This window comes from Lampetra fluviatilis, chromosome 38 (genome assembly GCF_964198595.1).
Source record: "Lampetra fluviatilis chromosome 38, kcLamFluv1.1, whole genome shotgun sequence".
Classification (NCBI taxonomy): domain Eukaryota; kingdom Metazoa; phylum Chordata; class Hyperoartia; order Petromyzontiformes; family Petromyzontidae; genus Lampetra; species Lampetra fluviatilis.
In genome coordinates this window covers 190,891-293,013 of record NC_136312.1, presented here as the reverse complement: position 1 = coordinate 293,013, position 102,123 = coordinate 190,891, and the positions used below count along the sequence as shown (strand labels likewise).

The following is a 102,123-nucleotide window of genomic DNA, read 5'->3' as shown; positions in this document are numbered from 1 at the left end:
TGGGGGGGGGGGGCTATATGGTAGAGGTGATAATGGGGGGGGCTATATAGTAGAGGTGTTAATGGGGTCCTCTATGACAGAGGTGTTAATAGGGGGCCTGTATAGTAGAGGGGGTTAATGGGGGACTTGTATGGTAGAGGGGTTAATGGGGGCCCTCAATGGTAGAGGTGTTAATGGGGGGGTACTGTATGGTCGAGGTGTTAATGCGGGGCCTGTATGGACGAGGTGATAATGGGGGCCTGTATGGTGGAGGGGTTAATGGGGGGGCTGTATGGTAGAGGTGTTAATGGGGGGGCCTCTATGATACAGGTGATAATGGGGGCCTGTATGGTAGAGGTGTAAATGGGGGGCCTGTATAGTAGAGAAGTGAATGGGGGCCTCTATGATAGAGGTGATAATGGGGGGCCTATATGGTAGAGGGATTAATGGGGAGGCTGTATAGTAGCGATGTTAATGGGGGACCTGTATGGTAGAGGTGTAAATGGGCGGCCTATATGGTAGGGGGGTTAATGGGGGGCATCTATTATTGACGTGCTAATGGGGAGCCTGTATGGTAGAGGTGTTAATGAGGGGCCTGTATGATAGAGGTGTTAATGGAGGGCCTCTATTATTGACGTGCTAATGGGGGGGCCTGTATGATAGAGGTGTTTCTGGGGGGCCTCTATTATAGACGTGCTAATGGGGGCCCTGTATGATACAGGTGATAATGGGGGGCCTGTATGATAGAGGGGTTAGTGGGGGGCCTGTATGATATAAGTGTTAATGGGGGGTATGCATGGTAGAGATGTTAATGGTGAGTCTATATTATAGAGGTGTTAATGGGGGACTATATGATAGAGGTATTAATGGGGGGCTCTATTATTGAGGTGTTAATGGGGGGGCCTGAATTATGCAGGTGATAACAGGGAGCCTGTATGATAGAGGTGTTAATGGGGGGCCTCTATGATACAGATGATAATGGGGGGCCTGTACGGTAGAGGGGTTAATGGGGGGCTTGTATAGTAGATGTGTTAATGTGGGTCCTGTTTGGTAGAGGTGTTAATGGGGGGGGGACTGTATAGTAGAGGAGTGAATGGGGGGTCTCTATTATTGAGGTCTTAATGGGGGGCCTGTATTATAGATGTGATAATGGGGGGCCTGTATGGTAGAGGGTTGAATGGGGGGCTGTATGACAGAGGTGTTAATGGAGGGCCTCTATTGAGGTGTTAATGGGGGCCTGTATTATAGAGGTGTTAATAGGGGGTCTGTATGGTAGAGGTGTTAATGGGGGGCCTGTATGGTAGAGGTGTTAATGGGGGGCCTGTATGACAGGTGTTAATGGAGGGCCTCTATTATTGAGGTGTTAATGGGGGCCTGTATTATAGAGGTGTTAATAGGGGGCCTGTATGGTAGAGGTGTTAATGGGGGGCCTGTATGGTCGGGGTGTTAATGGGGAGCCTATATGATAGAGGTGTTAATGGGGGGCTGTGTTATACAGGTGATAATATAATATGGGGCATGTATGGTAGAGATGGTTAATGGGGGGGGGGAAGTTCTAGGCGCTGGAAGTGGCGTAGGGGGCACCCTCGTCGGTGCTCCCTCCCTGGTTGCCCGCCCCCTCCACGGCCCTCAGCGTCTCCACTCTCGTCACGGCCTCGGATTCAGGGCGTTGCTCCCCCACCGCTGTCCCACAGATCATCTGGCGCAGGATCGAGCGGAACTGCGGACACACAAAGACAAAGGTCCCCCGTGTGTAGCCCGCGCGGTTGTTGGGACAAGTGCCATTCGCGAGCAGCAGCACCTATGGAGGCCCGGTGTGGGCCAAGACCCCTCAGGCCCGACCGCCTTTGTTTTCCCAGTGCCCGATGTTGGCTACACTTCGGCAATGGGGGGAGCCCCAGGACCGCTCTGGACGTTGGATCAAAACGTCGGGACGTCGTGCCGAACAACGTTGTAGAGGTTCACGGATTCCAATCCGGCCGGGTCGACCTGGTCGTTGCTTGCGATGTGCATGAACCGTGACGGGGCGACCACGTGCCCTCTGAAAACGCATTTATTGAGAACTGCTTCTTGTTGTGTTAAGTTGTCCTTCCCCACCATTTCCGATTAGCACAGTTGGCTATGTACGGTGTGAAAGAAGTTGAACATACACATGTACATGGCGGCATTCACAAATTGAAGCCAGCCATGTGCGTGCCAGCTCTGAATCTGCCAAAATTCTAAAAGTTTTCAACCAGGATTACGTTTCAGCAAGAGGGGGCCCCTGGCTGGCAGAGTGACGCACACAGATAGCTGCTACTGGAGCATCCCCACGGCTCGACCACACTGCATCATCACCCCGCCCCCCTGCCCAGTACTGGCAGACTGATGCCCGCTTGTCGGCCAGCACTGAGTCCCCGAGTGGCACACAGGGACAGCTGCCACTGGGGGTGCCCTTTGAATTGAGGTGCGAGTTGAGGTGTAAGCGAGTGCCTCTTACACCTGCAGAGATGACGATTGCTCCCAGGAAATCCATCTCAGAGGTACACACATCATTCGGGCGAGTGGGTGAGTGAGTGGGTGGGTGAGTGAATGAGTCGGTGGTTAGGTGGGTGAGTGAGTGGGTGGGTGAATGAGTGCGCAAATGGGTGAGTGAGTGACACGTAGACTGAGTGAGAAAGTGCGCGAGAAAGTGAGTGAGTGGGTAAGTAAGTGCATGGGTGAGTGGGTGAGTGAGTAAGTGCTGTGGTTAGCGCACTGCACAAAAAAACACTTGTAACACGATTTTGATTCCTGCTCACGGCCAACATCAGTGACTTAAATCTGACCGGTTTTGGGCCTCCTATAGGTCGATTCAGCCTCAAATGAGTGTAAAAATCGCCAACAGCACGGTGCTGACAACCCACCCCTTTGCGTGCTGTGCCAACCTTCATAGATGCTACTCGCTAAAAGCACTTGCCCCAACTGACTGTTAAGGCTATATGGGGGATATTTGTCTTTGACTGAGCTCGTGAATGAGTAGGTGAGTGAGTGGGTGAGTGAGTGGGTGAGTGGTTGAATGGATATGTGAGTAAACGAGTTATTTGTGAATGAGTGGATAAGTGGGTGAGACAGTGAGTGATACGTCTTGTGGACTCGCCTCCCCACCCCCACCGAAGATGAACATCAGTGGACGGATGCAGACAAGGCCAATAAGACGCCTTTTATAACCTCCTATTCCAGGTGCAAGTTAAAGTACCCCCTCGGAATTTAATCATCCTGTTGGGTAACTTTAATGCCCGAGTTGGTCATGATGCTGGCACCTGGTCTGGAGTGATTGGAAGGCATAGGCGACATCAGCTCAACAACAACGGTAGGAGGCTGCAAGACTTTCGTGCAGCCCATGGGCTTGTAATTACAAACATGCTGTTCCGGCATTGGCGCATCCACACTATACCATGGATGCTCGCCTGGTCCAACAAAGAACATCTGCTAGACTATATAATGATGGACCAGCAGATGCGCGCCCATGTCCTTGAAACCAGAAACTAATGTGGAGCTGATCTGCTCACTGACCATTGGCTTGTCATTTGTAAAATGCGCCTGCCATTATTCCAGTCCGGTGGTGGGTGTCCATCTCAAACCCCATTCAAACCCACAGTGGCCTGGTCTCAGCTAGATGAGGACAGTTGCAAGCAAGAATTTCAACATGGCTTGCAGCTGGGGTTGGCATCGCACCCTCCCCCCCGCCCTCCTCCTCCTGATGCTGAGGGGAAATTGGTGAGGTTCAGGACCGTGGCTCATACAGCTGCAATGGCTGCATTGGATATGCAGTCAACTCACCAGAGACCCTGGATAAAGGAGGATGTCTTCCAGCTGGTTGAGAGAAAACAATAGGCCCACACCCGACGTCTACAATATCCAACATCGGAGAATGAGGAGGCTTACTGCAGCCTTCGCTCGGAGATTCGGAGAGCCGTGTGGTGCTGCAAGGATGAGTGGTGGCCGTGGGTTGCTCGAGGAGACAGAATCTGCCTCAGTTTCCCGCAATCACAAATCACTCTTTAATTCCATCAAAATAAGTTACTTGCATCCCAGACGACATCATGGGGCAAGGTGAGGATGACCCTGCTCAGGCTGCTGTGCCTAAAATATTGGAAGAAGTAGCCACCCCTTCTGAATGGATAGCTGAGGTGCCATCTGTGGAGGAAGTATGAGAGGCGATCCACAGTCTGAGATCAGGAAAGCACCTAGTAGAGATGATGCCCCAAGCGAAATGCTGAGGGAGGATTGCATCTGTGTGCAGACTACCCTACAAGACATCATGGCAACTGACTGGAACTTAGGATGGATTCCGAAGGATTTAACGAATGCCCTGGTGGCCCCCTCTTTAAGAAGGGGGACAGCACAGACTTTAACAATACAGGGATATCTCCCTCCTCAGTGTGCCGGAAAAGGTCCAGGCAGGGATTATTCAACAACGCCTTGCCAATCATGTTGAGGAGAGACTTGTGGAGCTCTAATGTGGTTTCAGATCGGGGCGGTCTATATGCATTCCATATTCTTTGTTCATCTGCTACAGCAAAGGTGTATGGAACTCCAACAAGACCTACATCTCTCCTTTATTGACCTGGACAAGGCCTATGATATCATCAACAAACCAGGGCTCTGGGCTGTTTTTCGTGCTTTAAGAGTCTCTGACTCTGCTCACAATCATCAAGGGCCTTCATGATGGTGAGCCTGGATAAAGCTATGTGGCCAGAAGTCAGAGCTATTCCCTGTTCACCTTGGGGTGCGGCAGGGATGTCCTACGGCTCCCACGTTATTTTACATCATCTTTGACCACATAGTTCAAGAAGTTTTCCATGGCAGTACTTGGAGGAATTTCCATCTGGTACAGATACAATGGGAGGCTGATCGATGCCTGGGTGCGGTCGAGGAATGACTCCCAATTGGTCAAACATTTTATTTATGCTGATTATCTTTTGATTGCTGCTCACTCAGAGGAGGAGTTGGAGGCGCTGCTACTGAACATGTAGCGTGGCACTAAGAGGTGGGGTCTTACTATCAGCCCCACCAAAACTAAGCACTTGCCTTGTTATTTTGTTTCATAAAACACTCCACCCCCTCAACTTACCCATTGGTGATGGAGCAGTTTGTGTATAGAATGGAGAGTTTTCCAAAAGTGGGTCGTGTGCTTATGACCAGCTCTGATTTGACAGCAGAGGTCTCACTCTGAATCCGTCGAGCAGCATTATATTTTCATTGGCAGTCATGTGGAAGCTACCTGGTCTGCCACTCCACACGAGCTTCGGGTCTTCACGGCCACAGTTATGCCCTCTCTTAATCTGCGCCGGTTATAAATATTCAAGCTGGCCTGCCTACAATCCATCCTGGGTTTAACAAACCTGGATTGTGTGAGGAGCTTACACATCCTTGAAAGATCTGGACACATCCCCATCAGTGAGCTCCTCCTGCAGGCAAGGCTGCATCACCTGGGTCATGTAGCCTGTATGCCCAGCCACCGCATGCCCAAGCAGCTCCTGTTTGACCGGATAGAGGGGGGCTAAACGCGCACAACACGGGCTGGAGAAGAGATGGACTGATACGGTATGGAAGGATGTTTAGCAGAGTGGACTTGTCGAAGACTGGTATCAGAGGTGTCAAGATCAGCCTCTATGGAGGAGGCTCGTGAAGGATGCTGCTACTGGGCAGTTGGAGGCAGTCGCCCTCCAACAACAACATAGGGCAGAGGAGTGATACTCACATAAAACGAACGGAGCACTGGGTGGCTAAAATGCAGCAAGTTGCACAATTGGGTCACAGTTGGTGCATTTGCCTGTCAGTCAACCCATGGCACTGGGTCTGTCCTAAGATCTCCTGTCAACAAGCCTTTGACACTTTTGGCACAGATGCCGCGGTGACATCACCAACACGTCGTGGCGAACGGCGGTTGTTGGTTATTGATGTGTCTTGTGAAAAAGCCAATTGGCTGATTTTCCGGGTGGCGACGACTCAGCAGCATTTTCACACAATTAGGGGAAAACCACTACCACCGCCACCAAAGGCAAATATCCCCTGTGTACCCGTAACAGGATGCAGGGGCAAGTGCTCTCAGCGAATAGCAGCACCGATAAAGTGCGGCACGGCACATGAAGGGGTGGGTGGCCAGCACCACGCTTGCCTGGTCACCTTTTTCTCCCTCGTGGCGATATTTACACATCGCACCAGGTAAGCATTTGAGGTTGAGACGACCTAGGAGAGGGGTCCAAGACTAGTTCAGATAATCCTCACCAATGTTGACTGGGAATTGAACCCGGCTTGCTGGGTTAATTCCACACCACCACTACCACAACCACCAGCACTGTCACCAACACGCGCTCTCTCTTTCTCCCTTCACCTTCTCTCTCTTTTGCTCTCGCCAACCCTTCACTCTCCCCGTGGTTACTCTCTCTCCTCACTCGGTATATTACCCCCCCCCTCCTGGCCCTCTCCATGCTTTCCCCGTCTCTCCTCCCTCCCTCCCCCTCCTGCTGCTCGACGCCGATGAAAGCCTCAAGGTTCAGAGGAGCGAATCGATGCTGCCAGAGGGCCTTCTTTGTTATGGTGTAGGCCAGGGGTCCTCAAACTTTTTAAACAGGGGGCCAGTTCACTGTCCCTCAGACCGTTGGAGGGCCGGACTATAGTTAAAAAAAACTATGAACAAATTCCTATGCACACTGCATATATCTTATTTTGAAGTGAAGAAACAAAACGGGAAAAATACAATATTTAAAATGAAGAACAAGTAAAGTTAAATCAACAAACTTGCCAGTATTTCAATGGGAACTATGGGCCTGCTTTTGGCTAATGAGATGGTCAATGTCCGGTTCCATATTTGTCACTGCTAGTCGTAACAAGTGATGCAAGTGTGCATCCGTTAGTCTAGATCTGGTTGGAGATTTCAAATGTTTCATTCTGGAAAAAGTCTGTTCACAGACATAAGTGCTGCCAAAGATGGTTGTCATTTTGAGTGCATGGTTCCTGAGATGAGGATATGTCTCAGAGGGGAGAGATGCATAGAAATTATGAAGGCTGCTTGACTTGAATGCGTCTTTCAGAGAGTCACAATTCTGCAGTTCAGCCAGTTCCATTTGGTAAATTGTATCCACATTTTCAATGTCAATAGAAAATGGGTTACGGAAAAGCTGTATGTCCTGTTCATGGAGATGAAGCTCTTTAAATCTAAATTGGAACTCCTTTTGCAATTTTTCCAGTGAATCCACACATGTTTTGTTTGGGAATGTAACCAATGGTTTTTCCGCTAATAGATTTTGAGTTGTGGGGACATGGCAGAAGTTTTCCTCCTTCACTTGTTTGATGAGGAGGCCTAATTTTACTTCAAATGCTTTGACATGTGATTGCATATCACAGATGAGCTTCCCCTTTCCTTCAAGTTGCACATTGAAACTGTTGAGTAGCTCTGTTACATCTGTCAGAAAGGCAAGGTGCCATTTCCATTCTGCATCATTGAGCTCTGGTACTTCTTTGTTTTTTGAAAGCAGAAAAGCTGTAATCTGTGGAAGTAAGTCATAGAAACGTTTCAAAACTCTCCCTCGACTCAGCCAACGGACTTCTGTGTGGTACAGAACATCTTCATAGTCAACATTTAGCTCAGACAGAAATTCCTGAAATTTTCTGTGGTTTAGTGCATGAGCTCTAATGAAGTTAACACAAGATACCACAATTTTCATAACAGAGTCCCACTTCAGTGATTTACTACACAGCGCTTGTTGGTGGATGAGGCAGTGTATGGCTATTGGATGAAAATGGTTATGTTTGTCCATCTCTTGGTTAATGCGAGCAATTACTCCTTTCTTAGACCCCACCATGCTAGGAGCACCATCAGTTGTCACGCTGGCTAGTTTAGCCCAGTTCAGCTCCAAACCATTCACAGTTTGGCAAACCTTTTCATAGATATCCTCTCCTGTAGTTGTTCCTTTGATGCTTTGCAGTGCAGCAAGCTCTTCTGTGACTTTGAAATAGTCATTCGTCCCACGAATAAAAATTAGAAGTTGTGCAGAATCACGAACATCATTGCTTTCGTCGAGTGCCAAGGAAAAATAGGAAAGTTTTTTTGTGGAGTTTTGCAAATGCTGATGCAAATTGTCTCCCATTTCTTCAATCCTCCGTGTAATTGTAGGTCCTGAAAGACTCACTGTACTAAATAAATCGGCCTTCTCTGGACACATCTCTTTGGCAACAGAAAGAAGGCATTCTTTAACAAATTCTCCCTCCACGAATGGTCTGCCAGTGCACGCTATTAGCTTGGCAACTTGAAAACTTACTCGCAGTGATGACATATTTAGCTGCTTCTGCTTCACAAAAGTATTTTGCTGAGTTGTTAATGTATTTTTTAGTTTTAATATTTTATCTTCTCACTTCTCCGACCAAACAATCATATTTATCTTCATGTTGAGTTTCATAGTGTCGACGTAAATTGTATTCTTTGAACACAGACACTATATTCTGGCATAGACACACAGCTCTTTCCTTGTACTGCATGAAAAAGTAATCATAAGTCCACTGTTATTTGAATATCCTACACTCCGAGTCAATTTTTCTCTTTCTTGACATCATTGTTTCCTAGGGAGTTAAAATTGCTATTAGTAAAATACCAATATATATATACAGCGCTACAAAAACAATATACTAGCAATAACTTTGCCCACACAGAGACATACAGACTGCACTGCCCATCAATGCAGTCTGATTGGGGGAACTCCGCTTTTACCCCAGGCTCACACTGGTGCGGGTGCCATTAAAAAGTTAATTACACCTGCAGTTTTGTTCACAGATCGCAGTGCGGTGGGCACAATGAGTGCCCACCGCCGCAGCTCAATGAGTGCCCACCGCTGCAGCTCAATGAGTGCTCACCAGCGCAGCCCAATTAGTGCTCACCAGCGCAGCCCAATTAGTGCTCACAAGCGCAGCCCAATTAGTGACCATGGGCCGGATAAATGTCCTCAGCGGGCCGCATGTGGCCCGCGGGCCGTAGTTTGAGGACCCCTGGTGTAGGCAGAATGTATTTGCGGACGGACGACGACACGCAGAGAGACAAATACGCAGACACACAAACATGCGGTGTGAGTGGCGAGCGTGTGTAGGTTTGTTGAACTTATTTCACTCCCTACGTGAGTGAGTGGTGAGTGGGTGGTGAGTGGGTGGTGAGTGTATCCACGTTGCGGTTCAGGACGATGTAGATCACCGGGTTGTGAGTGGCGAGTGACCGGTGAGTGGGTGGTGAGTGAGTGGTGAGTGAGTGAGTGGTGAGGGTACCCACGTTGCGGTTCAGGATGATGTAGATCACCGGGTTGTAGGCGGTGCTCGACTTGGCTGCGTACAGTGGCACCGTGGCGAGGAGCGGGCTCAGCTGGGAGTAACACAGGCACGTGTGTGTCACTCTGTGTGTCACTGTGTGTATCCCTGTGTGTCACTGGGTGTGTCACTGTGTCTGGCAAAAGAACCCCCCACCTCTTTGGTTCAGGACAGTAACGTTGTGGTGATCAGTGCCATGGGGGGAGGACCAATTTCAATTGGCCATTCCCCTAATGGTATTTGCAGCCACCACCGGGGCCAAATGGGGGCTCTGAATAGGTGCGAGGAGCTGGTAACCCCTCCACCTTCAAATAAATTACCACTAAACGATGGCAAAAAATATCAAACCAAGCTTGTGCAGGAGGCCCCCGGGGGAGACAGACGTCTATGACGTCTCCTGGCCAAACCCCATTTGGTGGAGCCAGGAGATTGAATTCTTACCCTCGGAGTTCCTACAAAAACAGCAAAAATCCACTGTGGGTGGTCAAGTGGAATATTCTAACGCTCACTGCGGAGGAGAGGCTGCCACTCCTCTGTCGTGAGCTGGACCGGAACCGCCTGGATTTCTGCGGTATTCAGGAGGTCTGGTGGACTGGCGCTGGCTCCTTCCACAACGAGGGGTGGACAGTCCTCTACTCAGGGCAGGAGACTGCCAAACAACAGGGAGTAGTTCTTCTTCTGAACAAAAAAATGAAGGGGGAGTGGGAGCGTGGCAGTGAGGTGTGAGAAGCTGTAAGCCCCAGGCTACTTTGGGCTCGTCTTCCCATCAACCAGAGGTGAGGAATGGTGGTCGTGGTTACTTATGTCCCCACCAAAGATGAACATCCGTGGAGGGATGCAGGCAAGGCCGATGAGTCAGATGCCTTCCATGACCTCCTGTAACAGGTGCTAGCTAAAGTGGCCCCTCTGGATAGAGTCATCCTGTTGGGTAACTTTAATGCCTGAGTTGGTCATGATGCTGGCACCTGGTCTGGAGTGATTGGAAGGCATAGACGAGATCAGCTCAACAACGGTAAGAGGATGCTAGACTTTTGTGCAGCCCATGGGCTTGTAATTACCAACACGCTGTTCCAGCATCGGCGCATCCACACAACCTTATGGATGCATGCCGGGTCCAAGCAAGAACATCTGCTGGACTATATAGTGATGGAACAGCGGATGAGGGCCCATGTCCTTGAGACCAGGACCTACTGTGGAGCTGATCTGCCCACGGACCACACCTATTACCATCATTAGGGGAAAGAATGGTGATCCAATCTCCGACCCCCAGGAACAAGTTTACAGATTAGCTGAGCATTTCTGTGAGGTCTTGAGGGAGGGAAAATCCCTCAGCCTGGAAAACATAATGGAGAAAAAGTGGAGATTAACCTGCTGAGGTTGCGGTGCCTCAGATATTGTAAGTAGTCACCCCCTGTGAGTGGATGGCTGAGGTGACAACTTTTGAGGAAGTACTGAAGGTGATCCAAAGTTTGAGACTAGGAAAGGCACTGGGAAAAGATGATTTCCCAAGCGAAATGCTGAGGGAGGGTGGCGTTTGTGCACAAACTGCCCTACATGACAACATAATAACAGTCTGGACCACAGCACGGGTTCCACATGTTTTAAAGGATGCTCTGGTGGTCCCCCTCTTCAAGGAGGGGTACCACAAAGACTGTAACAACTACAGGGGCATTTCACTCCTCAGTGTGCCGGGAAAGGTGCTGGCAAGGACGATTTAACATTGCCTTGCCAGGCATGCTGAGGAGAGGCTGGCGGAGCCCCAATGTGGTTTCAGGAAAGGATGGTCCTGCACAAATGTCATATTTTCTATCCGACTGTTACAGCAGAGGTGTAGGGAATTCCAACAAGACCTACATCTCTGCTTATTGACCTGGTCAAGGCCTATACCATCAGTAGGCCTGGGCTCTGGGTTGTTCATCGTGCTTTCAGAGCCCCTGACTCTCTGCTCATGATCATTAAGGACCTTCATATTGGTGAGTGGACCTGGGTAAAACTATGTGGCAGGGAGTTGGAGCCATTCCTTGTTCATCTTGTGGTGCGATAGGGATGTCCTCTGGCTCGGACATTATCTAACATCTATTTCGACCACGTAGTTCATGAATCCTTCGATGGCTGTACCGGAAGAATTTCCATCTGGTACAGATACAATGGGAGGTTGATCGATGCCTAGGTGCGGTCAAGGGATGGCTCCCTACTGGTCAACCATGTTACGTATGCCGATGATCTGGTAATTGCTGCTCAATCAGAGGAGGAGTTGGAAGCACTGATGCTGAATCTGGAGTGTGCCACTAAGAGTTGGGGCCTTACCGTCAGCCCCACCAAAACTAAGCACCTGCCTGGGTATTTTGTACCATCGGACACTCCATGCTCAACTCCCAATTGGAGTGGGGTGGTTGTAGAGAGAGTGGAGAGTTTCTCATGCCTGGGTAGTGTGCTCATGACCGGCTCAGGTTTGACAGCAGAAGTCTCACTCTGAATCAGTCGAGCGGCATGATTTTTTCATCGGTTGCGTAACGCTATGAGGAAGCTACCTGGTCTGTCACTCCACACGAAGCTTCAGGTTTTCTCGGCCACAGTTATGCACTCCCTTCTCTATGCTTGCGAAACATGGCCCACCCTAATGGAACATCTTCGCCAGTTAGAAACATTTAGGCTGGCCTGCCTATGATCCATCCTGGGTTGAACCAGGCTGGATTGTGTGAGGAGCTCACACATCCTTGAAAGATCTGGACAAAGTCCCATCAGTGAGCTCCTCCGGGAGGCAAGGGTGCATTGGCTGGGTCAGGTAGCCCACATGCCCAGCCACCACATGCCTAAACAACCTTTGTTCGGTCAGATAGAAGGGCTAAACGGGCACGGCATGGGCTAGAGAAGATATGGAGTGATGTGGTTAGTTTTGATGGGGCTGATGGTCAGTGGGCAGATCAGCTCCATGGTAGGTCCTGGTGTCAAGGACATGGGCCCGCATCCACTGTTCCATCACTATATAGTCCAGCAGATGTTCTTGCTTGGACCTGCCTGCATCCATAATGTTGTGTGGATGCGTCGATGCCGGAACAGCGCGTTGGTAATTACAAGCCCATGGACTGCACAAAAGTCTAGCAGCCTCCTACTGTTGTTATTGAGCTGGTCTGGCCCATGCCTTCCAATCACTCCAGACCAGGTTCCAGCATCATGACCAATTCGGGCATTAAAGTCACCCAACAGGATGACTCTATCCCGAGGGGCCACTTTAGTCTATCCATGTCATTGTTTATCTGTGTCGTTGTCTATCCATGTCATTGTCTATCCGTGCCGGTTGTTTCCGGCCGCATGGCGAGTTTGGTCCTCCTCACCTGCTCCTCCTCACCTCCAACCCTCCTCACCTCCTCCTCACCTCCAGACCTCCTCACCTCCAACCCTCTTTACCTCTTCCTTACCTCCAACCCTCCTCACCTCCTTGCTCCCAACCCCTGCTCAATTCGCACCTCTTGACGGCCATAACCCCACCCCCCCCCCCCCCCCCCCGTCACCTTGAGTCCCGGCGTGATGGCCACGGCGATGGAGCAGGCTGCATAAGGGGTCCACGAGATGAGGAACGCGAGTACCATGAGCACCACCATGATGCCCACCTGGCGCTCAGCGCGCTGGCTCGCACCGCCACTCAGCTTCGGGGCCTGCGGTGCCATGGCATCAACATACAAGAACAATAATATCAATACCAATAACAACAATGAGAACAATAATAACAGCAATAACAATGCTAACAATAATAACAATAACAGCAATAACAATACGAACATTAATAACAATAACAACAATAACACGAATTATAATATCAACAATAAAACAATAACAATAATAACAACTAGAATAACAACAATAACAGGGTATCTCCATCCCGTGCACCTCGTGGCTTCTGCGTGGCCACCCCTCTAAATCACTGCCATCCATAGATCTCCCTCTCTTGCTCAAAAGCAAGTGGCACAGCAATGCGTAGACTCCGCCTGTCTCAATCAGAACGGGATACAGTGTCGCCCCCCCCCCCCCAATCAGAGAACTCGGCATTCCTCGAGTTCTCTGATTGGGGCCCCGCGGTGGTGAGATGTTAACTACCTCGCCTGGTGTACAGGATTCATGGGTTCGATCCGGACACTGATGCATGTATAATTATAGTTTGCGGTGTCTCTCTCCCCGTGACCACGTGCATTTTTATCCGGGTCCTCCGGTTTGTCCCTCCACATCTAGACAAGTGAGTTGAGTATTTGGCTATTGCTATAAATTTCACGTGACGAAAAGCCAACTTCGTTGGGCTATCATTTGTGATAGCCATGGGTTGCTTCTGAAAAAATGGCACATGGCTCCAGTGGGGCCTTACCTGTGTAACGGGTTCCGGAGACACTTGTAGAGGTAACTTCTTTATTACAACACAACACTCCAACAGTCCTGATACTCTGTTACAGCCTAGGTACACAGCCTAGGTACACAGCCTAGATACTCTACTCTGGCTATGCTCTGGAACTCGCCCTCACAAGGTCGTAGGGTCTGGAGTTCCAGAGTCCCACCACTCGCTCTCACAACATCCCAGGGTCTTCAGATGGCTGGTCGTGGGTCTTGGGTCTTGAGTTACAACTGGCCCCGATCGTCTAGAGAGCTCCCCTTTTTATGCCTAGTCCAACGAGGGGTGGGGCCGTGTGCGCCACCAGACATCCCACAGAGCACACACAGCCCCCCCCCCCCCCCCCCCCCCCGTTGGCGGCGTCAAAAGGCTTAAGCGCCTGGGAACCCAACGCCTGGCGCCCAGAGGCTTAAGCGTCTGGACCCCCTGGGAACCCAACGCCTGGCGCCCAGAGGCTTAAGCGTCTGGACCCACCCAGGAACCCAGAGCCCCAGCAGCCCCTCCCTTCTTATGTCACTACATTACCCCCCTCTACAATTGTACAATAAATTATTTGTTAACCATCAGAATGAGTGTGTGACAAATCAAGAAAAAAAAATGAGAAGAAAGCGCCTCTCCCCCTCCTATACATGATGGCAAGGTGAGTGGCGTCGCGTTGGGACGAGAGTTCGTGGGCGGGGGTCATGAAAATCGTTTGAGTTTTGAGCGAGTCCAAGTGGCAGGTCCATCATTCGCGACGGAGGCGGGAGGGGACCGACGACCCGCTGTTGCGTTTGTGTCCTGGGTCGCTGATCCCGCGGGCAAGCTTGTTCCCCCTGGGTCGGCCGTGGCGGGTTTCATTCCCAAGGCACCTGAGGGCGGGACAGCGGGACCTGCCCGAGAGTTAGAAGCAGCATCATCGCGGCTCGTCAGACATGTCACGCTCTCGGCCCCGGAGAAGTGAAGGAGATGTGTAGGGTTGAATGTAAGGTTTTAGACGTGACGGGTGCACGAACCAACGTCGCTTGCCATGCTGGATCCTGACACACTGCGGGCGGAGAACGCAAATAATAACAACCAGGCCTCTCCAAGGCTTAAGCAGTTTTGAGGAAGTAGCCAATGGTACCTGCGGGCAGTGGAGCCAGGCGCGGTCCCCTTCTACCCAAACGTGGCGGGACGTGCGGAGATTCCGCAACCGCTCGTTGGCAAGCTGACGGGCTTCTGAGTTATTTTGAGCAGCCTCCCGGGCATCCACGAGACGACGCACATTAGCACGGATGTGGTTGGCAATCTTAGCCTTAAGTGCGGGCTGTTTAATGTGCAATTGTACGTCGATCGGGGGGCAAACCTCCCTACTATACATAAGATAGAATGGCAAGTACCCCGTGGCAGCATGGGGCGCCATTCTATAGGCGGCCAAGACACCAGGTATGTGGAGATCCCAATCACTCTGTGACTCAGACACCTGGTGGCTTAGCATGGAGGTAAGTGTCCTATGTAATCGCTCGACCATACCGTCAGTCTGGGGGTGATATGGCGAGGTGCGAATTTTGTGTGTCCCTAGCAGGTTGCACACATCCCGCAACAGGGTGGAAGAGAAATTTTTCCCTTGGTCTGTCAGCAGGCGTTCGGGAGCACCCTTATCGAGGACGTAGCCCTGGAAAAAGGCTTCTGTAATGGCTGCTGCAGACTGGTTGGGGAGTGGCCAGGCCATGGCCCATCGGGTAAAATATTCGACCCCAACCAAAATGTACTTACTACCCCGAGGAGTAGCGGGAAATGGACCCAAAATATCCAATGCGACAATCTCATTGACCCGGGAAACCTTAATGGATTGGAGCGGCGGGCAGGACGGCCTAGCAGGTGGTTTCCGCCGTGCACATTCTGTGCAACCTTGCACAAGGTCAGCCACATCGTTTGACATGCCCGGCCAGAAAAATTCCAATTGGATTTTAGCTAGTGTTTTCTGAACACCCAAGTGCAAGAGGCGACTGTGGGTTTCCCACACAAGTCGCCCCCGCAGGGAGGTGGGCACCACCAATGTGTGGGATTGGGACCCCCCATCCCAACGCATGAGGACGCCTTCCCGGATGACATATGATACGGGGCCCCCCTGCCCCCTGTGACCCTCAGCATCCCTAGCGCGGCGTCTCAATTTGAGGAGGGAGACGTCTTCCATCTGAAGACGTCCCCAGTCGTCCAACCCGAGGCCCAGCAATGCGTCCTGCGGAACTTGCGTGGAGAGAGCCCCGTGGTCCCCTACCCCATCCCCGGCCGCGGCCGCAAGGGATGGGGGCGGTACCCCGTCAGGCTGCCTACAACGCCCCGCACCCAAAAAACAAGCACAGCGCCCATTGTTCTGTAGTCGCGACAACCCGTCGGCGTTCCCGTGTTGAATCCCCTTGCGGTAAATGACAGTGAACGCAAAGTCCTGGAGGATCTCGAGCCAACGCGAGAGCTGTCCAGATGGTTGGTCCACTCGCAAGGCGTATTGTAGCGCCGCGTGGTCGGAGCGTACTGTGAAATGCCTGCCATACACGTATGGCCTGTACTGCTTTATGACAAAAACGATAGCAAGCAATTCGCGGCGCGTCACGCAGTAACGTTGCTCCGCGGGCGACAGCACCCTGCTGCCATAGGCGACGACGCGCTCCACTCCATTGACAATTTGCGACAGCACCCCTCCAATTCCAGTGTTGCTGGCGTCTGTATCCAGAATGAACGGAGTGGTAAAATCTGGATAAGACAGGGTAGGAGCATCGACCAGTGCTTTTCGGACGGCATTGAACGATGCCTGTTCTAACTCTCCCCAGCGGAATTTGACCCCTTTGGCCGTTAATGCGTGGAGGGGCTTCGCCATGAATGCGAATCCTGCAACAAATCGTCGATAATATGAGGCGAAGCCGATAAAACTCCGCACCTCCCCAACAGAGGTAGGAGTTGGCCATGAGCGCACGCAATTTGTCTTTTCGGGGTCCGTGGCAATTCCCGAGCGGCTGACAATATGGCCCAAATAATGAACCGAATCCCTCATGAGGTGGCACTTTTGCGGTTTGAATTTGAGGTTAGCCGCTCGCATTTTAAGGAAAACTGCCTTCAATCGCGTGAGGTGTTCATCAAAAGTTTTGCTGAACACGATTACATTGTCGAGGTATATTAGGCAAGAATCCCACTGGAGCCCAGCGAGGACCAGCTCCATCAGGCGCTGGAACGTCGCCGGGGCCAAGTGAAGACCCATGGGAAGTCTGTTGAATTGGAACAGTCCCTGCGGCGTGCGAAAGGCCGTCTTTGGTTTGGATGCATCATCAAGGGGTAGCTGCCAAAACCCCGAGAGGAGATCCAAGGTGGAGAAGTAGTGCGCACCTGCTAAGGCATCGAGCGACTCGTCCATCCTGGGAAGCGGGTAGACGTCGGCCACAGAAATCTTATTAAGTTTCCTGAAGTCAACACAAAAGCGGAGGCTCCCGTCGTGCTTCTTAACAAGAACGATCGGCGCCCCCCATGGGCTATTTGATGGCGCAATGACATCGGCCGCCAACATATCGTTGACGGCCACCCGTACATGTTCCTTTTCGGCCGGGCTCAACCGAAATGGGTTGTGACGAATTGGAGCGGCATCACCCGTGTCGATGTGGTGGCTTAGCAATTTAGTGCAGCCAATGTCGAATTTGCTTTGACTGAAAACGTCGGCGAAATCGCTCAGCAGTGTGCGTAATTTAGCATGCTGTAATGGTGACAAATCGGCAGAAGTGGAGCAAAGCGCGTCGAGCCATCCTGTGTCAGGACCTGGCTTGGCAACGGAAGAGGACTCGCCCCCTACGTGACCCACAATCACATCTTCTGGCGGGGCTGGCGTCACGTGAGCAAGCACCATTCCCTGACAGATAACGGCCGTTTCCAATCCCGCGTTAAGGACCTGGATAAAGGGGTCGTGGTCGCTTCGCACGAGTGTTTGTGCACACACGAGGTCCGACACCCGCTCAGCTGAACGCGAAGGCCCGATCACAGCACCCCCCATGAACGTGTCGTAATCAAGGGGTTTACGAAACCGGAGGGGAACTAACATCTGAGAGCCGGGAGGAATGTGAATTGTGCACGCCGCCAACGCCTGCACCGTCGTAGATGCGGAGTGCAACCGAGTGGGTGTGGGTAGGAAGGCCATGCGTCGGCCGGAGGGGAGCTCAATACACCCTTTGTTAATGAGAATTTTAATGGGCATCTTCCCCAAGAAATCTGTTCCGAGGAGGCACGGAACAGCGAGGGTTGATGAGACCAAAATGGGCCCAACTAATTGGACGTCAGCAATGCGGATCTGAGCATTGATCCGTCCGGTGATGCCCAACGAACCCCCATTTGCGGCATAGCATGGCACATCAACTGGCTGCAAGGGACGGCATGTATCGGGCAAAATGTTATAAATTACGTCTGAAATGATGGTCGCCGACGCACCCGTATCGATCAACATACGAACATCAACGCCCTCGATGGAACCCACTACGGCAGAGGACCCTGCCGCCGCGGCAACGACCCTATGGGCCAACTCGGACCATTGACCTGGCCCGAGCGCCCGGTTGTTCAATGATGGGCCCGAATCCCCCTCCTCCGAAGCATGACCCCCCTGTGTGGTGTGAGGGTGCGTGCTTGTTGTAAGTGGGGGCCGAGAGTGTGAGGTGTCGTGACTCGCCTGGGTATGCCGAGGATACGGTGGTGGCCGAGGCGCCAGAGGTCCTGAAGTCCGGCGTCGGGGGACCCGGCAGCCGGACGCCACATGGCCCCGAAGGCCACAGTTGTGGCAGACGATGGACGCCCCGTCCTGGCGCGAGATTGGCCGGTCCCGCTGGTGGTGATCTCGCTGGGATCGCCAGTTGGACGATCCGCGATTTTCTGTTGCCGCGAAGGCCTGATGAGGCCCCGAATGCACGTCATAGGCTTGTGCATCAGGTGGGCCTGCGCAGGCGGCGATGGTCGTGTCCTCATCGCAATGTAGGTGTGCTTGGATGCACCTGGCAGCACGTAGCGACGTGAAGTCGTCGTCGTCGTCGGCTGTCGGCATGGCAACTCGAAGCTGGCGGGCCAAGCTCATGAGCTTCTGCAGCACGAGTGACTCCACAGCATCTTCATCCATGCGAGGGTAGGCAACCCGCGCCATGGCCAACAGCGCGCTGCGGTACCCCATCGCCGACTCGGAGGCCTTCTTCCTCCTCGCATCGAAGCGGTGACGTGCTTCGGACGGGGGTCCATAAATCAGCCGCATCTGATGAAGGGCATCCGTGAGCGTGGCACGTTTCGCCCGTGGCACCGCAAGGAGTGCTGCGAGGGAGTCGTCGTTGAGCATGGCCGGGAGGCCCTGGAGCGCTTCATACTCCGACCAGCCGGACGTCTCTATAAGAGAGACGAAGCGACGTTCGAACGCTGCCCACTCACCTCCCTCTGAAGAAAATGCCTTGAGTCCCGGCAGGCATTGGTGGATGTGAGCCCCGCACTCGTTGCCTGGCAACCCGGCTGAAGCTGGCTTCGCGTTCCCAGCACAGTCACTCGGCGGTGAGGGACGCAGTGCTGATGACGCGGCGTTGCTAGCTTGCAAACAGCTGTCACCCGGCGGTGAGGGACGCAGCGCTGATGACGCGGCGTCGTCGGGTTGGCCGACGCTGGGCCCGGAAGTGACGTCGCTCCCAGCGGTCATTGCTCCCCCGGCAGAAGTGACGACACACCCGGATGTATTTGCGGCGGGAACGGCTGCCATCTTTGTGTGGGAGCCGGCGGAATGGCGCGGCCGCTGCGCCGCCTCTCTCCCTCCTGTCTCCGCCTGTGAGCGACGCATGTCGTCCAGGATGGAGACGGTGGCGTGGAGCAGCTCGGTGAGGCGAAGCAGCGTTTCCTCCATTGCTGCTCCCGACGCTGGAGGAGGATCGGCAGGTGTGGTGGACGACTGCTCAGCCGGCGGTGCGGCGTCGTTGTCGGCCCGAGTTGGCTGCCCCGTCGCCGCTTGCTCCTCAACATCGCCATCAGGACTGAAGGTACGTGGCTTACTTCTTGTCTCCATTGCCACTTCTGACGCCAAATGTAACGGGTTCCGGAGACACTTGTAGAGGTAACTTCTTTATTACAACACAACACTCCAACAGTCCTGATACTCTGTAACAGCCTAGGTACACAGCCTAGGTACACAGCCTAGATACTCTACTCTGGCTACGCTCTGGAACTCACCCTCACAAGGTCGTAGAGTCGAGAGTTCCAGAGTCCCACCACTCGCTCTCACAACATCCCAGGGTCTTCAGATGGCTGGTCATGGGTCTTGGGTCTTGAGTTACAACTGGCCCCGATCGTCTAGGGAGCTCCCCTTTTTATGCCTAGTCCAACGAGAGGTGGGGCCGTGTGCACCACCAGACATCCCACAGAACACACACAGCCCCCCCCCCCCCCCCCCCCCGTTGGCGGCGTCAAAAGGCTTAAGCGCCTGGGAACCCAACGCCTGGCGCCCAGAGGCTTAAGCGTCTGGACCCCCTGGGAACCCAGCGCCTGGCGCCCAGAGGCTTAAGCGTCTGGACCCGCCCGGGAACCCAGAGCACCCAGCAGCCCCTCCCTTCTTATGTCACTACACCTGGTAAAAATTAATAAAAAATATTCTTTAGGTCTTTCGGTAAAGCCACGTAGATAGAAAAATAATTTTTAGAAAATCACAATATCACGACGTTTCGATCGCAACACAAGCAATCGTCATCAGGTGAGAGCTGCTGAAACAGGAAACAAAATATTTGTACTTTTATTGTTTTTCTATCTACGTGGCTTTACCGAAAGACCCAAAGAATAAGAATTGCTGCAGTCACGAAAGCTTGAAGTCAAGATGAAATAAAAAAAAAACAGTTTAGTTTTAATTTTAAAGGCAACACATTGGGTGGCGATAACGACTACTTTATTCGCAAATCTTGAGATGTCCTAAGGCGTCACTCCATTCAAACTTCCTGGGTGAGGGGGATCAGCAGCAGCAGCGGCAGCAGTGGTGGCGTCTCCTTGGTTGCTGCCATTGCTGGGGATGTGGCTCCGGCGCTTAGCGCCTCGTTATCGGTTCGAGATGGTCATTGGGGCCTTACCTGGTAAAATAAAATAAAACGTGTTTTCCCTCCCACACCCTCATTAATTGGCTGATAACACCTTCGAATGTAGAGATACCGCAGAGCTTGGGCAACTGCTGGTCGTGCAGGCTCCTTCACCACATGGCTGCTGCTGCTGCCTCCCCGCTCACCTGTGGCTCCGCCTGGCGCCTCTGAGTCGTCCCCCGCTCCCTGCACCCCCCCTCTCTCTCTCTCTGAGAGATCAGATGAGCGACTGCCGTGCACGGGCAATCCAAAGATGCTTGTTGTGTGTAGGGCGGTGCTACGATCGGAACTCACACATGGTGGTGCACTGCTTGCCACATCCGGGGGTTAGGAAATATCAAACGGGTCTGCAGCGAGTTTGCCGCTTGTCCCAGAGGTTCACGGTGCCATGGCAAGCAGCCGCCCCTGGTTAATACTGCGGGTAGGCGGATTAACTCTTATAGATCACACAACCACTAACTCGCCCGCTCACTCACCCACCCACCCAATAACCCACCCAATCACTCACTCGTCCACCCACTCGCACCGCGCTGCAGGTAACAACTCTCACTTGCATACCCACTCACCCACCAACTCACCACACTGCAGGTCACAACAACACACTCACTAACCGACCCACTTAACAGCTCATTCACCCATTCAACCCATTCACCCACTCATCCATTCACCCACCTAAAAACTCACCATACTACAATAACAACCGCCATTTGCCATTAATTGGCGGTGACATCACTACGACGCTTCTGCAAGTTATGTGCACGAAGTGTCAAACGCCTGCTGGCAGGAGGTCACGGCGCAGACCCAGGTGCCGACTGACTGAGATGACTGGCTGATGCACCACTTGTGCCAACTTGCTGTGATTTAGCCACCCGGCGCTTCACTCGTTTTTGTTATTAGCGTCGCTCCACCCCCCTCCGTTGTTGTTGGAGGGCGACTAACTCCAACTGCCCAGTTGCGTCCTTCACGAGCCTCCTCCACAGAGGCCGATCTTGACACCGCTGGTCCCAGTCATCGGTAAGTCCACTCAACTCCACATCCTCCTGTACCACTTATCTCCATCTTTTCTCTAGCCCGTGCCGCGCCCGTTTAGCTCCCTCTATCCGGCCGAACAAAAGCTGTTTAGGTATGCGGTGGCTGGGCATGCGGGCTACATGACCCCACTCTCTCCGCAACTGCCCCATCACCAATTGGGAGTTGTGGGGGTGGAGTGTCCGATAGTACAAAATACCCAGGCAAGTGCTTAATTTTGGTGGGGTTGATGGTAAGGCCCCACCTCTTAGTGACAAGCTCCAGGTTCAGCAGCAGATATTTTGCACATGGTTTTGTGGAAATGAATTGAAGGTGGAGGGGTTACCAGCCCCTCGCACTTGTCCAGAGCCCCCATTTGGCCGCTGCGGTGGTTACAAATGCCATGATGGGAATGGCCAATCTAAATTGTCCCTCCCCCCCACGGCAATACCCACCACAGCGTTGCCGTCCGGCACCAATGAGGAGGTAGGGGGTTTTTGCCGGATTCACCACACTATGGTCACAACAACACACTCACTCACCTACCCACCCAACATCTCATTCACCCACTCGCTCACTCACCCACCCACAAATTCACCACACTGCAGGTCACATCTCCTCTATCCCTGCTTCTTCCCCTGCACTGCACTACTAACAGAGTACCTTCCTCCCACCACCCCCACTACCATCATCGTCGTCGTCTTTTCTCTCACCGCAAGCCAATCACGACTGTTACCTCGACGCACAATTTCAACACGCGTGTCAAGCTATGCACTAGCATTAGCCATCACACACACACAACACACACCACACACACCCCACACACACCACGCACACCACACAGACACCACACAAACACCACACACACACAGCACACCACACAAACAGCACACCACACACACCCAAAACACACCACACACAAATACAACACACCACACACACGACACACAAACCACACACACACCACACTTTCGACAGCGCCGCTGGCCGCTTGGGCATTTTGAAGGGCCCCTGGGGCCACTCCACCTGCGTCCACTTGCCACTGCGATGTAAAACCAAAGTTGTAACTTTGTCTCGCGAACAGCACTGAACATGATTAATTATAATTGCCATCACGACAGTATAATTAACCGGCACCCTGGCTTTATTGGGGGTTTATTTCTTTCTTTGGCAGCAATTAAAGGGAAGTGTGTGCTTAATCGGGGCTGACGTGTGAGGATGGTGATGGCCTCGGGCCATGCCCAGATTATAATGAGACCCCTCCCCCTTCCCCTCTACCCCGCTGTGAGTCCGCCGTCTCACAAGAACAAAACTTTCATGAGGAACGCACCGAGTGGCACAAGTCTGGAGGGTCAATTAGAATATCAATGGGTGGAGGGGGGGGTCGACGAAACTGTCAGGAGCTATTACAATCACGCTCGCAATCATTTGTGACGGTTGTTGCTAAGAAATAACAAAAAAAGCTGAACGGTGTTCAAAATCAATCGCTTACGAGTTACAGATAAAGTCAGCAACCTGGTAAAATAATACAAAAAATTGTAGTTCGGAATACCCACACTTTACTCCAACAACCGCCATTCACCACTAAGTGGCGGTGATGTCACCACAGCAAAAGGTCACGGGACAGAACCAGGTGCCATGGGTTGACTGAGATGACTGGCCAATGCACCAGCTGTGCCCCCTACTCTGCCAACTTGCTGTTTGAGCCACCTGGCGCTCTGCTCATTGTTGTGAGCGTCACTCCTCTGCCCTCCGTTGTTGTTGGAGGGCGACTGCCTCCAACTGCCCAGTAGCATCCTTTACGGGCCTCCTCTACAGAGGCCGATCTTGACACCGCTGGTACCAGTCGTCGGCAAGTTGGGCACCACATCCATCCATACTACATCAGTCCATCTCTTCTCCAGCCCGTGCAGTTCCCGTTAACCCCCCTCTATCTGGCTGAACAAAAGCTGTTCGGGCATGCAGTGGCTGGGCATGCGGGCTACATGACCCAGCCAACACAGCCCTGCCTACCAGAGGAGCTCAGCAAAGGAACTGTGTCCAGATATTTCAAAGATTTGTGAGCTCCTCACACAATCCAGTCAGGTTAACCCAGGCCAGCCTGGATGTTTCTAACCGGTGCTGATTTTTCATTCAAGTTGGCCACGTTTTGCAAGCACGCAGAAGGGAGGGCATGACCGTGGCCAAGAAGACCCGAAGCTTTGCGTGGGACGATCAGGTAGGTTCCACATGGCATTACGCAGCCGATGAAAAGACAATCCCGCTCAACTGATTCGGAGCGAGACCAATGCTGTCAAACCGGCGCTCGTCATAAGTACACTGCCCAGATATGGAAACTTCTCCACTCTCTCCACAACTGCCCCATCACCAATTGGTAGTTGAGGGGTGGAGTGTTTGATTAAATAAAATACCCAGGCAGGTGATTAGTTTTGGAGGGACTGATGGTTAGGCCCCACTTCTTAGTAGCACACTCCAGGTCAAACTGCAGAACCTCCAAGTTCTCTGAGTGAGCAGCAATCACCACATAATCATCATTAATATAATATCTGACCAATAGGGAACCAACCCTCGATTGCATCGATCAGCCTCCCATTGAGTGTATACCATATGGAGATTCCTGGGGTACAGCCATGGAAATCTCGAACTACGTGGTCGAGAAAAATGTTAAATAATGTATGAGCCAGAGGACATCCCTGTCCTACTCCAAGGTGAATAGGGAATTTCTCTGACTCCCGGCCACATAGTTTTACCCGGCCTGCCCACCATCATGAAGGTCCTTAATGATTGTGAGCAGAGAGTCAGGGACCCCAAAAACATGTAGAACAACCCAGAGCCTAAATTTATTTATGGTATCATAGGCCTTTACCAGGTCAAAACAGCAGAGATGTAGGTCCTGTTGGAATTCTCTACATTTCTGCTATAGCAGAAGGACAGAAAATATGGTGTCTGTGTAGGACCATCCTGGCCTGATACCACATTGGGACTCTGCAAGCCTCACCTCAGCGTGCCTAGCAAGGCGATGTTGAATAATCCTTGCCAGGACCCTTCCCGGCACACTGAGGAGGGAGATGCCCCTGTAATTGCTACCGTCTGTGCGGTCCCCCTTCTTAAAGAGGGGGTCCACAAGAGCATCCTTCGAAGCTTGCAGAACCCGTCCAGTGGTCCAGACCATTATTATGATGTCATGTAGGGCAGTCTGCACACAAACGCCACCCTCCCTCAGCATTTCGCTTGGGAGATCATCTCTGCCAGGCAATTTTCCTGGTCTCAGACTCTGAATCGCCTTCTGTACTTCCTCAACAGATTGCACTTCAGCCAGCGACTCACAGGAGGTGACTTCTTCCAAAATTTGAGGTACCGCAGCCTCCACAGAGTCATCCCTACTTGGCCCCATGATATTTTTTGGGGCTCAAGGATTTCCACTTCCCCCAAGATCTCACAGAAATGCTCAGCAAACCTGCAAACCTGTTCCTGGGGCTCAGAGATCGGATCACCTTTCTTTCCCTTAAGGATGATAGCACTGGTCTACAATTTGTTAGACGTCATCTGTTTTAAAGATGAAATGTGCTGTTTATTATGGATTTTGATGTGCTGAATTCAAATATGACAATTAAAACAACTGATATACATTTATATAGATTGTGTAGATAGTAGAGTTTTACTCATAAATTGTAAACCTAGGTCTTTTCAAGTGTTTATGATTGCTTTACATGATAACATGTTACCTGTCCTGTTAATGTAACACTTGAAAAATCAGCAAAGGGTTATAAAAATATAATGTATTAGCCCTGATAGCATTTCTACATTGTTGCAATGTCCTCGTGAAATCGCTCGCCATGCTCGTCACTCACTGCTCCGCAGTTCGGTGGGAAAAAAAATCTAAATGATAGTGACATGTTGCAACCAAGGCTTTTGTATGTCTTAAGGAGGTTGTCCACCAACTCCGTGTAGTTGTCTGCCTTGTTGTTTCCGAGAAAATGTGTTGCCACTAACTGGAAGGCTTTCCATGCCGTCTTTTCCTTGCCACGCAGTGCACTGTCAAATTCATAATTTCGAAGAAGTTCACGAATCTGAGGACCAATAAAGACACCTTCCTTTATCTTAGCTTCACTTAACCTTGGAGATTTTCCATGGACGTACTTGAAAGCTACTTGTGTTTTGTCCATGGCTTTGACAAAGTTCTTCATCAGACCCAGCTTGATGTGTAAGGGTGGTAAAACATTGCTATTTATGCGATCTAACCCAAAAAACCTCTATTATGAGCTAATGGAATGTTTGGATAATGCAGTCGACATTTTTTACTCTTTGACACACCTTTCCCAACTGGAGGCGCCATGCAAAAGTAACAATTGCTGATATGATCTGTTGCCTCTCTCCAAATAATTGGCACAGCAAAAGGCATATATTTTATTTCTTGTTCAACCACTGGCGAAGATGTGTTGCACAAGTGTTGCAGCATGTGTGGGGCCCGCATCTTGTCCTGATCTCCAATTTTGCAGCCAAAATAAAGGTGAGAGGCTTTCTTAACCATCGTGGTTATACTCCACCTTTGTGATGCCAAAGTCATTTCACCACAAATATAGCAGAAGTTATCTGTTTTGTTCACACAAGTACGATGCATCGATGTTCACTTTGGTTAAACAGAAATGGGTTCCAATTGAAAAATCAAACACTGACAAATAAGAAATCACGACACTGTATGATTTATAGAGCTGATATAGGGCAATTTGTTCAGCAGAGGGATGTAAGCCTAGTTATGATTGCATCATCCATCACATGTAGGAATAACATGATGCAATTCATATCATGTATGATGCAATCTCAGGTTCAGATTGTGGCATTCATTGTTTTTTCTCAAAAAGTAAGTACTGTCCAAACCCAGTCATAGATGTATTCATAGATCCAGTCAAAGGTGTATTTTAGTCATTTCTGGTTTAAATTGAGATCCGTTCCCTTTATAACTTACTTATCCTCTGCCATTCCCAAGTCAAGGGTCGTATATACTGATCCATTAGCATATCTTGAAAACTAGAACCAATCAACAATTTTAAGCGTAATTTTCATTCTCAGGACCCAGAAATAACAAAGTTGGACTACATTTATTTCGGAAGCATTTTGGCTGTAGACCGGTGTAATAGGTGTGGCACTGCAAGTGCATTTGTTGATGGAATGAAAGAGTGATTTGTGATCATGGGCTACTGAGGCAGATTCCATCTCCTCAGCAATCTGCTTCCACCATTCATCCTTGCAGTGCCGTGTGGCTCTTTGAACCTCTGAGTGAAGGCTGCAGTATATCTCCTCATCCACCGATGTGGAATGCTGGAGACAGCGGGAATGGGCCTTTTGCTTTTTCTCACCCAGCCAGAACACCTCCTCCATCAGCCAGGGTCTCTGCGGAGGTTTGGACTGCTTACCCAAAGCACCCATTGCAGCTGCATGAGCCACAGTCCTAAACATCGCCCATTTCCCCTTGGCATCAGAAGGAGGGGGGTGGGGGGGAGGACGATTCCAATCCCAGCTTGTGTTGCAATCGAAACGTCGTATGCTATAATTTAATTATTTTTTCCTTTCTACGTGACTTTACCGAAAGAACCAAAGAGTCACCCCCATCTTACCAAGCAAAGCCCACTGAGGTATGAACTTATTTTTCAGAAGCTACCTGGCCACAAATGACAGCTCCTCAAAGTGTCTTGTCATTTGGACATTTATAGCAGCAATGTCTCCTCCTCGACACCCACATTAAAGGGAAATGGAACAGATGGAGAATAATCCACACACTTTGCTTGACTGTCTTCGCCTGACGAGCCAGGGTACGGATCCTTCTCGACGCCCATGGGAAGGGGCGTTTTTGAACATATTTGTGCGTGATCCACAAACCCCCACTGCTGCCTCCACACTGCTGGATGATTATAGGCCACGTGCAGCGTAGCCACCGCCACTCGGCTCAGGTGACCGTGAGCATAACAGAGAACAGCTACCACAAGCTCACTTAACAAGCAGAGACGCATGTTGGAGATGCAATAGCACAGGCACAACTCTGGAGCGGTTTCTCCATTGAGTGTCTCATCACTAGAGCCAGATACTGCCAGGCGGTTATGGGCGAGTTTACATGAGCAGCTGTAACTTTTCTCTTTGTTAGGTGTGGGTCCTAGTTCGATACAAAGCTATATACAGTAATACATATGTAATGCCATTGTGAGGCGGTATGGTTATCACCATTGATTCTTACCTGCAGTAGCGGACATGTGCCAACAGAGGGTGGTAGACAGGATAGGTGAGATGAGTCGGCCCATTGGGCCACCAGGGACCCCATACTCCAAGAGGGGGGCTGGGGGGGATGCCGTTACATTCCAGGGCCCCCGAGAGAGTTCGAGAAGGAAGGTGTGGCTAAGGGCGGAGAGACTCTGGAACGGGTATAAAATTCGGACCTCTGAACGGGTCCGGCAGTCATCGTCCACCTGAAGAGCTGAAGACCTGGAGATCTCAAGAACCACTCTGAAGACCTGAATCGAAGAGCCCAAAGGACAAAACCCGAACCCCTGGCTAGGTCGGGTTCAAAGCTTACCAGTCTAGGGTAGAGTTATAACCAGAGTGATGGCACATCGGTCCAGAGGGGCTACCTCCTTAGGGTATCTGGTGTAAGGGGCCATTACCCCTTGTGTTATGTACTCTTAGTTATAATAAACGTGTTGCCTCCAGCAAGTCTCGCTCTCCCTGCTTACCCACTACACATATAACAATTATAGACTCATACAGAGAGCCTGAGAGACTCGCATAGAGAGCCATAGACTCACGGAGACCCATAGACTAACAGGGACTCAGACTCACAAAGAGACTGATAGACTCACACAAAGACCCATAGACTAACGGAGACCCAGGCGTGGTTCGTCCACTGGGCATTGAGACGCCACCCCACCTAGCAGCTGGAGATGAGAAAAGATTTGTTTCTATAAAAATTACCATTCTATAAAAATTGTATTGTGTTTAAAAATCGATATTATGATTCTTTCAACGTGAATTGCCAAATGAAGATAACATGTAAGTTGTTCGTATTAGATACCGCTGCAACACCAGTCTGATTTGTGCCTCGGGGAGGTCTCGGGCAGCTGTGAAGGCGTCCGAGTGAGATGATTTCACGACGCTAGGTTGCACTGTGGAAATATAGGAGCTCACGGCCTTTATGCTCTAGGCTTTTGGTAGTTGTGTAGTGTAGACTTGAGGGTCATGGGGACATAATTTGAGTACATTGTTGCTTTGTTTCGTATTGTTTATAAATGCCTACCGTTGGTAGATAAGATGGTTATATTACTTTCACGGGAAGGCCAATAACATGACGAGTTTTTTTTTTATTAGAACACCACCTTTTCAGAGGTCACTCACAACAGCCCCACCTAGTGGAAATGTTACGAGTCGCCACTGCAGAGACCCATAGACTAACAGAGTGCCTATAGACTCGCACATAAATCCATAGACACACAACCATAGCCTCACAAACAGACCCATCGACTCACAAAGAGATCCATCGACTCACAGAGATACCCATAGACACACAAAGACCCATAGACTCCCACAGAGACCCATAGACTCAGAGACACATAAACTCAAAAATAGACCCATAGACTCACAGAGACCCACAGACTCGCACAGAGACCCATAGACTAAGAGACCCATAAACTCAAAAAGAGACCCATAGACTTACACAGAGACCCACAGACTCGCACAGAGACCCATAGACTAAGAGACCCATAAACTCACAAAGAAACCCATAGACTCGCACAGAGACCCATGCATGGGCTTACGCACAGCAAACCACAGACTCACTCTAGGCGAGCCTGCTGCCTAGGTGTTCGGTGCGCCTATGCTGGGCTTGCCCTCACCTGGTGCAGGGTCAGCATGAGGCGACCGTAGCAGAAGACGATGATGAGCAGCTGCAGGGCGAAGCAGAAGACGAGGAACGACAGGATGTAGGCGCGGCCCGACACTGACTCGTCGGCCCAGTCTGGCGCGCATGAGGTCCCCACGCCCTCAGGGCCATAGCGGCCCCAGCCCAGCAGCGGGGGCACGGTCCAGGCGAGGGCCCAGAGCCAGGCGACAGCGAGGCCGAGGGCTGCGTGGCGCGGCGTGAAGTGAAGGCCGCCCAGGGGACGGCACACCACCACGTAGCGCTCCACAGAGAGCACGCACACCGAGTCCAGTGCCGCTATGCCTGTGGTAGTGGTGGTGATGGGGAGCGGGCTTATTTTAGTGATTCCAACAACAACGAGCGGAGCTCCGGGTGGCTAAAACACAGCAAGTTGGCAAAGTGGGGGGTACAGCTGGTGCATCTGTAATGCGAGCGTAAATGGGCAGGCCGGATGTGGCGATCCGCGAGGGAGGAGTCAGGGTCACGTGGGAGAGGGAGGAGTCAGGGTCACGTGGGGGAGAGGTTATAGGAAGGAGACAGGAAGACATCAGGGGCAGTCGAGGGAGTGAAGAGGGAGACCACGTTGGGTGGCTGCCGTGCCTCAGCCTGGTGGCTGAGGGGCTCATCGGACGGCGCCAGCCAGCGGGGTGAGGAGAGAGCAGAGTGCGCGGGGCGCACAGGGCGTGCAAGGGTTGCACGGAGCAGCCAAGTAGCTGCAGAACTAGCGGAGGCTAGCAGAGGGTGCGAGGTTGCACAGGCAGCAGAGTAGCTGCATAGCGGAGCAGCAGTGGGGCTGCATAGGGAGCAGCAGGGTAGCTGCAGAGTGCGCGGGGTGCAAGGAGAGACGACGCTGGGCCGAGGAGGAGGCCAGCAGGGTGAGCGGAAGACGAACACAAATAAAGGACCGACGGAGATCAACATCGTGTGACGGAGTCCTTTATTACACATCTACCGGCCATCTCAGTCAGCCAACCCATGGCACCTGGGTCTGTCCCGAGACCTTGACACTTCACGTGGCCTCAAAGTGTACCTGGTTTGGCGCATGCGCCGCAGTGACGTCACTGTTACTTAGTGGCAAATGGCAGCTATTGGTATTGGTGGGGAGCGCTCACGGCCAACACCGGCGACGATTATCAGAATTGGCCCTGGGCCTCCCCTACGTCGACTCATCCTACAAATGAGTACCTGGTGTAGTGTGTAAACATCACCACTGTGGAGACAAAGGCGGCCGGGCATGGTGCTGGCCACCCACCCCCCTCGTGTGTCATGCCGGCCTTCATATATGCTCGCCCCGACAGTCTGTTAAGGCTACAGGGGGGATCTTTGTCTTTGGTGGCCCTGAGAGCTCGAGTACAGCAAGTAGGATAGCGAAAGGCGTCAGGGGGCAAGGAAGCTTAGCAAGTTTAACGCATAGTAGTAATAGTAGTTGGCTTTCATCTTCTTGGTTCTTTCGGTAAAGTCACGTAGAAGGGAAATAATAAAATAATAAAAATAAAACATAATAAAATAATTCTCACGACGTTTCAGCCACAACGCAAGCAGCCGTCCTCAGGTGAAAACCAGGTCTGACAGGGAGACAGCGTCTGAATGAAACAGCACACGAGCTTGGAGCATATATATAAGCTGGGTTGGAAGGGGGGGAAGGGGCGCTTCGACTAAAGAATTTGAATATCAAGAGGAATTTAGCATATTTATGGGAAATGCAGGAATGTGATTAGTACTACATATGCCCGTGCATTATGCAGGACTAGCAGCATCAAAGGGATGGGATATGGGAAATGCAGGTATGTGAATACTGTAGTACTAATTATGCCCGTGCATTATCCAGGATTAGCAGCATCAAAGGGAGGGGATAGGGGTAGCATTAATAAAGGGAAGGAGTGTTAATAGTATGTAGCTGCAGTAACTAAAACCAACACGTAAACAACTAAAGTATGAACTACATAGTAGCATCAGTATACTAACTATACTCTACAATGAGCTGAGTTACTAACAGTAAGTAATACATTACAATTCTACGTCGTAAAAATGATATAATATGCTTCCATCTAAACTTTATTCTCTTACATCACACGAGTCTACACCATACTATATACTGCCATAGACAAACCCAACATTAAATTACATACTGTATTGCTATAAGCCTCATGCAGTGGCCTCCATCGATGTCACTACATCACCTCCCCCCCCCCTCGTAGCACTCAGCCGTCCCAGCTGACAACCCCCCTAAACATGAGCTGACCCCTAATGGCAAATTCTTAAGTTTTTTCGGTAAAGTCACGTAGGTAAAACATAAAAATTAATGAAAATAAAATAAAATAAAAACAAAAATCACGACGTTTCGGAGGCAACACAAGTCTCCGTCATCAGGTGGGACCGTCACAGCCGAATTAGCTGCATCAAGTGATGCAGCTAATTAGCAACTGAACGACATGTGCCTCAACGAGAAAAATAACAACCCCGGCAATAAATACCCCAGCCCACCTATACAAATGTACATGATATAGATCTATATATTGTGACCGAAAAAGGGCGGGAGCATGGGGCAACAATATGGGATAGAGAGGGTAACAAAGCGCGCAAGCTCACTCCCGCACCCCAACAACCACTGCCACCCACACCGTGTATCACCCTGCGAAAATGCAATAAAGGCAACGACAACAATGGCCTGACGAGTGAGACATCAATAATGGTGTGAGGTGGAGTGGTGCGTGTAACCGGGGGTCATGTGAACCGTAAAGTTTTGGAGCGAGTCTGCGTGGCCGGTCCCCTGGGGGAGGGCCCGGGGGGGACCTGCAAGAGTTTCGGAGGAGCTGATTCTGCACCAGGAGCCACCGGCTGGGCGGAGGAGCTTCCGGCACCCGGAGCCAGAGGAGCAGCAGGTGGTGGCACCTGGAGGGGCGTCAATCGCGCGGCATCTGGGGCTGAATCGACAGGCCCCCGCTTAGGATCCCCCTCGGCGGGCACATCCCTCAACTGGCCGGACACGTCACACACTCGGCTCCTGCATTTTGGAGGTGAGATGGAATCGTGCGGAGCGACGAAGGGCTTAAGGTGCGATGGGTGGACAAACCAGCACCGGCGGCCCCACCGAATATGTACACATTGTGGGCGGACATTGCAAACGATCTCGACCAGCCCTCTCCAAGGTTTGAAAAATTTTGGCGAAGTACCCACCAGGACCTGAGGGCAATGGAGGCATGCCCTGTCGCCCACAACCCACTCATGGCGTGAAACACGCCGATTCCATAGGCGCTCGTTAGCCAATTGGCACGCATGAGAATGCACCCTAGAAGCTTCGCGTGCTTCAGACAGCCTCTGCGTGCCGCCTCGGAAATTTTGTATTAAGAGAGCGGGGGTGCTATGCGTAGTTGAACGTCAATTGGGGTCTCATGATCCCTGCTGTACATCAGATAGAATGGCGAATAGCTGGTGGAAGCATGAGGAGCCATGCGGTACGCGGCCAGCACACCCGGGACCCGTAAGTCTCAATCAAGCTGGGACTCACTGACCTGGTAACTCAGCATTGAGGTGAGTGTTTTGTGCAGGCGATGTGCAAATTTTCTTCGTGCCCAATAGTTTGCACACCTCACGCAGTAATTTGGAGGAGAAGTTCTTACCCTGGTCAGTTAATAGACGCTTGGGAGCACCCTTATCCATAACATAGCCCTCCAAGAAGACGTCAGTGATGGCAGCCACCGACTGGTTGGGGAGCGGCCAAGCCATAGGCCAGAGCAAAAAAAATTCCACCCCCACCAGTAGATATTTATTACCCCGAGGGGTAGCGGGAAAGGGACCCAGAATGGCAAGTGCGACCAGTTCGTTGATGTGTGAGATGCTAATAGACTGCAAGGGCGGACAACAGGGCCTGGCCGGCTGTTTCCGCCGTGCGCACTGTACACAACCCTTCAATATGTCAGCCACGTCCTTGGCCATGCCTGGCCAAAAAAAAATCACGTTGGATCGTGGCGAGGGTCTTGTGCATGCCCAAGTGTAGAAGTTTGGCATGCACGTCCCACACAACCCTCCCCCGCAGGGCCATGGGCACGACAATGGCATAACGGCACGCCCACTCGTCCCAGCACATCAGCAGGCCATCCCTCAAGACGACCAGAGCCAGGCCCCTACGGCTTTCATCACCCGCGGAACGCTCAGCACGGAGAAGCAACTTGACCAGGGACGTATCCTCCAACTGGAGACGTCCCCATTCAGTGAGGTCAAGCTCAATTACGGCGTCGTGTGCCCAAGGACCATCCGTCACCTCCATGGAAGCCACCTCAGCCGATGCAGCGAGGGGCGGGGCCAAATCATCAGAGCCCAAAAAGCATGCGCATTCGACGCGCAACGGCAACCATGACAGGGCATCAGCGTTTGAGTGCTGAGTGCCCTTTCTGTATGCCATGGTGAAGGAAAAATCCTAGAGGATCTCGAGCCATCGTGAGAGTTGACCGGATGGCGGCGTGGTCAGAGCGCACTGTGATGTACCGGCCATTTAAATATGGACGGTACTGCCGCACAAAATAACAGTTTCCAGGAGTTCACAGCACGTGACGCAGTAGCGCTGTTCGGCCGGGGAAAGTACCCTGCTATCATATGCGATGACACACTCCACCCCGTTGACAACCTGAGATAAAACTGCCCCAATACCAGTGTCACTCGTGTTGTCCGTATCAGGGATGAACGGAATAGTGAAATAGGGGTAAGAGAGGGGAGGGGCGTTGACCAGGGCCTCGCGAAGTGCCAAAAATGAGCCCTCCTCCTCTTCCACCCAATGAAACTTTTGACCCTTGGCTGTCAGCGCATGGAGGGGCTTCACAATGGGAGCAAACCCGCCAACAAAGCGGAGGTAGTAAGATGCGAAGCCGATGAAGCTCCGCACCTCCCCCACCAACGTGGGGGTAGGCCACGTCCGAACACACGCCGTTTTCTCGGGACAGTGGAAACGCCGGACTTACTAACAATGTGGCCGAGATATCGCACAGATGTTTGCAGCAGGTGGCATTTTTGGGATTAAATTTGAGGTTTGCCGCCCGCGTTTTGCAAAAAACAGCACGCAACCGATTGAGGTGTTCATCAAACGTGCGGCTAAAGACGATGACGTAATCGAGATATATGAGACAGGAGTCCCACTGGAGTCCACCTAAAACTAGCACCATTAAACGTTGCAATGTCGCCAGCACGGAGTGGTGTCCCATCGGGAGCCGGTTAAATTCGAAAAGGCCCTGCAGCATACGGAAAGCTGTCTTGGGCCTGGAAGCTTCATTCAATGGCAACTGCCAAAACCCAGACAGGAGGTCGAGCGTAGAAAAATACTGGGCACCCGCTAGGGCATCCAGAGAATCGTCCATCCGGGGGAGAGGGCAAGCATCAGCCACCGAAATTTTGTAGAGTTTCCGAAAATCGACGCATAAGTGCAAGCTACCATTGTGCTTCTTAACGAGCACAATAGGGGCTCTCCACGGACTGGAAGATGGCGAAATAATGTCGGCGGCCAACATTTCATCAACTGCCAGCCGAACATGCTATTTCTTAGCAGGACTGAGCCTGTAAGGGTTTTTGCGGATGGGAGCAGCATCACCTGTGTCAATGTGGTGGCTTAACAATGTGGTGCGGCCAATATCGAATTTAGCAGTGCTGAAAATGTCAGCGAACTCCATTAAGAGTGACCTCAATTTGCTCCGCTGGGCTGCGGACAAGTTCGCAGCCTCCAAGCAGAGGGAGTCCACCTAGCGGACATCTGAACCTGAACACGGCGTCGGACGTGACCCGGCCCCAACGCTACCCACCACACAATCGCCCCGTAGTGCGGGTGACGCATGGGCAAGTACCGTGCCTTGCGGAATGATGAACGTTTGTAACCCGGCATTCAGGACCCAAATAATTGGGTCCCTATCAGCAGACACCAGGGTTTGTGTCCCCACCAGATCCAGCCCCCGCAAAGCTGTGTCAGGAGGATCTCTCCCACTGTTGCCACTGGATCAAGCGGCTTTCGCCAGCGCAGGGGAACGAGCATTTGCGCGCCTGGGGGAATCCGAACTATTTGGGATACAAGCGGCTGTACCATGGCATTCACCGTACACAAGCGGGTGGGGGAGGGCAGGAATACCAACCGACTGCCAGAGGGCAACTCGATACAACCCTGATCCCAAAAAATCGGTCCCTAGCAAGCATGGAACAGCGAGGGATCGGCCCTGACAATTTGACATTGCCAATACAAATTTGAGCAGTGATTTGGCCGATGATTCGCGGCAAAGCACGGCACTTCGACTGGGTGCAAGGAATGGCACTTATCCAGCAAGATGTTATACATTAACTCAAAAATAATGCTCGCCGATGCCCCAGTATCGACGAGCATACGAAAATCGACCCCCTCAAAGGAGCCCACAACAACTGACGAACCCGCGTTCACGGCGACCACCCTATGGAGCAACTCTGACCACTGACCCGGTCGGAGTGGCCAGTCAGCCCGAACGCACTCCGCACTCCCCGTACCGACGCATGATGAGACTGCGACCCGGCGCAATGAGATGCGTGAAGCAGAACTAGGGGCCGAGTGTGTGTGGTGTCGCGACTTGCCTCGGGTTGCCGTGCAGATGATGGTCTGGCGTACGACGGCTGGGGCCCGGGGAAGCGTCGTCGAGGCGCCCGGCAACCCGATGCAATATGGCCTCGCAGGCCACAGTTAAAGCAGGAGATGAGGCCCCACTCTGGTCGCGGTGACGTCCTCCCCCGCTGGCAAGCGCCATCTCGACGCGGCCGGTTCTCCGCCATCCACCGTCTAGGGTTGACGCGAAGGCCTGGGCAGGAGCTGAAGAGGCATGCAGTGCGCTTGGATGCTCCGTGCAACTTGCAGGGAGCACAAGTCGGTGTCGTCGGTGGCATGGACAATCACCCGTAGCTCCCGTGCTAATGACAGGAGCTTTTTCATCACCAGGGCGTCGATGCCCTCCTCGTCCATCCGGGGGTAGGTGGCCTTTGCCAACACCAGCAGCGCACTGCAGAAGGCGAGGGGCGTTTCCGTGTCCCGCACCTCCGTGCAGCGAAGCGGTGACGAGTGTTGGACGGCGGTCCGTAGATCGCCGCCATCTGTTGCATCGCCTGGTGCAACGTGGTGCGATCAGCTGTTGGTATGGTGACCAGCGCTGCCAGGGTGTCGTCTTCGAGGGCAGCGGGAAGTGCCCGTAGTGCCTCAGCCTCCATCCACTCCGTCATCTCACAGTTCGTGAGGAAGCGCCGCTGGAAGGCGGCCCAGTCGTCCCCAGAGGCCGAGAACTCCCTCAGACCGGGCAGGCACTGCTGGAGAGATGGGACGTGCGCCGCCAACAGCTGCTCCCCGTCACTTTTGTCGGGAATTCAGCCGCTCTCCGCCATCAAGATGGCGGTCTCCTGCGCCGGTCGTGCCAAGTGTGACGCGGCGGTCCCTGGTTGGCAAGAAAATTGGGCGGGAGCCGCGGAGACCTTCGGTTGGCGGAGAGTTTCGGCGGGAACTTCCGCATATTCGGTGGGAACTTTGGAAGTGGCGGTGGGAGTCGCAGCCCCGCGTGGCTCCACTCCCCCCTCGTCTGCCGCCGGCTCCCAGCTGCGTGGAGCTCGGCGAGGCGGGAGTGAGCCGCCCGGAGCGACCTCCCCGACGGCTGGCATGGCACACAAGAGGGTGGGGGGGGGGGGGCAGCACCACGCCCGGCTGCCTTTCTCTCACTAGTGGCGATATTTATGCATCGCACCAGGTACTAATTTAAGGCTGAGTTGACCTAGGGGAGGCCCAGGGCTGGTTTAGATAATTATCATAATTGGTTTCGGCCTTTAACTGGAATCGAACTCGGGCCACCGGGTTCGTAGTGCAGTGTGCTCCCCACACAGTCTCACACACGTACACACTCACACACAGTCTCACATATTAACATGAGACAACTATCCCCCGTATAGCTTACATGGCCTGTTGGAGGGTGACTGCCTCCAAACTGCTAAGTAGCATCTGTCACAGAAGCTAAACACGACACCATTGGTACCGGTCATCAGCAAGTCGGCTCAACTCCATATCCTCCTGCATCGCATCAGTCCATCTCTTCTCTAGCACGTGCCACCCCTGTTTAGCCCTCTCTATCTGACCAAACTAACAGATTGGACATGCGGTGGCTGGGCATGTGGCAACATGACCCAGCAAATGCAGCCTCACCTGCCGGGAGAGCCCACTGATGGGACTGTGTCGATAACTTTCAAGGATCTGTGAACTCCTCACACAATCTAGTCTGGTAAGACCCAAGATTGATCGGAATAAGTCAGGCATGTATGTATAATGACATGATGACACCTGCTGGCTGGCAAAGGGAAGCACGGGTACAGGCATGGTTAAGGGAACATCCAATCGGGGAGGGAGAGGTATCTGGGGCAAAGGTAACAGGTGGGGTTGGCCGAGATGCTCCGGGAACCTGCTTGAAGGTTCCATGTGAGGGCGTGGCCGGAGGTGGGGCCTAGCCACGCCTGGGAGGATATAAGGGGGAGCGGACCCGGGGCTCGGGGTTTGCGTGTGGATTCTTGGGTCCTGGCTGCGTCGCTGCTCGCCGTCATCTCTCTCCATCGTCTGGCCACGTGGAAGATCTCCTATGGGGTTTCCATCGTCATCCTCGTCACGCCGCCAGCCAGCGGCGTAGCCGAGTGAGGGCGGTGAGACCACGCCGAGTGATCGGCTGTGTGTTGCCAGTAGAGACGTTAATATCTAAGTGTTGTGCTCAGAGTGAGAAGAATAAGGTTGGTCTGTGGTGTGCCCAGTATGAGAAATAAAAGAAGTACCCTCTACACGACGTGTCGCGGAAGTCGCTCATTACATTGGAGTCAGAAGTGGTTGAAAACAGTACTTGTGTTAGACAGCGAAAAAAGCAGTGTGTCTAAACATCAGAAAAAACGGAACCCTCCTGTGGCATCTTCTGACGACGATGAAAATGCGACTCAAGACCTCCTACCGGCCCCAGGAACCGTGGTCCCGGTTATTGAAGCCACGACAGGGGAGTTGACTGCACCAGAGACGGTGGATCCAGGAGCAACAACTCCATACCCGCATCCCGAAGACGGCTGCATAAGGTGTCAGAGCATCTGGACCTGTCATGCAGTTGGTGTTGCTCGTCACGGAGACTACGGTGGCTGGGCGCTCTGCATTGACATCGCCGGGAAGGAACGAGTCCGGAGTTGACGTCCTGGTGGGAACGTCCACAAGCGCGACGGTAGGAGGCGATTGGAGCGCCTTCACTTGGTGATTTGAAGCGGCTTTCCGATCAGTACATTGGACGGAAGATGAGGCACTAATTGCTCTGCCGACTGTTTTGGACGACGACGCTCTTGCTGTCTTCAGAGCTATTCCCGCTACTAAGAAGGCCACACTTCCAGGTGCTTATGCTGAGATGGTGGACGTGTACGAGCCGCCTTCCGACATGCGCAGGAAGTTTCTCCAGCATAGGCGAGGGGAGGCCGAGACGCCTCTCGACTACTGCAGTGCGCTGTTGGCACTGGCAGGAACAGCTTACCCTGGAGTGGATCCGGTAGCCCTCAACTTGCTCGTCATGGAAAGAATGTTGGGACTGGCGTGAGAAATTGGTGTGGTCTTACCTGTGTGTGACGAAGACATACAGACTTCCCGGTGGGCCGCCAAGTGTCTTCAGGCCCACGAGAATCTGCAGCGATGGGCTTAAATGGCGGCGTGCACAGGGGACCCCAGCCGAGACGAGGAGCTGAAGGGGTGGTCGCCACAGAAAGCCGTGGTGCTTCCGCCTGGTGATGCGAATTCGGAGGACATCGCTGCTGCGCTTCCGGTGTGGAATCGAAGGAGAGGGGATGTTGCGCGACATCAGTGGAGCTGGAGACCATGTCAGCAGGAAGATTGGATGGCGCGGAGGCCCTCACTTACCTACTTTGGCTGCGGCCAGCCGGGGCACTTCGCACAAGGATGTCAGAACCGTCCTCGGACACCGACCACGACTGCTCCTCCGACAGCTTAATCTCAAACCCAACAGGAGAGTCGAGACACATCAGACACCTGGCCCATTTTGCAATCTCAAACATCTAAGGATTCAGGGGTCATCTCCACTCAGCATGACACACACATTGACACCGGACAGCGAAATCCTGTTGCGCATGGGTGGCCTAGCTCGGGGACGCAGTGGAGGAAATTGGCGCGTCGGGTGGTCACGGCGGCTGCGGGTTCCTCGGCGGTATCTGGCTCTATTAAGGGTGTTGAGGTTCGTGTCTTGGTGGACACGGGAGCCTCGGCCACGATTATTTCCAATGTTATTTTTCAATTGTTGTCTGCACGACAAGTACGACCTGTCGTAAATGCTTGTGTCGCGGCAAACGGTAGGAGCATGGGCATCGTTGGACAAGTGGATGCCCATATCGAAATTGGTGATGTCGCTGTGGCCAGTCCCGTACTCATCTCAAAAACGCTGGCAGTGCCCTGCCTTTTTGGTACCAATAAAAAAAAAATGCCTGTTAAGATCCTGGTCGATCAGGGTTGTGTGGAAATGACGTCGGGTCGCAAAACATTTTTTTGCATCACCGCATGTGAATACGTCAGTGTGTGTCCCGGTCCAAGCCCTTGTTAGGGACTCGGTGGAGATCCCGCCGGGCTCACAGATGGGTGTACCGTTATGCTATCACAAACAGTTGGGAAAGGTTGACCTGAAGGCGAGCATCCTTCGGACTCCATCGAATATGGCGACCTATGGATTGGCGCTAGTTTGCGCACAGACGGTCCTTCGCCCCGACCAAGCGCCATTCTTACAAGTGCTTAATGTGGGTTTGGGTACGGTTACGGTTCAGGCGGGTACAGTATTGGCTCACGCTATGACCACTTTTTGTGAGAATAATGCCGATGCATCGAGGGGGGGTGGGTGGTTGGTGCAGTGGAACAGAGTGGATTTGTGAACAGGAAATGGGCAGAAGCGCTGTCAGGAGAATTCTCAGTTGTCTTCAGCGCAGCGAGGTGAATTGCGATCGCTCCTGTGTGAATTCTCTGACGTGTTCAGCAAAAGTGAATTTTATATTGGCCATACCTCGTTATTGCAACATCGTATCGACACGGGGGATGCCGGCCTTATTTGTCAGAACTCGTATCAATTGAGTCCACTAGAAAAGGAACGTGTGCAACGGGCGGTCGACGACATGTTGGCCGCTGATATTTTTTCCCGTGTCTACCAGCCCTTGGGGAGCGCCCATCGTGCTTGTTAAGAAAAAAGACAGAAGTGTTAGGTTTTGTGTTGACTTCTATAAGTTGAACAAGGTTTCCGTAGCCGACGCATACCCTCTTCCGCGCATGGATGACTCTCTGGATTCCTTGTCTGGTGCTCGTTTTTTTTCTACACTCGACTTGTCATCGGGATTTTGGCAGCTTCCCTTTGACGAGTCGTCGAAGCCAAAAACCGCGTTCTGCACACCCCAGGGACTCTTTCAAAGTAATTTCCTTCTGATGGGCTTGAATTCGGCTCCGGCCATCTTTTAACAACTTATGGAACTCGTTTTGACTGGCCTGCAGTGGGACTCGTGTCTCATTTATTTGGACGATATCATTGTGTTGAGCCGCACTTTTGATGAACATCTCCGGTGGCTGTGATCTGTTTTTGGGCATGGTTGCATTGCCCGCAGGTACTAGTAGGTTCATCCCCTAAGCTGCATAAACCTTGGCAAGGTCCCTTGGAAGTGATCAAGGTCAAACGGCCGTAGTGTGTGCGTGTACGGGTGGGCCATCGCCGTTGGTTTGTCCATCCGTCTCGGTTGAAGCCATTTGTTCCTCCACGGGTTGCCTCGTCATCTCCAAAAATTGGTCGGCCGGTGTCTGTTGTGTCCGACGAGCCGGGGATAATGCGCACGGAGGGCGTACGTCAGAGGGATTGTGTCGTGCCACCCACAGCGTCTGAGCCTATGACAGTGGACGGACTTCGAAGCCTCGCCAAACGTGAAGAGTTGCCTGCTGCCGCCAAGCCTGCAGCGCCTGTGCAGCCGATGTTGCAACCTGCTTCTCTGGGGGTTCCGGTGGTGTGCACACCCCCCGGGCAGGAGAGAAAGACCGTCCCCGTCGACAGACTGGCGTCACCAACTCGGTCTAAATGCTTGCGATTCCGTTCGTTCATTATTCCTGGGTGTTGCTCGATGGGAGGGATTCTGATTGGTTGTTGAGTTGTGTTTTCTCTTCCCCCCGTCTTGTTCCCTTTCGCACAATTCTTCTTTTCTCTCATTATTCCCCCCTTGTTAAGTGCTTCTTGATTGTTCTTGTGGATTGTTCTGCCTTTTTTTTAAACACCAGAGTCATTGATTGGTTAACTCTTTCATTGCTGTATTTAAATTTTTACTGGGGTGTTCCTTGCCTGAAATTTCATTAGTATTAGCCGGGATGGCTATCTTTTTAATAAGGGGGTGGGGGGGTGATGTAATGACATGATGACATCTGCTGGCTGGGAAAGGGAAGCACGGGTATGGACACGGTTAAGGGAACATCCAATCGCAGAGGGAGAGGTATATGGGGCAAAGGTAACAGGTGGGGTTGGCCAAGATGCTCTGGGAACCTGCTCGAAGGTTCCATAAGAGGGCGTGGCCGGAGGCGGGGCCTAGCCATGCCTGGGAGGATATAAAGGGGAGTGGACCCGGGGCTGGCAGTTCGCGTGTTAATTCTTGGGTCCTGGCTGCAGGGCTCATCTCTCTCCGTCGTCCGGCCACGTGGAAGATCCATCCTCGTCACGCCGCCACCCAGCGGCGTAGCCGAGTGAGGGCGGTGATACCACGCTGACTGATCGGCTGTGTGTAGCCAGTAGAGACGTTAATATCTAAGTGTTGTACTCAGAGTGAAAATAATAAGGTTGGCCTATGTTGTGCCCAGTGTGAGATATAAAAGAAGTACCCTCTACACGACGTGTCTCGGAAGTCGCTCATTGCATATGTTTCAAATTGGCAGAAACCCGTAAACACCAACCCTTAAATGCCAACCCTTAATGGTCCATGTTTCACAAGTATATAGAAGGGAGGGCATAAGTGTGGCAGAGAAGACCTAAAGTTTCATGTGGAGCGACAGACCAGGCAGCTCATCTCACAGCATTACGCAGCTGATGAAAAAATAATGCAGCTCGAATTATTTGAAGTGAGATTTTCGCTGCTAAACACACACACGCACACACACACTTACAGATCCGCACACACTCACAAAGAAAAAGACGAAAATCCCTCACACTGGCGGAGCCAGTGGGGGGAAGGTGGGGTGGCACATGCCCCCCCAATGATCCGATCGAAATCCCTAATTTCAATCGGATCATTGGTGTTTATTAGTAATAAATCGGCATTTTGCGACCCCCACTGCCACTGTGTAGCATATTATTAAGTGCCAGGGACTCTATGAGATGATGGGACAATAGTCTGAGTCCATAATTGGCAATAAGTAACGGCAAAGCAGTTTTAAGTGACTCACAAAATTGTGCGTAGTTGTGTATACAGTACCTTCACCGAGCGTGATGCCGATCACAAACGGTTCGAATTCGACCCTCGATCGATGGCTGCGCCATCGCCACACACGCGTCGAATAAAAAGCAAGGGACAAGTCCTTACTTACTAATAACTCCTATAGCATTTTTCATTGCTGGAGGGGTTGCACCCCCTATCTGAAAATCCTGGCTCCGCCATTGATCCCTCATATAGCCTTCACAGACTGTTACCAAACAAAAGTTCTTCACCTGAGGACGGCTGCTTGCGTTGTGGCCGAAAAGTCGTGAGAATTTTATTTTATTATGTTTTATTTTTTATTATTTTATTATTTCCCTTCTACGTGACTTTACCGAAATAACTAAGAAGATGTTACCAAACACCTATGAACGCCGGCACGCCACACGAGAAGGTAGGTGGCGAACACCGTGCCTGATACACTCACACATACACACACACACAGACAGACACATATAGAGCAGCCGCCATTCGCCACTCACTGGTGGTGACATGACCACGATGCCTGTGCCAAACCAGGTGCACTTTGAGGCCACGTGAGGTCACGGGACAGACCCAGGTGCCTTGGGTCGACGGACCTAGATGACTAGCAGATGCGCCCGCTGATGGTAAGGCTACACCTTTTAGTGGCACACTCCAGGTTCAGCAGCAAAACTTCCAATTCCTTCTGAGTGGGCAGCAATCTCCAAATTATCCAACATACGTAACACGACTTACCAGTAAGGAGCCACCCCTTGACCGCACCCGGCATCGATCAGCCTCCCATTGTACCTGATATAAATTCCAGCCATGGAAGACTTCTCGAACTACATAGTCGAAAATTATCTTGAATAATGTAGCAGCCAGAGGACATCCCTGTCACACCCCAACGTGAACAGGGAATGGATTTGATTTCCGGCCACGTAATTTTACCCGGAGATGCCCACCATCATGAAGGTCTTTAATGATTGTGAGCAGAGAGTCAGGGACTCCGAAAGCACGAAGAACTGTCCACAGGCCTGGCCTATTGATGGTATCATAGACCTTCATACTCTTAGTTCTTTCAGTAAAGTCACGTAGGTAAAAAATGAAAATAAAATAAATAAAAATAAAACAATGAAAAACAAAACAATCACGACGTTTCGGAGGCAACACAAGTCTCCGTCATCAGGTGGGACCGTCACAGCCAGATTTGCTGCATCAAGTGAGGCAAGGATTCAAGATGTAAGCCCTTAAATGCAAGTTGAGGGGGGAGGAGAGGGGGGGGGCTTATCAGAGTGTGGTAGCCAATGAATGGAAACGTATCGGGAGGGAGGAGGGCGGAGCTAAAAGAAGGCACGAAGTGCTACGTAGAACGTATCGGGAGGGGGGAGGGGGCGGGGCCAAAAGAATGCAAGAAGTGGTACGCAAGAGCCGGCGACGTGGACGTGGTTGTGTGCAAGTAACTATTGTTGCACATGCTAACGTATTGGACGGGGAGGGGGAGGGGGGGCTAAAAGAGGGTATGGGGTGCAAGTGTACGTGGACATGTGTATGTACAAGCACCTGTTGATACACATGATAGAAAAGAACGAAAATGCCCATGTTTATACCAGTGTTGGCTGACAATAAAGAGAGTACTGTTAAACACTGGGGATATTAACACTCGGTAAAGTAAAGTAAAATAGTGCCTGTCAATGTGTAATTAAGTCTTTTTTGCATGGTTGATAACATCTTTCCAATGATTACTAAGTTTGTACCCATCATCACGGTTGAAATTATGTCTGTGTTTGTATATCTGAATGGCTTCGTGTACAAACCTTTGATGGTAGCCAGAGGGTTTGCAGAGCACCTTAATCTCAGAGAAAACAATCTCATGAGAGCCCATCGCGTTGTAGCAATGATCGGCAACGGCGGAAGACTCAATTTTGCCGTGTTTCAAATCTGACTTGTGCTCGTGGACACGATCAGAGACATGACATTTCGTTTCCCCAATGTAACAGTCACCACAGCTGCAACTCAGTTTATAGACTCCAGGGTATTGCAAGTCAAGGATGATATCCTTCACAGATGGAATTAGATCACGGATTTTATGTACTGTACTGAATCAGACTTAAATCTTATGTTTGTTTAGAATTTTGGAGATCTTTTTGGTCACGCCTGCTATGTATGGTAACGTGACAGTTTTGATCGGAGTTTCTAGTGGCTGTTTCTGTATGGTGGGAGAAACAGCTTGGCGGATGGTGCGTTCAGAGTATCCGTTCATCCTGAGGGCCCGATGTACGTGTTGGTCAGAAATGCCATGAGCTCTATGGTATAGCGTTTTGATGAGAGAATTCTTTTGAGATGGGTGGTGGTGGGAATCCGGTACAAACTTAGTAATCATTGGAAAGATGTTATCAACCATGCAAAAAAGACTTAATTACACATTTTTGGACCATCTTACCTGACAGGCACTATTTTACTTTACTTTACCGAGTGTTAGCATTCCCAGTGTTTAACAGTACTCTCTTTATTGTCAGCCAACACTGGTATAAACATGGGCATTTTCGTTATTTTCTATCATGTGTATCAACAAGTGCTTGTACATACACATGTCCATGTACACTTGCACCCCATACCCTATTTTAGCCCCCCTCCCCCTCCCCGTCCAATACGTTAGCATGTGCAACAATAGTTACTTGCACACAACCACGTCCACGTCGCCGGCTCTTGCGTACCACTTCGTGCATTCTTTTGGCCCCGCCCCCTCCCCCCTCCCGATACATTCTACGTAGCACTTCGTGCCTTCTTTTAGCTCCGCCCCCCTCCCTCCCGATACGTTTTCATTCATTGGCTACCACACTCTGATAAGCCCCCCACCCTCTCCTCCCCCCTCAACTTGCATTTAAGGGCTTACATCTTGAATCCTTGCCTCACTTGATGCAGCAAATCTGGCTGTGACGGTCCCACCTGATGACGGAGACTTGTGTTGCCTCCGAAACGTCGTGATTTTTTTGTTTTTTATTGTTTTATTTTTATTTCATTTTTTACCTACGTGACTTTACCGAAAGAACTAAGAGTATGAATCCTTGCAGTCACGAAAGCTTCAAATCTAGAATCATAGACCTTGACCAGGTCAATAAAGCAGATATGCAGGACCCTTTCAAATTCCCTACACCTCTGCTGTGGCAGATGGAGAACACGAATAGTCACACACAACTATACACACACATGCACAGATACACGAATACAAAAAAAATATCTGCAGAGCCTCAGTAGACTTTTGGGGCAAGTACTGTTAGCGAGTAACAGGCCGACAGGGCACATGAGGGGTGGGTGGCCAGCACCACCCCCGACCGCCTTTGTCCCCCCAGTAACGATAATTTGACAAATCGCACCAGGTTCCCATTTGAGGCTGGTTCAGGTAATTGTCACTGGTGTTGGCAGTGAGCGGAAATCGAATTCGGGTCACTGGGTTTGTAGCGCAGCACCCTAACCGCCACACTCCCTGTACACACGCGCACACAAAGACAAATATCCCGTATATCCTGCAATAGACTGTTGAGACACGCACACACACGCGCACACGCGCACACACGCACCTGCACATTGCTCCAAGCACCATTCATTGCGTGCGGGGCCGGTATTAATTATTGAGAGATCTCTTGACTCACGGCACTGGCTTCAATCAGCTGAAAAAGATCGCGACGCAAGAGACAGCCGCCATCCACTCGACTGAGCGACCGTGACCTCACCACGGCGCTTGTGCCAGGCTAGGTGAACAACAGTCTGCTTAAGGCTGGAATATTTTGCTTTGTGTGTGTGCACCTGTGTAGACATCAGCACTGGGAATACAAAGGCGGCCGGGAATGGCGGTATGTAGCCACGCCACACCCTCGTGTGCCGTGCTGACCTTCATAGGTTTGCACGGTACCTCCGATTGGCACGGTTGGCTACGTACTATGCGAAATAAGTTCAACTTAGATACAACATACATATAACATACATACACGGGTGCTCACTAATAGGCACTTGCCCCAACAGCCTCTGGTAGGCTACACGGGGGCTCTATGTCTACACGATGGCTGTGAGCAGTGGTGCAGTGGTTTGCGTAAGTCGCGCATTAAGTGCACGCGCGTATTGAGTGAGCGTCCCGAGTGAGCGTCCCGTGTGAGCGAGAGCGCGAAGAGGAAAGCGCCGAGAGGAGAGCGCGAGAGACGACCGAGAGGGGGGGGGAGACGAAGTTGCGCGTTCGCGGATCGAGTCGCGCCGATCGCGGGGAACGATCGGGTGGTCGATGCGTCACGTGACGCAGAGTCGAGTCACAGGGAGCAGCAGATGGTGACACCATTTACGCATTTGGAGCGTACGTACAGAGACAAAGGGCCCCCGGGTAGTCCCACCAGACTGTTGGGGCAAGTACCGTTCACGAGCAGCACCTGTGAAGGCCGGACACGGTGCACGAGGGGGTGGTGTGGCGAGACCGACGCATGCCCAGCCGCCTTTGTCTCTCTCCTCAGTGGCCATATTTACTATAGACAGCAACATATTTGAGGCTGAGTCGACCTAGGGGATGGTCCAGGACTGGTTTAGAAATTCGTGACTGGGGTTGGTAGCAGTGAGTGATAATGGAACTCTGGTCGCCGGGTTCGAAGCACAGCGCGGCGCTAACCGCTGTGCCACCGCTCACCACTCGCATACATTTGCACACATATACAGTACACACACTAGCACATACCGACACATACATACACATATAAACTAGAACATACAAAGAAAAAAATTCCCCGCATAGCCTTAACAGACTGTTGGGGCAAGTGCTATTAGCGAGTAGCACCTATGAAGTAGGCCTGGGTGGATGGCCAACACCACACTGCCTCCGTCTCCCCAGTGGCGATGTTTTACACACCACACCAGTTACTCATTGAAGGCTGAGTCAACCTAGGGGAGGCCCAGGACCAGTTCAGATAATCGTCACTGGTGTTGGCCGGGAGCGGGAATCTAACTCGGATGGCCGGGTTCCGTAGCGCAGCGCGCTAATCACTGCACTACCGACACACATACAAACTAGCACTTACAGACACATATCTCCATATATATGAAAGGCAAAGTTGTGATTATGTGTGTCTGTTCAAAATGTTTAGCGTACTTCCTGACAAGCAACAAACTTGAAATTTGCCACGTGGGTACTTTCCAGACTGTACACCATGCAAAAAATATTAAAATACACTTGTGTCTTTTTTTTTTTGGGGGGGGGGGGGGGGAGCTCAATAATGCATTTATTTTTTGCACGGCAAGTGAGCTGTGACGTCAAATCTGTCATGTGACCCGCGCGTGTGGAAGCGTAACGCATTGTCGTGTAGTGGTTAGCGCGCTGCGCTACGAACCTGGCGACCTGAGTTCGATTCCCGCTCACGGCCACCACCGGTGACGATTATTTCAACTGCTCCTGGGCCTCCCCTAGGTCGACTCAGCCTCAAACGAGTAACTGCTGTGGTGTGTGAACATCGCCACTGGGGAGACAAAGGCGGCCGGGCGTGGGAATCCAAGTCCCGGGCGAAGCCGGGTAGTAAAGCTAGAACTGTATATACCGCATAGAGACACATACATACACACACACAGACACAGATTCATGTACACGGATGAACAGACACCTGAAGAAAGAAGTTCTACGGAGGAGCGCTCTGCAACAGACAATTCACCTCGTTCAGGGATCCACCCCTCCGCACAAAACATACACATATTTTTGACGCATCCCATCAGCTGCACGGCCTTCTGGGAGCCCGTTACTGGTTCGGCGCGAGCAAAAAAACTCTCCGACCGCTGTCGAGATTCAGTGTGTCTCGTGAGCAGATTCGGGCTTGGGACATCGGACGGTTTTGCCAGAATGAGGTCACATCTTACAGATATTCGTCGTCGACCATGGTCAATCCACTGTTGGATGAAGGCCTGCATCCCTAAGCCGCCGCCTCAACCACAGCGGCAACCTCTCATCGCGATGCTGTCAGGTAAATAATCCAACCGGGCACTTTGCACGCCAACTGAAATCATCGATCCATTTCCACACGGGACGGCATGATTATTTATTTATATTCAGCCTCGTCTTCATCTGAGAGTTGGATGTTGCTGTTTGCTCGGAAGAGAGACGGGGTGGTAACTCTTTGCAAATCTAATCTCGAAATGACGACTTATACAGGTCACGACCATCATGAACATTATCACTCATCACCATCAAAACCGTCATCATCTTCATCATCCCAACTACAAACATCATCACCACCATCGTTACCATCATCATCAGCACCACCATTAAATAAAAATCCCCCGTATAGCCTTAACAGACCGTCGAAGCAAATGCTGTTAGCAAGGAGCACCTATGAAGGTCTATAACGCACACGGCGGGGTGTGTGGCCAACACCACCCCCGGCTGCCTTTGTCTCCCTCAAGCGATGTTTAAACACCGCATTCGGTACTCATTTGAAGCTGAGTCGACCTAGGAGAGGCCCAAGACCGGTTCAGATAGTCGACACTGGTGTTGGCCGTGAGCGGGAATCGATTTGGGGTCGTCGGGTTCGTAGAACAGCACGCTAATCGCAACAACATCACCATCACCACCATCATCACCACCACGATCATCATCATCATCACCACAATCATCATCACAATAATCACCACCATCATCACCACCGCCCCCATCCCCACCATCATCACCATGATGATTATGGTCACCAATGTTACCTTCATCATTATCACCACCATCATCACAATCATCATAACTGGCATCATAAATATCAATCTTAATTTTAGAACTTTCGTGACTGCAGGAATTATTATTTGGTTCTTTCGGTTAAGTCACGTCTAAAGATAAAATAATAAATTAAATTAAATAATAGAATACGACGTTTCGATTGCAACACAAGCAATCATCATCAGGTATAATGAAATAGCGACATAATATCTAACCAGAAAACTATAGACAGACATATTAGCAGACAGATATCACAAGATACATACATAGCGAGAGCAACACAGGTGACAGAGAGGGGTGATCGTCTCTGTGGGGTGGCCTTAAATAGACAGAGGGGGGGCGGAAGCAGAGAGAGGGAGGGGGGTTAGAAAAAATTAGCATATCAATGAGTGGTCCAAAAGAAAACGTGGTGCTGCGAGTACGATGGCACAGCAAGCAAGCCTGAAAATCAGGAGAAAGACACACTAAAATTAAATAACCTAGTAAAATATCGAAATGTAATGTAATACAACACAGAGGGTCGGTCAACACACAATTAACGCATAGCCTGGTTGATTACGTATTTCAAAGATTGCTAAGTTAGAATTTAAGTGTGAACATTCTAAAGAGGACACAGGCAGAGAAAACAAGTCGCCAGAGAGAGAGAAAAAAGATAAGCTTAAAACTTCCCCGTAGAAGTGGTTCAATCTTAATTTTAGAACTTTCGTGACTGCAGGAATTATTATTTGGTTCTTTCGGTTAAGTCACGTCTAAAGATAAAATAATAAATTAAATTAAATAATAGAATACGACGTTTCGATTGCAACACAAGCAATCATCATCAGGTATAATGAAATAGCGACATAATATCTAACCAGAAAACTATAGACAGACATATTAGCAGACAGATATCACAAGATACATACATAGCGAGAGCAACACAGGTGACAGAGAGGGGTGATCGTCTCTGTGGGGTGGCCTTAAATAGACATGATGATGATTGCTTGTGTTGCAATCGAAACGTCGTATTCTATTATTTAATTTAATTTATTATTTTATCTTTAGACGTGACTTAACCGAAAGAACCAAATAATAATTCCTGCAGTCACGAAAGTTCTAAAATTAAGATTGAACCACTTCTACGGGGAAGTTTTAAGCTTATCTTTTTTCTCTCTCTCTGGCGACTTGTTTTCTCTGCCTGTGTCCTCTTTAGAATGTTCACACTTAAATTCTAACTTAGCAATCTTTGAAATACGTAATCAACCAGGCTATGCGTTAATTGTGTGTTGACCGACCCTCTGTGTTGTATTACATTACATTTCGATATTTTACTAGGTTATTTAATTTTAGTGTGTCTTTCTCCTGATTTTCAGGCTTGCTTGCTGTGCCATCGTACTCGCAGCACCACGTTTTCTTTTGGACCACTCATTGATATGCTAATTTTTTCTAACCCCCCTCCCTCTCTCTGCTTCCGCCCCCCCTCTGTCTATTTAAGGCCACCCCACAGAGACGATCACCCCTCTCTGTCACCTGTGTTGCTCTCGCTATGTATGTATCTTGTGATATCTGTCTGCTAATATGTCTGTCTATAGTTTTCTGGTTAGAGATTATGTCGCTATTTCATTATACCTGATGATGATTGCTTGTGTTGCAATCGAAACGTCGTATTCTATTATTTAATTTAATTTATTATTTTATCTTTAGACGTGACTTAACCGAAAGAACCAAATAATAATTCCTGCAGTCACGAAAGTTCTAAAATTAAGATTGAACCACTTCTACGGGGAAGTTTTAAGCTTATCTTTTTTCTCTCTCTCTGGCGACTTGTTTTCTCTGCCTGTGTCCTCTTTAGAATGTTCACACTTAAATTCTAACTTAGCAATCTTTGAAATACGTAATCAACCAGGCTATGCGTTAATTGTGTGTTGACCGACCCTCTGTGTTGTATTACATTACATTTCGATATTTTACTAGGTTATTTAATTTTAGTGTGTCTTTCTCCTGATTTTCAGGCTTGCTTGCTGTGCCATCGTACTCGCAGCACCACGTTTTCTTTTGGACCACTCATTGATATGCTAATTTTTTCTAACCCCCCTCCCTCTCTCTGCTTCCGCCCCCCCTCTGTCTATTTAAGGCCACCCCACAGAGACGATCACCCCTCTCTGTCACCTGTGTTGCTCTCGCTATGTATGTATCTTGTGATATCTGTCTGCTAATATGTCTGTCTATAGTTTTCTGGTTAGATATTATGTCGCTATTTCATTATACCTGATGATGATTGCTTGTGTTGCAATCGAAACGTCGTATTCTATTATTTAATTTAATTTATTATTTTATCTTTAGACGTGACTTAACCGAAAGAACCAAATAATCATAAATATCATTATCACCACCACCATCATTATCACAATCATGATCACCAAAATCATCATCACCATAATCATCACCGTCGTCGTCACCATCATCACCACCATCACCATCACGAAAGACAAAAATCCTCCGTATAGTCTTAAACAGACTGTTGGGGCAAGGACTGTTAGTGAGCACCTATGAAGACCGACAGTGTACACGAGAGGGTGGATGGCCAGCACCACGCCCGACCGCCTTTGTCTCCCAAAGGGCTAATGTTTGCATACTGCACCAGGTATTCACATGAAGGCTGAGTCGACCTTGAAGAGGCCCCGAATCGGTTCAGATATTCGACACCGATGTTGACCGTGAGTGGGAATTGAACTCGCGGGGGTTCCTGAGTTAGTAACGTGGCGCGCTAAGCGCTACACCACCACTCCCCCACCGTCACTATATATAGAGTCTGGAACACCGTGAGATGCAAGCCACGCGCTCACGGAGAGTGCAAGCGAGACACGTGGCGCTGCCTTCTGTAAACCCTCGCTCCACAACCAACTAAAACAACTGTAAGCGAATTTTTATGTTATAAGGCAAGGCCCACTGAGCTACGCAATTATTTTTCAGAAGCGAACTGGCTATTACAATTGATAGCTCACGTGGGCATTTATAGTAGCAGAAACATGCTCTGAATGTGGAGGGAAAACCGGAGGACTCGAAGAGATACGTAAACTCTAAATATACATCAGGCGTCAGGGTCGGGATCGAACCCACGACCTGCTGTATACCAGGCGAGGTAGTTAATATCTCGCCACTGTGCTCACCCCCCCCCCCTTCATTATATTTTCGACGATTGTAATTTGTTCACATATATTGTGGTAATCACCTACGTCAGACGAAGGGGAACCGCAGTGCAGCTCTGCAGGAACCTCTGGCGGTTTTTTCACAATGCACACGAAGGGCCGGTAATCGTTGTTTTTCTACCCGCGTATCCCTACCGTGTGTGAGAGTGGGGGGAGCGGTGGCGCAGCGGTGAGCGCGCCGCGCCCCTAAAAGCAGCCACCCGAGTTTGATTCAATCGCGGCCATAAACATTGGTGACAGATACATCTAAACCGGTGTCCGGGGACTCCCCTAGGTCGACACATCCTTAAAAAAAATGAGTGACCTAGTGCAATGTGCGAAATATTGACACGAGGAAGACAAAGGCGGCCGGGCGTTGAGCTGGCCAAACCGCGACTCGTTTGCCGTTCCGGCCTTCATAGGCATGGCTGCTCGCTAAACGCACTTGCCCCCTCCAGTCTGTGAAGACTACACGGGGGATCTTTGTCGATTGAACATTTTGTGTCTCTGAGCCACTTCGCGTTGTGTGCGTCCCTGCTCCGTGCCGGGGGGGGGGGGGGTCGCCCTAGGGCGACCCCGCGAAACACGAAAAACGAAACAGAGTGCAGAGGGAAGAAAGGGAGAGTGGGGAGATTCCAGTTGCTGATTGTAACCAGCATCATCAAGTGTTTCACAAGGGCTGCTGATGCTGGATGTAAAAGTTGATAATGCTGGATGTAATCACCAGCGAAATGTCGGATCAAAAATACCTCCCATTATTTAATTATTGTGTATCACATAGAACAGCGCACTAAGCTAAGCATTGCCCCACTGCTTCTCCATTGCAATGTATTTTGATAATCCATAAGAGGTTTTTGGGCGAGATCGCGTAAATATCAATGTGTCGTTAAACCCGCCAATTTGGTAAGGTTTGTCATGTAAACAAAACGTGACATATAATTGCCATGTTTTGTTTACGTAATTATTGGCATGTTTTGTTTACATGCCAAACTAATTTCTAATTAGCTGTCGGGTGGTGGCGGGTTTTATACACTTATTTATATGTAAGCGATCTCACCCAAAACACTCTATTATGATTAATATTAGCCGCGAAAGCCTACTACTACCAAGTGTTAAACCATTCTGATGTATCTCTCATCATTATCGTCATCAGCAGAAGCGGCATCGTAGTCGCACTGGTGCTGCTGCGTGACTACGATGGCGAGGAACGGTGGGATGGATGAGCTGCACCGCGCAGCTGGTGCCGCTACGGATTACGAAGCTCCAAGCGCTGGGAACGCAGAGCCCAGGAATTCAGTAGGGAATCCAGACACGAGCCACACAGCATCCGCTATTGCCGAACATCATCTCTGTCTGCATCATCATCGTGATCGCCATCATCATCACGCAGTCCTGATTGTCATCATCATCCTAATCATCATCTGCATCATCAACAACGTCACCACTACCTACGCCATCAACTGCAATATAATTAATGGCACCACTACGCAACCCCCTTCAAACCATTACCACCACCAATGGCACATCACCACACTACTATGACCCATCATCGTCATTATCACCATCACCAGCACCATCACACCATCATCACCGCCACCATCACCTCATCATCATCGTCGCCACCACCATGACCCCATCATCACCACCACCATGACCCCATCGCTACCACCACCACCATCACATCATCATCATCGCCACCACCACCATTATGACCACATCATCACCACCACCACGACCACCACCACCACCCCATAATCATCGCCACCACCATCACCCCATCATCACCACCACCACCACCATAACCCAATCACCACCACCTCCACGACCTCAACTCACCAAAGAGCGACATGAGGAAACCCTCTGTCACGCAGCCGCCGCGTCCCATCACGAGGCCACCCACGGCGTTGGTGATGGTGTTGGGCAGCCCCCCGGCCAGCGCCATCCCGAGGTCGGCCGCGGCGAGGCTGAGCAGCGCCGAGTTGAGGGGCTGCCTCAGCTCCTTGTGCCTCACGCTGGCCACCACCACGAGGCCGTTGAGCAGCAGCGAGGCGAACGTCGTCACTCCCATAATCACCGACAGGGAGACAAAGACGGCCCTGGATGGGGTCGCGCTGGCCGGCTCCAATAACACGCCCCCGCTCCTGTTGCCACCGCTGCTGATGACGATGCCGCTGTTGTTTGCGTCCATCCTGCCGCGTGTGCGTGCGCGCGCGCGTGTGGGACTGCGGGGATGATGTGTGGGACGACGCGTGGCGATGGGCGCAATAGGGACAAAGAAAGGGGAGTTCAGTTGGGGGTGGGGGGGAGGCGGTGTGAGTACTCCGGTTAACACGTGCACACTCACTCACCAAAGCCCGTGCGTAAATAAACATTCACGCACGTTATCATTAGTCCAAAAGGTAACCATCCCATGTCTGTTGAATGTCTCTGTAACTTGATTTAGTGATTGTGCTGTGATCGGTCTCAACAGAGGATCTCTGCCCGAGCCGACTCGCGCTGCAACGGGAGTTTGCTGTTTAACACTGCTTTGTGTTCGAGCTCATTTGAGGCTGAGTTGATCTAGGGGAGGCCCAGTATCGGTTCAGACAATCGTCACTGATGGCGCACGTGAGCGGGAATCAAAGTCGGGTCGCCGGTTTGATAGCAGTGTGCTAACCACTGCGCCACCACTCCCTTCCCCCGCATCACATACCACACAACGCTATAAGTACACAAAGACATAGTGGTACACGTGTACACTCTACACACACGTGTACCACTATACACACACATGTGTACACTCTACACACACGTGTACCACTCGATGCTATTCACAGTGAACGCGAATGCCACGCGCCTCGTGGTGACGAGAGCCACCTGGAGCCCGCGTGACAGATGACCGCGAGGTGTGACCTCACGTATGTGTTCAAATAGGGGCCAGTGACCGAAACGTCGCCTACGAGTGTCACGTACGAGCCGAGTTAATAATAACAATAACGATACGTTCACATACCTGGCAACCCCTTATCAATGCTTACCTCATTACAGACCAATTCAGACCGTATTCATCACCCCGTGCCCCTTATAAATCTGAACGTTCATCCTGCAAAGTCCCACTACAAGGGAGAAACACAAATAAACACGAAGTTTTTTGCCCGTATTGAAACGGCTGTACGCCGTATGGACCTGAAAACTCAATTTCCATGTACAAGAATACGGGTAAACCGTATGGGTTGACAGCTATGCTTTTATTTAATGGAGTGTCATCCGTGCTAATTGCATCCCCATGAACGCTGCACATTAATTATATCGGTGATATGCGCGCATGCGACGTTCACTTACCGGATCTTCTGTTGTTCCCAGGGGGTGGAGTTGGTGCGACGAGTGATTTAGGTCAGCTTATTTACGAATGTCTCTTTCCGAATAGATACATAAATAAATGTAGCTTGTTTCTATTGTTTTGCCCCCTCTCCCGGGAAATATCTATAAACGAGAGACAGCGACCGCAACTGCAGCAAGCAGCAGTCGCAACGGCTTCCTTCACATCTACATCCGCGGAACAACCACGCGGCCTTTTAACTTCATGCGCTTTGTGTGGAGGGTGGGGGGTGACCGAACCCCCCTAACCCCTCCCCGCCTTTCTGAACGCGAGCACTCATATAACAATTAATTAAATAGATATCTACCGCGATCCGTCTCACTAATTCACGTCGAGTGCCGGGGGTGAAGGGTGATGGGATGAGCATTAACTTGCCAGACGTGTGCGTGTCAAGACAGGCGGACCCAAGCATTACTTTGGCTCACGCTGAGACCCCATAGACTTACATTGAGACCCCATAGACTTATACTAAGACCCCGTATACCTACACTGAGACCCCACAGACTTCACCAGACACCCATAGAATGACACAGACACCCATGGACTCGCATGCACCCGTTATGATTAAACCGGCTTTTCGTGTCTTTAAGAGGCGTTGATCTCATCCATGGTCACCAATCACTGCATAAAAACAACCCACCACTCGCTCCCTCGCTCTGGAAGAACCACAGACGAGCAGAAAGACGGGAAAGCAATAGCCGGCGCCAACACTTTGCCCAAGCGCTATGGTCCTCTACGTATCGCTACTCACGTCAGTGATACATTCCTGAAATCTGTGACGAATATTGAAACGTAAATCTGAAGCGATTTTTTCTCTTAATAATCAATGGAATGAGGGAGGGATGCGTTCCTCACGTCGCCATTTCCCCTATTAATTTTATTTTGCTTTTAACCTATGATATAATCCTATTTTTTGGTTCATGACAGTGACATTTAAATACACATATAAATAAAAGAAAAAGTTAGCAAACATATCTAAATAGAAATAAACAACACATTTTAGACATAAAGGAGAGCCCATTGATGCTTCTTCCTTTTGTTTAAAAAACTCGCCTCTTCATAAGAAATAAGTGTTATTTAGACAATGGTCAGCTAGTTTTGGAATATCTTCTGGTAAACCATGTCTTTTTTACTAGTGTATCGAATAATTTAAGTGACTCGTGAACTGGAACCTTAGTGAATAGAGAAATTACATAAAAACTCACCAGAATATCATTAGGGTTAAGTTGAATATCTTTAATCACATTCACTAGATGTTCGTAATTTCTTATTAATGAAGATGTCCTTCCAATGTAGGGCTTTATTTGTTTAGATACATATGTAATAGAGTTCACGACTCTTGGACGCCGGAGTTGGAGGCACACGGGTTTTATTCACACAGCACGGTTCTGGCATACAACACTAGAGGGGGTGTCGGCCCCCTCACCCGGCTAGCTGGGGATACACGCGCTAGCTACTTGCTAGCCTGCCTCCTAGTCCTCCTCTAACGGGCTAGGGGAGGCTATCTGGCCCGACACTGGTAAGTCGGGCCCGGTACCCTGAGTCCCAGACCAGCGCTGACAAGAGCACCGGCTCTGGATCTCGGGACCAAGCCGCTGGCTCGGTCCTGTTCGGCCCTGATAAGGACGGCGAACCAGGGGAGTCCAGGGCTCTAGCTAAGACGTCTTCAGTCTTCACTGGTTAGCTTCACAAGAACCCCGAGCCCTCCGATACATCCCCTTTTATACCCAACCCCCCGCTGAGGGGTGGGGCCCCCCCGGGGTCCCTGGCGCGGACGTCGTAGAGAGCACCTCCCCGTGCACTCACGTAGCCCCGCCCACTGTGTTTGTTTGCCATAAGCTGCCATGCATAACGGGCTCTCTCTCTAACACCCCTACATCACCCCCCCCCCCCCCCCGCATAGCTTGCAGCCGTCCCGGCTGCCAACATACAAAAAAAATGACAATAAAAGCGCATTTACCCCCTGACCGCGCGTGTGCCTCACTATTTTTCAACAATAACAAGAACAACAACAAGAACACAACAAGAACGCAACAGCGAGAAGAGAAAACAACCCGACGCACCCCCCCCAAATAAATACGAATTCCGTAAAAACAGCCTATATACAATTTGCAGGGAACCCACCACACACACAACACATAGCGAACCCAACATATGTACATCCAATGAGCCGGGAACACACCACCTACACAACACACAATGAACACAACCTATGTACACATCTTCCGGCCTCACAACAGTCTGCGCATTTTAGCGCGCGTCCTTGCAGCGGGCCCCTCACACGGGGTAACCCCGGGTGGCGGACCGTCAGGTGGCAACTGTCCGTCTCGGAGTGAGTCCTCATCCGACGCCGCGTGACCCTTGGCATCCCCAGGAGGGGTGATCGGGCGTGAGCCCGTCACTCCTGATGAACCTGGAGGTGGCACAGCCGGCAAGGCGTTAGGTGAGAGCGACGGAGACGGACCCAGTGAGTCGGTCGACCCCCCACATGTTTGGCCACGCGTGTGTGAAGTGGGGATGTGTACCGCAACGAAGGGTTTTAATCTAGAGGAGTGCACAAACCACCGCCGCTTCCCCCATTTGATGCGCACGCACTGCGGTCGCAAAACCTTGACCACCTCCACAGGGCCCCGCCACGGCCGCACCAGCTTAGAGGAGGTAGCAAGTGGCACCTGGGGACAGTGCAGCCATGCCATGTCCCCCGGCTTCCACTGCAGCATGTGCGCCCGACCCAGTCTGAGCCGCTCATTCGCTTTCTGACGGCGGTCAGAGTTTTGCATGGCAGCATCCCGTGCCTCAGTTAATTTGGCCAGATTAAATTTTACATGGTCAGCCAATTTAGTTTTACTCTGCGGCGCGGGGATCTGCAGCTGGGCACGAACAGGCGGGTCAGGTTCGCGGCCGTACATGAGGTAGAAGGGGGAAAATCCCGTAGCTGCATGGGGGGCCATTCGGTATGCCACCAAGACCCCTTGAATTTGCAGGTCCCAATCGGTCTGTGAGTCCGAAACCTGCTGTGACAACATTGACGTGATGGTGCGATGCAGACGCTCGACCATCGCGTCAGTTTGCGGGTGATACGGGGAGGTACGAATTTTATTCGTGCCCAGGAGCTCACAGACTTGTTGGAGTAGTTTGCCGGAAAAATTTCTGCCCTGGTTGGTCAGCAGCCGCTCCGGAGCACCTTTGTCCAGGACATATCCCTGAACAAAGGCCTCCACGATGGCTGCTGCCGACTGATTGGCAAGGGGCCAGGCCATAGGCCAGTGCGTAAAATACTCCACACCAGTCAACAAATATCTATTGCCCCTGGGGGTGGCGGGGAATGGGCCCAAAATATCCAGCGCGACAACCTCATTTATTCTGGACACTTTGATTGATTGCAAGGGTGGGTTAGACTCCCTTGCCGGCGGTTTTCGTTGCGCGCACCGAGGGCATGACCCCAATAAATCCCCGACATCCCTCGTCATGCCTGGCCAAAAAAAATCAAGTTGGAGCAAGGCGAGGGTCTTTTGGGTCCCCAGGTGTAGGAGGCGCTCGTGAGCGGCCCACACCACCTTGCCCCGCAACCCAGAAGGGACCACCAGCCGGTGTCGATGGGATTTCCCGTCCCAATGCATCAGCAGACCTTGCACCATCTCCCATGCATCGGCATCACCCCTCCCCCGCGCAGCACCCCCGACGCGACGACGCCACCCGAGGAGGGAGGTATCCTCCATCTGGAGGCGCCCCCATTCAGTGACGGGCAACCCCAACAGGGAATCTTTTCCCTGTTGTGCGATCGAATTAGTAATCAATGTTTCGTCGTCGTCGGCGGCCGCCAAGACCGGAACCGATATGTCCCCCGGAGGCCTGCAACGTCCAGACCCCAGGAGGCATGCACATTCGGAGGTGGTTGGCATGCGCGACAGAGCGTCCGCATTGGTGTGGCTTACGCCCTTACGGTAGGTGGTTTCAAAATCAAAGTCCTGGAGAATCTCCAACCATCGAGACAATTGTCCCGATGGTTGTTGAACTCGCAGGGCGTACTGTAGTGCCGCATGATCTGTGCGGACGGTGAAATGCCGACCGTACAGATATGGGCGATACTGTTCGATGAAATAGACAATTGCCAACAGTTCCCGACGGGTGACACAATATCTTTGCTCCGCAGGAGACAACACCCGACTACCGTACGCGACCACCTGTTCCACGCCGTCAACCACCTGGGAAAGCACGCCCCCAATACCCGTGTTGCTCGCATCGGTGTCAAGCAAAAAGGGCTTAGAAAAATCGGGGTAAACCAAGGGAGGAGCTTTCACCAGAGCATCCCGAAGGGAGCGGAAAGCAGCCTCCTCCTCCTGTCCCCAGTGGAACCGAACCCCTTTTGACGTTAAAGCGTGTAGGGGTTTCGCAATCGTCGCAAAATCCGCGACAAACCGTCGGTAATAGGACGCGAAGCCAATGAAACTCCTGACCTCTCCCACCGAGGTGGGAGTCGGCCAGGAGCTGACGCACTGCGTTTTGGCGGGATCGGTAGCAATACCTGAGCGTCCCACGATGTGTCCCAAATAATGCACCGATTCGCGTAACAGATGACATTTTTGGGGTTTGAATTTCAAATTAGCAGCCCGCATCTTTTGGAAAACCGCCCGCAACCTCTGGAGATGTTCGTCAAATGTTTTACTAAAGACGATAACGTCATCCAAATAAATCAAGCACGAGTCCCATTGCAATCCAGCCAAAACTAATTCCATCAAACGCTGGAAAGTTGCCGGCGCTGAGTGGAGTCCCATCGGCAACCGGTTGAATTGGAACAGGCCGTGCGGTGTACGGAAAGCAGTTTAAGGCTTTGAATCATCGTCCAGAGGAAGCTGCCAGAATCCCGAAAGTAAATCCAATGTGGAGAAGAATAGCGCTCCCGCCAAGGCGTCAAGCGATCCGTCCATTCGTGGGAGCGGGTATGCGTCGGCCACCGAAATTTTGTTAAGGCGCCGAAAATCAACGCAAAACCGCAACGAGCCGTCCTGTTTCTTAACTAGGACGATCGGCGCTCCCCAAGGGCTGGTGGAAGGAGAAATGATGTCGGCGGCTAACATGTCATCAACAGCCGATTTGACATGGTCCTTTTCGGCGGGACTTAACCGAAAAGGATTCTGGCGTATTGGCGCGCTGTCACCCTATCAATATGGTGACGCAGCAGATGAGTGCAGCCCAAATCGTATTTGTCCCGACTGAAAACGTCGGAAAATTCCCGCAGTAGTGTTTTAAGCTGTTGACGCTCTTAATTTGACAGGTCCGTCGATCCCGCACAAAGCGCCTCGAGCCACCCTTCATCGCTGTCCGAATGTGGTCGCGGCGCAGGGACAGCGCTCACGTGATTCGCGACGGGTTCCTCACAGGGCATCGGCGTTGCGTGAGCAAGCACGGTCCCCTGTGGGACCACCACCGTCTGCGAGCCCACATTGAGGACCGCGATGAAAGCGTCTCCGTCCCCTCTTACTATGGTCTGGGCCGGAAGTAAATGAGGTCCACTAACCCCGGCCCTAGACGGCCCCAGCAGAACCCCCTGGGCCCCAATGCCCTTAGCGAAGGGCCGCCGAAGTTTCAAAGGAATCAACATTTGTGCCCCCGGAGGAACGCGCACCGTTCTATCTACGAACGCCGGCACCGTCGCGAACGCCGTCCGACTCGTAACGGGGGATGGCAGAAACGCCATGCGTCGGCCCAATGGGAGCTCAATGCATCCCTGGTCGATTAATATCCTCATCGGCATTTTGGCCAGGAAGTCCGTCCCCAGCAGGCACGGAACCGCCAGCGAGGAGGAAACAAAAATCGGCCCAGACAATTTAATATCCCCGATACAAATTTTGGCTCGAATTTGTCCAATGATGCCAAGTGAGCCCCCATTAGCAGCATAGAATGGCACGTTAACGGGCATCAAAGGACGGCTCTGGACAGGAAGAATATTGTAAATCAATTCCGAAATAATGGTCGCCGATGCTCCCGTATCGACCAGGATGCGCACCTGAACCCCGTCGATGTGCCCCACAACGGCAGACGACCCCGATGATGCGGCTACAATACGATGGGCCAACACGGACCACTGGCTGGGTTCGATATGAGTACCCAGAGTGGTGCGTGTTGGTGCGATGGTGCGCGATATCGACCCCCCATTCGCTGCGGTGTTTGAGTGTGTGACGGGCGTGTGCGTGGGCCAAACATGAGGGGTGCCGCGACTCGCCGGGTTATGATGACGGAGCTTGGGAAGAGGGCCGGCGTCCCGTCGAGGTGTCGTCCCCTGCTGCCGACGAGAGCGGCACCCCAAGGCGACATGGCCCCGGATGCCGCAGTTGTAACAGCGCGGGAGCGCTGGCGAAGACGATGGATGGTCGAGATGGCCCGAACCGCCCCGGTCCGCCCGTACTCCTGCTCCCTGCTGCCGTTGATGGTCGATGGCGCAAATCTCTTCCGCCGGGAGGATGGCTGCAGCCACGGCACGCCCGCTCGCCGCCTTGCTGGCCTTCCGTTGTTGCGCGAGCAGGTTTGCGTGGAGGAGTCGTGCCACTTGGAGGGAGCACATCTCCGCGTCGTCTTGTGCGACGATGACGATATCCAAGTCGTCCGCCAGCAGGAGTATCTTTTCCGTGACCATGGCGTCGACACCTTCGATGTATATCCGTGGAAAGGCCGCCTTCGCCAGTGCCAGGAGGCTTGTGCGGTACGCCAGGGGCGACTCCTTTGCCCCCCGCTGGCGATCGTAAAAGAGTTGGCGACAGTCCGACGGCGGACCGTAGACCGCAGCCAGCAGCTGCATCGCCGTCTGCAGCGTGGAGCGCCTCTCCTTCGGTGCCGATGTTAGAGTGGGAAGGGCGTCGCTGTCGAGAAGTGCCGGCAGCGCGCGGAGAGCCTCGGCGTCCGTCCACTGCGCCATTTCCTGGTGAGCGAGGAAGCGCCGCTGGAAGCCGCCCCAGTCGCCTTCCTCGCCCACAAATTCTTTGAGTGGAGGTAGCCGCTGATGTAACGCAGCGGCTGCCGCGGAAGGTCGCACTCCCCCGTCTCCCCCACCCGGCTGTGCCGCGACTCCGTCTCCCCCACCCGGCTGTGCCGCGGCTCCGTCTCCCCCACCCGGCTGTGCCGCGGCTCCGTCTCCCCACCCGGCTGTGCCGCGGCTCGAACAACCGATGGCATCGCCGGTCGCACCCGTGGTGACGTGCCGTCCGTTGGTGATGACGCGGCAGGTACTGTATGCCCGCCGTTGGACTCGATGCACAACCCGGCCACGCCCTCAACAGCAGCTGCGGCGATGGCGGGATTTTCAAAGTGGTACTCCGTCGAAATGGCGGGAAGGCGCTGTGGTCGCCGGCTGCCGTCGCCCCGTGGCGGTCCAGCAGCCCCCAGCTGTGTGATCTGGTCCAGCATGCCGGCAGCGGCGTACAGCAGCTCCGCCAGCTTAGCGTGCGCCTGCCTCAGCCCCTCTGTCGACGGCTCTCCATTCTCCTGTTGCTGCGGTGTGGACGCATCCGACCCCGACTGCTCCGTGTTTTCTTCAGCCGTCCCGGGCTCCCCGACTGCAACGGTGTCCTCCCCCTCCGGTACCATGACTCGAGCTGTCCGGCGCGTGTCCATGTTCGTAGATCTTTACTTCTGACACCAGATGTAATAGAGTTCACGACTCTTGGACGCCGGAGTTGGAGGCACACGGGTTTTATTCACACAGCACGGTTCTGGCATACAACACTAGATGGGGTGTCGGCCCCCTCACCCGGCTAGCTGGGGATACACGCGCTAGCTACTTCCTAGCCTGCCTCCTAGTCCTCCTCTAACGGGCTAGGGGAGGCTATCTGGCCCGACACTGGTAAGTCGGGCCCGGTACCCTGAGTCCCAGACCAGCGCTGACAAGAGCACCGGCTCTGGATCTCGGGACCACGCCGCTGGCTCGGTCCTGTTCGGCCCTGATAAGGACGGCGAACCAGGGGAGTCCAGGGCTCTAGCTAAGACGTCTTCAGTCTTCACTGGTTAGCTTCACAAGAACCCCGAGCCCTCCGATACATCCCCTTTTATACCCAACCCCCCGCTGAGGGGTGGGGCCCCCCCGGGGTGCCTGGCGGGGGTGGGGCCCCCCCGGGGTGCCTGGCGCGGACGTCGTAGAGAGCACCTCCCCGTGCACTCACGTAGCCCCGCCCACTGTGTTTGTTTGCCATAAGCTGCCATGCATAACGGCCTCTCTCTCTAACACCCCTACACATATTTTGTTAATTTATGTGTGGCAGAGCCTATTGTACTTACTATGGGTCGTAATGGGATACCGATTTTATTAATCTTTGGTAGCCCATACAATGTAGGTGGTTTTGAGGCCCGTGGCTTAATTTGATATTGCTCAGTCTTAGGGATTCATACATTTGTAATTATTGCAGTATCTTTTTTTTTTCGATTTAAAGCTTTCGTGACTGCAGGGATTCATCTTCTTGGTTCTTTCGGTAAAGTCACGTAGAAGGGAAGTAATAAAATAATAAAAATAAAACATAATAAAATAAAATAATTCTCACTATTTTTATGTTTTATTTTTATTATTTTATTACTTCCCTTCTACGTGACTTTACCGAAAGAACCAAGAAGATATTGCAGTATTCTTACGTTTTAAAGTATTAATTGGATCTCGTAAAATTTTAATAGAGGTATTTTCATATTCTTTGGTTCTTTCGGAAAAGCAACGTAGATAGATCAAATACAAAATAATAATAATAACAATATCACGACGTTTCGATCGCAACACAAGCAATCATCATCTGGTGAGAAATATTGCGGGAGAGCTGCTGAGAATATATGGTGGGAGCGCTGCTAAGGCAGGGAGTTATAAAGGTTTGGGATGGTGTAGCCCAAGGGTCAGTGGGAGGGGCTAGAGATGAAATTTGCATGTAAATTGCAGATCGGGTAAATCTTGACAAACGAAGCTGTGGCGGCGGCCATTGTATTGTGAGAGATTAGCATGTCAATGTAAGAAATGTGCTTGTAATGTAAGCGCGGAGGTACTTTCCTCTAGTAAATCTTTCATTGTATTATCATAATCTGCTTGTGAGATCACTACAGTAGTGCAACTTTTATCAGCTGCCATAATTTGAATATCTTTATTTAATTGAAGTTCTCTTAAGACTTTTACTTCGTTAAAACTAATCTTTTTTTTGGTACTTTACTATTCCCCCTCCTCTACCTCTGATCTCTGCACCTTATTGGGTTCACTGATGACGCCATCCTGCACTATTTAAGACCGGAAGCAGGTGGATGGCTTCACTATTCTGGCAAATCGCCCGAAAATGCTGGATGTAATTACCAGCAAAACGTCGTACTCAAATTGTAAATCTTCTTGGTTCTTTTGGTAAAGTCACGTAAAATGGAAATAATAAAATAATAAAAATAAAACAACAAAATACAATTCTCACGACGTTTCGGCCACAACGCAAGCAGTCGTCCTCAGGTGAAGAACAGGTCTGTCGGAAAGACAGCGTCTGAATGAACACCACTAAGCTTGGCAGCGTATATTTAAGCAGGGTTAGAGGAGGAGGGCGCTTTGACAAAGGAATTTGCATATCAACAGAGGAATTTAGCATATTTATGGAAAATGCAGATATGGGATTAGTCACTACTTGTGGAATGTGTAGGAGGTGGGGGGGGGTCTCAAAGTCATATTATGCTCGTGTATTATGTAGGATTAGCAGTAATAAAGGGAGGAAGTAGGATTAGCAGTAATAAAAGGAAGGAATTTTAATAGTAAGGAGCTGCAGCAGCCAAACCACCACGTAAAAAACTAAAATATAAACTACATCAATATCATCAATATACTCAATATACTCTCCAATAAGCTGAGCTACTAACAGTAAGTCATACATTACAATTCTACGTCGTAAAAAGTATAATATGCCTCCAGCTAAACTTTTTCCTTGCATCACACGGATATGCCCCGTACTATATACTGCCATAGACAAACCCAACATTAACTTATATACTGCATTACTATACACCACCCTATACCTTAGACTATAGAGACCTGTTCTTCACCTGATGACGGCTGCTTGCGTTGTGGCCGAAACGTCGTGAGAATTGTATTTTATTATGTTTTATTTTTATTATTTTATTATTTCCCTTCTACGTGACTTTACCGAAAGAACCAAGAAGATTAATCCCTGCAGTCACGAAAGCTTTAAATCGAAATCAAATTGCAAATATTATGGATTCACTCTTCAAAATACCGGTGGGCTGAAGAAATAACTATTTGGCGTTTTGTTAACGTACAGGGCCGGCCCGAGGCATAAGCGAACTAAGCGGCTGCTTGGGGCCCCCTGGCCACCAGGGGGCCCCCGAATCGTTTTTTTTTTTTACAATTAAATAACTTAAACAAGTGATATAAATGAATTAATGAATGAATGAATAAATGATTCAAGACAAGAAAATTCTGTCGACAACTGCTGCTTTGTCACGGCTCACGGATGTCACGGCTCATTGACAATTCGCGTGGGCGCGGGCGCGGGCGCGGGCAGGTGCGCGCAATTGTACGTCACGATAATAAATACGCCTAAGCCATGTCACAAAAAAGGACGTATCCCTCTGGTGCCGAAAAAAGAAAAAAGAAAAGGACCGAGGAGGAGAAAAAAGAGCGAGATAAAGGTATGTTTGCATTATTATTTACAGTATGTTTTGTGCAGCAGCAGCACAAATTGTGCTCACGTCACTTGAGGAAGCAGCTAGCTAGTCATGACTCATGATATTTTTATAAGCCATAAAAGTGGTAATATAACGCACCAGAGCTAAATCCCCGCCACAACAGTGAAATGTTATTAATATACATTTATCTAGGTAGTAGGTGTGTATTTCACGTTGATAGATATCGGTTTAAGTTGGAGAAAACAGCGATGACAAGCTTAGCTAGCATTGCTGTTTGTGTTGAAGTGAATATTCCAGCTTCATAGGCAAAGCACGTGCGGTCTCTGCTTTAAGATCTTTGGCAAGCGATGGTATTGATCTTTATGAGAAAATATACCAAAGCCATGTTAGGTGGGGAGACTTCTGTAATGAAAATAGACTTCAATTTTATTAATATGGTGGCAACTGATGTAGCAGTGCTATCCTCATATTTATAGGCTGCAGTAGATCACCATGTTAATTTTTCACCATACTGCAATTATGCCTCATTTGCCAATAGAATATGAATTGTTAGGTGTGGTGTGGAATTGCTTAGTAATGATGGAAAAATAAACTCATTCTGCTCGATCAACTATGCATTTATGCAATGCTATTTTTTTTTTCCAGGAACACTGTTGAAGTACTTTGGAGCACAACCAATTTTACCTGCCCCTACTGACATATCGAGTGTCAGAGCCTCCACAGCTGATGATACAGCAGGTGAGGTTTTTCTTGATGGCAAATGGTTACATAGCCTGTTAATATGACATGACACATTTAGCTTTTTATTTATTTATGTATTTATTTGTTTGTTTGTTTATTTTATCATTGCAGGTTCATCCACTGCAGAGTTACAAGCGACTGAAAGCGAGGAGCAGTTACAAGCGACTGAAAGCGAGGAGCAGTTACAAGCGACTGAAAGCGAGGAGCAGTTACAAGCGACTGAAAGCGAGGAGCAGTTACAAGCGACTGAAAGCGAGGAGCAGTTACAAGCACTTACATTCACTGATACATCGGTTTCAACCTCAGCCAGCATGACAGGTCAGTTAATCTAAAAGTTTTTGTTTTGTGTTGGCTTTACTATAAAATATTCTGTGTTATGTTATTTTATAATTCTATTTTTTATTTTTATCTAATGTCCCTACAGGTCCTTCTACATCTCCACCCACTGCAATAGATTTCCCATCTACTCCCTCAACAAGCTCCAGCTATCAAGATAGATCAACAGCTCCTCCAATTGACCCAGTTGAATGGTCAGCATTCCTGTCAGACTCAGAAAGGACTGATCTGGTAAGAAGAGGGCCAGTGCCAATAAGTGACACCTTTACCTTCCCCAAGAAATCAGATGGACGAAGCTTTCACTACCACTACACATACAGACAGTTAGTTAATGGGGAAAAAATCAAGCGAAGCTGGCTAATTTATTCAAAGCAAAAAGATGCGGTTTACTGCTTCTGTTGCAAATTATTCACAAGAAAGTCCACAAAACTGTCAACAGAGGGACAGCGTGATTGGGTAAATGTAGGTGCTTTGCTGAAACAGCATGAGAATAGTCAAGATCATTGCAGTAATATGGTGAAGTGGAAAGACTTTGCCCTCCGTCTTTCTAAGCAGAAGACTATTGATGCAACAGAAATGGCCCTTTTGGAGGCAGAAAGAAATCGTTGGAGAGATGTTCTCATTCGTTTGATTAGTATCATTCAGTCTTTGGCGGAGAGGAATCTTGCACTCAGGGGGTCTGTCGATACTTTGCATCAGGCCAACAATGGGAACTTCCTTAAAGAGGTGGAACTGATGGCAAAATTTGACCCGGTGTTAAAAGACCACATCAGACGAATTGATAGTGGAATGCAGCACAACACGTACCTGGGTAAGACTATCCAGAATGAGCTGATTATGCTGATAGAGTGTGTCAGTGACAAAATAATTGAGGTAATGGTGGCAGAAATCAAGGACTGCAAATATTATTCAATTATTTTAGACTGTACACCTGATGTTAGTCACCATGAACAAATGTCTGTTGTGGTGCGCACAGTCACTCTGGGCAAAACACCAGAAATAAAAGAGCACTTTTTAGGATTTCTGATAGCTCCAGAATCCACTGGCCTGGGTTTGTCCAATCTAATCCTTAACAGGCTTGAGGAATTGAACATCCCTTTTCAGGATTGTCGGGGGCAGTCCTATGACAATGGGGCTAATATGAAGGGAAAAAACAAAGGTGTGCAGGCTAGGCTATTAGTTAAGAATCCAAGAGCTTTTTATGTGCCTTGCAGTTCTCATACACTAAATCTGACCGTTTCAGATGCGGCTAAAGCATCAACGGATGCTTCTTGTTTTTTTGGAAATGTGGAGAAGCTGTACAATTTGTTCGCTGGGTCCACTCAAAGGTGGGCCATCTTACGGAAGTTTGTTGACATCACCCTCAAGTCCTGGAGTGAGACACGCTGGGAAAGCCGGATAAAAAGTATTGAAGCTTTGCGCTACCAGTCAGAGAAGGTGAGGGAAGCCCTGCTAGAACTGAGAAGTAAAGCGACTGACCCTGTAGTGGCTGTTGAAGCCAACTCCCTTGCGGAAGAGATAGGTTCATTTAGGTTTCAGATTTGTTGTGTTGTCTGGTGTGACATTTTGTCTAAAATTAACATCACGAGCAAGCTTCTACAGTCAACCAACATGCAGCTTGATGTAGCGGTTAACCTTGTAAAAAAGAACAAAGGCGAACTTATCAGTTACCGAAAAACAGGCTTCTGTGATGCACAGACATCTGCTAAAGAAATTTGTGAGCGGATGAACACAGAAGCAGTGCTGAAAGAGAAGCGATTGCGTTCTACAAAAAGGCACTTTGCCTATGAGGCTGCAGATGAGCCGATAGTGGACGCTATGAAGAGGCTGGAAGTGTCATTTTTTAATGCTGTAGTGGACCGTAGTATTCTGTCATTGGAGGATAGATTTAAGTCTCTAAGTGAGGTTAAAGAGAACTTTGGAGTGCTGCTCAATTTTAGGGAGCTAGATCAAAAGGTCCGGAGGGAACAATGTGAGCTTCTTGGGGAAAAACTCTCTTGTGGAGAGGAGGCTGATATTGATGGTAGCGCACTGGCAGTAGAGATAGAGAGTCTTCCTGAACTTCCCCAAACTATGATGACTGCCTTTGAGCTTCTCACATACCTCTCACAAAATGAGATGTGTGAGCTTTACCCAAATCTTTGGGTAGCTCTCAGGATAGCCTGCACTCTGCCTGTGTCAGTTGCCTCAGCAGAGAGGAGCTTTTCCAAGCTCAAATTGATAAAAACATATTTGAGATCATCAATGGCCCAGGAAAGACTAAGTGGACTTGCAGTCATTAGTATTAATAACAAAGTTGGCCAAGCAATACCATACAATGATGTCATTAGTGACTTTGCCTCCAGAAAAGCTAGGAAGGAACGATTTTGAGGTCATTGTTGTACAGTTGACATTGTTGAACCCTTGCTGTTCTTATGTTTGCTTTCATTATTTAAGTATCTTTTTTTTTGTAACATTCTATTTTTGATTAGATTAATGTTTGTCTATTTTGGTTTTATTTAAAAGATTGCACATTTAATGCACATTTGCAAATAATTTATTTAATATGTTTTTTGTGACCGTTTGTATTCAGAAGTTTTAATAAAAGAGTGAAGTATTTTAAGTGTTGTTTTTATTTTTTATTAATACATAACCTCACTGTATTCGTTTATAATATTCGCTATAACATTATAGTGTGACATTTGTGTCAATAATCTTCTAGCACAGATGAGTCTGCGTGGTGGGAGGGGGGCCCCCAAATCAAATTCTGCTTAGGGCCCCCAAGAGGCTCGGGCCGGCACTGTTAACGTAACAAATCCCTTACTGATTGGCCGTGTTGGGTGCTGGAGGGTTTCGACGCGATCTAACCTTTATTATGAATAATACTGGTCGTGAAAGCATACGTGTTAAACTGACCCCCGTATAGCCTAAACAGACGGTAGGGGCAAGTGCTGTTACCGAGCACCTATGAAGCACGGCACAGCACACCAGAGTGGTTGTCCAGGACCACGCCCAACCGCATTTGTCTCCCCAGTGGCGATGTTTATACTCCACACCAGGTACTCATTTGAGGCTGAGTCGACCTAGGGGAGGCCCAGGACTGGCTCCGGTAATCGTCACTGGTGTTGGCCATGAGCGGGAATCGAACCCGGGTCGCCAGGTTCGTAGCGCAGCATGGCGCTAAACGCAACACCACCGCTCCCCACACGAACACTCACAGGAGCGGGCGTGCGTGTCGCCTCACCGGCGGTGCCGAATGACATCTCATTCCACTTCTGTGGTGTGTAACACTTTCATGCTGCCTCTTAGCCACAGATACATCCTGGTCATTTAGAGAACGCTTTGGAGGCTTGATGCCACAGGATCACTTACACGCAACGTTATATAAATGACAAAAAAATACTTGTACAGCAATAAACTTTAACACAAATTATACAGAGTACAATAAGATACAGTACAATGAGATACATAGACTTACACTGAGACCCCAACGAGAAAAAAAATCGCCAAATACAATACATAAATAATATATTGTACTCTCCAGGACACTACATATCTTTTTTTGCGCCACGCAACGTAGTTTGTGGTACAGGGGAGTTTGGAGGCGAAGGCTGAAAGGCGACAAATCCCTTACTGATTGGCCGTGTCGGGTGGTGGAGGGTTTCGACACATTTATACTTACCCAAAAAAAAATAGGAATAATACTGGTCGCGAAAGCCGACGTATTAAACTGACCCCGATATAGCCTCAACAGACTGTAGGGTCAAGTGCTGTTACCGAGCACGTATATGAAGCCCGGCACGGCACACGAGAGAGTGGTTGTCCAGCACCACGCCCAACCGTCTTTATATCCCCAGTTGCGATATTTACACACCGCACCAGGTACTCATTTGAGGCTGAGTCGACCTAGGGGAGGCCCAGGACTGGCTCAGGTAATCGTCACTTGTGTTGGCCGTGAGTAGGAATCGAACCCGGGTCGCCAGGTTCGTAGCGCAGCATGGCGCTAAACGCAACACCACCGCTCCCCACACGAACACTCACAGGAGCGGGCGTGCGTGTCGCCTCACCGGCGGTGCCGAATGACATCTCATTCCACTTCTGTGGTGTGTAACACTTTCACGCTGCCTCTTAGCCACAGATACATCCTGGTCATTTAGAAAACACTTCGGTGGCTTGATGCCACAGGTTCATGTTCCCACAACGTTACATAAATGACAAAAAAAATACTTGTACAGCAGTAAACTTTAACACAAATTATACAGAGTACAATAAGATACAGTACAAGGAGATCCATAGAGACCCAAAATATATTTTTTTTATTATACGTAAATAAGATATTGTACTCCACAGGACAATACTACGCCACGCAAAGTAGTTTGTGGTGCAGGGTAGTATGGAGGCGAAGGCTAAGAGGCAACAAATAACGAGACAGGACGCGAACGACACTGTTAGCGACGTGAGTGTGGGATTAATGCGACTTTAACGACGTCGTTGTATTAATAAAAGAGTGACGCCGTATTTGCGAGACGATGTAAATTGGGGAGACGTATATCGGGGTATTACTGCGTGAAGAACAATTTGTGAGTTTTAACATGTGGGAGGAAACCGGTGAACCCGTAGAAAGGGGGCAACGCTCTATCCCATACGGACGAAACAGATGGAGTGCGCATTTGCGTCTACCGCATTCTCCTAGCAGAGGGAAGGGGTTCTGAGCTTCGTCAACGCCCACGGGGAAGGGGGTTCCGCAGCATGTCTGTGATCCAGGAACCGTCGCTGCCTCCCCCAGCGCTGACTTACAGGCAGCCACGTGCGGCGAATCCACCACAGCCCCCTCAGCCATTTCAGCGCTCGACAACTCTGCTCTGCGATATTTCCAAATGGATTCTTGGCGTTTCGCGACCATGTGGGAGCCGAGAGCGCACACTCAGCATACAACTCGGGAGGGGGGAAGGGAGGGGATGGGGGGTATGAAACCGATGATGAAAATACAAAACGTGATGATGAACGGACTATACACATCTCATTTAGCAATCCCCTCTCTCTCTCACTGTCTCTCCCTGTGTCTCCATTGTAATTCGCCTCTGCATGTCGCGCTTCTTCTCTCGTTCCCGTGTAACTCTGCCCGTTAATGCTTCCGGGGGGGGGGGGGGGGGCGAGTGGTGGTGCAGCGGTTAGCAAACTGTGCGCGAACGAAATCAAAACCCGGTTCCCACTTCTAATTGAAGTAACAAAATAACTACTGCACAGTAATACCTCGATATGCTAATATTCGATTCACTAAGTTTGAGAGTTATAATATTATTTAAAAAAAACCGGAAGCGAGAGACGCAAACTGCAAATATACAGCAGGCGTCAGGGTCGGGATGGAACTCACGACCTCCTGTATACCAGTCTAGGGAGTTAACATCTCACCAAGGCTGGGAACACATCCTCATAGTACTAATGTTATACGTTAGTCAACATACGAAGTTTAAATATATGTATGTATTGTATGTTGAACTTCTGTCACACCATACGTATATAACCGTGCATAGGAAACAGCATCATCGTCGGTCCAAAACTCGGCGGTTTCGACATTGAGTGTCTCATCAGCGTGGTCGACAAGGATCGGTTGAAATATTGTGACTATGGAGACCTTGCTCACGACTCCAATAAACAGTCGCCAGGTTTTTATATTAAAAAAAGTAAACATTTAAATGTACGCTATAGGTTAAGTGAACCTGTGTCTCTACTCCAATGAGCCACGTCGAGTCATGTGGGCTCATCTTCTAGTTACGGTCCTGCAGAGCCAACGGTGTAAATTTCACATTACTACGGCGGGCAGTGGACACGTAGACACAAGAAGTATTTCATATTTCTTCAAACCCCCACCCCCGGAGGGAGGGATAATGGGCTGAGTTAACCCACCCCCTTAATGGAGTTGGAGACCGCCAGACGCTCGCTCCGCCGCTGAGCCCCCTTAATTGGCTCCACGTTCCAACGCTCTCCGACGACACCTGCCCCGATACAGGGAGACGTCATTTGTGCACGGGCGTTCATGTGAATGCACAAACACGCCGGGTATCGAGTTAACCAGCGATTGCTGCTGCTGCTACGGCTGGGAGCAGCAGGGCCAAGGCAATGAATCGGGGCGGGGGGGGAGAGAAATGAATGGGAAAGGCAAGAAGTGAAGGGATGGGAAGTAAGAGAAGCATGCGAGAAGGAATGGACAGACGTAAGTGAAAGGGGCCTTCGTCTTCTTTGTATGGCCGGGGTAGCAGGTTTAGTTTGATGTCGAGGTGATGGGAGTCAGTGTTAGAGATGGGAGTCACTGTTAGAGATGGGAGTCGGTGTTAGAGGTGAATGTGACAGTGAGACAGACCCAGGTGAGTGAGTGTGGTAGAGAGGTGAATGTGACAGTGAGACAGACCCAGGTGAGTGAGTGTAGGTGTAGTAACGCTTATGACTCGTTGACACCGGAGTTGGAGGCACACTTGTTTATTTGAATACCAACTTTGTGACATACACAATTGAGGGGGTATCGGCCCCCTCACCCGTCTATCTGAGGACACACCTCTAGGCTAACCTTAGCCTGCCTCTGAGTCCTCCACTAATGGGCTAGGGGAGGCTATCTTGGCCCGACACTGGTCAGTCGGGCCCGGTACCCAGAGTCCAGACCAGCACTGGCTCTGGCTCTGGTACCACGCCACTGGCTCGAGCCTGCGCGGTCCTGATAAGGACGGCGTACCAGGGGGAGTCCAGGGCTCTATCTCAGACGTCTTCCGCCTCCTCTTCTTTAGCTAAACATCACTCCCGAGCCCCCCGATACATTCCCCTTTTATACACCCCCCTCCCTGAGGGGTGGGGCCCCGGGGGATCGTAACGTCCGAAGCGCGGACGTCGTAGAGGGCACCTGCCCGTGCACTGACGTAGCCCCGCCCACTGTACTTGTTTACCATAGGCTGCCATGCATAACGGGCTCTCTGTAACAGCCCTACATCACTCCCCCCCACATAGCATGCAGCCGTCCCGGCTGCCAACATACAAAATTTGACAATAAAGGTGCCTTCACCCCCTGACGTGTGCCTCACTATTTTTGAACCATAACAGGAACCAGAACAAGACACAACAACAAGATGAGAAACAACCCGTCGCACCCCCCCGAATAAATACGAATTCCGTAAAAAAAACAGCTTATATACAACCAGCAGGGAACCCACCCCGCACACACAACAAACGGTGAACCCAACATATGTACATCCGAGGAGCGGGAAACACACCATCCACACAACAGCCAATAAACACAACAGCTATGTACACATTTTCCGGCCTCACAACAGTTTGCGCATTTTAGCGCGCGTCCTTGCAGCGGGCCCCTCACACGGGGTAACCCCGCGTGGCGGACCATCAGGTGGCGACTGTCCGTCTTGAGGTGAGCATTCCTCTGACTCCGCGTGACCCTCGGTATCCGCAGGAGGGGTGATCGGGCGTGAGCCCGTCACTCCTGATGCTCCTGAAGGTGGCACAGCCGGCAAGGCATCAGGTGAGAGCGACAGAGACGGACCCAGCAAGTCGGCCGACCCCCCACATGTTTGGCCACGCGCGTGTGAAGTGGGGTCGTGTACCGCAGCGAAGGGTTTTAATCTGGAGGGGTGCACGAACCATCGCCGCTTCCCCCACTTGATGCGCACGCACTGCGGACGTAACACCTCCACCACTTCCACAGGGCCCCGCCACGGCCGCACAAGTTTAGAGGAGGTTGCCAGTGGCACCTGGGGGCAGTGCAACCATGCCTTGTCCCCCGGCTTCCACTGCAGCATGTGCGCTCGACTCAATCTGAGGCGCTCATTTGCCTTCTGACGGAGGTCAGAGTTTTGCATTGCAGCATCCCGTGCCTCGGTCAATTTGTCCAGATTAAATTTAACGTGGTCAGCCAGATTAGTTTTTCCCTGCGGCACGGGGATCCGCAACTGGGCACGAACAGGCGGGTCTGGTTCTCGGCCGTACATGAGGTAAAAGGGAGAAAACCCCGTAGCCGCATGGGGTGCCATCCGGTACGCCGCCAAGACCCCCTGAATTTGTAGGTCCCAATCCGTTTGCGAGTCCGAAACTTGTTGTGATAACATGGACGAGATGGTGCGATGCAAACGTTCGACCATCCCGTCAGTTTGTGGGTGATATGGGGAGGTCCGAATTTTCTTTGTGCCCAGGAGATCGCAGACTTGTCTGAGTAGTTTACCGGAAAAATTTCTGCCCTGGTCGGTCAGCAGCCTCTCCGGAGCACCTTTGTCCAGGACATAACCCTGAACAAAGGCCTCCACGATGGCTGCTGCCGACTGGTTGGCCAAAGGCCAGGCCATAGGCCAGCGTGTAAAATACTCGACACCCGTCAACAAATATCTATTCCCTCTGGGGGTGGCGGGGAATGGTCCCAAAATGTCCAGAGCGACCAGCTCGTTTATCCTGGACACTTTGATCGATTGCAAGGGCGGGTTAGACTCCCGTGCCGGCGGTTTGCGTTGTGCACATTGAGGGCACGATCCCAACAAATCCCCCACATCCCTCGTCATGCCAGGCCAGTAAAAATCAAGTTGCAGCAAGGCGAGAGTCTTTTGGGTCCCCAGGTGTAGGAGGCGCTCATGAGCGGCCCATACCACCCTACCCCGCAACCCAGTAGGGACAACCAGCCGATGTCGACGTGACTTCCCGTCCCAATGCATTAGCAGACCTTGGCACATTTCCCATGCGTCGGAACCACCTCTTTTTCCCCCCGCCGCACCGCCAACGCGACGTCGCCACCCGAGGAGGGAGACATCCTCCATCTGGAGGCGCCCCCATTCAATGACGGGCAACCCCAACAGGGAATCTTTGCCCTGTTGTTCGATCGAATTAGGAACCATTGCATCGTCGTCGTTGGCGGCCGCCAAGACAGGTACCGATGTGTCCCCTGGAGGCCTGCAACGTCCAGACCCCAGGAGGCATGCACACTCGGAGGTGGTTGGCAAGCGTGACAGAGCGTCCGCGTTGGTGTGGCGAACGCCCTTACGGTATGTGGTTTGGAAATCGTAATCCTGGAGGACCTCCAACCATCGGGACAATTGTCCCGATGGCTGTTGGACCCTCAGGGCGTACTGCAGTGCCGCATGATCTGTGCGGACGGTGAAATGCCGACCGTACAGATATGGGCGATACTGTTGGACGAAATGAACAATTGCCAACAGTTCCCTACGGGTGACACAATACCGTTGCTCCGCTGGAGACAACACCCGACTGCCGTACGCAACCACATGTTCCACGCCGTCAACCACCTGGGAGAGCACGCCCCCAATACCCGTGTTGCTCGCATCGGTGTCGAGCAAGAACGGTTTTGAAAAATCAGGGTAAATCAGGGGAGGAGCGTTTACCAAAGCATCCCGAAGGGAGCAAAAAGCAGCCTCCTCCTCCTGACCCCAGCAAAACCGAACCCCTTTAGATGTTAAAGCATGTAGGGGTTTGGCGATAGTCGCAAAATTAGCGACGAAGCGTCTATAATACGACGCAAACCCAATAAAACTCCTAACCTCTCCCACTGAGGTGGGAGTCGGCCAGGAGCTTACACACTGCGTTTTGGCGGGATCGGTAGAAATACCTGAGCGCCCCACGATGTGCCCCAAATAACGCACCGACTCGCGTAACAAATGGCATTTTTGGGGCTTAAATTTCAAATTAGCAGCCCGCATCTTTAGGAAAACCGCCCGCAACCTCTGGAGATGTTCCTCAAAAGTTTTGCCAAAGACAATGACGTCATCCAAATAAATCAGGCACGACTCCCATTGCAATCCAGCCAAAACCAATTCCATCAACCGCTGGAAAGTTGCCGGCGCTGAGTGTAAGCCCATCGGCAACCGGTTGAATTGAAACAGGCCGTGCGGAGTACGGAAAGCAGTTTTAGGCTTTGAATCATCGTCCAGAGGGAGCTGCCAGAATCCCGAAAGTAAGTCCAATGTGGAGAAGAATCGCGCTCCCGCCAAGGCGTCAAGCGATTCGTCCATCCGTGGGAGCGGGTATGCGTCGGCAACCGTAATTTTATTAAGGCGCCGAAAGTCAACGCAAAACCGCAACGAACCGTCCTGCTTCTTAACCAGGACGATCGGCGCTCCCCAAGGGCTGTTGGAGGGAGAAATTATGTCGGCGGCTAGCATGTCATCAACAGCCGATTTGACATGGTCCTTTTCGGCGGGACTCAACCGAAAAGGATTTTGGCGTATTGGCGCGCTGTCACCCGTATCAATATGGTGACGCAGCAGATGAGTGCAGCCCAAATCGTATTTATCCCGACTGAAAACGTCGGAAAATTCCCTCAGTAGTGTCTTAAGACGTTGGCGCTCTAAATTTGACAGGTCCGTCGATCCCGCGCAAAGCGCCTCGAGCCACCCTTCATCGCTGTCTGAATGTGGTCGCGGTGCAGGGGCAGCGCCGACATGACTCGCGACGGGTTCCTCACAGGGCACCGGCGTTGCGTGAGCAAGCACGGTCCCCTGTGGGACCACCACCGTCTGCGAGCCCACATTGAGGACCGCGATGAAGGGTTCTCCATCCCCTCTCACTATGGTCTGGGCCGGGAGTAAATTAGGTCCACTGACCCCGGCCCTAGACGGTCCCAGCAAAACCCCTTGAGCCCCAATGCCCTTAGCGAAGGGCCGCCGAAGTCTCAAAGGAATTAACATTTGCGCCCCCGGAGGAACGCGCACCGTTCTATCTACGAACGCCGGCACCGTCGCGAACGCCGTCCGGCTCGTAGCGGGGGATGGCAAAAACGCCATGCGTCGGCCCGATGGGAGCTCAATGCATCCCTGGTCGATTAATATCCTAATCGGCATTTTGGCCAGGAAATCCGTCCCCAGCAGGCACGGAACCGCCAGCGAGGAGGAAACAAAAATCGGCCCAGATAATTTAATATCCCCGACACAAATTTGGGCTCGAATTTGTCCGATGATGCCAAGTGAACCCCCGTTAGCAGCAAAGAATGGCACATTAACAGGCATCAAAGGACGGCTCTGGGCAGGGAGAATGTTATAAATCAACTCCGAAATAATGGTCGCCGATGCTCCTGTATCGACCAAGATGCGAACCTCCACCCCATCGATGTGACCCACAACGGCCGACGACCCCGACGACGCGGCTACAACCCGATGGGCCAACACGGACCACTGGCTGGGTTCAATGTGAGTACCCAGAGCGGTGCGTGTTGGTGCCATGGTACGCGATATTGGCCCCCCCTTCGCTGCGGTGTTTAAATGTGCGACGGGCGTGTGCGTGGGCCAAACGTGAGGGGTGCCGCGACTCGCCGGATTATGATGGTGGAGCTTGTGACGAGGGCCGGCGTCCCGTTGAGGTGTCGTCCCGCGCTGCCGAGGAGAGCGGCACCCCGAGGCGACGTGGCCCCGGATGCCGCAGTTGTAGCAGCGTGGAAGCGCTGGTGGCGACGATGGACGTTGTAGATGGCTTGAACCGGCCCGGTCCCCCCGCGCTCCCGCTCCGTGCTGCCGTCGATGGTTGATGGCGCAAACCTCTTCCGCCGGGAGGGTGGCCGCAGCGACGGCGCGCCCGCTCGCCGCCTTGCTGGCCTTCCGTCGTTGAGAGGACAGGTTTGCGTGGAGGAGACGGGCCGCTTGGAGGGAGCACATTTCTGCATCGTCCTGTGCGACAATGACGATGTCTAAGTCGTCCGCCAGCAAAAGTATCTTTTCTGTCACCATGGCGTCGATCCCCTCGTCGTCCATTCGTGGAAAGGCTTCCTTTGCCAGCGCCAGGAGGCTTGTACGGTACGCCAGGGGCGACTCCTTCGTCCCCCGCTGGCGATCGTAAAAGAGTTGACGACAGTCCGATGGTGGCCCATACACAGCGGACAGCACTTGCATCGCCTTCCGCAGCGTGGAACGCCTCTCCTTCGTTGCCGATGTTAGTGTGGCGAGGGCGTCGCTGTCGAGGAGTGCTGGCAGTGCTCGGAGAGCCTCGGCGTCTGTCCACTGTGCCATATCCTGGTGAGCGAGGAAGCGCCGCTGGAAGCCGCCCCAGTCGCCCTCCTCGCCCACAAATTCTTTGAGCGGCGGCAGTCGCTGATGTAAGGCAGCGGCTGCAGAGGACGATCGCGCTCCCTCGTCTCCCTCACTCGACTCAGCGTCGGCCCGAAGCAGCGATGGCATCGCCGGTCGCACCCGTGGTGACGCGGCAGGTACTGTACTCCCGCCGTTGGACGCGATGCTTAGAGCGGCCACGCCCTCAACAGCAGCTGCGGCGATGGCGGGAGTTTCAAAATGTTGCTCCGTTGAAATGGCGGGAAGGCGCTGTGGTCGTTGGCTGCTGTCGCCTCGTGGCGGTCCCGCAGCCCCCAGCCGTGTGATGTTATCGAGCATGGCGGCTGCGGCGTACAGCAGCTCGGCCAGCTTCGCGTGCGCCTGCCTCAGCCCCTCCGTCGACGGCTCCCCTTCCTCCAGCTGCTGTGGCGTGGATGCACCCAGCCCCGGCTGCTCGATGGCATCTTCAGCCGTCTCGGGCTCTCCAACTGCAGCGGTGTCCTCCGCTCCTGGTACTCCGACTCGAGTCGTCCGGCGTGTATCCATGTTCATACTTTGTTTCACTTCTGACGCCAGATGTAGTAACGCTTATGACTCGTTGACACCGGAGTTGGAGGCACACTTGTTTATTTGAATACCAACTTTGTGACATACACAATTGAGGGGGTATCGGCCCCCTCACCCGTCTATCTGAGGACACACCTCTAGGCTAACCTTAGCCTGCCTCTGAGTCCTCCACTAATGGGCTAGGGGAGGCTATCTTGGCCCGACACTGGTCAGTCGGGCCCGGTACCCAGAGTCCAGACCAGCACTGGCTCTGGCTCTGGTACCACGCCACTGGCTCGAGCCTGCGCGGTCCTGATAAGGACGGCGTACCAGGGGGAGTCCAGGGCTCTATCTCAGACGTCTTCCGCCTCCTCTTCTTTAGCTAAACATCACTCCCGAGCCCCCCGATACATTCCCCTTTTATACACCCCCCTCCCTGAGGGGTGGGGCCCCGGGGGATCGTAACGTCCGAAGCGCGGACGTCGTAGAGGGCACCTGCCCGTGCACTGACGTAGCCCCGCCCACTGTGCTTGTTTACCATAGGCTGCCATGCATAACGGGCTCTCTGTAACAGCCCTACATAGGTAGAGAGGTGAGTGTGACAGTGAGACAGACACAGGTGAGTGAGTGTGGTAGAGAGGTGAGTGTGACAGTGAGACAGACCCAGGTGAGTGTGGTAGAGAGGTGAGTGTGACAGTGAGACAGACCCAGGTGAGTGTGTGTGGTAGAGAGGTGAATGTGACAGTGAGACAGACACAGGTGAGTGAGTGTGGTAGAGAGGTGAGTGTGACAGTGAGACAGACCCAGGTCAGAGAGTGTGAGTAGAGAGGTGAGTGTGACAGTGAGACAGACCCAGGTGAGTGAGTGTGGTAGAGAGGTGAGTGTGACAGTGAGACAGACCCAGGTGAGTGAGTGTGGTAGAGAGGTGAGTGCAACAGTGAGACAGACCCATGTGAGTATGTGTGGTAGAGAGGTGAGTGGAACAGTCAGACAGACCCAGGTCAGTGAGTGTGAGTAGAAAGGTGAGTGTGACAGTGAGACAGACACAGGTGAGTGAGTGTGGTAGAGAGGTGAGTGTGACAGTGAGACAGACCCAGGTCAAAGAGTGTGAGTAGAGAGGTGAGTGTGACAGTGAGACAGACCCAGGTGAGTGAGTGTGGTAGAGAGGTGAGTGTGACAGTGAGACAGACCCAGGTCAGTGAGTGTGGTAGAGAGGTGAATGTGACAGTGAGACAGACCAGGTGAGAGAGTGTGGGTAGAGAGGTGAGTGTGACAGTGAGACAGACCCAGGTGAGTGAGTGTGGTAGAGAGGTGAGTGTAACAGTGAGACAGACCCAGGTGAGTGTGTGTGGTAGAGAGCTGAGTGTGACAGTGAGACAGACCCAGGTGAATGAATGTAGGTAGAGAGGTGAGTGTCACAGTGAGACAGACCCAGATGAGTGAGTGTGGGTAGAGAGGTGAGTGTGACAGTGAGACAGACCCAGGTGAGTGAATGTGGTAGAGAGGTGAGTGTAACAGTGAGACAGACCCAGGTGAGTGTGTGTGGTAGAGAAGTGAATGTGACAGTGAGACAGACACAGGTGAGTAAGTGTGGTAGAGAGGTGAGTGTAACAGTGAGACAGACCCAGGTGAGTGAGTGTAGGTAGAGAGGTGAGTGTGACAGTGAGACAGACCCAGGTGAGTGTGTGTGGTAGAGAGGTGAGTGGAACAGTCAGACAGAACCAGGTCAGTGAGTGTGAGTAGAGAGGTGAGTGTGACAGTGAGACACACACAGGTCAGTGAGTGTGGTAGAGAGGTGAATGTGATAGTGAGACAGACCAGGTGAGTGAGTGTGGGTAGAGAGGTGAGTGTGACAGTGAGACACACCCAGGTGAGTGAGTGTGGTAGAGAGGTGAGTGTAACAGTGAGACAGACCCAGGTGAGTGTGTGTGGTAGAGAAGTGAATGTGACAGTGAGACAGACACAGGTGAGTGTGGTAGAGAGGTGAGTGTGACAGTGAGACACACCCAGGTGAGTGAATGTGGTAGAGAGGTGAGTGTAACAGTGAGACAGACCCAGGTGAGTGTGTGTGGTAGAGAAGTGAATGTGACAGTGAGACAGACACAGGTGAGTGGGGTAGAGAGGTGAGTGTGACAGTGAGACAGACCCAGGTGAGTGTGTGTAGGTAGAGAGGTGAGTGTGACAGTGAGACAGACCCAGATGAGTGAGTGTGGGGAGAGAGGTGAGTGTGACAGTGAGACAGACCCAGGTGAGTGAGTGTGGTAGAGAGGTGAGTGTAACAGTGAGACAGACCCAGGTGAGTGTGTGTGGTAGAGAAGTGAATGTGACAGTGAGACAGACACAGGTGAGTAAGTGTGGTAGAGAGGTGAGTGTAACAGTGAGACAGACCCAGGTGAGTGAGTGTAGGTAGAGAGGTGAGTGTGACAGTGAGACAGACCCAGGTGAGTGTGTGTGGTAGAGAGGTGAGTGGAATAGTCAGACAGAACCAGGTCAGTGAGTGTGAGTAGAGAGGTGAGTGTGACAGTGAGACACACACAGGTCAGTGAGTGTGGTAGAGAGGTGAATGTGACAGTGAGACAGACCAGGTGAGTGAGTGTGGGTAGAGAGGTGAGTGTGACAGTGAGACACACCCAGGTGAGTGAGTGTGGTAGAGAGGTGAGTGTAACAGTGAGACAGACCCAGGTGAGTGTGTGTGGTAGAGAAGTGAATGTGACAGTGAGACAGACACAGGTGAGTGTGGTAGAGAGGTGAGTGTGACAGTGAAACACACCCAGGTGAGTGAATGTGGTAGAGAGGTGAGTGTAACAGTGAGACAGACCCAGGTGAGTGTGTGTGGTAGAGAAGTGAATGTGACAGTGAGACAGACACAGGTGAGTGGGGTAGAGAGGTGAGTGTGACAGTGAGACAGACCCAGGTGAGTGTGTGTAGGTAGAGAGGTGAGTGTGACAGTGAGACAGACCCAGGTGAGTGAGTGCAGGTAGAGAGGTGAATGTGACAGTGAGACAAACACAGGTGAGTGAGTGTGGTAGAGAGGTGAGTGTGACAGTGAGACAGACCCAGGTCAGAGAGTGTGAGTAGAGAGGTGAGTGTGACAGTGAGACAGACCCAGGTGAGTGAGTGTGGTAGAGAGGTGAGTGAGACAGTGAGACAGACCCAGGTGAGTGAGTGTTGTAGAGAGGTGAGTGTAACAGTGAGACAGACCCAGGTGAGTGTGTGTGGTAGGGAGGTGAATGTGACAGTGAGACAGACACAGGTGAGTGAGTGTGGTAGAGAGGTGAGTGTGACAGTGAGACAGAACCAGGTGAGTGTGTGTGGTAGAGAGGTGAGTGGAACAGTCAGACAGACCCAGGTCAGTGAGTGTGAGTAGAGAGGTGAGTGTGACAGTGAGACAGACACAGGTCAGTGAGTGTGGTAGAGAGGTGAATGTGACAGTGAGACAGACCAGGTGAGTGAGTGTGGGTAGAGAGGTGAGTGTGATAGTGAGACAGGCACAGGTGAGTGAGTGTGGTAAAGAGGTGAGTGTGACAGTGAGACAGACCCAGGTGAGTGTGGTAGAGAGGTGAGTGTGACAGTGAGACAGACCCAGGTGAGTGTGTGTGGTAGAGAGGTGAATGTGACAGTGAGACAGACACAGGTGAGTGAGTGTGGTAGAGAGGTGAGTGTGACAGTGAGACAGACCCAGGTCAGAGAGTGTGAGTAGAGAGGTGAGTGTGACAGTGAGACAGACCCAGGTGAGTGAGTGTGGTAGAGAGATGAGTGAGACAGTGAGACAGACCCAGGTGAGTGAGTGTTGTAGAGAGGTGAGTGTAACAGTGAGACAGACCCAGGTGAGTGTGTGTGGTAGGGAGGTGAATGTGACAGTGAGACAGACACAGGTGAGTGAGTGTGGTAGAGAGGTGAGTGTGACAGTGAGACAGACCCAGGTGAGTGTGTGTGGTAGAGAGGTGAGTGGAACAGTCAGACAGACACAGGTCAGTGAGTGTGGTAGAGAGGTGAATGTGACAGTGAGACAGACCAGGTGAGTGAGTGTGGGTAGAGAGGTGAGTGTGACAGTGAGACAGACACGGGTGAGTGAGTGTGGTAGAGAGGTGAATGTGACAGTGAGACAGACACAGGTGAGTGTGGTAGAGAGGTGAGTGTGAAAGTGAGACAGACCCAGGTCAGTGAGTGTGAGTAGAGAGGTGAATGTGACAGTGAAACACACCAGGTGAGTGAGTGTGGGTAGAGAGGTGAGTGTGACAGTGAGACAGACCCAGGTGAGTGTGTGTGGTAGAGAGGTGAGTGGAACAGTCAGACAGAACCAGGTCAGTGAGTGTGAGTAGAGAGGTGAGTGTGACAGTGAGACACACACAGGTCAGTGAGTGTGGTAGAGAGGTGAATGTGACAGTGAGACAGACCAGGTGAGTGAGTGTGGGTAGAGAGGTGAGTGTGACAGTGAGACACACCCAGGTGAGTGAGTGTGGTAGAGAGGTGAGTGTAACAGTGAGACAGACCCAGGTGAGTGTGTGTGGTAGAGAAGTGAATGTGACAGTGAGACAGACACAGGTGAGTGTGGTAGAGAGGTGAGTGTGACAGTGAAACACACCCAGGTGAGTGAATGTGGTAGAGAGGTGAGTGTAACAGTGAGACAGACCCAGGTGAGTGTGTGTGGTAGAGAAGTGAATGTGACAGTGAGACAGACACAGGTGAGTGGGGTAGAGAGGTGAGTGTGACAGTGAGACAGACCCAGGTGAGTGTGTGTAGGTAGAGAGGTGAGTGTGACAGTGAGACAGACCCAGGTGAGTGAGTGCAGGTAGAGAGGTGAATGTGACAGTGAGACAGACACAGGTGAGTGAGTGTGGTAGAGAGGTGAGTGTGACAGTGAGACAGACCCAGGTCAGAGAGTGTGAGTAGAGAGGTGAGTGTGACAGTGAGACAGACCCAGGTGAGTGAGTGTGGTAGAGAGGTGAGTGAGACAGTGAGACAGACCCAGGTGAGTGAGTGTTGTAGAGAGGTGAGTGTAACAGTGAGACAGACCCAGGTGAGTGTGTGTGGTAGGGAGGTGAATGTGACAGTGAGACAGACACAGGTGAGTGAGTGTGGTAGAGAGGTGAGTGTGACAGTGAGACAGAACCAGGTGAGTGTGTGTGGTAGAGAGGTGAGTGGAACAGTCAGACAGACCCAGGTCAGTGAGTGTGAGTAGAGAGGTGAGTGTGACAGTGAGACAGACCCAGGTCAGTGAGAGTGGTAGAGAGGTGAATGTGACAGTGAAACACACCAGGTGAGTGAGTGTGGGTAGAGAGGTGAGTGTGACAGTGAGACAGACCCAGGTGAGTGTGTGTGGTAGAGAGGTGAGTGGAACAGTCAGACAGAACCAGGTCAGTGAGTGTGAGTAGAGAGGTGAGTGTGACAGTGAGACACACACAGGTCAGTGAGTGTGGTAGAGAGGTGAATGTGACAGTGAGACAGACCAGGTGAGTGAGTGTGGGTAGAGAGGTGAGTGTGACAGTGAGACACACCCAGGTGAGTGAGTGTGGTAGAGAGGTGAGTGTAACAGTGAGACAGACCCAGGTGAGTGTGTGTGGTAGAGAAGTGAATGTGACAGTGAGACAGACACAGGTGAGTGTGGTAGAGAGGTGAGTGTGACAGTGAAACAGACCCAGGTGAGTGAATGTGGTAGAGAGGTGAGTGTAACAGTGAGACAGACCCAGGTGAGTGTGTGTGGTAGAGAAGTGAATGTGACAGTGAGACAGACACAGGTGAGTGGGGTAGAGAGGTGAGTGTGACAGTGAGACAGACCCAGGTGAGTGTGTGTAGGTAGAGAGGTGAGTGTGACAGTGAGACAGACCCAGGTGAGTGAGTGCAGGTAGAGAGGTGAATGTGACAGTGAGACAGACACAGGTGAGTGAGTGTGGTAGAGAGGTGAGTGTGACAGTGAGACAGACCCAGGTCAGAGAGTGTGAGTAGAGAGGTGAGTGTGACAATGAGACAGACCCAGGTGAGTGAGTGTGGTAGAGAGGTGAGTGAGACAGTGAGACAGACCCAGGTGAGTGAGTGTTGTAGAGAGGTGAGTGTAACAGTGAGACAGACCCAGGTGAGTGTGTGTGGTAGGGAGGTGAATGTGACAGTGAGACAGACACAGGTGAGTGAGTGTGGTAGAGAGGTGAGTGTGACAGTGAGACAGAACCAGGTGAGTGTGTGTGGTAGAGAGGTGAGTGGAACAGTCAGACAGACCCAGGTCAGTGAGTGTGAGTAGAGAGGTGAGTGTGACAGTGAGACAGACACAGGTCAGTGAGTGTGGTAGAGAGGTGAATGTGACAGTGAGACAGACCAGGTGAGTGAGTGTGGGTAGAGAGGTGAGTGTGATAGTGAGACAGGCACAGGTGAGTGAGTGTGGTAAAGAGGTGAGTGTGACAGTGAGACAGACCCAGGTGAGTGTGGTAGAGAGGTGAGTGTGACAGTGAGACAGACCCAGGTGAGTGTGTGTGGTAGAGAGGTGAATGTGACAGTGAGACAGACACAGGTGAGTGAGTGTGGTAGAGAGGTGAGTGTGACAGTGAGACAGACCCAGGTCAGAGAGTGTGAGTAGAGAGGTGAGTGTGACAGTGAGACAGACCCAGGTGAGTGAGTGTGGTAGAGAGGTGAGTGAGACAGTGAGACAGACCCAGGTGAGTGAGTGTTGTAGAGAGGTGAGTGTAACAGTGAGACAGACCCAGGTGAGTGTGTGTGGTAGGGAGGTGAATGTGACAGTGAGACAGACACAGGTGAGTGAGTGTGGTAGAGAGGTGAGTGTGACAGTGAGACAGACCCAGGTGAGTGTGTGTGGTAGAGAGGTGAGTGGAACAGTCAGACAGACACAGGTCAGTGAGTGTGGTAGAGAGGTGAATGTGACAGTGAGACAGACCAGGTGAGTGAGTGTGGGTAGAGAGGTGAGTGTGACAGTGAGACAGACACGGGTGAGTGAGTGTGGTAGAGAGGTGAATGTGACAGTGAGACAGACACAGGTGAGTGTGGTAGAGAGGTGAGTGTGACAGTGAGACAGACCCAGGTCAGTGAGTGTGAGTAGACAGGTGAGTGTGACAGTGAGACAGACCCAGGTGAGTGAGTGTGGTAGAGAGGTGAGTGTGACAGTGAGACAGACCCAGGTCAGTGAGAGTGGTAGAGAGGTGAATGTGACAGTGAAACACACCAGGTGAGTGAGTGTGGGTAGAGAGGTGAGTGTGACAGTGAGACGGACCCAGGTGAGTGAGTGTGGTAGAGAGGTGAGTGTAACAATGAGACAGACCCAGGTGAGTGTGTGTGGTAGAGAGCTGAGTGTAACAGTGAGACAGACCCAGGTGAGTGAATGCAGGTAGAGAGGTGAGTGTGACAGTGAGACAGACCCAGATGAGTGAGTGTGGGTAGAGAGGTGAGTGTGACAGTGAGACAGACCCAGGTGAGTGAGTTTGGGTAGAGAGGTGAGTGTCACAGGGAGACACACCCAGGTGAGTGAGTGTGGGTAGAGATGTGAGTGTGACAGTGAGACACGCCCAGGTGAGTGAGTATAGGTAGAGAGGTGAGTGTAACAGTGAGACAGACCCAGGTGAGTGTGTGTGGTAGAGAGGTGAGTGTGACAATGAGACAAACCCAGGTGAGTGAGTGTGGTAGATAGGTGAGTATAATAGTGAGACAGACCCAGGTGAGTGAGTGGAGGTAGAGAGGTGAGTGAGACAGTGAGTCAGACCCAGGTGAGTGAGTATGGTAGAGAGGCGAATGTGACAGTGAGACAGAAGCAGGTGAGTGAGTGTGGCTAGAGAGGTGAGTGAGACAGTGAGACCGACACAGGTCAGTGAGTGTGGTATAGAGGTGAATGTGACAGTGAGACAGACCAGGTGAGTGAGTGTGGGTAAAGAGGTGAGTGTGACAGTGAGACAGACCCAGGTGAGTGTGGTAGAGAGGTGAGTGTGACAGTGAGACAGACCCAGGTGAGTGTGGTAGAGAGGTGAGTGTGACAGTGAGACAGACCCAGGTGAGTGTGTGTGGTAGAGAGGTGAATGTGACAGTGAGACAGACACAGGTGAGTGAGTGTGGTAGAGAGGTGAGTGTGACAGTGAGACAGACCCAGGTCAGAGAGTGTGAGTAGAGAGGTGAGTGTGACAGTGAGACAGACCCAGGTGAGTGAGTGTGGTAGAGAGGTGAGTGAGGCAGTGAGACAGACCCAGGTGAGTGAGTGTTGTAGAGAGGTGAGTGTAACAGTGAGACAGACCCAGGTGAGTGTGTGTGGTAGGGAGGTGAATGTGACAGTGAGACAGACACAGGTGAGTGAGTGTGGTAGAGAAGTGAGTGTGACAGTGAGACAGACCCAGGTGAGTGTGTGTGGTAGAGAGGTGAGTGGAACAGTCAGACAGACCCAGGTCAGTGAGTGTGAGTAGAGAGGTGAGTGTGACAGTGAGACAGACACAGGTCAGTGAGTGTGGTAGAGAGGTGAATGTGACAGTGAGACAGACCAGGTGAGTGAGTGTGGGTAGAGAGGTGAGTGTGACAGTGAGACAGACACAGGTGAGTGTGGTAGAGAGGTGAGTGTGACAGTGAGACAGACCCAGGTGAGTGAGTGTGGTAGAGAGGTGAATGTGACAGTGAGACAGACACAGGTGAGTGTGTGTAGTAGAGAAGTGAATGTGACAGTGAGACAGACACAGGTGAGTGAGTATGGGTAGAGAGGTGAGTGTGACAGTGAGACACACCCAGGTGAGTGAGTGTGGGTAGAGAGGTGAGTGTAACAGTGAGACAGACCCAGGTGAGTGTGTGTGGTAGAGAAGTGAATGTGACAGTGAGACAGACACAGGTGAGTGATTGTGGGTAGAAAGGTGAGTGTGACAGTGAGACAGACCCAGGTCAGTGAGTGTGAGTAGAGAGGTGAGTGTGACAGTGAGACAGACCCAGGTGAGTGAGTGTGGTAGAGAGGTGAGTGTGACAGTGAGACAGACCCAGGTCAGTGAGTGTGGTAGAGAGGTGAATGTGACAGTGAAACACACCAGGTGAGTGAGTGTGGGTAGAGAGGTGAGTGTGACAGTGAGACAGACCCAGGTGAGTGAGTGTGGTAGAGAGGTGAGTGTAACAGTGAGACAGACCCAGGTGAGTGTGTGTGGTAGAGAGCTGAGTGTGACAGTGAGACAGACCCAGGTGAGTGAATGTAGGTATAGACGTGAGTGTGACAATGAGACAGACCCAGATGAGTGAGTGTGGGTAGAGAGGTGAGTGTGACAGTGAGACAGACCCAGGTGAGTGAGTTTGGGTAGAGAGGTGAGTGTGACAGTGAGACAGACACAGGTGAGTGAGTGTGGTAGAGAGGTGAGTGTGACAGTGAGACAGACCCAGGTGAGTGTGGTAGAGAGGTGAGTGTGACAGTGAGACAGACCCAGGTGAGTGTGTGTGGTAGAGAGGTGAATGTGACAGTGAGACAGACACAGGTGAGTGAGTGTGGTAGAGAGGTGAGTGTGACAGTGAGACAGACCCAGGTCAGAGAGTGTGAGTAGAGAGGTGAGTGTGACAGTGAGACAGACCCAGGTGAGTGAGTGTGGTAGAGAGGTGAGTGAGACAGTGAGACAGACCCAGGTGAGTGAGTGTTGTAGAGAGGTGAGTGTAACAGTGAGACAGACCCAGGTGAGTGTGTGTGGTAGGGAGGTGAATGTGACAGTGAGACAGACACAGGTGAGTGAGTGTGGTAGAGAGGTGAGTGTGACAGTGAGACAGACCCAGGTGAGTGTGTGTGGTAGAGAGGTGAGTGGAACAGTCAGACAGACCCAGGTCAGTGAGTGTGAGTAGAGAGGTGAGTGTGACAGTGAGACTGACACAGGTCAGTGAGTGTGGTAGAGAGGTGAGTGTGACAGTGAGACAGACCCAGGTGAGTGAGTGTGGTAGAGAGGTGAATGTGACAGTGAGACAGACACAGGTGAGTGATTGTGGGTAGAAAGGTGAGTGTGACAGTGAGACAGACCCAGGTCAGTGAGTGTGAGTAGAGAGGTGAGTGTGACAGTGAGACAGACCCAGGTGAGTGAGTGTGGTAGAGAGGTGAGTGTGACAGTGAGACAGACCCAGGTCAGTGAGTGTGGTAGAGAGGTGAATGTGACAGTGAAACACACCAGGTGAGTGAGTGTGGGTAGAGAGGTGAGTGTGACAGTGAGACAGACCCAGGTGAGTGAGTGTGGTAGAGAGGTGAGTGTAACAGTGAGACAGACCCAGGTGAGTGTGTGTGGTAGAGAGCTGAGTGTGACAGTGAGACAGACCCAGGTGAGTGAATGTAGGTATAGACGTGAGTGTGACAATGAGACAGACCCAGATGAGTGAGTGTGGGTAGAGAGGTGAGTGTGACAGTGAGACAGACCCAGGTGAGTGAGTTTGGGTAGAGAGGTGAGTGTGACAGTGAGACAGACACAGGTGAGTGAGTGTGGTAGAGAGGTGAGTGTGACAGTGAGACAGACCCAGGTGAGTGTGGTAGAGAGGTGAGTGTGACAGTGAGACAGACCCAGGTGAGTGTGTGTGGTAGAGAGGTGAATGTGACAGTGAGACAGACACAGGTGAGTGAGTGTGGTAGAGAGGTGAGTGTGACAGTGAGACAGACCCAGGTGAGTGAATGTGGTAGAGAGGTGAGTGTAACAGTGAGACAGACCCAGGTGAGTGTGTGTGGTAGAGAAGTGAATGTGACAGTGAGACAGACACAGGTGAGTGGGGTAGAGAGGTGAGTGTGACAGTGAGACAGACCCAGGTGAGTGTGTGTAGGTAGAGAGGTGAGTGTGACAGTGAGACAGACCCAGGTGAGTGAGTGCAGGTAGAGAGGTGAATGTGACAGTGAGACAGACACAGGTGAGTGAGTGTGGTAGAGAGGTGAGTGTGACAGTGAGACAGACCCAGGTCAGAGAGTGTGAGTAGAGAGGTGAGTGTGACAATGAGACAGACCCAGGTGAGTGAGTGTGGTAGAGAGGTGAGTGAGACAGTGAGACAGACCCAGGTGAGTGAGTGTTGTAGAGAGGTGAGTGTAACAGTGAGACAGACCCAGGTGAGTGTGTGTGGTAGGGAGGTGAATGTGACAGTGAGACAGACACAGGTGAGTGAGTGTGGTAGAGAGGTGAGTGTGACAGTGAGACAGAACCAGGTGAGTGTGTGTGGTAGAGAGGTGAGTGGAACAGTCAGACAGACCCAGGTCAGTGAGTGTGAGTAGAGAGGTGAGTGTGACAGTGAGACAGACACAGGTCAGTGAGTGTGGTAGAGAGGTGAATGTGACAGTGAGACAGACCAGGTGAGTGAGTGTGGGTAGAGAGGTGAGTGTGATAGTGAGACAGGCACAGGTGAGTGAGTGTGGTAAAGAGGTGAGTGTGACAGTGAGACAGACCCAGGTGAGTGTGGTAGAGAGGTGAGTGTGACAGTGAGACAGACCCAGGTGAGTGTGTGTGGTAGAGAGGTGAATGTGACAGTGAGACAGACACAGGTGAGTGAGTGTGGTAGAGAGGTGAGTGTGACAGTGAGACAGACCCAGGTCAGAGAGTGTGAGTAGAGAGGTGAGTGTGACAGTGAGACAGACCCAGGTGAGTGAGTGTGGTAGAGAGGTGAGTGAGACAGTGAGACAGACCCAGGTGAGTGAGTGTTGTAGAGAGGTGAGTGTAACAGTGAGACAGACCCAGGTGAGTGTGTGTGGTAGGGAGGTGAATGTGACAGTGAGACAGACACAGGTGAGTGAGTGTGGTAGAGAGGTGAGTGTGACAGTGAGACAGACCCAGGTGAGTGTGTGTGGTAGAGAGGTGAGTGGAACAGTCAGACAGACACAGGTCAGTGAGTGTGGTAGAGAGGTGAATGTGACAGTGAGACAGACCAGGTGAGTGAGTGTGGGTAGAGAGGTGAGTGTGACAGTGAGACAGACACGGGTGAGTGAGTGTGGTAGAGAGGTGAATGTGACAGTGAGACAGACACAGGTGAGTGTGGTAGAGAGGTGAGTGTGACAGTGAGACAGACCCAGGTCAGTGAGTGTGAGTAGACAGGTGAGTGTGACAGTGAGACAGACCCAGGTGAGTGAGTGTGGTAGAGAGGTGAGTGTGACAGTGAGACAGACCCAGGTCAGTGAGAGTGGTAGAGAGGTGAATGTGACAGTGAAACACACCAGGTGAGTGAGTGTGGGTAGAGAGGTGAGTGTGACAGTGAGACGGACCCAGGTGAGTGAGTGTGGTAGAGAGGTGAGTGTAACAATGAGACAGACCCAGGTGAGTGTGTGTGGTAGAGAGCTGAGTGTAACAGTGAGACAGACCCAGGTGAGTGAATGCAGGTAGAGAGGTGAGTGTGACAGTGAGACAGACCCAGATGAGTGAGTGTGGGTAGAGAGGTGAGTGTGACAGTGAGACAGACCCAGGTGAGTGAGTTTGGGTAGAGAGGTGAGTGTCACAGGGAGACACACCCAGGTGAGTGAGTGTGGGTAGAGATGTGAGTGTGACAGTGAGACACGCCCAGGTGAGTGAGTATAGGTAGAGAGGTGAGTGTAACAGTGAGACAGACCCAGGTGAGTGTGTGTGGTAGAGAGGTGAGTGTGACAATGAGACAAACCCAGGTGAGTGAGTGTGGTAGATAGGTGAGTATAATAGTGAGACAGACCCAGGTGAGTGAGTGGAGGTAGAGAGGTGAGTGAGACAGTGAGTCAGACCCAGGTGAGTGAGTATGGTAGAGAGGCGAATGTGACAGTGAGACAGAAGCAGGTGAGTGAGTGTGGCTAGAGAGGTGAGTGAGACAGTGAGACCGACACAGGTCAGTGAGTGTGGTATAGAGGTGAATGTGACAGTGAGACAGACCAGGTGAGTGAGTGTGGGTAAAGAGGTGAGTGTGACAGTGAGACAGACCCAGGTGAGTGTGGTAGAGAGGTGAGTGTGACAGTGAGACAGACCCAGGTGAGTGTGGTAGAGAGGTGAGTGTGACAGTGAGACAGACCCAGGTGAGTGTGTGTGGTAGAGAGGTGAATGTGACAGTGAGACAGACACAGGTGAGTGAGTGTGGTAGAGAGGTGAGTGTGACAGTGAGACAGACCCAGGTCAGAGAGTGTGAGTAGAGAGGTGAGTGTGACAGTGAGACAGACCCAGGTGAGTGAGTGTGGTAGAGAGGTGAGTGAGGCAGTGAGACAGACCCAGGTGAGTGAGTGTTGTAGAGAGGTGAGTGTAACAGTGAGACAGACCCAGGTGAGTGTGTGTGGTAGGGAGGTGAATGTGACAGTGAGACAGACACAGGTGAGTGAGTGTGGTAGAGAAGTGAGTGTGACAGTGAGACAGACCCAGGTGAGTGTGTGTGGTAGAGAGGTGAGTGGAACAGTCAGACAGACCCAGGTCAGTGAGTGTGAGTAGAGAGGTGAGTGTGACAGTGAGACAGACACAGGTCAGTGAGTGTGGTAGAGAGGTGAATGTGACAGTGAGACAGACCAGGTGAGTGAGTGTGGGTAGAGAGGTGAGTGTGACAGTGAGACAGACACAGGTGAGTGTGGTAGAGAGGTGAGTGTGACAGTGAGACAGACCCAGGTGAGTGAGTGTGGTAGAGAGGTGAATGTGACAGTGAGACAGACACAGGTGAGTGTGTGTAGTAGAGAAGTGAATGTGACAGTGAGACAGACACAGGTGAGTGAGTATGGGTAGAGAGGTGAGTGTGACAGTGAGACACACCCAGGTGAGTGAGTGTGGGTAGAGAGGTGAGTGTAACAGTGAGACAGACCCAGGTGAGTGTGTGTGGTAGAGAAGTGAATGTGACAGTGAGACAGACACAGGTGAGTGATTGTGGGTAGAAAGGTGAGTGTGACAGTGAGACAGACCCAGGTCAGTGAGTGTGAGTAGAGAGGTGAGTGTGACAGTGAGACAGACCCAGGTGAGTGAGTGTGGTAGAGAGGTGAGTGTGACAGTGAGACAGACCCAGGTCAGTGAGTGTGGTAGAGAGGTGAATGTGACAGTGAAACACACCAGGTGAGTGAGTGTGGGTAGAGAGGTGAGTGTGACAGTGAGACAGACCCAGGTGAGTGAGTGTGGTAGAGAGGTGAGTGTAACAGTGAGACAGACCCAGGTGAGTGTGTGTGGTAGAGAGCTGAGTGTGACAGTGAGACAGACCCAGGTGAGTGAATGTAGGTATAGACGTGAGTGTGACAATGAGACAGACCCAGATGAGTGAGTGTGGGTAGAGAGGTGAGTGTGACAGTGAGACAGACCCAGGTGAGTGAGTTTGGGTAGAGAGGTGAGTGTGACAGTGAGACAGACACAGGTGAGTGAGTGTGGTAGAGAGGTGAGTGTGACAGTGAGACAGACCCAGGTGAGTGTGGTAGAGAGGTGAGTGTGACAGTGAGACAGACCCAGGTGAGTGTGTGTGGTAGAGAGGTGAATGTGACAGTGAGACAGACACAGGTGAGTGAGTGTGGTAGAGAGGTGAGTGTGACAGTGAGACAGACCCAGGTCAGAGAGTGTGAGTAGAGAGGTGAGTGTGACAGTGAGACAGACCCAGGTGAGTGAGTGTGGTAGAGAGGTGAGTGAGACAGTGAGACAGACCCAGGTGAGTGAGTGTTGTAGAGAGGTGAGTGTAACAGTGAGACAGACCCAGGTGAGTGTGTGTGGTAGGGAGGTGAATGTGACAGTGAGACAGACACAGGTGAGTGAGTGTGGTAGAGAGGTGAGTGTGACAGTGAGACAGACCCAGGTGAGTGTGTGTGGTAGAGAGGTGAGTGGAACAGTCAGACAGACCCAGGTCAGTGAGTGTGAGTAGAGAGGTGAGTGTGACAGTGAGACTGACACAGGTCAGTGAGTGTGGTAGAGAGGTGAGTGTGACAGTGAGACAGACCCAGGTGAGTGAGTGTGGTAGAGAGGTGAATGTGACAGTGAGACAGACACAGGTGAGTGATTGTGGGTAGAAAGGTGAGTGTGACAGTGAGACAGACCCAGGTCAGTGAGTGTGAGTAGAGAGGTGAGTGTGACAGTGAGACAGACCCAGGTGAGTGAGTGTGGTAGAGAGGTGAGTGTGACAGTGAGACAGACCCAGGTCAGTGAGTGTGGTAGAGAGGTGAATGTGACAGTGAAACACACCAGGTGAGTGAGTGTGGGTAGAGAGGTGAGTGTGACAGTGAGACAGACCCAGGTGAGTGAGTGTGGTAGAGAGGTGAGTGTAACAGTGAGACAGACCCAGGTGAGTGTGTGTGGTAGAGAGCTGAGTGTGACAGTGAGACAGACCCAGGTGAGTGAATGTAGGTATAGACGTGAGTGTGACAATGAGACAGACCCAGATGAGTGAGTGTGGGTAGAGAGGTGAGTGTGACAGTGAGACAGACCCAGGTGAGTGAGTTTGGGTAGAGAGGTGAGTGTGACAGTGAGACAGACACAGGTGAGTGAGTGTGGTAGAGAGGTGAGTGTGACAGTGAGACAGACCCAGGTGAGTGTGGTAGAGAGGTGAGTGTGACAGTGAGACAGACCCAGGTGAGTGTGTGTGGTAGAGAGGTGAATGTGACAGTGAGACAGACACAGGTGAGTGAGTGTGGTAGAGAGGTGAGTGTGACAGTGAGACAGACCCAGGTCAGAGAGTGTGAGTAGAGAGGTGAGTGTGACAGTGAGACAGACCCAGGTGAGTGAGTGTGGTAGAGAGGTGAGTGAGACAGTGAGACAGACCCAGGTGAGTGAGTGTTGTAGAGAGGTGAGTGTAACAGTGAGACAGACCCAGGTGAGTGTGTGTGGTAGGGAGGTGAATGTGACAGTGAGACAGACACAGGTGAGTGAGTGTGGTAGAGAGGTGAGTGTGACAGTGAGACAGACCCAGGTGAGTGTGTGTGGTAGAGAGGTGAGTGGAACAGTCAGACAGACCCAGGTCAGTGAGTGTGAGTAGAGAGGTGAGTGTGACAGTGAGACTGACACAGGTCAGTGAGTGTGGTAGAGAGGTGAGTGTGACAGTGAGACAGACCCAGGTGAGTGAGTGTGGTAGAGAGGTGAATGTGACAGTGAGACAGACACAGGTGAGTGTGTGTAGTAGAGAAGTGAATGTGACAGTGAGACAGACACAGGTGAGTGAGTGTGGTAGAAAGGTGAATGTGACAGTGAGACAGACCCAGGTCAGTGAGTGTGAGTAGAGAGGTGAGTGTGACAGTGAGACAGACCCAGGTGAGTGAGTGTGGTAGAGAGGTGAGTGTGACAGTGAGACAGACCCAGGTCAGTGAGTGTGGTAGAGAGGTGAATGTGACAGTGAAACACACCAGGTCAGTGAGTGTGAGTAGAGAGGTGAGTGTGACAGTGAGACAGACCCAGGTGAGTGTGTGTGGTAGAGAGCTGAGTGTGACAGTGAGACAGACCCAGGTGAGTGAATGTAGGTATAGAGGTGAGTGTGACAGTGAGACAGACCCAGATGAGTGAGTGTGGGTAGAGAGGTGAGTGTGACAGTGAGACAGACCCAGGTGAGTGAGTTTGGGTAGAGAGGTGAGTGTCACAGGGAGACACACCCAGGTGAGTGAGTGTGGGTAGAGATGTGAGTGTGACAGTGAGACACGCCCAGGTGAGTGAGTATAGGAAGAGAGGTGAGTGTAACAGTGAGACAGACCCAGGTGAGTGTGTGTGGTAGAGAAGTGAGTGTGACAATGAGACAAACCCAGGTGAGTGAGTGTGGTAGATAGGTGAGTATAACAGTGAGACAGACCCAGATGAGTGAGTGGAGGTAGAGAGGTGAGTGAGACAGTGAGTCAGACCCAGATGAGTGAGTATGGTAGAGAGGTGAATGTGACAGTGAGACAGACGCAGGTGAGTGAGTGTGGCTAGAGAGGTGAGTGAGACTGTGAGACAGACCCAGGTGAGTGAGTGTGGTAGAGAGGTGAGTGTGTTAGTGAGACAGACCCAGGTGAGTGAGTGTGGTAGAGAGGTGAGTGTAACAGTGAGACAGACCCAGGTGAGTGAGTGTAGGTAGAGAGGTCAGTGTGACAGTGAGACAGACACAGGTGAGTGCGTGTGGTAAAGAGGTGAGTGTAACAGTGAGACAGACCCAGGTGAGTGTGTGTAGTAGAGAAGTGAATGTGACAGTGAGACAGACACAGGTGAGTAAGTGTGGTAGAGAGGTGAGTGTAACAGTGAGACAGACCCAGGTGAGTGAGTGTAGGTAGAGAGGTGAGTGTGACAGTGAGACAGATCCAGGTGAGTGTGTTTGGGTAGAGAGGTGAGTGTGACAGTGAGACAGACCCAGGTGAGTATGTGTGGTAGAGAGGTGAATGTGACAGTGAGACAGACACAGGTGAGTGAGTGTGGTAGAGAGGTGAGTGTGACAGTGAGACAGACCCAGGTGAGTGTGTGTGGTAGAGAGGTGAATGGAACAGTCAGACAGACCCAGGTCAGTGAGTGTGAGTAGAGAGGTGAGTGTGACAGTGAGACAGACACAGGTCAGTGAGTGTGGTAGAGAGGTGAATGTGACAGTGAGACAGGCCAGGTGAGTGAGTGTGGGTAGAGAGGTGAGTGTGACAGTGAGACAGACACAGGTGAGTGAGTGTGGTAGAGAGGTGAGTGTGACAGTGAGACAGACCCAGGTGAGTGAGTGTAGCTAGAGAGGTGAGTGAGACAGTGAGACAGACCCAGGTGAGTGAGTGTGGTAGAGAGGTGAGTGTAACAGTGAGACAGACCCAGGTGAGTGTGTGTGGTAGAGAGGTGAGTGTGACAGTGAGACAGACCCAGGTGAGTGAGTGTAGGTAGAGAGGTGAGTGTGACAGTGAGACAGACCAGGTGAGTGAGTGTAGGTAGAGAGGTGAGTGTGACAGTGAGACAGACCCAGGTGAGTGAGTGTGGTAGAGAGTTGAGTGTGTTAGTGAGACAGACCCAGGTGAGTGAGTGTGGTAGAGAGGTGAGTGTAACAGTGAGACAGACCCAGGTGAGTGTGTGTGGTAGAGAGGTGAGTGTGACAGTGAGACAGACCCAGGTGAGTGAGTGTAGGTAGAGAGGTGAGTGTAACAGTGAGACAGACCCAGGTGAGTGAGTGTAGGTAGAGAGGTGAGTGTGACAGTGAGACAGACCCAGGTGAGTGTGGGTAGAGGTGAGTGTGACAGTGAGACAGACCCAGGTGAGTGAGTGTGGTAGAGAGGTGAGTGTGACAGTGAGACAGACCCAGGTGAGTGAGTGTGGTAGAGAGTTGAATGTGACAGTGAGACAGACACAGGTGAGTGAGTGTGGTAGAGAGGTGAGTGTGACAGTGAGACAGACCGAGGTCAGTGAGTGTGAGAAGAGAGGTGAGTGTGACAGTGAGACAGACCCAGGTCTGTCTCACTGTAACCAACCTGTAAACTGCTGGATTGAGACTGGTTGATGTTAATGAAATCCATGCAGCACTTTAACATGAACAGATTGCATCGTTCCTAACCTCTGTCCCATTACTTATGGCAATATAGAGGCATGTCAATGCATTGTGAATTACCTATTCTAGGGGTTCACATTTATATGGTCATCTTTTTCGGGATGACTGTACTCATAAACAATTGAAGGGTGTGTGGGCCACTCTTCACTTCCCATTAATTATAATAGAAATCGATGTTTAATGTACTGTGTTTCCAAACAAAATCCCACTTCACTGGCAAAGGAGACGGCAATGATAAATGGGCTCAGGCACAGCACGATGATGGGTGCTGCTCAGGCCGCCCACTGGCGGTGATACACGCCTGACAATTAGTACAAAAGTGCAAATATATCTGCGCAGCTGTGCAAGGCACACATTGAGTTTATTGGGACGATCATAACTGGTTTCAAATTAATGACGTCCATTTTGCCTAGATTGTGACCATGCAAACTATGGACCATATACCGTAATTAACTAATGGAGTCCGAGCTCCTTTGATGGAGGAACAGCAAATTGAAGTCTCTCCTGAAGCCCTCTAGTCGTAGCTAGCATACCTCGGCATTGGCATTTAGCTCCTAAACTTATTGCTGCCACGATATGCAAGGACAGAAGAGAATTGGGATGATGATGCCGGTAGGCGTAAGAGTAAAAAATATACCTTATAACAAGGTCATGTGCTTTAACGAGACTTGAGAGCTCCTTCTGCTCCTTGGAGACATCAATGACAACGGCTGAGATGTTCTGGTATCGCTTGGCCTTCTCTGTCACCTGCATTCCTCCATATTAACCAGAGGATGATAGCCGTGCATTTGTCCTCGACAGGAAGAGTTAACGGTGCAGCGGTAAAATAACCGTCTCATAACACTGCTGGTGGAAGGCCATGCATGATAATGATCTCTAGAGAACACCTCCTGAATGTATTTCACCTTTGCTTCCAGACTGTCTGGATGTCTTTGACAAGGTGAGAGTACCCACACTTTACCCCACCACATGGGAACTGGCCAATCGACTGTGGTGTAAGCATCTATCCAGCAGTGGTGTAATGCTGTGGCAGCCTCTCTAGAACTTGTATTCTGTTATGCCGTACAACATGAGATTATGTTGAGTTTAAGGAAACGTTGGTGTGTGATGTAAGGTTAATAATGGAGACTAGGGAAGAGTCGGGGGGGGGTCACCTGTGCTTGTTGTTTTAACGATTTTCTTTCCGTGGGTAAACAGTACCACATCACATATTCACAGAGCCGTTCCTATGTGTATGTTAATATTTATGCCAATTTCATATAGCAAACATCTTTAAAAGACAAAAAACATATACTCAACATCTAAAAACATAACGGGAAACAAGAATGTGCAAAAATAAGATATTTTAAATGATTTAGTGATTATCCGGCGTTTTTGAAAATGTGGCACCCCCTTCCCCCCCTAAGGCATTGGGATAATCGATGATGAACTGGACTTCCAGTTGAGGTCGAAGGCTTTTCGGTTGGCCCACACAGTGCCCCGGGCACCGCACCCTGCGTATGTCAAAGCGTGTCTGCAATGCCCCGTTTGGCAATTACCCCGTAGCTTTGATGGAGATATGAATAATTTTTAAGACAAATTTTTTTTTTCTTCATGTCGCTGTCATAGATCACAACTTCAATGTTAAGCAAGAGAGTTATATCTACAGGGACTCCTCTACTTACGAACGAGTTAGGTTCCAGAGGTCTGTCCATTCCAAACATGATGTACGGCATGTACACTAACACAGGGAATGGCTTTAATACTTGTGAAGTATTGGAAAATGACGGCAGGAAACTCCTTGACGGGAACACACTTCTTTTATTAAATCTTGACTTGTAACGATACAACGCGTGGCCTCTCTTCTTCACAATGCGGTCACCATACAACGGTACAACTCGTGACCTCTTCTCTCCGCCCTACGCTTCTCTTGACTCTCTTAGATTCTGTGCTGCTGGCTCTCTGTGCCTCGTGTAGACTCCGCGCCTCAGCTACACTCTTCTCTCGTCTCGTGTAGACTCTGCGCCTCTGCTACACTCTCCACTCGCCTCGTGTAGACTTTGCATCTCTCTCTGGCTACACCGTATGCATACTCGGCTCGTGTAGACCTTTCTCTCTCTCTGGCTACACACTATACATCGCTCAGCTCGTGTAGACCTTTCTCTCTCTCTGGCTACACACTATACATTACTCAGCTCGTGTAGACCGTTCTCTCTCTCTGGCTACACACTATACATTACTCAGCTCGTGTAGACCGTTCTCTCTCTCTGGCTACACACTATACATTACTCAGCTCGTGTAGACCGTTCTCTCTCTCTGGCTACACACCTATACCTTACTCTCCTCTACTCTCCATTACTCTCCTTTACTCTCCTCTCCGGGCTCTATCTCTGCACCTTCGTCTTCATTCTTAGATGGTTCCACTTCTGCCCTCTACTCCTCTGTGCATCATCTTATATATCTCTTCCTCCCGGGAGACGGAGCGGATGCGGACCTCAACGTCGGCACCACTCCTCAGTTACCCAATCACCACGCGCTATCTCTACGATCCGTTTCCGCCCAGCGCGTGTTTCCACTCCTCGACCAATCACACCGCGCTGCCACCCGATCACTCCCTCTCAGCGCGTCACCGGCACACAGCCAATCAGCAGCACTACCCCCACCCGCGCACTGACGCCTGCTCCTCCCCGTCAGCGCGTGTCACCACACACACACGTACATACGCGCTGGCACATGACGTACACACCCAGCGCGTATCACCACTACACTTGTATAATTTCCTGTAAATGTAGATTACACTGGTTCTACATGTTCTGCAGATGTAGATTTCACCACCGCTATCTATTGCGTGGCGGTTGGACTTAGACTCTCAGTCCGAACGAACAACTGGACATACAGACATGTTTGTTCATATATCTCTGAAAGTTTGTCAGTTGAATGTTCGGCTTGATCCACACATGACTAGGGCAGCAGCCATCAGAGTCTACCTTATTACAGACTAATTCAGACCATATTGGTCACACCGTGCCCTTATAAATCTCAACGTTCATCCTAAAAAGTCCCAGCACAAGGGATAAACACAAACAAATAGACACATTCTTTTGCCCGTATTTAAACGGCTGTATGCCGTATGGACCTGAAAACTCAATTTCCCTGTACAAGTATATGGATAAACCGGATTGGTTAACAGGTATGGATTTGAC

General features: G+C 51.2%; 1 protein-coding gene and 1 long non-coding RNA gene across 2 annotated transcripts; one reads left to right on the top strand and one right to left on the bottom strand.

Annotated features, from left to right (window-relative positions):
- Positions 1–1,534: 1,534 nt before the first annotated feature.
- Positions 1,535–63,923, bottom strand: LOC144945664 (parapinopsin-like). Its single transcript, XM_078874231.1, has 7 exons — positions 63,786–63,923; positions 55,782–55,840; positions 54,821–55,173; positions 29,634–29,962; positions 12,807–12,950; positions 9,260–9,349; positions 1,535–1,699 (listed from the first exon to the last, which is right to left on the bottom strand). Exons 1-7 carry the CDS (start codon positions 63,921–63,923, stop codon positions 1,535–1,537), a joined length of 1,278 nt encoding a protein of 425 aa, XP_078730357.1.
- A 2,716-nt stretch (positions 63,924–66,639) lies between these two features.
- Positions 66,640–68,882, top strand: LOC144945538 (uncharacterized). The gene is made up of 3 exons (XR_013639684.1): positions 66,640–66,983; positions 67,626–67,718; positions 67,833–68,882. It is a non-coding gene; the product is annotated as an uncharacterized LOC144945538 (long non-coding RNA).
- Positions 68,883–102,123: the final 33,241 nt, after the last annotated feature.

Bases quoted from the DNA above. Each gene is read 5' to 3' on its own strand.
- LOC144945664 (XM_078874231.1), bottom strand. From the start codon at position 63,923: ATGGTACCGGAGGGGGAGGACACCGTTGCAGTCGGGGAGCCCGGGACG. The intron at 55,841-63,785 runs GCGCACGCTAAG...CGCGGGCTCCAG, and splicing joins CGACAGAGGGGCTGAGGCAG to GTGGCTCTCGTCACCACGAG. The intron at 55,174-55,781 runs GTACACGTGTGT...CACACGCGGCAG, and splicing joins ACTGTGAATAGCATCGAGTG to GATGGACGCAAACAACAGCG.